The 144,179-nt window shown below is 41.9% G+C and overlaps 1 protein-coding gene across 3 annotated transcripts; it reads right to left on the minus strand.

The window, feature by feature from the left end:
- Positions 1–25,350: 25,350 nt before the first annotated feature.
- Positions 25,351–112,505, minus strand: IPCEF1 (interaction protein for cytohesin exchange factors 1). Of its 3 annotated transcripts, XR_013345661.1 has the most exons (12): positions 112,386–112,505; positions 86,297–86,348; positions 81,358–81,394; positions 80,567–80,736; positions 69,280–69,353; positions 65,404–65,475; positions 62,997–63,058; positions 58,820–58,911; positions 49,206–49,578; positions 35,647–35,837; positions 31,215–31,898; positions 25,351–25,436 (listed from the first exon to the last, which is right to left on the minus strand). XR_013345661.1 is itself a non-coding variant. In XM_077813225.1 (11 exons), exons 2-11 carry the CDS (start codon positions 86,318–86,320, stop codon positions 31,734–31,736), a joined length of 1,065 nt encoding a protein of 354 aa, XP_077669351.1. In that variant the 5' UTR covers positions 86,321–86,348; positions 112,386–112,505; the 3' UTR covers positions 29,439–31,733. The 3 variants fall into 3 exon arrangements, 2 of the variants coding, with proteins under 2 accessions (XP_077669351.1, XP_077669350.1); XM_077813225.1 differs by lacking the exon at positions 25,351–25,436 and having other exon boundaries at positions 29,439–31,898; positions 49,206–49,383; XM_077813224.1 differs by lacking the exon at positions 25,351–25,436 and having other exon boundaries at positions 29,439–31,898.
- Positions 112,506–144,179: the final 31,674 nt, after the last annotated feature.

Here is a 144,179-nt window from a genome sequence, read left to right on the forward strand (position 1 = left end):
AATCATCACTTAATCAGCTACAGTAACAAAGGAGATCAAAGCTACCTGTGTCACACAGAGAACTTTCTCAAAAAGTATGACCCTTTCAGCATTTTAATGGAAAATTACTCACTTTTTTCAATGCTCACTTCAAAAATCCAAACCTTAACCTCCTTTTCCACTTTTAACATACAAAAATATTTTACCAATAAAAAGAATGCATTGTCATTTGTTCAGGAAGAAGCAAGTGGGAATAACAGTTGGAAAGGTTTGATGTTCCTCTGAGTTGTTGTTGCTGGTAAAATGGATCAATAAAGGGACTGCAGCTTTTTCTGTAAATTCCATTGTGAATATATGTATATTGTTAATCTTTTCAGAGCTAGCACAGTGTGTTTATAAATTCTCTTTGAGCTAGTTTCTCCAGTTTCACCTGTCCAATCAGTAACATCTCAGACACATCCAAGTACTCATTTTTTGTATAGCACTCTGGGATCCTTCAGGATGAAAGGACCTATATAAAATGTAAATCACTATTGTTAAATCTGTGACGAGCTTAAGCAAATACAGAACTCACTTTAGGTCTTTTTAAAAAAGAAAAACATTTACATTACAATCTTTTTAAAAAAGAAAAACATTAAAGTTACATTTTGCAAGTAAATTAATTTTTTAAAACCAAGCCCATAACATTTATGTTTTTCTAATCAATGTAATAAAATTGTAGTCTCTATTTCCATTTTCTGTTGGCTGCTAAAGCACTTTAAAATGTACAAAAGAAACACTGTGCAGAAGCAATTGCTGTGTAACCTGCTCTCTGGTATAAAAGACAACTATCCGTGTAGATAAATTTGTGGTAATATGGTATTTTGTAGCCACTATTTGGTATTTGCTGTATATAATTAAATGGTCAAGTTATTCATGAGGCAAAACGTACTTACATGAATTTACGTGCATTGTAAAATAAAATCTACTCTCCCTCTTGTAATTAAAGTGCATATAAAATTCTAATATTATAGTGTGAACATGTTTGTTTCTGTCATGAATAGTGTAATACAGATGGAGAGCCAAACTCCAATCTGGTATAAATCAGGGTAGCACTACTGAAGTCAATGAAGCTACATCAATTCCTTCCAGCTGAGTATCTGACCGTGTGCATCAGTAGAATACATAAAATGGAACCCATTTGTTTCTTTCTGTTGAAAGCTGCCTCATGTTGCCACAGAATTTAATCCAGGGAAGCCATCTCTTGCAGTAACACAAAACTATGAACCTCTTGCATGGGTCATCTTTACAACAACAGATTTCAAGGAGTAAGTCCTTGATCTGGTTGCAATGATGGGTGAGCCTTTAGAGAGGAATGTGATGCACACTTTGCTAGTATATTTTATTATTCCTTGGCTGACAGCAAGAAGTAGAATCATCTCACACATTATCTGTACCAGGAAGGAAAACTGAATAATCCTCAGTCTGCTTGGTTGCTGACCAACACCAACAATGTCACCATTCTGCTATAGTCCATTTAATGGAGTTTAAGAAACTCTAAGTGAAATATAAAGATCACCAACTTCTTAAGCCCCTAGTGGTAAGCCAGAAGAGCAATATATTAATTAAAAACAGAAGTCATGGCTTCCTGCACTCAGTTTTCCACTCAAAGTGCTTAGTTATTTAAAACCCCAGTTTCTTTTAGACTGGGAATGGAATAATGTCCACTCTTCATGGTTAGTCAAATATTTTAAAAATGTGGCTTCCTACAGTTCAATAATTAAGTACTTTTATCATTATTCAATGTGAATACCTATTAGCAGACATTGTAGTGAAGCATGAGAAGCATTAGAAAAGTGCATTTCCTTCATTTCTGGCAATGATTTAAAATGTCACAAATTACTATGTGACTTTTTGTTGCAATGCATTAATAAAAAATAATTGTGCCTTTCATTCATGCACAATGTACTGTATTCCAAATGGCATCCATTCAACAAAAACATCTAAAGGCTTGTCTCAGTGTCCAAGCTTTTAGCTTAGTTAGAAAACAAGGTTAAGATCCAGTCTACACTACAAAAATGGAACCATTTTATTACCTCATTAGGGGACAAACACAGTGTAACCAAGTTCCTTGATATTTGTTTGTGGACAGGCCTTTTCGGATACAAATGTCACACTTCTGGCACCCTAGTATCCTGCCACATGTCCTCAACACAGTTCAGTTGAGAATAGTAAAAATGAGTGCTTAAAGTTGGCTCCAAAATAAATATTTGGGAATGTAAACAAGTGACCACATTTTCAGAAGTGCCCCAGTAGAGTCACCTTGAAGGATCATGTTCTTAACTATCCAGCTGCCTTCGAAGAAAATCAAGGTTCTTTGTGCAACAATGGAAATTTCTTATGTTTTATTATAAAAACAAAACATAGGGGATAAACTCTGCCTGGACTTGCACCGCATGAAACCATGCTGAAATTACGAGTGTTACACAGACTACTGTGTTAAAACAGAATATGATCCCTGTCAGTCAAGCAATATACAAGTTAGGAAAATTATTTTTACACATGTAAAGTATAACAAATTCCAAATAATGTAAGTAATACCCGATTATTTGCTAGTTACACAAGCTGACTCCATGCATTCTCCTCCCCCAACTTGGAAGAATTCTCAAAGACTTTTGGTCATATATAGTATCCAGCTACTATAAATTACTGCAGTACTGTACTTCTGTCCGTTCAGAGGATTCTTAATAAACAACCCACGTGGTTGGAATTGCAGATGTAAGCGTGAACTTTGCATCCAAACATGCAGGGATAACATCTGACCAGGGGTCAAATTCTGTGTTTATACTTAGAGTCAGTTTAGGGCCAGAAGGGACCACTAGATTATCTAGTCTGATCTCCTAAACGTGACAGGCCACCACCACCCACACTAAACACAACCACCAAAAATCGAATCAAAGTATTACAGCTCCCAGAAGACTAGACTATTATGTCTACCCCTGGCAGAGAACAGAAGGGCCTGAGGAGCACCATTGCCTCTGGCCCCCCAGAAAAGACAGGGAAATGATTAAGTGAGATATACGCTGACAATCCTGGCAAATGACCCTCATCTGCACATTGCAGAGGAAGCCCAAAAAACCCCAAGGTCACTGCCAATCTGACCTGGGGGAAAGTTCCTTCTTGTCCCCACATATGGTGATCAGTTAGACCCAGAGCATGTGAACAGAAAACCACTAGCCAAGCACCTGAGAGAAAGAATGGTTGGTGCTGCCGCATTTATGATAGACAGGTGTAAATTTGTTTTTACTTCATATTCCATTCATTCTGTTAACTTATTTATATAACTCTGAAAACTTGAAATCTTTGTTCATTTTCTCATAATGCTTTCTCCAACCCTTTCTTTGCCTTTTTAATAATTCTTCGTGCTGCTGCTTTACATCTTGTATAGTTCAGTAAGTCCTTGCTATTCATTGTACTCGTTGCTTGCTTGTATGCCTTATTTCTTTCTTTAATTGCTGCTTTACAATCTTCGTTCCACCAGGGAACTGGATTTTGGAATTTGTGGCAATTTGATGTCTTACCTGTGGTGAGGTTGGCTGCTGCTACAACTCCCTTTATATTATCATTGAAATTCCTCTAGATTTTTACTTATAGAATTGGTACTTAGATTCTCAGCACACTTACTCCTTAAGAGTCCCCAGTTTTCATTTCTAAGGCTCCAGGTAGGAACTCCTGCAGTGGCCTTCCCATTCCATCATCTTTACAGATTTCCCAGCTACATTTAATTATTATGTTGCTTGTTGCAATTCCCAGCTCTAAACATGAAAATGTTCCAGCCACTGAATTAAACCTAGAAGGTGCTATAAACCTAGAAGTATTGAGCTATACCAGATTGGGTATGTCAATGAACTGTTCCAGGCATTTGCCATTATAATAAGTTTTTCTGCTTCCCCATAATTCATTATGGCCATTAAGGTCTCCACAAATAATATATGGGCCTATGACACCTTTAACTATCTCTTCCAGTTCTAGATTGCCTAGTTTGTTTACATGGATTGTAAACATTCTAGATAGGTATTAAGGTACTGTTATCTGCAGAGGACCCTCAACAGTATTGAACTCAAGATTTATATTCTGTATATCCATGTGAATGTAGCTAAGACCTTCCTTTATAAATATACAGATCCCCTCCTCTTCCTGTTATTTCTGTCACATCTGAGGACATCATAGCTGCCAGTCTAAACAAATATAACTTTTCTCACCATCTAGGTTTCTTGTACTCATATCACATCAGGTTTGCTTTCCCATTTTACAAAACAGTTTTCTTTTATTCCTGTCCATGCATTATTAAACTATGTGCATTCCAGGGAAAAAAAAAAAAAAAACCACCATTAGAATCACATTGCTTAAACTACATTTTTACCTTCATTTAAATTTGCATGCATGCAGCCTATCAAGAGATTGGCTATATCCAAATACTTTCCTGTGGCTTTTGTTATAATTTTTATTCTTTCAGTCTTCTTCCCTGTCTGTAGAGTACAATTAATCACTTCTTTCATAAATGCTATAAATTTATCTTTACCTACAAGCCATATATTTTCATCTATCCCCCTTATGTTATCTTTCCTGCCCTGAACTGCATATTATTTTACCAGTAGCTCTTTTCCCTCACTGGCATTTTCCTCTTTCTCCACATTATGCTGTGAATTTTTTTTTGGTAGCTTCTGCATAGGCTGTTTTATAGATAGTTTTATTTATCTCCCTGGCTCATTCCGCTGCCACGCACACTTTGTATGATGCACTGGGCTTATCCCCACCACTGCTGCATTTTAGTTGTTCCTTCTACACAGTTCTCATACAAGTGTTCTCCTTCACACCTTACAGAGAGCCACCACATGCCTAAATCTTCGACATTTATAACATCTCAAAGGAGCCAGGCTGTGTGGCTTAACCCAGAAGAACAGATACCCTATATTAACCCTATCAGGCAGCACTGCACCTTTGAATGTTATTCAGACAGTTGTAGACATTGTGTGTTCTCCCCTCTCTTGCTAATCAGTCACTTAACAAACAGCACTTGGTCCTGACTTGTGCCCTTTTAATTTCATCCTCAATCATGCCTAGTGGATCCCTCTATGTTACCACTCTTGCTTCTGTCATAAATTTAAGTGGCTGGCTAATTACTCTTTTTTTTTCCTAAAATTGTAGTTTTAAGAATTTTCTCAGCCTATTTCTTATGTGTACATTCCACTAATAAGTCTCTATGCCGCATTCTTTTAGCGCTTAATAGATCTGCAATACTTCATGTGACCCATTCTGCTGTTTTCAAGGGATTAACATCTCCTATTCTTATATCTTCCACTAATGATTTGTTGATTAGAATGTTGATCCTATTCCTTACTCTTTTTTTTTCCCATTCCCTGCCTGCTTCCGGTTTTTCAGATACTGATATTTCTATTTCCTCCCCCACTTCTTCCTACTCTGAAGCCATTTCTCATCCCTTGCTTCTCCCTCATTTGCCAGCATAACTTTCAGCCTTTCTCTTTCAGCCTGTATTTCCAGCTCTGTTCAGCCCGTCCAAGCTCTCAGCTTACCCTAGCCAACTAGCCACAGTACCATAGCCCAACTAGGGTTGCCAGGCATCCAGTTTTCAACCGGAACACCCAGTCCAAAAAGAACCCTGGCAGCTCCGGTCGGTACTGCCGACCAGACCATTAAAAGTCCGGTCAGCGATGCAGCGGGGGCCCAGGACTAAGGCAGGCTCCCTACCTGCCCTAGATCCGTGTGGCTCCCGGAAGTGGCCGCCAGAGAGGCTCCACGCGCTACCCCGCTCCGAGTGCTGGCTCCGCAGCTCCCATTAGCTGGGAACCAGGACCAATGGGAGCTGTGGGGGGGGGGGCACCTGTGGACATGAGCCTCCCTCGCTGCCCACATGCCTACGGGCTGCAGCAACCTGGAGGCCGCTTCCTGGGAGTTGTGGTAAGTGCTGCCAGAACCCCGCATCCCAAAACCCCTCTCGCACCCCCACCCTCTAGCCCAGCCCAGAGTCCTCTCTAGGGTTGCCAGGTGTCCTGTTTTTGACTGGCACACCTGGTCATAAAGGGACCCTGGTGGCTCCGGTCAGCACTGATGACCGGCATGTTAAAAAGTCCAGTCGGCAGAGGAGTGAGGCTAAGGCAGGCTCCCTACCTGCCGTGGGTCCTGGAAGCAGTGGCATGTCCCTCCTCTGGCGCCTATGTGTTGGGGCAGCCAGGGGGCTCTGCACGCTTCCCCCAAGTGCCGGCTCTGCAGCTCCCATTGGCCAGGAATTGCAGCCAATGGGAGCTGGAGGGGGTGTGGCACACTGCAGAGCGGCCTGCCCGTGACTCTGCTTAGGAGCTGGAGCGGGGACATGCTGCTGCTTCTGGGAGCTGCTTGATGTAAGCACTGCCTGGAGCCTGCACCCCTGACCCACTCCCACACCCCAACCCCCTGTCCCAGGCCTGATCTCCCTCCCACCCTCCAAACACCTCGATCCCAGCCCAGAGCACCCTCCTGCACCCTAAACCCCTCATCCCCAGAGCCCACACCCCCAGCTGTAGCCCTCACCCCCTCATGCCCCAACCCCCTGCCCCAGCCCAGACTGCCCTCCCACACCCTGAACTCCTAATTTCTGGCCCCAACCCCCTGAGCCAGTCCAGTGAAAATAAGCGAGTGAGTAAAGTTGGGGAGTGCGAGCGACATAGGGAGGGGGGATGGAGTGAGCAGGGCCTCCGAGAAGGGGTGGGGCAGGGCCTTGGAGGAGGGGCAGGGCAGGGCAAGGGTGTTCGGCTTTGTGCAAGTAGAAAGCTGGCAACCCTAGTTCCCTCCCGCACCCAAACTCCCTCCTGGAGCCCGTACCGCTCCCCGCCACCCCCAGCCTGGAGCCTTCACTCACACCCAAAACCCTTCATCCCCAGCCCCACCCCAGAGCCTTCACCCTCATCCAGAGCCCTTACCCTCCTCAACCTCCTGCCCCAGCCAGGTGAAAGTGAGTGAGGGTGGGGGAAAGCGAGCAACAGAGGAGAGGAATGGAGTGAGTGGGGATGGGGCCTCAGAAAAGGGGTGGGTCAGAACAGGGATGTTTAGTTTTGTGCTGTTAGAAAGTTGGCAACCCTCAGGCCAGTTCAGCTGTCTCATACCTCTTTTTATAAGCTTGTCCCAGCTCCTCCCACAGCTGGGCTTTATCAGCCATTAGCCATCACATCCAAGTGTAGCCTATAACATTAATTGGCCTATTTTACCTCTTCAATCTTGTAGGAGGGAGTGTACACCCCAACATATAGAGTAAGTCCACTGTCCCAACTTCAACCCTCATATGAGTATTTTGGAAATTTTTGGCGGGAAGCAAAAGCATTTCTCTGTTTGTTTTGTTTTTGTTTTGTTTTGTTTAATGTTAGCTGTTAGAAGCAGCTCCGGGTTTTGAATAGTTAGAATAAACCCCAGGGATCTGGAGTAGTGAGCAAAGGTGAATGAACTAAATTTGTTGCAATTTACCACTTGAATTTTATCTGCCTCTTAATTCTAGCATTTCCTAACCTTTGTGTGCCTGTTTTTACAACTTTAATGTTATTTTAATGTAGTATCTTGTTTAGATATAATTCTATATTCCTCCTCTTTGCTCTTTATTTAAGAACATCTGTATGAAGATGTGTACTGAAGTGTTCATCTGCTGCTGTTTATTCCTGATCGGTTCAGAGTCCTCTCTCACATCACAATTGGTTGTCAGTCAGAATCACTGTACAACTCAGAATTATAAAGGAATTATCACAGTACTTATTAGGTTCCTATGGACATAAACATGACACCACAAACAGAAGAGTTTGACTTCAGGTAAGGGAGAAGTTTAGATGAAGATCAGCAGAGCACAAGGATTTTTTAGAAATAACCCTCCTGCTTTTGTCAGTGTCCTCGGGAAAGAAGTAAAAGAAGCATAGAAAAGTATAGACAATGTGAAATAAAATAAAAGGGAAGACTCACTTTTCCAGATGATGATTTTCAATGAAATATCAGCAACCTTTGAAGGGATCACTTCATAGTCTAAGCAAAATCCATGTGCTATCCATATGACTTGGAATATATTTTTCAGACTTCATCCATGCATTTTGCCTTTGTTGCTATGTTAATCTAGGAATACACTCAATCTGGGAAAGTAAAGGCCACATATTGTTTGGTGAAGATAAAGGAAACTCACCCATACTGCTGAAAACACAGCACCCTTTGATTGCCGTTTTGTGTTTTATAGCATACTATGAAGAGACGTCCAAGCCTAACATCCTTTTACCTTCTGTTTGGTATTTTGTCTGGATGGCAAAACTGACCACAGCTAGAATCAGTCCCATCTAATCACACATCAGGCTTTTCCTGAAGTCAGTTCAGAAATTTTTTTAAGACAGTCACAATTTGTCCCCTCTCTGCAGCAAGTATGTCGGTCTTTTTTATTTATTTATTTATTTATTTTAAGAGTATTCTGTTAAAGTCAGTCCCTCACTCAGCCACTGCTAGTGAGACAATTGACATCTTGGTTGATATCGGGAACGAATGAGGGAACCTCAAAAGCTAAAAGCATGAACTCCTACAGCTTGGGCTAGGTCTGGAGATTAGGCCCTGTATTTGGGAACTATAAGAGACATCCTCTGAGTGGATGCAGCTAACGTACTGAACAGTTGCTTACATTAACGTACTGCTGAGGGTCATTAGACAGCCTTCACAGTTTAGGATTAAATTAATTAATTTTTGTGAAATTGATCTTTTCCCCTCTTTTAAAAGAAAAACTATTGCCTATTACTATTATTATTATAAGCCTGGTTACCTAAGATTTGAGGGACTACACTTAAATAAAATGTCTCCTTCTTCTTTAATTGAAAAACTGGTGGTAAATTTTTCTCTCACACTCTCTCTGCGTTCCTTATTTTAACTTATGGTGTGACACTTTTCATCTACTTGGACTAAATATGCATTATTTTTCCCCCTTCTGGTCGAGAGATGAAAGAGTCACACTTTAGGAAAAACTGACAATGATAGTGTGTTTGATAGTTTCAGGCTTTATACTTTTTAGAATGAAAAAGAAGTCTGTGAGAGTGAAACACTTGTTGGACTCCAATATATAGGCTACTAAACACTGTTGTGACAGGTTTCCCTCAGGGTGCCACTTGGAACTGGGGTACCACTGAGCCTGCCTGACCCACCAGCCTGGGTTCCCTTTACACTGTACTGCTATGCAGCCTGTCAAGCCCTCCATCAGGCTCCCGACTGCACTTAACCAGCACACATATAGGTAAGGACACACCCAGCTGCAGCTATACGCACATGCTGAGATCAGCTCTGCATTGGAAGGCTCAGCTAAGGCACTGCCCAGTGACGAAGGCATGCACCCCCGTCTGGCGTGTAAATCCAAAATTATACCATTTTGCGCTGCACAGAGAACTGTACAGCTTTCGCTCCTGAAATTTGCACCCTCCTTCAAGGTGGAGGAAGATATGCAACAGCTTTCTGCCCCAAGTTATAATTCCCACACACATTGGTTTTAAACAAAACAAGTTTATTAACTACAAAATATAGATTTTAAGTGGTTATACGTGATAGCAAACAGATCAAAGCAGATTACCTTAGTAAATAAACAAAACCGCAAACTGAGTTTAATACACTAAATAGGTAGGATATGAATTAGCAAATTCTCACTCTGAGTGATAAACAGACTGACAGGTTCTTAAGGCACAAGCTGCCTTGGCTTTCCCAGGTTTTCATACACAGGTTAAAAAGCCCTGTAGCCTGGGACCATCACTTCCCACAGTTCAGTCCTTGCCCCTCCGGTGTTGCCAGGTGTGGTATTGTAGGGAAAGTGAGGTACCATCATTTTCCCCTTTTATATCTTCTTCCTACTTGCTGGAAAGCTCTTTCGCTGTGACCTGCGTCAAACAGTTTCCATTGTGTAGAGCTATCTCTGAGAGGTTTCTTTTGTACACAGTTCCTGTGGTAACCCTTGTGTCTGTGTGCATTTCCTCAATGAGCCATTAACATTGTTTAGCCTTTTTACTGTTGTACCTGAAAGGCTACTTGTGGGTGTTTTCAATCTCACAACATGTTTCAGTAACACATACATAGCCTAACTTCACATATGAGGATAGCACATACAACCCAATGAGATATTAATGTCTAGCAGATCAAGACTTTTAGAATGATACCTCATAAAGCATACTTTGTACAAACATATCGTAATTACACGATAGTGGTGAATATTGGGGTGCCAGGGTGTCAACTGTGATGCTGAATATGCTTATATTTATTACAATGAACATAAAAGACCTTCCATGAGGAGAGAGAATTCTGTGAAAAATGATCAAATATTCATGGTACATTCTGCTTTATTCATAAACTTTTTAAATACTAAGAACAGCAAAAAGAAAAGGCTCATCATAAAGCTGAAGAGAAATATGATACTCCATTTCACACACTCCTTGTATCTGCTACCATAAGACCTTACCCCAACCCTTTTCTAATTATTTTTATATATTATGGTACCCAGAGTGTGTATGCGTGTAGGCCTGGGACTCCCAATGAATATTGCTAACATGCTACTATCCAGTGATCTGGAAAACAACAGCACCTTGAGGCCCTAATCAGAGATCAACACCCCATTTTTCTAAGTGCTGTACAGACAAATGCAGAAGGGAACATTATGATCATCTAGTCTGACCTCCAGCTTAAAGACATGGATAATGGAGTGGAGAGTACACTTATTAAATTTACAGAAGACACCAACCTGGGAGCAGTTACTAACAGTTTGGAGGACAGGATTACAGTTGAAAACATCCTTGACATATTGGAGAATTGGTGTGAAATCAACACGATGAAATTCAATAAAGTAAGTGCAAAGTACTACACTTAGGAAGGAAAAATCAGATGCACAACTACAAAATGGGGAATAACTAGGTCGGTGATAGTACCTCCCGAAAGGATCTGGTGGAAGTAGTGGATCACAAATCGAATGAGTCAACAATAAGATGCACTTACAAAAACTTATTCTGGAGTGTCCTAACAGGAATGTCATATGTGAGACCTGAGAGGTAATTGTCCTACTCTACAGGACATTGGTGAGGCCTAAGCAGGAGTACTGTATCGAGTTCTGAATGCCAGACTTTGGAGAGTGCAGAAGAGAGCAACAAAAAAGATTAAAAGATGTAGAAAACCAGATTTATGAGGAAAGGCTACAAGAACATACTAAACATGCAAGAGAAAAGAACAGGAGGGGCACGACCTGATAACAGTCTTCCAATATGTTAAGGGCTGTTATAAAGTGTACTGTGATCAACTGATCTCTGGGTCCACTGAAGGTAGGACAAAAAGTAGTGGGCTTAATTTGCAGTAAGGGAGATTTAGGTTAGATATTAGAAGAAACATTTCAATTATAAGAGTAAATAAGCTCTGGAATAGGCTTCCAAGGGAGGTTGTGGAATCCCCATCATTGACTGTTTTTAACAATAGGTTGGACAAATACCTGTTGGGATGGTCTAGGTTTATTTGGTCTTGCCTCAACTCAGGGGGCTGGATTTGATGATATCTCAAGGTCCCTTGCAGCCCTATATTTTTATGATAATACAAGCCATAGACCCTAATAAGCCAGTATTGTCTGTTTGAGCTATATTATATCTTCTAGAAGGATATCCTTAAAGACTTCCAGTAATGGAGAATCCATCATGTCCCAAGGCAATCTGGTCCAATGATTAATTACCCTCACAGTGTAAAATCTGTGATTTATTGCTAGAATGAATTTGTCTAGCTGCCAACTATTAGATCTTGTAACAGCTTTCTTTTTTTTTTTTTTGGCTAGATCAAAGAGCTCTCTGCCATTATAGTCTCATTCTCATATAGGTGCTTGTAGACTGTGATCAAGTCACCTCTTAATCTTCTCTTGAATACGCTAAATTGATCGAGCTTCTTAAGTCTTCCACTAGGAGGTATTTTTCCAGACTTGTAATCATGCATATAGCTCTTTTCTGAACCATTCCAATTTTTCAACATCTTTTTTGAAATGTGGACACCAGATAAGAAAATGTTATTCCAGCAGGAGTCACACTAATTCTGTATAATAAGGTAATACCACATCCCTATCCTACTTGATATTCCCTTGCTTATGCATCCCAACATCGTGTTCACCCCTCTTAGCTATATCATCACACTGGAAGCTCATGTTCAGTCGACTCTCTACCTCTAAGTCCTTCCTAGTGTCACTGTACTCCATGACACAGTCCCCCATCTTGTAAGAGTGATCTACATTCATTATTCTTATATGTATGCCCATGGCCTTACCAAGCAATCCATACTGGTGTATGTGCTTGGCTGTATTCAGCACTAGGTTACTGATTCATGCTGGACTAAAAACAATAAAAGTCAATGAATCATTGACAAAAAATGGAAATATTCTTAAAATGTCATTTTTCCACCATTTTTGCATATCACTCCAGTAGTGGTAGACTCAATGATTTCTAGTCAGTTTCACTTTCTGGTTCTCTTGCACTAGAACAATGCTGCACTATGGCAAATGCCACAGGGAAATATTTAAAAAGTAATTTATGATATTTTGCTCACATTTTATTTTAAACTAAAATCTAGGTTTGGGGTCTGAACTACCTGGAGTATCTCCTTAATAATGTAAAGGCTCTCTTTCCTCTAAAAACAAGTCACGTATTGAAGTTACTGCCCACCACTTCAGCAGCCAATAAACTGTAGAATGTATTCCTACATTACTACATAAATAGCTAGTACATATTGACAATGCAAACTGTAGTAAGTTTATTGGGCCAAATTCACCACTGACATAACAAGGGACAACATAATCAAAGTCAACGGATTTAAATCACGTTCCATAAGCTGGGAATTTAACTCTTTTTTATTAGTTGAGCCAGCACAAGCCAATATAATAATTACATACATTTTGCCAAAGATTGGTTTGAATTCCTCAATTCTTAAAAAATAGCTGGAGGATATAAATGATGGAAAAACACCGGAGGAAAAAAATGTTAAAGTATTGGACCAAGGGAAACTTGGACAGTCATTTTAAATTTAAAATCTCTATTACAATAAAGCTAATAGATTGAACAGAGGTTATAGATTGCATATGTATGTTTGTTACTACTACTTTTAAGACTATTTATATACTAAAAGATTGCCTTTCCTCCAAAAAAGGATGTTTTTCTTTTTAAGATTACATGGCATCTGAATTCCAAGGACTGACACAATGATAAGAAAGAAATTTAGGTAAAGTGCTACCATTTTTTATAAGAAAAATATACATATGGTGTGATAATGAGCTGCTTGCAGACATGGAGACCCTATGTAATTATCACCACTCGGTGGCCCACCGTTCAAATTGCTCCTCCAGCAGTGACACACTAGCTTCTGCATTACCAAGAGATAATGTCATTGCACACACACTGATCCATCACAAGTTATCATTTACAGTTGGCCATCTTTTACATTTGACTGGCTTCTGGATACCGTGGCCTAAGTTGACATGGCATGCAAAAAGTAAAAAAGCCACATGCGAAGTTGCAGCACATCAGAAGTTAATGCAATTCATTCTTGTAAAGGAGGATCACCTGATCAACATCATGATGGATCAGTATATCTCTAAGGCCCTTTGTTACTATTACCTATCTAGTCATTTATAAACCTCCGGATTATTTTGTACTGGATTGCTTTTTTAATGGTGGTGCCAGAATATACAAACATGTTATTCTGTATTGTAATGTTCTTGCATATGAGATACAATTAGGTTTACAAATAAAGAAAAATAATTAAACCAGAAAATCTTGTGCATTTCTCTAGGAACACTGTCAATTAGAGTGAGTAAATGCTCAAAAGAAAGTACTCACTATTACAGAGATTGAGAAACCTGAATATTCATAGGACTTCATTAAATACTAAGAAACATTTTGGGTTACACATCATAGAATCATAGAATATCAGGGTTGGAAGGGACGTCAGGAGGTCATCTAGTCCAACCCCCAACTAAATCATCCCAGCCAGGGCTTTGTCAAGCCTGACCTTAAACTTCTAAGAAAGGAGATTCCACCACCTCCCTAGGTAATGCATTCCAGTGTTTCACCACCCTCCTAGTGAAAAAGTTTTTCCTAATATCCAACCTAAACCTCCCCCACTGCAACTTGAGACCATTACTCCTTGTTCTGCCATCTGCTACCACTGAGAACAGTCTAGATCCACCCTCTTTGGAACCCCCTTTCAGGTAGTTGAAAACACCTATCAAAGCCCCCCTCATTCTTCTCTTCTGTAGACTAAACAATCCCAGTTCCCTCAGCCTCTCCTCATAACTCATGTGTTCCAGTCCCCTAATCATTTTTGTTGCCCTCCGCTGGACTCTTTCCAATTTTTCCACATCCTTCTTGTCGTGTGGGGCCCAAAACTGGACACAGTACTCCAGATGAAGCCTCACCAATGTCGAATAGAGGGGAACGATCACGTCCCTCGATCTGCTGGCAATGCCCCTACTTATACATCCCAAAATGCCATTGACCTTGGCAACAAGGGCACACTGTTGACTCATAACCAGCTTCTCGTCCACTGTCTCCCCTAGGTCCTTTTCTGCAGAACTGCTGCCTAGCCATTCAGTCCCTAGTCTGTAGTGGTGCGTGGGATTCTTCTGTCCTAAGTGCAGGACTCTGCACTTGTTGAACCTCATCAGATTTCTTTTGACCCAATCCTCTAATTTGTCTAGGTCCCTTTGTATCCTATCCCTACCCTCCAGGGTATCTACCTCTTCTCCCAGTTTAGTGTCATCTGCAAAATTGCTGAGGGTGCAGTCCACACCATCCTCCAGATCATTAATGAAGGTATCGAACAAAACTGGCCCCAGGACCGACCCCTGGGGCACTCCACTTGATACTGGCTGCCAACTAGACATGGAGCCATTGATCACTACCCGTTAAGCCAGATAATCTAGCCAGCTTTCTATCCACCTTATAGTCCATTCATCCAGCCCACACTTCTTTAATTTACTGGCAAGAATCCTGTGGGAGACTGAGTCAAAAGCTTTTCTAAAGTCAAGGAACAACACGTCCACTGCTTTCCCCTGATCCACAGAGCCAGTTATCTCGTCATAGAAGGCAATTAGAATAGTCAGGCATGACTTGCCCTTGGTGAATCCATATTATTGGATATGATTGTCAGTATCATCTGAATTTCCTTGGAGTGCAATGCAATAGCAGAAGTACTGTGATGCCCAGAGGAATAACTTCTAACATCACTTTCTCTGCACACACCAAAATATTGAAGGTCATCATTCCATCCCCATTCTTTTTGCAAAGGTCCCATTGTTAACAATGGGAGTTCCCAGACCAGGATGAAGGCAACATATGGCTCTAAGGAAATGTGAGGTACAAGAAAGGAAAAGTGGTTTTACACCAATGTGAAGATCACGGGTGACAGTTATCCTAGTTTACACAAATGCTATCACATTTACCAAGACAACTACTATATGGGGATATTTACATCTGTGGAATATCAACAAATACATGTAATTTTAAAAGCAGTAGCACAGTTCCAATCCCTCATTGTTACTTCAGAAAGGTGAGACTATAGAAACAAAGGCACACAACAAATGATGTGAGCAAATCATTGAAAACTACGACTTGCAGGGACTAGATGGTTCCCAGATCTTCAGGGCGGCCTGTTTGGAGCTAAGTGCAGCTTGGAGTTCACGGAAGGAGAGAGCTACAAAGGTGACTGTAAGTGACCTTTATGGTTTCATGATGCTTTGGCCACTGGAAAAAATTGCAAATATATTGTTCTTGTGGAGAATTCAAAAAACTGCTCAGATTTTTAGACTGGGCAGGGGACTAGGCTAAACATATAAATACATGCTTGAATTAGCATTCAGCCAAAACAGTATAAATAGTTTCTGATTCACTCCATTCTTCAGATGAAAATGCTTGACATTTAATAACTGGAAATAGAATTGGGAAGGGGGCAGGAAAATGTTTCAGTAAAAGGGCAGAGGGGCAGGTTAGAAACTTTTGGGTAAAAACTAGGAGATCAAAGAGCTGATCTGGCTATCTGATTTAGAGGTTTCTATAGTATCTGCAATTGTAATTGCTATTTCCAATCAATTATCAGTTCCCACCATGAGGACAGTATCCAGTTCTAGAAGATGTAGATAAATATTGTTATATAAGCCAGTGGCTCAAGTCAGTCAGTAGTGCACTCTTTTATAACATCTGTTGGACCAGGGAATCTTCTGGAATACTACCAAACACTCTGAGAGAATAGTGAAAACCATTTGTCTAGGTCTGAATCACTGCTGGAGAAATGAGTCAGGTTTCTTTTGAAAGTAATTGCTCATATTTTTATATGAATTCCCCAAACAGACCGACTGAGCTTTGGACAGAGTGATATGGGGTTTAACATACTGAAATTAGTGCACCAGAAGAGCCAAAAGCTTTACAGTTATCAGAGGAAATGAGATTTGAAGACTAACTCCTGCTCTTGTCAGATTCTTTTCAGAGAGAGACACCAGGGGCCAGATTCTGATCTCACATGTGTCAACAACAAGTCATTCAGTTGAACTCAGTGGAGTGAAAGTGATAAAGTCAGCATCAGGCTCAAGAGCCTCACATTTTGCAGCTGTGGAGTGGGTATAAATATAAAGAAAGTGGGAAAAGTTACACCCAGAAAGCCCCAGGATTTGGGCTAGGCTGGCTCCTCAGCAAATCCTCCTTGTCCCATACAACAATGCACAAGTGGGAGTCTAAACAGGAAATCTTCTTGACATGTTCTCTCACTCTGTTCCACCACAACATGCTCTCTGGGAAGCGCAGTGTGTGGTAGACTAATCAGGCAGACCACAAAAGAAGCTGCTTAAAAGCCCATCCCCAAGATCCGAGAAACTTATATTGCCACCCCTTTCTGCCCCCGTCTGTCTGGGTGCTTATATAATCCTCATCACTGTATCATTTGAATGCCCCACAATTACGAATGGATTTTTATCTTCACTGCAACCCTATGGGATGGGCAAGTATTATCTCCTTTTTACAGTTGGAGAATTGAGACACTGGATAGATGGCATGACTTGACCAAGGTCACACAAGTAGTCTGTGGCTGAGCTGGAAATTTAATCCAGGTCTCCTGAATCCCAGTTCGGTATCCTATCCATTAAGCCATCCTTCCCATCACATGCAGATCTCTTACACTGTGTGTATGTGGGGGCGGGGGGGGGAGTTAGTTACAGTACTTTGTACCATAAGCTTGATTGCTCTGGGATGAGATCAATATACTTTGCAGCTGCTCCAAACTCTTCCCCCAACCAGCTGCCATGCAGTGGCTCCTTAGCTGTTACCAAATTTCTGCCTTGGTCTACACTACAGAATTACTTCGGTATAACTACATGGTGCAGGGGTGTGAGTGACGTAGTTATACAAAACTAAATGCTGGTGTAGAGAATACTCTGTCGGCAGGAGAGCGTCTCCTGCTGACTTAGCTACTGCCTCTCTGAGGTGGATCAACTAATCCAACAGGAGCTCTCTCCATCGGCTTAGAGCATCTTCATTAAAGTGTTACAGCAGCACAGCTGCATTGGGGCAGCTGCACCAATGCTGCATTTTAAATGTAGACAAGCCCTTTGCAACAGTTAGATTATAAGGCAGCAGGATGCTGATGTAGATAAAGCCCCAGGTTCCTACTCAGGTAGGTTTTCTGTGATTTTCCTCTGATCAGCATCATGCTGCAGAAAGGAGCATGCGCCCCCTAGTTGGAGAGTTCAGCCAAACACTCAAGCAGCCATGGATATAGAAAGTGACTGAATTGATCCTATCCTTAGCTCCAAATCACAAAAACATTCCCATCTGGAAAATCTACCAGCCTCAAACTATATTCCTGCCTGATAAACTTTACCTAGAATAAATATCATTGATTAGAGACAGGACTCACAAAAACCAATTTGCAATATAAACACACAAAGATAGCAAAAGCCGCAGATTATCTACAGATGCAATCTGCCCCTCACCCTGCACTCAGAAAGCTTTCAAGCTCCCAGTATTGGACAAGAGTCAGGTGGGAGAGCCTTAAAACCTCCAAACAATGAAGCAAGTCCAAGTCATCCTTCTTCAAGGCCATTTGGGCTGCTAGAGTTAAAAATAACATTTTAAAGCTAGTTCTATCATCTGTACAACTTCTATCCAACAAAGATGCATGTTACTGTCCTGCCTCTCTTGTGTTAGTAGGGTGAGAGGGGATAGAACTGTCTGTACACTCCACAGAGCCACAGGGAGGGCACAGACAGGTCAGGCTCCATAAGAGAGCGCCACACCTGAGACACTGGGAAACCAGGTGCCAGCCCTTGCCAGGGCTTTAGGCTCAGCCGAGCACTGACAAATTCATTGCTGGAAACCAGTCTGTTTCACCTGCATGTTAGTATGGTTAAGATGGATATTGCACTTGTAACAATGGGTTTAGTGTTTAGACTTTATGAAATGCTTGGACGTTGTTGCATGCATTAATCTCACTTAAAATATTTTTATCACATGCTATTAGGTAATATTTACATTTTTGCTTTATAACTGTAAAAAAATGTTTGCTCTAGAATCAGACGAACACACACACACACACACTAACAGAGCGCGTCTGAAAAGGACCGGGTTAATCAGCACTCTGACCCCTTATATGTCCCTGGACTCAGGAGGCTGTGTTGAGCAGCACTTCCAAGCTGCCACCCTCATATGCCCCAAGTTCAGCACATCCCTAAACCCACTTTCACGTTACAATTGCACTGGTAGTAACCCACCTGATGAGCAAACCCCACAGGATTTTTGGGTGCTGCAGGGATTTTTAGCTTAGGTACGAGAAGTGTTGCTGCAGAGTGAATGGGGAAGCCAAAAAACATCCACGAGAGAGAGAGAAGCAACCAGCTTAATCATGAAAGTTATTTATTGCCAGGTAATAACCATACAAGGGGAGCCAAACAAACAAAACAGTTATAATATTAAATCTAACTTAAATTTGATTATAAAAGTCAGGTTTAGAAAACTATAACTGATCACACAACTCAGGGTCAGAAGGTCATACCTACAGAGAGAGAGTGAGAGCTGGGTTCTCACCACGCCGTGAAACTTGAATCGATCGGGGGTCCCAGGTGGAGGTGGTAGCTGAGGGTCTGGAGTGCTGGAGACAGGCAAAGCTCCCAGCACAATCAGTCAGGAGAAGATGAAGTCCCAATGGAACTGATGCAGATTTTGGATCCAGGCATCAGAGCACTTACTTGAGCATTGGTAGGGGTTTTTGTAGGCAAAGAACAGTGGTTCAAGGGAGAACCCTAGATTCATTTATGGGTAAACTGATGGCTCAAGGAAATATACTAAAGTTGTTTTGTTCAGGCTAGATAAGGGGGTGGAAAAATTTTTTGGCTCAAGGGCCACATTGGGGTTGCGAAACGGTATGGAGGGCCAGGTAGGGAAGGCTGTGCCTCCCCAAACAGCCTGGCACCCACCCCCATCTACCCCCTCCCACTTCCTGCCCCCTGACTGCCCCCCTCAGAACCCCCGACCCATCCACCCCCCCTTGCTCCTTGTCCCCTGACTGCCCCCTCCCGGGACCCCCCGCCCCTAACCGCACCCCTGGGACCCCACCCCCTATCCAACCTCCCCCGCTCCCTGTCTCCTGACCACCACCCCCCAAACTTCCACCCCATCCAACTGCCCCTGTCCCCTGAGTGCCCCCCGGGGCCTCCTGCCCCTTATCCAACCTCCCCCCTTACCCTTACCATGCCGCTCAGTGCGGCAGGATAGGCTTATTTGAAAGCCTGGGAGGTGGGTGGGCACAAGCTGTTCTGCCCGCAAGGCGGCATTGCTGAGGGGGAGGGGCTGGGGGTGAGCCTCCCCAACCGGGAGCTCAGGGGCTGGGTAGGACGGTCCTGCGGGCTGGATGTGGCTCGTGGGCCATAGTTTGCCCACCCTTGGGCTAGACAATAGGAACTGCTCATTCCTGACTATGGGTGATGTTCCTTCGAGGGAGCTAACAATACAATTAGGCAGCTTCAGTATTTTGGATTCCAATAAAGGATTTATTATTAGAATTGGTCTGATAACTACTGAGCTGGATGTGTGCAGGCATGGGTTCGTTAACATCTGGAGCAGAAATCCCCCATCATGCAGTGCTTCCCTGCTTTTCTGGTCCCAGAGTTCAGTGAGGTTCCTGCCTTGGAATCTCTGTTCTCCATTCTCTATGCTAATGGGATGCCTCCCTGTCCCATCCTTGATGCAAATGAGGCACAGGGAGTTTCCTTAATCCTGTCACCCTTGTTCAGAGAGGTTTAGGTGTGTCTCCCACTGCCTTTTCATTGTTTTTTGTAAGTCTTTCTTCTGCTCAGCTTTGGTTCAAGTAGGGGAGGGGGGGAGAGATCTTTCATGAGTCAGACAGTCTGGGTACTGTGCCCTGGTTCCCCAACAACATAGAGCTGATAGGTAACAAGCTCACAAGAAAGGAAGCATTAAGGTGACGTAACGTGAAGCTCAGCTTGATCCTTCATGCTGACTGCTGGAGTTTCAAATAACATACTCAGAGCCAAATGTTTGTGATCAACCCACCCAGCAGCACAGAAAATAAATACATGTCTTTGGTAAAACTGCAATAACAAATTCAAGGAAATCACACTCTGCTCACTGATGTTTCTTGAGCAAGGAGAGAGGCTAAATTAACTGTGTGTGTCAGTCAGTTCTACTTCGTACCCTTGTTCTTACATGGACAGAGTTGTTTTACAAGCCATTCCTTCCTATATCCTCAAAGCCCATCTAATTTCCTGAAGACTGCGGAAACCATGTTTCCTTGGTAAGCAAGCTATGTGGGTCTCTCAGTCACAGCAAGCTATCATTTGTGTCACTCTCAGAGGCTCTGAGTTGTGTCTGCATAGACGGGATGTGAGCATTCTAGAACTGCCCAAGCCAAAAGTATTAGCAACATAATTCAGCATTTTACAGTATAAGAAAATGGGGTTCAAATCACAGGCTGATTGAATTTGAATTCCCTTTGCTTGTCATCATGCAAGCAGGAGAATTTCCAGACTGAATAATAATACAGAGTCAATAGCAACTGACAAGCTGCCTCAACGTGAAATAGAAAACAAAGGCCACACACGCAGACAATGAAAGTAATGCACATTTTTTCTAGTTATGTGCAACATTGTGTATGGTTTCTGTTGGCACAATCCCCCCATTGCAGGGTTGAATGCTGCTCTCCTTCAGCAGAACTCTGCTGGGTGGACAGCAGTGGCAACATTGCCTTCACCACTCATGCAGTTTCTGTCACCACGTACTAGCAGGAGCGAATATAATTCACTGTCTTTAAGAAGACTGAGAATAAAAAAATGCAGCTTGATCTACAAAGAGAGCAGTACTTGAAGTGCCATAAGGAAAGATGGTTTTGTGGTAACAACAGGGGATTATGATTCAGGACTGCTGAATTCTATTCCTAACTCTGCCATAGACGTCCTGTGTGACCTTGGGAAAGTCACTTCTATTCTTTAAGCATAAGTTTCCCAATTTGTAAAAGGGGAAATTTCCCTACCTCAAGGAGAGATTTGCAAGGATAGGTTCATTAATGTTTGTGAGGTGCTCCGCTACTGCCTTGAATAATGCCATAGAAAAGTCTATAAACACAATATTTGAAGGGCACATTGCTTGCTCAGACCAACTTCCTCACAAGTTCATAACTTTGATAATTTCTAACCAATTTTGCTAAGTGCAGTAAGGGGGATACCGCATATGTGCTAAATTTCATATTTCAAATCACAGCTGGGTTTTAAGCTATTTGTAGGAAGAAAAAATGTAGCATATTTTTAGAATGGGAAGAGTGTATTTTTATCCATGCTCTCAGTAACTTAAAAGCAGTTGGATTCAGCTTGCTTAAACTTTCACCAAAAAAAAAAATCGTTTTTGGGACTGAGACAAAGCATGGAGTATCTCAGAATAAAAAGGCAAATGTTTTGGGAAGTTCTGACGTGTTGTGAGAAAACTGTGTATTATAACAGAAACAACACAGCTACTCTCACAATAGCATTTGCTACCTATGAGCAAAATAGGTAAGGGAGAGAAAATAATTATGTATAAGAATGTAAGTGAGGGACCATATATTTCCGTACCAGTTAATACCTTAACTAGACTTGAAGTCTGTTAGATAATACAATGGTGTGTTTTGTGGAGCTTCTGATGTCATTTCTACAGTTAGCTAGGATTGACTAATATTTCAAAATCATTTTTCTAGCCCTTTAAAAATTATTAGTAGATTCTAAAATACAGAATTGCTTAGATATGTATTAGTGCCCTTGCATTGATATTTGCTTGTACCAACTTAATATATGGAAGCAACAACAACAAAAAACCAAGGAGAGCCAAACAACCTTCATAAGGCGTCTAACAAAATCAAGCTTCTGTCATGAAGATAGATAATGTTATACCATTTAATTATTAGGCACCAACTTCTTGTTTAAGCCACTGCACATAATGGATGTGCCTGAATCAAGTTTGTTGAATGACAAGGGCCTCATCCCGAAAAAAGCTCCACCTCGAGTGCTCCAATACAGAGGTCTACTGGGATTCCATGTGGCAAAGAGTCTGCCTGCCTGGACTTCTTGCAGGATCAGGGCCTAACTTAGCCGTTTACGTGGCACATAGCAGAAGCATAACTGACATACAGCTTGCATAACATGTTTTTGTGCCGGGGAAAGTGAGTTGGCCAACTGACGTACACGGTTACTATAATTAGGTTTCAGTGCTCAAGTTCAAGTACCTATAGATGTGACAATGGTTTTTGTGCATAATGCCAAGACTTTCAGTGATGCAATAAAAATACAGATGGGAAAATATAAAGATATAAAAAGGAAAAAAAAATCATTAAGTCCTATGAATGAGCTCATTGCATTATTACTTCACTTGCAATATCACTAAAAGCCAGCAGGCTGTGCATGTGCACTAGTTTTCTTAATTAAAAAACCCTACTATTTGATAAAGCTATCATAAAGCTGCCTTTTCCCAAAGGCAATCAAAAGGTAGTTTTAGCCCAAAACATTGTCACCTGCTTTCCTTTGTTTTATTCAAATGTAATAAGGGAACATAGGCTGAGGATCTTGCCCAATAACCATAGATTACTGTGATATATACAGAATGATACACACATACACACATTTTATGTATATATAACACAGTCTCCCACATATTTAAACCTTTTAGTTACAGATAAGATACATGCCCAGATCAAAGAGTTCCCTTCATTTACATTCTTACAAAAATAAGTTGATGAGCAGTTACACTTTATGCCACCAAAGGACAGTGTAACCTAAAAAACTGACTCGAAAGGAGGAAATGGAGAAGACTTAAGTTTGCTTCATAACAGTGTATGACGAGGATCTGGAGGAAGGATATTTCCCATGCTGCTGCATGTGTTGCCTTTTTAAAGTGAAGTGAAATTTCCCTTATGCAGCTCCCATCACCTTTATTATTTTATTTGGGTAAAAAGAGCTGCCTGGCCGTGCTACATATATGAAAATGTAAACACATCACATGTCTTTCAAGGACGTTCATTTGGCATGAGGTGTCTTTCTTTAGGAACAGATACAGCAGCCAGTTCAGGGGACTGTTTCAGCCAGGCTGTTCCAAAAAGTACATTCTCTCCCAGAGTGCAAGGCATTTTTCAAAATAGCCATTCACAGAAACTTCCTGATTCTAAAAAAACAGGCTTTGAAATAATAATCCCCAAGTAAATGTGCCTGTCTTAAGAATGTGCCTGTTTTTTATGTTACTGTTAGGTTTGTTTTGGGGTTTTTTTTCAAAACCAATTTGGAAAAAAAACAAAAGTCTGAGTTAAGAATTCTGTCTTGCATGTTTAACACAGAAGTGTCAATGTAAGAGGCTAGTTCCCCTTGGCTACATGCATGTCATGTCCCCTAAACTTAGGAGTTACATGCATGCATGCACTAAGAGGCAAAAAAATTAGTACTGAGCACACTTATAGCACTTTAAATTTTAAAATACTGAACAAATATTAACTTAGCTAGCTAGTAAGCACCAGACTGGGGCTCAGAAGATCTTAGTTCTGTTCCTAACTCTGCCACTGGTCTATTGGGTGACCTTGGGCAATTCACTTCATTGCTCTGTGCCTTAGTTTCCCTAACTGTAAAAAGAGGATAATGATACTGCCCTTCTTGGTAAAGTGCTTTCAGATCTATTATTATTATGCATGTGTGTAACTTTATTCATGTGAGTCATTCCATTGACTTCTCATGGGTGAAGTTACTCACCTGTGTAAGTGTCCACAAGACTGGGAATTAATCAATCTTCACATCACCATATGAGGTAGATAAGTGTTTATGTATCTTCATTTTACAGCCGGAGAAAAGTGAGACAGGAAGGATAACTTGTGAGTGCAGCTACAGTAACCTGTTCAAGGCCACACAATATCTGGGACAGAGTGAGCATTAGCACTCAGATGATTCCTAAGTTCTTGACCAATCTACTAATGCAAAACAAATTTTCTTGGAGAAAATTTACCCCTGTGCAGATGGCCCACAAAAAAGCTCATGTTCACGTAACTCCTCAAAATAGGGTTTAAGTGGAATATTAGTGGCACGTCAACTTGGTAGTGCCCCCATGCAGAGGGGGAATTTCACTTTAATAGTAAGCCCTTCTGTTTAAAGGGCCCATGTAAAAAAGAAAGCAAGATTTCTAATTTCAGTGGATGGGAACAGAGTAAACTGCAGAACTTGCTGAGAGTTCAAGGAAATCATGACTGACATTTCAAAGTTTATCTTCTTTCTACATGTCCCACATAAAACAGGAAATACCACTTTGGCCCTACCACTAGAAGAAAACCGCTCCATTTCCCGTTATTAGAGTTTAGCTTTTCTCATAAATGACACATACTGCCATTGCAATTGGTCACTCTTGAGCCACACAAAAAATCTTCCCATACAGTACAGGGAAACTCCTCCTGCGGAAATGCCTTACAGTTAGAGATGGATTTTATCAAAAAATAAATTGGTATACCAAATATACAGTATTATATTCACACCCATGCCCATATATATAGACCTGATACCCATGCGATAAATTGCATTTATCTTCCACATTGATTTACCTGAACTCTGCCCATTAACTTCTCCAATCAGCATTAATTCCAAAACTCTGAGTAGATTTAAATTAGCTCCATTATCACACATACACATACTTCAACATACTGCCACAAAAACATTTCCTTTCCCCCTAAATGGTAGGATTTTCTCCCCCCCAAAATGACGTTTGTCTGCGGCACAAGGCTGTCGCCATTCAGTCCTGGACCAATGACAACTTTTCCGTCCACTCTCTGATGAAATCATTACAGCTAGAAATGACGCTCTGGGATTCTCTCCCATCTCAGTGGATGACAGCATTCACGTCTAGTCCTTGTAGCTTCTGAGCTCTGGAACACTGAAATAGAGAGACATCCTTGATTTACAGAAAAGCCATTAAAAATGGATTTTAGAAATGACTAAAATGGTTAAGTTCTACTTTTCCAATCACTCCAAGATCTGTACAGCCGGACTCCCTGTACTAATGTAGAGATGGGCCTTACAGACAAAGAAATAACAACAAAGCTTTTTATTTTCTCTCTCTCTCTCTCGCGCGCACACACTTAATTCTAAAACATTTCTAACTAAGTTCTCCTGAATAATATATGAAACAACACACATGTATGCGGTAATATAATGGCACCCATTTAGCACCATGTGTATTTCACATTTTAGAGTAATGCTGCCATTTGGAATTCATGCCCAAAACCTTTTATACAAACACAATTGATGGCAAACACCACTGAGCAGAGAACATGGTGCTCAGTGCTCTCTTGTATTGATGTGATTAACAGTTACATATACCTCTTGTGTACATCTATTTACATAGAATTCATCCCCTCCTGTATCTCCTCTCACTCTGACTTAGAAATCTGAGATTTTTGAGCTGTTTTTGCTGCAATTATTTCAGCATCTGACAGTAGAGTTATTTATCAGCTAAGAAGATTGGAATGTTTTCCCTTAATGAAAAATATGTTCTTTTATTCTGATGCTATCTTCACTTCACATGCTCCATGCTTTCTATTCCCTTCATGTCTGGGAGGCCTCAAAACTATCTGAAGAGGCAGGAGATGAGTTCTGATTGCTGCACTTATAGGTACAGTAAATTTACTTTTTCAGACAGGAGTTTTTTGCCTGAGATATTAGCTACTTTAAAGTTACCCCATGCTGAGAATTCTCTGTTCTATTTTAAGTAAAAGTGATGTGACCCACTCTCTGCTAGTTGCGGAAACGTCAATAGTTCAAAAATTTATTGGCCAGCTAACAGGGCAGTATTCCAAAACTATTTCAGGCTACATGACCCTGTTACAACCAATTGTACTGCGTTTGTCAATCCAAGGACATTGTTGCATCGCTATATATTATACAAGACATACACACATCTACAAATACACACGTGCATATGCATGCATTCACACTGAGAGTAAGAGAATATGAATCACTGGGCCAAACTCTGCTCTCATTTGCACAGTGTAAATCTATTTCAACCAGTGGAGTTACTCCAGGTTTGCAAGGGTCTGAGGGCTCATCACTGCTGCTGCTGATCACTCTGGCCCTGGTTCAGAAAAGCTCTGGAGCATGTGGGCAGTGGAGGTGTTTAAAGTTAAGCACATGGGAAAGCAAACAGCAGCTTGCAAGACCAACCCCCAAATGACTGAAATTTGGCCTTCATTTATTTATTGATTGTTTAGCACTAACAACAGGTTTAAATTGACCCCAGAGATTAATCCCCAAGTTGGTATCTCATGAGGATACCACAAATGGGTTAAGTAATTATTTGATCTAATGCCAAATACATGGGCAGAGATCCCTCTTCATTTCCACATCTCTTCATTTTCACATTTAATCATGTAGTTCTCATTTCGGGAGGCATCTCATCCAGGCATCAGACAATTGGATTTTCCCACCTTCTAGAGGTTTTGCTGGAAATGATGCAAGATAACAAAAAAACACTCCATTTGCTGTTATTAGAGTTTAGTTTTTCTCATAAATGACACATACTGCCATTGCAATTGATCACTCTTGAGCCACACAAAAAATCTTCCCATACAGTGCAGGGAGACTCCTCCTGTGGAAATGCCTTACATTTCAAGAGATGGATTTTATCAAAAAATAAGTTGGTATACCAAATATACAGTATTATATTCACACCCATGCCCATATATGTAGACATGATACCCAGGCAACAAACTGCATTTATCTTCCACATTTGACTGATTTACCTGCACTCTGCCCATTAACTTCTCCAGTCAGCATTAATTCCAAAACTCTGAGTAGATTTAAATCAGCTCCATTACCACACATATACGCACTTCAACAATCTGCCACAAAAATGTTTCCTTTCCCCCCAAATGGTAGGATTCCCCCCTCCCCCCCAACCATGACATCTGTCTGCGGCACAAGGCTGTCATCATTCAGTCCTGGACCAATGACAACTTTTCAGTCCACTCTCTGGTGGAATCATTACAGCTAGTAAAATAAAAAAAGAAAAAAAAATGTTACAGGTGAAAAAATATATACACAGATAAGTCAGCCATGAGACGCTAATTAGTAGATAAATGTCTTTCTTCACTAGAGTCTGTACTGCTATAAAGCCAACAATTTAATTCTCACTCTCAGTTGTATGCTAATCATTTACATTATTTGTTTTACTTCCGAATACACATACACATGGGTTCTCCATAGGTAAAATCCACTCCTATGCAGAGGGCCCATACAAGGCCTAGCCACGACTTATATCCCACTTAACATTATTTCAAGGGCTTGCATGGGACTGATGTGGTGGATGGGCCTTGCAGCTCACCCTATGTTGGTATTATCCAGCTGATTTAATTTCAAGTTCATCACATGCACTTTGGGAGGTAATTTTGTCTGTCAAGCCAAAAACGTACTGACAATAAAATCTTACATCATCGGTAGACTTTAAGGCTAGAAGGGCTCAGTTCGAATAACTAATTATATGACCAAAGCATGTATCAGAGGGTTGGGGTGGAATGAATTTATTCCATACTGAGTGAACACTGTAACAAAACAGAATTGAAAAAGTTAGGCAAATACAAATACACACACACACACATATATATATATATATAAAATGTGCAACAAATTTCTGCATTGTCTTTATATTTTTCCAAGGCTTTGGCCAAGTTACTAGACTGAGGTCCAGCTGTTTGGTGTCACTTTCCCAGTGGAAAGCGGCCCTAAACTCAGCAGATCAAGCCCCTAAAGTGACTCTCCTGGATAGATATATCCTTGAGTGGTGCAGAGCTCCTGTATGACTCCCACACCAACTATTCTGGCTGTCAGTGTAGAGGGTGTGGCTAGGGACAAGGTCTACTATTTTGAGCTTCCATAAACCTGGCTGCCATATGGGGCCATTGGCAGCTGATGAAGGTGAAAGGATCTTGGGACTGTGGCCTGGTACAGAGCAGCCCCAGAATCAGGAAGTCCAAAGGGCACTGCACCAGGCACTCTATGCCTACAGGTGAAGATCTGTCCCTTCCAAGTTTAGTTTATTTTAAGGCTTTTTTTAAAATGTACTTATTGTCTAAAATCTTGACAATTGACTTTTTTTTCAGAAACGAGGAAATATTCTAAGTGTGAGTGAAAATATTGGTTTAGCATAGTTTGTTTGTTGGGTAGTGGGTGCACACTTTACAAAATGACAGATGATTAGCTTTAAGGAAAGATTTTTCACCAGAATAATAAATGTCGCTAAAAAAAAATCTGAATTTTGTTGTTCACTAGGAACAACTGAAAAAAAATACGCACAAAGTCTAAAAACATAATGAGGAATTCCTTAATTTCATAAGTCAATATTTTCTTGATTTCTCTTAAACAGAATTTTCTTTAAGTTCCTGAAGTATTTTACAGCTTTGGCTACATAATGTCAGTGTGCAACTGTCAAAAAAAGAACAAAAAACCTTCAGTATTGTTGCTTAACACAAGAGAATCTATATATCTATATACACACACACACACTTAGACATAAAACAAACAAACCTTCATCATGTTACAGTTAAGGTTGCTAAGTGCAATTCAAGAGAATGGTCTGGATGGGAAAGGCTGATGTCAGATCTATTTACATCACTTAGCTTGTGGTTTCCATAGTTTAGAAGGTTTAGTTAAAAGATTTTGTGGTTTTATTTTTAACAGATGTGCCCAGTGATTGTTTCAGTTTCCTTCTCTGATTCCTATACTAGTTCTTACCACCCAGTTCCAGTCCCCAGCTAGTCCTTGTTCTCTAGCTACAGCTCTCCATAGTCCAGCACTAACACGGACTCAACAACCAGTCCCACTCCCTAGTTCCAGTCCTGAGGCAGTGCTGGTATCTCAAATACAACCCTACTTCCGAGCCACAGCATCCAACCACCTCCTGTTTTTGCCTCCTGTGTCTCTCCATCCCTCAGTCCACTCTTCTCCTCCCGCTAATATCTGCAGAAGGGAAAACCTGCTTCACGGGAACTTATACAGTCCACCTAGGCATGGCTCCCTTCAATCAAATTTTAGTAGATTTACCAGCTGCCAAAAGTGCCCAAACCTCAGAGCCTTCCTGCTGCATTCACTTCCCAAGTCCAACCCATCTCTAATGATCCAACATTTCCTGGATGTTCTGGGATACAGCTAAGGGTTTAGATCTTAAAACATTAATTGCTTAGTAATGAAACATTTCCAAGCAATTAAAACTAATTGCTAAGCAAGTGGAGGAAATCCAATCTGTTCCAGTGAAGATGGTTAATTTTTTTTCATAATCAAAATTCTAATAATCTACACTATGCATACACATGGGTCAATATCTGAACATGTATGATTTTTTGATATTTATAGCGTATTCTGCTTTAAAGCTAGATGAGTCCAAAAACTCTTGAGAACATCTTTACACACTGGCTAACTGGAGTGCATCTCCTTCACACCAGAGTATTTGGGTGTATATCTTTAAATGCTAGTTCCTGTGCTGGGGATCCATTTAATAAGGAGGAATATTTCTCAAAACTCAGTGACTTTACAAAGTCACATATGCTGAAATGTGCAAATCAAACTATACTGCACATGTATAGACAATTCAACACCCAATTGGGAGTTCAAATGTGTATCCTGTGCTGAGAAACCCAAGGCTGAAAATTATGACCCATTGCAGCAAAACAATGTGTTAATTTTTTATTTGATTAACATACTAGTTAAACTATGCCACCTGGGGTTATGAAACCATGCCACCTGGGGTTATGAAATTTTATAGAAAAATATTTTCCTACCCTAGAATATACAGTGAAATTTTCAACCAAATCTCACACTGAGGTCAAAAAGTAGAAGCAAGGTACTCAAAAATAAAGCTTACAATGCAACTCCCAATGTGTCCGTAACTTTGGAATGGTATGAATAATATAAATGTATATTAATTATATTTGGGTATGAAGACTGTGCAGGCATTTCTCTTGAAATCAACAGATAAACAATCTCATCTATAACATGTGGTCCTTTTTACAGTAGAAAATGTACAGTACATAAATACATAAATAAAAATATATACAGTACATGGTCACACATTCACATAAGCCATAAAGTGACACATATTAAAAAAAATATATAATCAACTATGTTTTATATGTTTGGATCTGCCCAGCTCCACCACTGCGTGCTGAGTGTCATCAGCCAAATCACTGCCGTTCTGTGCCTCAGTTTCCCCTGTAAAACAGGGATAATAAACTGACTTCCTTTGTAAAGCATTTTGTGTTCTACTGATTAAAAGCGCTGTAAAAGGTCTATTATTATGACTATGAATTCAAGATGAACTTGTACTTTACGTATTCACTACTATCAAAAATATGTAAGCAGAAAATTGTCCTTTACTGAGTCCTATATTCCATAAGAAAAGTTGAAACTTGATGAGACAGAGTTTCCGCATTGCAGAACAAATTTATTTGTCACCAACACACATTAAGGGACCCTCTCCAGATGACGTGGGAAAACAGCATCTTGATCTTGTCCGTACACAATTAGGAAATGTTTATGGTGTCCATTGACTGGGTGCCTTGAAAATTATTTAAAATTCAGATTTATGCATAATCATTATCCTTGTTGCCACCGTTTACATAGTAATGCAGTCAAAACAAATGTAAGTAGAGATAAAAGTTCTTACTTGTAGTTGTCTTGAAGAGACAAGTGGTAGGAGAGAAGATTGTATCCTGTTAGCATTATCATAGCTTTAAAAAAGTTCCTTCCATCAATAGGTTACATGAATAAAATGACCCCGAAGGTCTAGTATCTACAATATGTACATTCCTCTGAGACTTTCAGGTCTGTGTGTGCTCAGTTTACCTCTGATGAAAGATCAGCCATTCCTGAATGTCAATCCATTTCCTCTCTGCTTCAGACAATGTTTGCCTCAGACATGTACCCAGAGGGGGCATCTTTTTTTAATTTTGGGGTTCCATTTTATTGGCATGAAATGAGTTTGGAGAGAGGAAATAATGCTTTGGAGAATGGGTTGTTTTTCTTTTAAAGGGGAAGAGATAAGCACTTGGAAAAAACAAAACCTGAAACTGTAGTAGCTTAAAGCATCAGGAGGTAAAGAGGGACAGGGAGGAATCCTGTTATGTACTGCAGGTTCCACTGTCCTCAGATAGCATTTTCAATTAAAGAAAGGTGGTGGATTCATCTATGGTTCCTTGCTATTCCCTTCCACAACAGCTAGGGAATCGTGCTGCTGATAGATCTCTTGGACCAACATGGTGTTTGTATTCTTCCATTCTCTATACTTCTTTGCCGTCAGCTCAGGATCTTCCAGCAATTGGTTAATCATGGCCAGGTCATGCTCTTTACACTAGTAGGAAATCAAGAGGGTTAATAAATATATATTTTCCCATACGAACTGTACACCGTATTTTCCTTAATAAAAATAGTATGAACCTAAATTGCCCATCTTGGCAATGTGATTCCCTTTTTGAGTATGGGAATTTTAAAACAAGCCCATGGCAAAAGTTTCTTCCAATTGAAGTTACAGTTCTGTTTATACCTGAGTCTTTAAAATATCCCATATTTTTCACAGGATCTTTGCACAAAAGCCCAAGAGAAGAATTACATGAAGAACTGATCACTTTTCATAAAATGCTAAATTTTAAAAAAACTGGTAACAGCAGCAGCAATTACTGCAATTTGGACACAGCTTTTGACCTTCAAGAAAAACACTCCCTTCCCACATTGTAAATGCCCCTACTTTCAGTCCTAGACATATTAAATTTAGATGTAATCCACACTCACATAGGGTGGCTATCTGTCCCACTCTAGTGGCTAGACCATATAGGGAGGTTTACAAGGCTGCTGCTACTTGTAAGTTAATGAACCCTGTTCCTTTAGCTCAGTATGTAGGGCTCACATTTTTAGGCCCACAGATCTCAGCTAGAGTCCTCACAGAGGATGTGAGCAGAGACATCAGTACATGGAGAATAAACACCTTAAGGTGGACAAGGATGGTGTCCCTCGCCTCTGTTTGCCAGAAGCTGGGAATGGGCAATAGGGGATGGATCACTTGATGATTATCTGTTCTGTTCATTCCCTCTGGGGCACCTGGCATTGGCCACTGTCAGAAGACAGAATACTGGGCGAGATGGACTTTTGGTCTGACCCAATATGGCCATTCTTATGTTCTCTATTGCAGAGCTCCATTTTCCTTTTCCAGGTCTACAGTATCTTACTATTCTTTTAGTGTGTCCCAGGCATACAGGGCTTCTCCAAGCAGTGATACTGGATTTCAACTATGGAGACATAGACTTCAACAAAATGTTCTTAGTAATTCTAGGATGAGGACAAATGGATCTGAACTGAAATGGTTCTCCACCATCATTTAGCTATGCCAGCTCCAGACAGAAGCCTCTGTTGAGACAAATTAACTGCAAAAGTGCCAATTCTCTCTGGCGTATGCTCGGAGTAGGCCTCTGCTGTTAAACAGCCCCATGAGATGGAATTCTAGTGTTATAATAAGAAGGGATAAGCAAACACCCATTCTGGATAGAAAAAAATAATAAAAACAATGTATGTAGTTTGTCCGTTGCTCGTCTCCCTCCAGTGGATGTGAGGCAGCGGACCCCTCCACTGGCCTATGTCAAGCACCTCTAGTCAGCCTCAGGTAAGGGTCATTACAGAAGAGAGGCAAAAGTAAGACAGAGAAGGTTTCAAGGTCAGAGCTAGGAGGATGAGACAGAGAGTAAGTGGGGAAATAAAGGCAGGTAAGAGGGCCTAGAGCTTTCTTGACCCCAAGAATTATGCACAAAAGTGATCCTGACCCATAGCCTCAACAACTTTCCCAGAAGGCCTAATCTCTGTGATCTGTGATTCTTGAACCAACTGGAATTGGACAGCTTGTTAGAAAGGCAGATTACTCAGCTTCAGCCCTATATCTAGCTGGCAACTTTTGTAAGAGGACAGCAAAAGGCACAGGACAGAGAAACAGACAGGTGCTGCTAACATAGAAGCGGGGATTTTTTTTCCCGATGGAGAAATTTTCTGACAGGGTGGATCTATCTTCCATATCTCTGGAAAAAAGACTAATTTCCTCCAATCATTTAGCATATGAAACACTCTGCAAACAGCTTCCCTCTCTTCCTAGCCATCCGAAATATGTTTTGCTATTGATATATTGTGGCAACAGCAATGATTCATTGCTAGAGATGTGGAGTAGCAAGTCCAAACTAATAATCCCAGTCAGCCTCGGTATGTTCATAAATCACTCTGCTTTAAGCTGATAAAGGTTTAGTCAAAGCACAGCAAATATGGATCAGATGTAAGACTTCCCGGAATTCTGTATTTCCAATAGATCATGCAGGGTTAATTATGTCCTGCTTCATATAATATTAAGAAGAAATTACTTTAAAAGCATACTTTTTTACTGATTCACAGTTTGGCATTTTCCTTACTATGAGAATGTACCTTTCACACTAACTAATGTAAACACCATTGCTTAAAGAATTCTATTTGTCTCTGTATGAAATTCTCTAATGCCATATTTATCTTGTCGACACTCCAACTTCTCGGTTTGAATAAAGCAAAACCCATATTTTCTGCATTAAGAAAAGCATCCAAGAAAATGATCTTTCCATACTCAATTAGTGTTAGACCAAAAAAAAAAAAAAAAAAAAAGTCTGGTTATAAAAGAGTGCTAACCACAGTCAGATCCATAATTTACTCATTTGTTTACCCAGAGGAATGTGATGTGAATCCCCTTAGGAAATAAACAAAACCTCTAATAGCACTAAAGTTTTTATCCCCAACTCACCATCATTCTAATCTGAAGATTTAACACTAAAATGTGAGCCACCAATTCACTTGGCACTAAGCAGTTCTGTTCTTTCCTTTATTGGTGACACACATTACACTGGAAAAGCCATGTAACGTTTTTCTGTCTCTCAGTTTCCTCACCTGTAAAACGTGGATACTATTTATCTATCTTACAAGTATGTGGTGGGGCTTACTTCATTAATGATGAGATCCTCAGACAGCAGATGCTACAGAAGAATGTATTATTATGAGTCTCAGAACAGCTGATTTGGCATTAGTACCAGTGAGAAATTTCTTTATAAATTTCTCCAAAGTAGACATGACTTAAAGCTAAGTAAAAACAATTGAGGTAACATACTCATTTCTTACTTCTGATAAAAAAAGCAAGAGGATGGGGAAGGCAATTGTTTTAATGTTCATTCATAGAATATCAGGTTTGGAAGGGACCTCAGGAGGTCATCTAGTCCAACTCCCTGCTCAAAGCAGGAACAATCCCCAATTTTTGCCCAGGATCCCTAAATGGCCCCCTAAAGGACTGAACTCACAACCCTGGATTTAGCAGGCCAATGCTCAAATGACTGAGCTATCCCTCCATCTCTCTATTTACAATTTAATTTTATATTAATAAGTTTTCTCTCTCTCTCCTCTAGTAGCACCCAGAAACAGGACTAGAAATTCCATGAGACACAAATGAGGCTCCAAGTGATTCCTATCCATCAGAGTATTGCAGAGTCTATCTATCTCTCAGACCCTCCAGGGAATGTGCTGAGAAACCCTCTCATCCTCTACCCATGGTAAAATTCCAACATGAAAGCAGGATGCTTGTGTTATTGAAACTATTTTAGTTCCAGGAGGCCCTTAAAATAGCTTTAGCACATCCTGTGCATTCTGCAGTAATCCCTTAAGGAAAACTTTCTTGGCTAAGGGTCATTTGGTTGTCCACTACCATCCGTGTACTTTTTCTGCTCTCCCTCCTTTGACACTGTCCCATTCAGTGAACTCACCAAACACCCACTGAGTGTGTGAATTTGACAACTGACTACCATGTGATCTCTTATAAATTCCTGACACCTTCTCCAGTCAGGCTGGAACTACAGCAAGAACTGAACTATTGCTTCTGATTCCACTTTCAAATATAGCCACAAAACACAGAGGCAGGAGAAAGTGAAACATTATTTGAAAGACTTAACTGAACAACATTCACTTTGAGATTGGGTGAAGCTTCAGATTGTTTCTTTTTCAATACAAACTGTTTTTCCTCTTTTCAGGCTGGAACTTTACCCCTTGTGACACCTCACCTTTAATGTGCTATTCAGCATTCGGATTTGGTGGAGTTTCTCATTCATGGAGGGGTTTTTGCTCCGTTTGGCGAAGGACTTTCTGAGCTCTTTTTTGGTTGAAGGTCGACGGTCCCCGATGGGAGACAAACTTGCTTGTTCTAATGACTTGTAAAGTCGTTCCATTTCGTCTTCGGTGCATTTTGCCTGTTCTATAAAGAAAAGAATAATAATAAATAAGATAAGAATGTGACTACGACAGCAAGTTGCAGTGATGCTGGATTCAGTTAATAGGATTTTTACAAAGTTAAAGGGACTATATTTTCAAAATAAAAACAGATGGCAGTAACATACATATGACCAAAAAAAAAAAAAAGTAAATGCTGGTATTGATACTTCCAGCTGCTGTCTCAACAGTGATATGTCTATTTCTTGAAGTGAAGGGTTATTTTGTGTTCTGAGTGTCTTTATTATTTAACTCTGAACAACTGTTAACAACATGCACTTTGAGCAAAAAGAAGCTTTGATAGAATCTACTCTCATTCAGCTTTTCCCTTCACTCCAAACACCGTTCATCACCTTGAACACTTGTTCCACTGATCTCTCTCTGTTCCTAGAAAACACAGAGCAAATTCTGCTTGGTACAGCAGCATATCTTAAACTAATATTTTGTAGTTTTTAAACACACAACCAAAAATATTTTGATTGAGGGAATAAAAAAAAGGGACATTTCAGGAGTCACGTAAGAAGTTTCCAAGACACTGGGACAAAGTATGAACAAGTAAGACATATGGTCACGTTACATATAGTTGTCAAATTTCATACACTGTGGCACACAATTCCGCATGGAACTTTCACAATGAATCCTTGTTTAAGACTGTTTCAGTTATTCCTTTCAGTCTGACAGCTTTCTAGTTGCAGCACCATCTCCTCTAGATGGGGACACTTGGGAAAAGGAGAGAACAGCTGGGAATTTAGCAGAAAGATAAGACAAAAGCAGGCTGGGATAAAAGGTAAATTTTTAAAGACACTATTTAATATGAAGGTGCAACAATTAATATGTGCCAGGTTTAGATGAGTGACGATTAGAAAAAAAGTAGGACTGTCACTTAATCACAGTTAACTCATGCGATTAACTCAAAAAAATTAATCGCTATTAATCACAGTTTTAATCGTACTGTTAAACAATAGAATACCAATTGAAATTTATTAAATATTTTGGATGTTTTTCTACATTTTCAAATGTATTCATTTCAATTACAACACAGAATACAAAGTGTACAGTGCTCACTTCATATTTTTATTACAAATATTTGCACTGTAAAAATGATAAAAGAAAAAGTATTTTTCAGTTCACCTCATACAAGTATTGTAGTGCAATCTTTTTATCATGAAAGCACAATTTACAAATTTTGTTACATAACTGAACTCAAAACCAAAGCAATGTAAAACTTTAATGCCTACAAGTCCACTCAGTCCTACTTCTTGTGCAGCCAATCGCTAAGAGAAACAAGTTTGTTTACATTTATGGGAGATAATGCTGCCTCATTCTTATTTACAATGTCACTTGAAAGTGAGAACATAGCTGGCATTCCAAGGTATTTACTTGCCAGATATGCTAAACATTCATATGCACCTTCATGCTTTGGCCACCATTCCAGAGGACATGCTTCCATTCTGATGATGCTTGTTAAAAAAATAAAGTGTTAATAAAATTTGTGACTGAACTCCTTGGGGGAGAATTGTATGTTTCCTGCTCTGTGTTTTACCCACATTCTGAAATATATTTCATGTTATAGCAGTCTCGGATGATGACCCAGCACATTGTTCGTTTTAAGAACACTTTCACTACAGATTTGACAAAATGCAAAGAAGGTACCAATGTGAGATTTCTAAAGATAGCTAAAGCACTTGACCCAAGATTTAAGAATCTGAAGTGCCTTCCAACATCTGAGAGGGATGGGCTGTGCAGCATGCTTTCAGAAGTCTTAAAAGAGCAATGCTCCAAAGCAGCAGCTACAGAACCCAAACCACCAAAAAAGAAAATCAACCTTCTGTTGGTGTCATCTGACTCAGATGATGAAAATGAACATGCGTTGGTCTGCACTGCTTTGGATCGTTGCAGAGAAGAACCCATCATCAGCATGAATACATGTCCTCTGGAATGCTGGTTCAAGCATGAAGGAACATATGAATCTTTAGCACATTTGGCACATAAATATCTTGCTGGCTACAACAGTACCATGCGAATACCTGTTCTCACTTTCAGGTGACATTGTAAACAAGAAGTGGGCAACATTATTTCCTTCAAATGTAAACAAATCTGTTTGTCTGAGTGATTGGCTGAACAAGAAGTAGGACTGAGTGGACTTGTAGGCTCTAAAATGTTACATTGTTTTATTTTTGAATGCAGTTTTTTTTGTATATAACTACATTTGTAAGTTCAATTTTCATTATAAAGAGATTGCACTACAGTACTTGTATTAAGTGAATTAAAAAAAATTTCTTTTATTTTTACAGTGCAAATATTTATAATAAAAAGTAAATATAAAGTGAGCACTGTATATTTTGTATTCTGTGTTGTAATTGAAATCAATATATTTGAAATGTGGAAAACATCCAAAAATATTTATATAAATGGTATGCTATTATTGTTTAAGAGCACGATTAATCACCATTAATTTTTAAAGCACTTGACAGCCCTAGTAAAAAGGCATTTTCAATATGGGAATTTTGACTGTAGGACTCATTTTTCTGCTCGTCTGACAAGGGCAGAGATTTTTGGTCATCAGAGATTTTAGCTCATACTACAAGCTACACATTTTAGGCTCATATAGTCCACATAATCTCTCAGGAAAATGGCCTGAGTTTATTGTTTCTTTCTGTGATTTTGGGTCCTTTAGCTGGCAGGGGTATAACATTCAACTTTATTTCACTGATTTTTTTTTTAAATGGGCACCAACTGACTTTTGTTGATCAGAATATTTTATAAACTGAAGTAAATTAAAAAGTGAAATTAATCCTTTCCTTTCACCCTACCAAACTGTCTTTTCTTGTCTGAAGTAACAGGTGCCACCCACCTTCCCCCCCCCCCCACCCCACACACACACTCTGTCTGTCTGTCTGTCTCTCTCTTCTATACAAAAGAGCCTTCACATTATGACTCCCCTAACCTCTCCAAGGAAAGGATTAATTAATACTGCCTATAGTGAGCCCTCTTCTTGGATCTCCACAGTAAATGTCTTAAGGAAAAGGCAAATGGAAGCCACCACTGTGTCACAAGCTACTTTTATAAGCCTATGTCGTACAGGTTCTTGAGTGACTCTTGCAATTAGAGAGCAGTACTAGGGGAGATCAAAGAGTAGGCTAAGAGCCAAGATCCCAAGAATATCTCTGTAAGGTTTTCTTATAGCACCCATGACCATAATGTCTAAAGGCCTCATCCTGTATCCACTGAAGTGAATGGGAATCTTTCCATTGACTTCAGTGGGCAGTGGCTCAGGCACAAAATGCTGAAGTAGTAGAAAAGATCTTTCCCATGTTCTAAAAAATGTTGCTCTCTTTCCCCCTCCCCACAATGCTTTTTAAAACCCTTTGGCTATAGTGAGAAAACTTTAGTTTTATGGTACATTACGCATATTTGTGTTTCCAGTGCTCAAGGCGTATGTGGGTTATCTGGCATTTTTACATTACTCTGCAAATATAAACAGACTGACTGTACCTTGACTGGAACTAAATATAGCTTATGGCTTTGATACAATATTTGAGGGAGGGGGGATATTTAACAAGCTACAGGAAACCGAAAAAAAATTGCACGTGCTAGGCATAATACACGGCAGTAATATTTCCTGAAAATTGCTGGCTCACACTGTTTACTTTGGAAGAAGCAGCTGCGTTTGGTTCAAAAGTGGATTTCTGCTCATGGCACGGTTGGTTTTGCTGTTAACATCACACACTGGGATCGTAAATTTGACACTCAATTTCAGAGTGAAGGTAACAATTACCAGGTGTATAAGCAGGCTATTAGCCAGGATGGGTTGGGATGCAACACCATGCTCTGAGTGTCCCTAAACCTCTGACTGCTAGAAGCTGGGAATGGGCGACAGGGAATGGATCACTTGATGATTGTCTGTTCTGCTCATTCCCTCTGAAGCACCTGGCACTGGCCACTGTCAGAAGACAGGATATTGGGCTAGATGGATCATTGGTCTGACCCAGTATGGCCGTTCTTATGTTCTTACACAAGACTTTCTTTTAGAGCTACTCAATGATGATCACTGATGCACTACAGGGGCCACTGAAGAGCATGAGACATGCCACCCATGAACACACCTCTTCTGATTTCTGCATATTGACATCTCATAGAGCAAAATTAATATTCTTAATAATAAATAATAATAATAATCAGGGTATTTTATGTGGCAACACAGAGCAGTAATTCCTAGGCCAACCAGCCAATTTTCAAACTCTTTTTGATCAATTCCCCTTTCCATCGCCTCCACAAAACAATCCAATTGGAAAGATTCTCAACTTGCTACTAAAACACTCACATAGTCAAAGCCGAAAACCAGCTATCTATCTCAAAGCCTATATGACAATGAGCTGATGTAAATTCACATTTAATTAAATCACTTCATCAATTTGGAGAGGTTAAGGCCAGAAAGGACCATTATATCATCTAGTCTAACCTCCTAAATCTCACAGGCCATTAAATGTCACTCATTTACCACTCCACTGAGCCCAGTAACTTGTATTCTCATCCTACCTGCCTATTTTCTCAATGTACATCTTATGATACAAGAAGGGAGGATTTCCTTATGGCCAAAAAATCCACACAGCAGCTCCCAAGAAACTCCATATGGTAGCTCCCAAGTGACTAGCACTTCAAAGGACAGACAGATGTCCCAATTTTATAGGGACAGTCCCAATATTCAGGGCTTTGTCTTACATACGTGCCTATTACCATCCCCCATCCCAATTCTTCACACTTGCTATCTGGTCGCCCTAGACCAGAATTTTGAATTCCACTTGCAAAGCCTTTCAAAACTGCAGAATTAAAGATTTTTGCCAAAAAAGGTGGGTCAGAGTCAGTAGATTTTACATGGAATGTTAAAATACAAAGCTGTTTTGCTCAGGTGAATAAAAGTAGCAACAGTGTAGAATCTAAATGGAATTTTAGGAAATGGTTTAAAACAGGGTTCTGTTGACCATGGTATGTGGAGCACTGATGGAGTGGTCACATGATGTTCCCTGTTTCCAGTTGCTCATCAACCAGGAGCTGTAACCAAGGAGAAGAGTTGCCACCAGAAAAGTTAAAAATAACTAAATAAATATTTTCCTAATATTTCTCTTTTGTAAACAAATCCTGTAGTTATCAATAGATAACATGTCTGTCTATAGATCAGAAGATTTCAGATTTGACTCCTGCCTGGCTTGTAGCTCTGACCTCAGCAGCCTGGCTTTTGAGCTCCCCTTCCCCAGAAGCAAAGCCCAATGCTTTGTGGCATTGAAGGTTTTGCTCAATATTTCATATTCAATGCTATGTGGTTGCAAATGTGAGAGGTGATCCAGATGACTATAAATGGCAAAGGAGTTGTCCACAAGACACTCATTTTTCAGATGTGGTCCATGCCTTTGAAATGCCTCATTTTAATATGTCAATTAGGTGTTTTAACAAGTCCAATAAACAATTTGTGATAATAAAAAATACTTAGCACTTGGACAGTGCTTATCAACTTTGAAGTGTTTCACAAGCCTTTTGTCATGTCAGAAAACAAGACACTAATTGTAGTTTTGTTCCCATAAAAATATTAGGGAAAAAATTAAGGTTGGATGGTTGTGATAAAGTAAACACTGACCCAACCCTTGACCTGGAACTGAACTTTTTCTGAGGTTCAAATCATAGGCGCTGATCAGCTGTTCAGTAGCGGGCAGGAGGTGCTGGGGGGAGTGGAGTGAGGGTGGGACATTGGGGGAAAGGGTGGAGTGAGAGTCGAGCACCCCCAGGGAAATCTGAAAGTTGGTGACTCTGGTTCAAATAATGTGATGTACTCACAAGTACTCAGCTTAGTGCTTCTGGTTCCATCCATGACTGGAAACAGAGTACTGATACAGTATATCACAAGAGTGACTCAGTATTTCTATTCCAAACAGAATCAGGAAGCATAAGAAATCTCACAAGGAAGCAAATTCTCATTAGCTTTGCAAACAGATGTTTTGGGGTCCAGTGAATTCAATAGTTCATATAAAACTTGAGCAACCTTAGGGTGTATTATTGTATCATTGCAATATGTTTACTTTGTGTCAGATCGTGAAAGGATATGCAGAGAGTACACATCACTCAGTCTCACATGTCTGCGTGAAAAAACAATAGGTCGTCTATATTGTGACACCCATGTAAAAGTTTATCCTTTCAGGGCCTTCCCCCAGGGTTGGTTGATCAGCCAAATGGGGTTTGTTCTGATGATGTACAATAGAACCTCAGAATTATGAACACCTTGGGAATGGAGGGGGGGGTAAAGGAGACAATTGCCCATAAGCCCGCAGCAGGGCTAAGGCAGGCTTCCTGCCCTCCCTCGCTCCACACCGCTCCCGGAAGCGGCCGGCATGCTCCTGAGGCCCCTGGGGGCGGGTCTCTACCCACTGCCTCTGCCACAAGCACTGATTCCACAGCTCCCATTGCCTGGGAACTGCAGCCAATGGGAGCTATGGGGGCAGTGCCTGAGGGCAGCGGCACTCTGCGGAGACCTCCTGAGCCCCCTTCCTAGGAGCTGCTGCCAGAAGGGTGTGCCGATCACTTTCGGGAGCCTCCTAAGGTAAGGGGCGACCCTCTGGCCCCCTCCTGAACCCCCACCCTCTGCCCCAGCCTAGAGCCCACACCCCCTCCTGCACCCAAACTCCCTCCTAGAGCCCACATCCCCTCGGACAGGGGCCCCACAAAATCTAATAGCCTCAGGCCCATAAAAGAGTTAATCTGGCCCTGTTTGTGGCTATCACAATGCCCTGACTTCTGACTGTACCAAATATGTTGGTGTCAAGGTTCACAGAAGAGAAAAGAGATCAGAGGGAAAAATTTAAAAACAAAAACAAAAAAAAGAGAGTGAACTCTGCACTTCCATCTTATGGCTCCCTTTCTCTCTCTCTCATCTCGTCTCCTTTCCCAGTTATGACTGTGGGATTCCACTGTCTGTTTTCTATGGCAATGGAAGAACATAGAACCTGTGGTTAAGAGGAAACCAGGGAGACTTAAAATCTTATTGTTCATTTTTTTTTAAAAAAGTTCTGTTTCAAGATTTTGATGATGTCCCTGGGAAGTTAATTACAGCTCCCTCAAAGCCTCAGACAAAAGAAACTGGGAAATAATTGACTTAAGAGAGCATAGGTTAAACATACTAGTCCCAGTGAATGCAGAGCTGCAAAACTCAATTCTGTAAAAGGGAGAGACAGAAGAATCAGGAAGGACATGTCATTACAAACATTAAATACCAGGCCATTTACCCAGCTTGTACTTTGGGTTCAGAACTGAATCAATTTTTAAAGAACTGAGACCTGACTAGGAGCTGCACCGTTGAAAGCTCATTTGCAAGGTTCTGAAAAATGTATAGGTAAATTTTCACTTTAAAACTTTGATCCTTTTCTACATCAATCAGAATTATCATCAAAATAAAGCTCAGGTTAGCCACATCCACTTACAGGGCTACCTTCCACATGCAGCGCCAGATTCTCTCCTGAAGCAGAACTGCACCAAGAGAACTCTGTTACTCAGCTACAGCCAGAATCTGACCCCTTTATACTATCAGAGCAGGAAATGGGGGTCAAGGCATACTATTGAATCTGGTCCATGGCATTATTAGCAGAGCTGGGTTAAACCAAGGGAAGAGAATGTCAACTCTGAAAACCAGGAATTGTTCAGATCCAGATCTCATTAACAAATTCCTTCCCACAGAGCCACCCCTGCCAAAGTTCAAGGAGATTGGAGAACAGGCTCCAGTTTTGCACCATCTCTAAGTATAAGCATGTGACAGATCATCAAATGTTACTGTTTAAAATGAAACAACAGAAGAACCATCATGAGAATCATTCGCTGGAAGAATTTCTTGCCCTAAGCTTTAGGCCATTGACCTCAGCTGGTCGTAAATCCTCAGGAAGAAGGATGTTATTGCTGTTGTAGAAGAAACCTATATAAATATAAATAAATGTTCCCATTCTCTTGTAGTAATATTTCAATATCTTCTGCTTCCTTTCTTTCTTTGTTGTTATTATTTGTGGTGGTGGTCATAATCAGGCAATTTGTTCCAACAGTTGCCAAAATAAATAAAAATTATAGGGATTGGCTATTGAGTGTAGCTTGCTGCCAGGGAGGAGGTAAGAGAAATTCCTGGATACAGAGCACGTAGTCAGATACTTGTTTATATTCTTAACTGACTGGTGTTTACTTCTCTGTTTCTTTATGCCAGATGGAGTTTTGATTCCTTTGTCTTATGTGCAGCAGGCAACAATCCTGCAATATTAATTTCTATAAAAAGCAGATAATGGAATCAACTTCCTATTTCAGGGTGAGAAACCTGTTACTTCTCTCTACAGAAAATAGTCCCCTCTGTCTTCTCTCTTATCTAGGGTTTTGTATCACACGCATTTCTACAATATCTGAACCTTCCTCAAAATACAGCGCAGTGGATTTAATACTACTACTGCTATTTAAAAGCGCTGTGCAAGTCTCAGAGCGTTCAGCATTTCAGTCTGAATAATAACTCGAGTCTGAACATTTAACGGAATCCTTTGCTTCTCGTAAGGACATAGCCATTTTAAAAAGTGAGAATGGGTTTGTTTCATTTCCGTCTTCCTGTGTCCATACAACGTTACTTCTTAAACATGATATTTCCCTATGACCCACTGCATGGTTTTGGGTCTACTGAATTCTGTCTCCGAAGGTGCATCACATAGTAGGGACTCTGCTGGTGTAGCTGGGATTGTATTTCATAAATTTACTGTTGCTTGTTCCTACTCTTATCAGCTCATTATTATACAGTTGCTTTTCTTTGCAGCAGAACATTTTTGTTTAAAACTGGGGTTGCTGCGTTTCATTTGGTCTTACCAGTATATCAGTAAAACAAAATTCCTTGTTTAGTGTTGAACATTCTCCGAGGTTTAAAATAACTGTTTAAATCTATTTTTGTCCCAGTTTTTTTTTCTTCACATATATAGTCATCAATGGTGCACATAATCCTCATAGCAAATGGCAAAACATCAGGCTAAACTCAGCTGAAGACAAACAAGCTGTGTATATACAACTAACCTGATGTTGGGCTTGGAAAGTCTCATTTTGGGTTATGGAACCCTTTTCCCACCAGGCCCCCTTCTTTCCTGCACAGCCCCTTCCTACAAAGTCAGAGATACTCCTCCCTCCCCGTAGGTCAGGATTTTCCCTATGTAGATCCTTTTTCCCCAGTTGTTGATAACCAAAGAATTCATCAGTTCTGGCAACCTTTCACCTAGGTCCTACATGCCACCATGTTAGAAATTCCATTCTGGTACTTCCCTTTGCCAAAGGGCCTCAAAGCAGATTGTGTGATAGGTTATTTCTCTCCCCTCAAGAGTGAAGAGGGAGGCATGTGCATGGAGCTGAATGTGTCAAAGCCAGAGTATTAATCAACTGTATAATTGTTCTGGTTACAATGGTTCAGGCCATTAGGCAATAGAAGTATTGGGCCTTCAAGGAGCTGCAATATAAGCTGGGACCTTGCCCCTTACATCCTATCTCAGAGGCAGAGCGGTATGTAGGGGCACGTCTACACTTACCTCCGGAGCGACTGATCCAGCAGAGGTCGATTTATCACATCTAGTGAAGATGCGATAAATCGACCGGCGAGCGCTCTCCCTTCCACTGGAGCAAGAGGCACAGGCGGAATCGACGGGGGAGCATCAGCAGTCGACTTACCACAGTGAAGACACCGTGTTAAGTAGATCTAAGTACGTTGACTTCAGCTACATTATTCACGCAGCTGAAGTTGAGTAACTTAGCTAGATCCCGCCCCCCCGACTGTAGACCAGGCCTAAGAGAGTGCAGTACAAGTACAGGGAAGAACCAATACTGGTTGCATTAACAAATCTTCAAGCCATGGTATATTTGTTTCACTGATTAAAACAGTCCTTTTGTTCTGTTGTTGCTTGCTCTGAATAGAGTATTTTTACATCTGGCTTGCCTGGGCTTTGCTAATGTACTTCACAGGGTTCAGACACATCACTATTAGCTAACTGGAGTGGGAATGTCCTGCTTGATGAGCCTCAGAACCAGCATTATATTCTTTCCAATATGCTCATCTCAAGCTGAATCCCTGATATTCTCAAATCTCACAGCTGAAACACCATGAAATTTATCTGCCACTGAGACTTCACCCCCCCCCATCTGCTACAATAAAAAGCTTTCACTCTCCACCCTCACCCTCCCCTCCACCCCCACTCCCAACCAAATAAAGGAGAGAAAGACGTGTACAGTATGTAATTGGATTACTCGGTAGTGGGTTATGATGCACACAAGCAAACATGGTTATTCAGTTTCCATAGTGACTATGCTGTTGAAGTTATCTATTTCTGGAGTTCCATCACAGACCTTCAATAGCCAGGGATCAGTTTGCAAGCACTCTGCCTTTTTGACAGCTGCCAGCTAGACAATGGGGGAGGAGGAAACATTACTTTTCTCCAAAATATGTTCAGCCGTTTTAAACCAGTGTACCAATGGGACCTTTATAACTTCACAAGACAATTATACCAAAACGTTCACAGATTTTCTTCATCGTTTTTAGTGGTTGGTATTGTGTTATCTTAGTAAGATTTGATTCTGAAAAATTGTATTCCTAGTTTTTTATATATTCTTGTGCCTATTCATTATCATGCTAAATCTTAGAGACAAGGTGGGTGAGGTAATTTCTTTTATTGGACCAACTTCTGTTGGTGAAAGGGACAAGCTGGTCCAATAAAAGATATTATCCCACCCACTTTGTCTCTCTAATACCTTGGAACCGACATGGCTACAATTATACTGTATATGCTAAATCTTAGTAATACAAGTAATTGTCAAAACAACTTATTATATCACAGTAGTATATACTAAGCAAAAAAGGTACAGCTACAAAGATTTGAATAGCAACCTCTGAGCGATTGGGGCAGTCCTCTCTCAGAGGCATGGAACCAAGCAAATATTGCACCCCATCACCTACTATTTAAGGAAGTTTACCCCACCTGAGTGAAACTATGGGATCTTGAACATAGAGTTCTTGGCATTAACACTGCCTTTAAACAGTGGTGTCACTACTTGGAAGGGATCCATCATCCAGTCCATGTATTTACTGAGCTCAAGAACCTCGAATACAGCGCAGGGCCAAGGCCATAAATCAACGACAACTCCAGTGGGCCCTATTCTTTTCCCAATTCAACTTTACCTTGACCTACCTCCCTGGAACTAGAAACAGCAAGGCCGACACCTTGTCCCAAAAGATATAGCTCTAACCCACAAGGCCCTAGTCCAGAACCAGCTCACATTCATGTGACCCACTGCCAGGACCTGCTGATGCTCATCCGCTCCTCCTCTGTCTCTGGAGTTCCACCAGACGAGATGGCCATTACTGACCGAGAAACACATGACACCCAAGAGGGGATCACGTTTCTCAGGGACCACATTTATGATCCCCCTGGACTTTCAAGCGTGGCTGTTCTTCAACTGTGCCAAGACTCCACCCAGAAAGGACACTTGGGGTGACATAAAACAATTAACATCCGGTACTTCTGGTGGCCCTGTATGCACCCCACAATAGGGACCTTTATTGCTTACTGCCAGACATGTGCCTGCACCATGATCCCATGCCAGAAAGCCTATGGTCTCCTCCGACCTCTGGACACCCCATCTCAGCCCTGGAAGGCCATTTCCTTGGACTTTGTGGTAGAACTATCAGAATCCAGTGGTTTCATGACCATTCTGACAATGGTGGATTGCTTTTCCAAAATGTCCCACTTCAATTCCTGCTTTGATTTACCCTTTGCAGGGTTAAACCACCCAGCTCTGGCTAAACAATGCAGTCTATCTTCATGGCCTCCCAGATCATGTCACCTCTGACCAGGGGCCCCAGTTCACTGCCTGCTTCTGGCACTAGGCCCTACATCTATTAGGGGTCAATGTGCACCTATCCTCTGTCTACCATCCTCAGTCAAATGGCCAAATGGAAAGAATCAACCAGATCCTAGAACAATACCTATGATGCTACACCAACCATCACCCGGATGACTGGTCTACACGATCACCATATGCTGAGTTCTTGTATAATAATGCAGACCATGCAACCAGAGGCCACAGCCCCTTCTTTGTCAACTATGGGTCCCACCCCTGATTTCACCCACAACTATCAACATCCTCATTCCCTTTCATTGGCCTCGGACCTAGTATAACACATCCATCACACCCAAGAAGAGGAGAAGTAGGACTACAAAAGGCATATAGACCAGCATAAGCAATAAGGCTCTACCTACTCTGTAGGACAGAAGATATGAATTTCTATAGAGAGAGAAACAGACCCTCTCAGAAACTAGACCACAGGTTCCTTGGCCCATACCAGATTTGGTGGCAAATCAAACAGGTCATCTTTGAGCTCCAACTCCCCCAGTCCCTTGAGTCCACCTTGTATTCCATGTCTCACTCATAAAACCCTACACTGAGAACGCATTTCCCCATAGACTCCCGTCACCACTCCTACCAGTACAAGTACAAGATCAGGAGGAATACATTGTTCACAAAGTCCTTGATTCCAAAGTCAAGCAGTGTAAATTGTGGTACCTGATTGACTGGAAAGGTTACGGCCCAGAGGAGTGCACTTGAGAGCCAGCTGAGAACATTCACATTCCTGCCCTGGTTCAGGTCTTTCATAGGAGCCACTCTGAGAAACTTGGACTCTGAGAAACATGTCACCCAGAGGGCACCCCTAGGAGAGGGGATGATGTCATAACCCACAGGCCTTGAACGTTGGCCCACAGGGTTCACAGGAGCAACCACGCTCCAACCCACCCCTTGGCAGCCTGCTGACAACTGTTTACCCAGGACTCATGAAGCCCAGCCCCTGTTTGAGGTTCCACCCTTGAGGTCCTATTGGTGGAGTCCCACTGGCCTAACCTAAGCCAGCAGCAGGAACAGAAAGCTGTCTGAACAACTGAGATCCACCCTGCTCTGGGCTGTGTGCTTCCCACTCCCACTCCTCCAGCTTGACTTTCTGGCATCCCAACTCAGCTTGACTCCTGGCATCTGACTTGTGGTTCTGATCTCAGGTTTGTCTCCTTCTTCTGATCTCCCAGTATCCTGACCTGGCCTGACTCTTGACTCCTGTCTCGTGATGGTGGACTCTAGCTCTGACCACTAGATCTGGCTGCTCACTACCCAGCCGTGACAGCACTTTATATACTCAATGCACTGTACAGACATTCTCTCATCAATCACACTCCACTGGCAAGTTATTCAGAGAAAAATTAAAAAGAAGAGAGGAAAATGCAGAATTCATGTTGTATAGTCCTGCAGAGAGATGCCTCTCCGACATGCTCACCTTTGGATAGTGTCCTTGCTCCTATCAAATCTTCTGGCACAGTTAGGCGATCCCTGCTGCTGTCTGATGAAGTTGTGTCTTCACTTAATAAAGAGTTCTGAGATCCATTATTAGATCTGAGAAGCTGGCTTTCTGCCATTTCACTACAGTCTGCCGTTGGATGATCATCATCATGAATCTGGACACAGAAGGATAAAGGCTGATCAACCTCTTCCGTGTTAACTATGTCAAGCCAAGACTGTCTCTCTGGATGAGCCATTTTGGCTAGCAAGGAAGATGAGGAACCTTGTGACTTCATGGTACTTTCCAGGGAGGAGAGAGAACAGGATGCTTCACTTGATAGAGGCGAGATCAACAAGGGCTGCTGCTGAGCCTGTTTTCCGGAACAAATTGCGGGGTGGGGGAGGGGTGGGGGGAGGGGGAAATAGTTATCTTATTATAATGGCCCATGAAATAGGAGATAGCTATATATATAGTTTTGCTGAAAGTTTCCCACATTTTCAAAGTATGAAAAGAAGTGCCTGGTCACAAATCAACAACTTCTCCCCATACACACTTTCACACACCATCGAGTGCACATTCTCTTTTGAAAATGTGAGCATATGGCTTTCAAATATCCGCTAAGGCCTTGTCTATACCAGGGACCAGCTCTGCTTAAAGCCATTGGTTGCCAGTCATTAGGAGTGCAGCAATGGTGCAAACTCCAGTGTAGACATGCACATCCACTATTTGCACTAGTGAGACTTACCCCAGTTTCAAACAGGGGAAAACTCTATCAGTGGAATGCTTATATTTTGGATTTGGTCTTCTTGGTACCTCAAACTTCAATAGATTTTAGTTGTCCCAGCTTTAATGATCTGTGTTCTGGTGACTACAGATGTCTGTCCTACACGTGTCTCAGACCTTGTCTACACTAGGCAGTTGCACTAGTGCAACTACACTCATAGCTGGCCACCAATGGCTAAAATCAGATCAAAACCCCATTGTATACTAGGCCTGAGGTACAACAGGCAAGGTCCTTCCCAAGATGCTATTTAAGAAAGTAAGAAGTCATGGGTGAAATGCAAAATATTGTTATGACAAAAACTGCCGAAGACAGAAAACAAGGAGCAAGAATAAATGGTCAATTTCCGTCATGAGAAAAGGACAACAGCAGGGTGCCTTCAGATTCTGTATTAGGTATGGTGGTGTTTAATATATTTATTAATGAACTAAAAAAGGCAAGGGCAGAAAAGGCAGTGAGGTAGCAAAATTTGCAGAGGACAAAGTTATTTAGGTTAGCCACACCCAGAGAAGACAGAGGAATTTCAAAGGCACTTCACTATGATAGGTGAATGGGCAACATGACAGAGGATGAAAGTGAATGTTGATAAATGCAAAGTAATGTACATTGGAAGGAAAAACTTGTACTACTCATACACCTAACAGGGCTTTAATTTTACTTAATCAACTCAGGAAAGGAACGTGAGCATCACCATGGACAGATCAATGAAAACATCTTTCATCAACATGAAGCTACAGTCATCAAATCAAACAGTGTTAGAATGTACGGAAAATGGGATGGAGAAAGCTTACAGAAAATATTATGTAAGTCAGTAGTGAGGTCTCATCTAGGACACTGTATGCCGTACTGGTCACCCCATCTAAAAAAGGATATTGCAGAACTAGCTGGGGTTCAGAGAAGAGCAACCAGAATAATTAGGAGCATGGAAAAAGTCTAATATGAAGTGAGATTGTAAAGACTGTGAATAAGGAGGGAGTAATGAATATAATAGATGGAGTAATGAAAGGTATAGAGAAGGTAAATTGGAAGCTTTTTGTTCTCCCTCTCTCTTGACACATGAGCAAAGGGGCAGTTAATGAAAGTAAAAAGATGGCAAATTCAAAACTGATAAAAGGAAATATTTTTCTACAGACAACACAGTTAGACTGTGGCACTAAGAGATTAGCAAGACTCAAAGAGGGACTGAACATTTATATAGATAACAACAGCATCTTGCATTCAAACAGTTGATGTGAAAAATAAAAAGAGTATGGGAAGGGAGGCAAAACCACGTTTCAGGGTTTAAATCAATCTCAAACTATTCAGGATTAGGATGAGACCTTTACGGAAGCATATTATCCCACATCTTCCAACTGTGGAGTTCTTTCACCTTTCTCTGAAGCATTTGGTACTGACCACTGTCAGAGACGCCATGGGTCACAGCACTGAGCCAGTATGGCAATTCTTATGTGGGAAGGGGGTGTTCACCCCACACTAGAAAGGATAGGGTTAAAAGCAGCCTAGGGAGGCTGCACAGGGAGCAGCCAATCAGGGCCCAGCGGGCTTACATAAAGGGAGATGCAGGGCCTGAGACATGCAGTTGCCACAGGGAGCCTAAGGAGAGAGGACTGTGTTCTTAGTGGACTGCAGGAAGGTAGCACTTTGAGCAGAAAAACTGCTGTCAGGGACCGGGGGAGCCAGAGGGAGCTCCTGGCTGGCTGTCGGGTCATGCTAGCTGTAGGTCCTGAGAAGAGGTGAAGAAGTTGCTGGGACTGTGGGCAAGTGGCTCAGGGAATTGAAGCAATATTGCCGGAGCAGTTAAGGTGAGGCAGCAGGAATAGGGTCCCTGTCTATAGGGTCCCTGGGCCAGGACCCAGAATAGTGGGTGGGCCTAGATCCTCCCCACTCATCACTGGGGAAGTGGCTGGACTATAGAACTGGGAGATACTTCCCCTCCCAGAAGGGGAAAAACACGGATAGTGATGCAGCCAGAGGGCTAGGTCATACAAAGGATGCTGCAGTTCCTGGACTAGGGTGGGTCTACAAGTGGAGACAAGGCCAGGAGAGGCACTACCAGGAGAGGGTGCGCCTGATGAGGGAGCTAATCTATGTGATGGCAAGCAGGGGGCGCTCCTCTGGGGAGCAAACTATGTCCCACTGTGTTCCTAAAATAGGCGAGATATCTGTAATGATCAGAAGAGAGAACATCAAAACTGGGAGCACGGGAAAATGTTGAAGGTGGGTTGCTAGGGAAACCTGCTGGCTAGGCATGACAAACATAATACATACTCCTATCCTTAGATAAAGGGCCAGTCTATTATACCTATTAACAGTACACTAATGATCCATAGATTAACAGCGTATCTAAAAACCAAATACAACATTTTATATTATGCTGTACCAGCTTTTGCGATTCACAATTTCCTTTTAAAGTTGGTGGGAGGGAAATGAACCATAGTTTCTTCCTGGGGTGTAATCACTAATCTTTTGCAGCAGACAAGGAGAGTTGATTAAAAAAAAAAAATCCTGTCTAGAGCTATGTGAGTAATTGATTTTTCAGTCACTGGCTGGTCTGAAAAAATGAAAAAAAAATCTCAGTTTGGGTGGAATAGAAACTGAAATTTTTCAGAATTCTCAGTGAATCAAAAAAGGTGAAAAAAAATTATTTCATGTCAAACAAAATGTTTTGTTTGGGTATTTTCAATAGAAGAAAATGAAGGACTAGATTCACAAAACTGGAGGTGGGGGGGGCAGAGGTGATGCATGGGGGGCTACGTGCCCCCTCATTTACACCTTGGGTTGTACTGAGCATGCTCAATAACTCTGCTGACACTGGCTGCCCTTCCTCTGTCCCCCCACTATTGGCAGGCACAGGTCGTCCCTGGCAGTGCCCTTATATCCAATAGCCTGGTAGCTAGGGCACTTCCCAGGGATGGGGGATCCAGGTTGAAATCCCCTCTCTGGAGCAGATATTTGAAACTCAGACCTTCCCTCTCCCAGGTGAGCGACTTAACCACTAGGCTATTCTGGAGTGGGTCTCTCTCCATCTCTACTGTTCCACTTTGTATAAAATATTCATTGGGCCAGAGAAAGAGAACAGGAATGACACTAGTGGTTCAGGTACTCATCTGGGAAGATTGATGCCCAGGGTCCAGTGCCAGCTGCAGAGTAGGGGTTTGAACCTGGTTCTCCCATTTCTCACATGAGGGCATAACTATAGGGCATGATGAGGGCACTGACAACTCCACTAGCTCCAATTTTGTGAATGGTGAGTAAATCCCTTTCTGAATCTAGCCCCAACACTGAAATGCTCCGTTCTGATAATGACAAAAGGATTTATTTTGACATTTCCAAAATATTTTCTTTTTTTGTTTTAACAGAAACAATTCATCCAAAAAATTTCATCCAGCTCTAATCCTGGGACCCTGCTTGTAGCAGTGACTGCATTCTGGTAACTATATTAAAAACATTTTTTTCAGAGCTCTTGAGCCTAACCCAGCTGCTTACAGAATTTAAATTATTTACACGGTCATAAATTTCATCTGCTAGAATCAGAAGTTCCTCATGGTATCCCAAGAAATAAAGCTGACAATAAGCAAATCAGGACGGTTCCTCTTCCCTATAATTTAAGTCAAGGAGAGACACTGGCCAAGTATTTGTACCCCAAAGCAGTACAAGTAAAACATAAAAATGAATGCCAATGTGATGTTAATGTTCTGATTTTAAATGCTCAAAAATCAGGAAAGAAAAAATTGGAATTTACATATGTAAAAGAAAAGCCTTAATGATATGTAAACTTTGCATCTGTATGAAGGACTCTTTTTCTTTTCATTTTGTATTACAGAGAAAAAGGATGAGGGGGAGACAGACGAAAAACTCTTCCAGCTCTCTCTCTCTCTCTATTTATTTATTTTAAAGATATCCAGTATTTACCTAACTTACCATAGTGGTTGCTTTGGAGCTATTGCAATCTTCCATATACTAGTAAATCTTCATTTTAGAGACATTTTTAAAAGCAGATGTTTGACCAAGGCAATCCTAAGGATCCCACTAGAGATCAATGAGTCTTTAGGACCTCTTTTAGAGAGAAATTACTGACATGAAACCCCTTAACTGTCCTCTTGGGACCTCTGCAATCTATTATCTCAAGGTAGCTGCTGTTTGGGAGCAATAAATACACTCACATGCAGGAAAACCTAACACACATGGGCAGCAACAGTTTTTGTCCTACAAATGTCCAAAAGGACTTGTTTTTAATATTTTTTTTTCACAAATACCCAGGGACACTACTCCACATAGTAGATTTATGACCATTCATGCTTTGTTTTTAAACTATCAAACTGATTTTGGGTTAGAGGACTACAAAGAAGCAGCTGAAACTTTACATTGGGAGTACAGCTCAATCCTCACTACCCTAACAGACACCATGAACTGAACTGGCTGCCTATTAGTGTCTGGAGAGAGTTTAAGATGCTGATTTTGACCTTTAAAGTCTCAAGTGGATTGGGACCTTCCTGCCTGAGAAGCCACAGTTTTCAAGAGAGCCTAAGTGACTCGAAAGCTTGAAGTATATAGTCCGGCTTGAGAAGACATACCTGCACTAGCTCTGACCAAGAATGTACCTATGGCCTTGGATGGGCTCAGAATCAGGGTGGCTAGCTCCTCCTGCTGTTAGCACCTCCAGGGCTACGCTAATTCCTAGCGCACTGGCTCAATCGAATTTACACCTTCCAGCTCTTGAGTAGACATACCCTCAGGAGCATAAATCCCATTTTCAAAAGTGACATAGACACTTAGGGGCCTAAGTGTCATTGAAAGTCAGAAAGATTTAGGCTCCCAAGTGTATCACTTTTGACATGGGTTTGTGTTCCTACGATAAATGTTACTTCTAATAAAAATTAGAAAGTATGCAACTAGGGTATGGATTCCAACCTTGGGTGTGTCCCAAAGAGCAGATTTTTCATACAAAAGCATCCAAAGTCTGGCAAACTTCAGGGATTTATAGCACAAAAATTCTATATTGAAGGCACACGTCAAAAGCATCACTTCACATACCTTCCCAAAATCAACTGCTCCATTTCAAACATTACCCCAATATGAGACATGCTGTTCATTTGTCCAGTGGCTCTGCTGCTCCAACAGCTGCCTCTGGCGATTTATGAAATTTTGGCCAAGGAGGACTTTGGTATGACATTAAATCAGGTCTGCTGGTGTCTGAGTGCGCTCTGCTAGCTGTGACTAGCAGTTGAAGAAAGCTGTGGGTAGGACCGACCAATGCCAATCAGTGCACTGCCTACTGACCAGTTCTAAAAAAAGACTCGGTTGCTTAGTGGATAATAGGCTTGTTTCCATCAGAAAGGTGATGTGGGGGTGGGGAGATGAAAGCTAAAGGGGGAAGTGGGTGGAAGAAAGGAAAGAGGAGCTTGATGAGGGGAGAGATCAAGGAAATGTGAGTCCTCACAACATCCATCTTGCTTGCACCCCTCCCACTCCTCTGCCTTGCTGAAATCCTAAAGCCAGCCTTACTCCAGATGCAGTGGATTTTACATACAACAGAAGAATATATGGGAAGGAGACACCCAGTGATGGCCTTTGCAATAATGGAGTGGCAAGCTTCTGGCATGCCAGAAAGAGAATATTAAAAATAGTACATGATTAAACCCACTTATGGAGAAATGCAGAGATATTCAATTAAAAACTCAAGATCAACATAAGGGAAGGGCAGCTACAAAGTATTGTAACAACCCATTTGCTTTTATGCTGGCACTCTTAAGACAATCATTCACTGCAGTATAAAATTCAAGATACTTTATTCACTACTAGCCTTTGACCCAGAATAAATCTTTGAGCAGAGTCTTTAAGGTTTTCATTCTCTCTGCTATTTATAGCCTCTAGACCACATTTAACTTTCAGTTAGTGCAGGAAATAAAGAATCTTGAATTTTATATACCAGTGAACAATATATGTTCCAGGAGTGCCAGGTGGGTTGTTTTACAGTGTTTAACATTAGACAACGGTTTTAGGAGAGGAAGTGCAGATTAATTTATCTGACTGAAACAGAAGGGGAAATAAGTTAGCGTGTGACACATAATCCTAACTTTATAAACGCAAATTTAGCTCTGGTGCAGGGTGCCAGGCGGACATTCCTGCAGACAGATTCTCTTTTTATCCACAGCGCAGTACTCACAACTACAGTGCAAGCTTCACTGACTAACCCAGTGCCTCAACGTATTCAGGAAGAACCACCTCTATAGGTGAGGGGGTATTTAGTATTTTACTTTTTGCTTAGGAAAAATCAATATGGGAGCCTCTTAGTACCAACCACGCTCATGTTTATTGTGATGTGGACACCTGTTTACTAGGAACTGGAAATAAGACCAGTTTATTTCATGTCACTGCACTCCTTTTTGATGTTAACAACTTTCATTTATTCCTGGCCTGGGGTGGATTATTTAGATTGCACTAGTGCCCAGAACACGCTAGGCACTTTCCTAACACAAATTAAGACATAATGTAAGACACACACACACACACACACATTCACTTCAGCTGCAAAGGTTGTAGGTCCCTCTCCATCTGAACCCCCTCCTTACACATGAGATAAGTAGATAAAAATGTATAGCTAGACCTACTGTCTAGAATATTCCCTTCTGCCTGGCTTCTGTTATAGATTAAAGTAAATGGCTCCTGGGTGAGGGGAAGGGAACATAAAAACAAAAAATCAGACAAATCAACACCTGCCATGAGTTGCAGTGTCAACGTTTGGGCTCAGGTTGCAGTGTCAACGTTTGGGCTCAGGTTCCAGCCCGAGCCCAAACGTTGACACTGGCCATTAAACAGCCCCTGAGCCTGAGCCCTGCAAGCCCAAGTCAGCTGGCCTGGGACAGCCACAAGTTTTCCACTGCAGTGTAGAGATACCCTGAAAGAGTCGAAAGAGAAAGAGAAAGGAGGGGGTGGGGCAATGTGCTGCAACGTGCAAGGAAGATGATAAGTAACTCACGGCAGGTGTTGATTTATCTGATTTTTGTTTTTATGTTCCGTTCCCCTCACCCAGGAGCTGTTTACTTTAATCTATATCAGAATCCAGGCAGAAGGGAACTGGGGAATATTCTAGACAGAAGCTCTATGGGGAAACAGAAAGAAAGAGACAACCAGCCTACCTTTAGCAATAGCACTTTTTCCCTTTTTCTTATCATTTCCCTGTTCAATGTTAGAAGAAAGTGATTTTTTATCATTGTCACATGACATCCTCCTCCCTCCATTCACCCCTCTCTCTCTCTCTCTCTCTCTCACACACACACACACACACTGAATTAAAGTAATAATTAATACATTTATGTTATGTAAAAATGTAAAAATGAATAATTCCAGAACAGACCCCAAATTTTGCCTGACCCCATTAGAAAGAAATAGGTCTCTCAGTCTGCGGAGTTTGTGCTAATTGAAACATGCCTTTCAGTTTACAAGGTCTGTGTTAATTGTAGGAGAACATCCTGAAACAGAAATCTGTTCTAAAGTAATAAAATAACCATTAAGGACAGCTGTTGTTACAACTCTGTTTTCCGAAATTCAGAAATAAAATTTGTTAACCCCCACTCTTGCATTCTTATCTTGATTGTTCTCTTTTCATATGTAACAAGTGGTATGAATGGGCTTATTAAAGTCTGTCATGCCCAATGATTTTAAAATAGTCATGGTAAAAAATAAATAGGCAATAAAATGTAAATGTAATAAAAAATATGTTAAGTAAAATAAAATGTAATTGTGAATGCATGTTTAAATAAACAATAAAAGGTTAAGGTGCCAGCCTTAAAATAAAAAAAACAACTATCCAGGACCGTTTGGCTGAAAAATGCACTGGGTGAAATAGACTGATAACCCTGAGGGCACACCGGAATCCACCCACAACCACCCCAAGGACAGAGGGGGGCCAAAGAATTGAAAAACAAGATAACAAGTCATCATTGCTGTGCCATCTGCGTGATTGATTTTCACTTCAAATGTGAGAACAGCATGATGAAGAAAACTCCATAGACTTGTATGAGGATGAATCCCTATAAAAACAGATCCTAAAAACTGGGGTCTTTGGGTCTGGTTCTGCAACCAACTTCCAGGGGCATTGGATGCGCATCTGACAAGGCCCTGCTCCATCCTCGTGTCCAGGCTGCCTGGCCAGTGACTTGGCACGAGCAGCTTCTAGGCTGGTAACTATAACAACAACCTTGCAGAACTTGTATTCACAATAAACATGGCATATTGCCTTATTCCCTGAATAAGATCCTGCTGGTTTTTATTTTCTAAGTATAACACACACACACACACACTCACTCACAAACACACACACTCGAGTTCCAACGGTTTTAGGTCCCTCTCTCAACACCAAACCCCCTCATTTCATGCTAATGAGAAGCTTACTCATGAGATAAGTAAATAAAAATCAATATGCTGGGTGACTATGAGCTAGATTCTTTTCAGTATCACAGAAGAGACTCTTTGGGAGGGATTTAAATGAGGGCAGGGTAGTGCCCTCCAACTTTCATTCTAAAATGATAACTTTTGGTTTAGCTCTTCGCGCAGATTAATCATTTCGTCCATGTGTTCAATTCTCAGTGCACTATCATGGAGAAGGATGACATATTAGTGTGAACTGTCACCAGGAAGGAGGGAAGGAAAGGATGGAGGGGAAGGGTGCAGCAAAATAAGAGCATCCATATTTCACAGGCAGATTAAATAAATGCTTACAGCCCTTATTGTAAATTATTAGTCAGATGTGCACCTTTTGAAGAGGGTGTGATGACATTTGTGCCAGCGGTTTAACAACTGGAAACAAGCTAATTACTGTAATACATACCAAATGAGGAGGAGGTGGCTGTTCTGTGTAAGGAGGGGGTGGAGTCTCTCCTGCTATTTCTGGATCTTCATGTTCACTCTCACTATAGCATTCTAGGAAAAAAGAGTAAAATGAAACAAAAAATAAATAGACACCCATTTATTCCTTTTAGCTGCTCAGCAGCTGAAGATCATTATATGATTATATTCAAATGTATGATGGAGTTGCCTCCGATTGCAGGGAACTGCACTCAATGACCCAGGAGGTCCCTTCCAGTCCTATGTATTTTGGTCTGAAGGCCAAAACCCATGGTCTTAATGTCTCCTACAGCAGTATCTCTTCATTGGTATTTTTGGCAACTTGTTTTGAAATGTATTTTTATTCCAATGTTATTGTTATGGCAGGAGTCATCAGATGGCACTGCCATAGACAATTTTACCAGTTCCTTTTCTTGGCACGTGAGCAGTTTTCAGTCTGCAGAAATGCTGTGTTGTTGGTTTTGCAATTTTGGGGAAGCTGTGGCAAGCAGTAGGAAAGTTTGTTCCCTTCCTTAGTCTCTCTATCTCATGTCAATTCCTGGGGAAGAGTTGCTCCCGGAGAAGGAGGCATTGGTGTTTTGGCCAAGATTCCTGGAAGAGGGTGATTGCCTGCATACTGTTTGTGACCATCTTCATTCTAGGATTGATGTACATAGGGTCAAACAAACAAGTTGCACTAAGAATACACTCAGATTCCACCTCACTATTTTTAACTCCAGTGAGAAAGACCTGAAAGGCCCCAACATCTGCTACTGCTCAGCAGAGGGACAACAAAATGAATAAAAAGGAAAATAGTGGGGGAGTTAGTGGAAGTATTCACTGCTGCCACTTGGGAGGGGTTTTTTTAAAACTAGATGAAACAAACAAAGCATTCACAAACATGGTATAGGTTCTAATCCAGTTATACTCTTTTCCGGACCGAGAAATTGAGACACAGAGCTTAAAATGGCAAAGAAGGTGACAAACGAAATCAGCATGCTGTTGGTCCTAACTTCCAGGGCCCTGCTGTAGTCACTGGAAAACACTGCTTCCACTCGATTAAATCCTTCAGCAGCAGCCACCAGCACTGCAGATTCAAACTTGGAGCAAGTGTTTATCTGAGAGACTTCAGTCTGTTTAAATGCTTTCCCGTACCACATACCATGTGCGACAGAGTACACACATACCCTGTACCTGGACATCTGCTCTGAACTGAGACATTGTGTGGTCAGCAAGAATCAGTTAAGCAAAGTGTAATGACGACAACATCAGTGGGTGCTGGCAGACTGAGGTACTGACTGTCCCTGTGGTTTCAATTGGAACCAGTATTCTGCACTTCCTCTTCTAAGCTGTTGCACAATATTACTATGTGCTGCTAAACAGCAGTAGCAAGACCACCTTACTATCTTTGACATCGCTTACAGGGAGTTTGTGAGGTTTCTATTTTTATGTTCATGAAGCGTTTTGTGGTTCTTGGATTTCATGGCATCATACAAGTGTGCAGCATCACCATTTGGTAACAATCAATTATCTTTCAGATAAATTATTGGCTGTACTTTTTTTCCCCTTCTTTTATCTATGGAAAACTGTGTGGGTCACTTTTTTGGTTCTAATAATTCACCTGTCAGCAAAAAGCTCTGACGTGAAGACTTTAAGCAAAGGAAAGATGTCACAAAGATGTTGATGAAATGACATCCAGGGGATTTGCCAGGTTTTGTGTAGTTTTGCACATGTTCTCATTTTATTATTGGCAGAACTAGAGGATTATTTTATAACATAGCTACGGTTTTGTTTACTGCAAACTTTGGCCAGCTACATATTTTACAATCATATTTAGAATAACAGATTGAAATTTTATGCCAGTAGAAACATTTAAGAAATCAAAGGAACTATTGATTAATAAATAAAATATTCTTTCTGTGGTTTTTCTTTTATTCACACACATGACACAGGAAAAGTAAAATCTATATCTGGTTTCTAGTATTGGAAACTGATTGAAGGAGGGACTAAATACACAGGAACCATTCCCCTCAGTCTCTCCCCAAAAAAGCAGGAATCCAAGAGTGGGGATCTAAGAGCTCTTTGAATAGTTATGATGTGTGACACTCAGGAAAGACTTACAATACTGGAAACTGCAGCATGTCCTTAGGCTATGTCAGCATTTTCCCAAAATGTGAGGTGTGCACACCTAGCTAATGGCAAGAAGATGGATAAGCCTTTAACAACACACGCACACACACACATCAGGAGTACAGATCAGGAGATGGGGAGGGGTGCATTTTCCTGAAAACAGCGGTGCGGGGTGTCAGCTTTAAAAAGTTTGGGCAATACTTGACGATGTTAAGTTTGTTCTGATGATGAAGTGCTGGTAACTTGGTCACCTGCTGCAGAGGTTAGCTGGGTAGAGTTTCTCAGGACAGGAGCTCTCTCGTCTGCTTACATAGTTCCCATTAAGATCAGTTGACTTTCCTAATTTTAATTGCTTCTTATTTTCCTAACTCTTCTCTTGCTTCAGCTATTTCTCCAAACACAACCAGCATACTGTACTTCCTGGAACTTTCATTTTTAAGCTCCTGTTTGTTTCCATAATACTGAGAGGTTGCCAGTCAAATTATTGTCATCATCTTTCAATCAGCCATTTTGCTGCTTCTCTAAACAGCTCAAGCCAAAGCTGGACCCCTTTCCTCCTCTGGTAAAATTATCAGACTGGGTTCCCTGCTACCTAAGATTCAGTATAGCAACGTGCCCTCCACTTGCCCCAAACCACTCTGCTCTAACACCTGGGTGAGGGGATGAAGAGGCACTAGGGAACGTATCCACAAATGGCAAGTTTCTGGAGAAAGCCAGTGGACCAGTGAATAGAGGTTTCTCTTAAAGAGAAGGAAGGGGAAATGCACTGTATCCCAGTCAAAACAAAGGAGACAGTGAGGCATCCTGATTCTCCAGGCACCTCAAGTTATCATCACCAGTGATTTCTATCAGCACAAATAGCTTGTAATACCACTCCATATGGCACTGAACTAGCTCAGCAAAGTTAACACTAGCACTGTATGAATGAGTCCTATGTATGAGCTATGCCCCATTCACAAACGTGGCAGAGGGCCTAAAGCAGGGGGGGTTAACCTTTTTTCTATCATGGGCCCATAGGCACCAACTCCTGGGTGTTCCGGTGCTGGAGCACCCATGGGAAAAAAAATGGTGGGTGCGAAGCCTCCCCCTACCAGAACCTCCCCCTCCCCCCAGCACCTCTTGCCCGTTGGTGGGACCCACCGATCAACACCACCCCCTCCTTCCCAGGGCCTACCGCCTTCTGCTGATCAGCTGTTTCATGGCATCAGCAGGCTCTGGGAGGGAGGAGAGGAGCAAAGGCAGAGCGTTTGGGGGAAGGGGCGGAACTGGGCAGGGAAGGGGTGGGAAGAGGCGGAGCGGGGGTGGAAAGAAGCAGGGCAGGGGTGGAGTCTTGGGGGAAGGGGTGGAGTGGGAACAGGGCCTGGGCAGAGCCGGGGGGAGCACCCCCACAAACCAGAAACTCAGTGCCTATGCACAGTCCATTGACCCACATAAAAAAATCAATCACGGGCCACATACATCCCCACAGGGGGGCACGGAGCCTCAGGGCTTCCCACCCGCAGCAGGGAAAGCCAGTGCTCACAGCTCCAGCCCCACAGGGTGGGGCGCTGAGGCTCGGGGCTTCAGGCCCGGAGCAGCAAGACTAGCCACGAGCCAGATGAAATCAAGCAACGGCCAGATCTGGCCCGCATCCTGTAGGTTCCCCACCCCGGCCTAAAGAGAAGATTGTATCAGAATTCTTTGATGCTCATAACACAAATAGAGTGAACCATTTAGGCTGTAAACTCCTTGGGTACAGGGACCTGCTATTTTATATCTCTAAAGCGCCATCAACACATATAGTACTGTATTAATGAATAAATTAAGGGAACTTTTTTAAATCATAAATTCCACAGTTGTCAGACAGTTAATTGTTGTGCCTTGGTTGATATGGAAATCAGATATTTCAGGGCACAACTGGCTTTTTGGTGCTAGTGAAACATGCAACAGCTGATGAGCCACAAACTGAAAGTTTAAAAAGAACAGCGTTGATATGAAATTAATTGTAGCAAAAATCTCACTGTGTAAAAAAAATGAAATTGTTCCATGCAGAAATTGTGATGTGAACATACCTTCTTCATTCTTTCCATTGGATGCCTGAGGAATTACAGCTAGCCCCAGTTTATTTAGCCACCTATGTTATAAACAAAAAGCAAGCACATTTTAAGGGATATTTGTATTCTACCCTGCAACACCTCTGACAGTCTTCAGATACAGTGATCTTCCTATCTTTTATTATCACCACCAGTATTTTTTTCTTTCATCCTCAGTTTAAACTTCCTGTGGGATTCAGAGCTGGTCTACACTAAAAAGTTAGGTTGAAAAATTTCTTGCCCTCTGCAATGTAGTTAAGCTGACATAAGATCCAGTGTAAACACCACTAGGTTGATGGAAGAATCTTCTATCAACCTACCCGCTGCCTCTTGCAGAGGTGGATTTGCTACAGCAATGAAATAACCCCTTCCGCAGTGCTACAGCAGCACAGCTCAAGGTGAGCCCCCCTGTAGTGCAGACTTCCCTTAAAGGGTGCTGAATACCTGCTACTCCCTTTGATTTCAAAGGAAGTTGAGGAGTATTCAAGCACCTCCCCAGGAGATATGTACTCCTCACCTCACAGGTTAAGGAACAGTTTATAAGGCTATTTAGAAATCCCTCTGTTTTTAAACTGCTTCCATACATGGGTATCTGAACCAGTGACTTAATTATTTAAGATACTGTAACAAATTATTTATTCCTCACAGTTACGCAATCTTATGCTCTTATCAGACCATGGCATACTTTGTAAGAGTAGGTCCTTTAACTCAGGCTTCCTGACCAAATTTAAAATTATGTAAGTTATGCTCTACGTCCCCTTACACCCCCAGTTTTATATAGCATTCTTCACTTCCTGTTCTAAACAGTTAGGTAGCATTGCTGCATGCTATTAACAGCTGCTGCGTTTCCCACCTTCCCTAGAGGGCTGTGTTTTCTTAGTGCATGAAGTGACACCTGGTTATAGTTTGTGTATCTTTTCAATTTATAAACCTGTTGGATCCTTTGAACTGTAAGGTGCTATTGTATGTAAGACATTACCTGCTCAAAAATTCATTCACCCTCCTCGTCAGACCAATCTCTAGGTTTAGTTGGCCTCTGGGAACTAGTTATACAATAATTAGATGACAGTGTCTGATCTTGCTCCCATTGAGGTCACTGGGAAATTTGCCAATAACTTCAGTAGGAGTAGGATTGGGTCCACCTCCTCCTGATCACTGTATGAAGCATCAATGTGCATAACAACTAAAGATTACGGATTGTCATTCCTGTAAAAATGGAGAATGAATTTTGGCTCCAGTTTATTAAGGACCTTGACCTTACTCAATGAAGATTAATAGAAATGAAAGTAAAAAAGAATTCTTAGTATTTCAAACAGAATGGATAGGTCAAAAAAAAAGTCCAGATTTAAAAGGTTACCATCATAGGAGTGTAAAGTGCACCGTGGTAAATGCATGCGGCTATCTGCTATCTTCTAGCACATGTACTAAATAAATGAAGCAAACTACTTCCTGAATAAACCCATTAGTGGTTTAATGGATGGATGCCTGTAAGAGTTACAAACAAATGTCCTGCTCCTATTAACATTTATGTACATGAGTAACTTTACACGCATGATTAGTCCCAACGAGTTCAGTGGACTACTCACAAGTGTAAACAGTTTCAGGATTGGGACCAAAAAGGCAGATACCACTCACTCTAGTTTTATGCATGTGTGATTTTTATATATAATACATTTCCATGGAAAACATCAGTACTAATACCACACTCAGCAATTAAGTTCTCATAAATCAGCAAATCCACAAAGATGAACTCTGACCCTCTGTAGGGGTGTCTCACTCCATCCTCAAGAAAGATTTTCTGCAAACTGCAGTTGTTAAGTAAATTTCATTATGGCTTTAAAAATCAAGGCCAATATTAAATTAGTGTATGCCTTGTTGTACCGTAACTTAGTCTGTAAGGTTGTATAAGAAATTTCAGTTTGTATTATATAATATATATTAAAATTTGTCAGACAATTCATAATTCACAATACACATCATATTTTAAAGGCCTAAATTCAAGGGTCAGAGTTAATCTTTGTGGATTTGCTGATTTATGAGAACTTCAGGAACATTGATTTATTTTTATGAAACATTGGTAGGCTTATTGAAAATTGGCCTTATAATGGGATCCTAACTTAACCTTAACTATGGAGCAAATATTGCCACTCCATAATATCTTAATTAAATTGACATGTTTTTAAATAGCCACCACTAGAGCAGGGTGTTTTATCTTACATTTACCTGGAAGATAACCACTCCATCAGCATGAAAAAACAAAAACAGCAGTCCAAGAATACTCTTGAATCACAAACTACTACTTGACAACTAAAGAACCAACATGCAAACAAAGCAACGGTTCTAAGATGGTGGGCAAGGATAGAGATGTTCAGCTGCTGTTACTTACCTATTCATTTCCTCCACATTCTCTGCTGCAAAATAAAATGTCTTGATCTGTGGGTGGCTGACCTTAATAGCACTTCAAGAAAAAACAACAACAACAATGCACGCACACACACACAGAGAGAGAGAGAGAGAGAGAGGAAGGAAAAGTTAATGTACATAGGAAAAAACAATGAAATTGTGAGAGCAAATTATCCAAAGCATAACACCTTTGTACATCCCATTCTATTAATGCAGACCAAGTTATCCATTAAGAAATGTATTTCTTTCCTCAAAATTCTGTGCCATTTTTAGTGGAATTTTATAGGTTTGTCATTTTAGCAAAGATACAAAGAACTTTGGGTCAAGATAGATAAGAGGTGTTCTAGTACTGAAAGGACATTTTCAGAAGAAAAAAAAATAGACGTATTTCTAGCCTATTAGCATCATTTTATGTCCTCCTGATTTGTACACCTTTTTGGTGAAGAGAAGGGAGTAAAAAAGATTCTTGTGAAAATAAACGTTATAATGATATTAGCTGCCCTCTAACAAACCAACAATGGTACACGCTTGGGAATCAGCGCTAAAGTATCACAAGAAAGATGTGCCAGCTAAAGAAAAAAGTTTCTAATTCTGGAGGTTCACATGCCAAGAATCCATCTCAATTCACCTCTGTTCAGTTGCCCCCCCAAAAACAAAAGCAATACAGTTGCCTTCTAGTGAAGGACTGGAGGGCCAATGGGACTGGAATCTGCCTACGGGACTGAATTGAAAGTTGATTCCATTTGATGGTTGTCTGGTGGCTTATATAAAATGAATTGAACTCAGTCCAAATACTGCAGGCAAGTAGCTACATAAAGACCATCATCAACTCTGTCAATAAGTGGCAGCTACAATGAAGAACTGCAGAGCAACGGAGACTGAACTAGCTAGTTGAAACACACTGGTAAGTTAAAACAGAAGAAATTTACACTTCTACAGCCAATTTTATCTCCGTTCTGTGGATAACTAGAGGATTTCAGGCAGCCTAAGCAGATCATGGGGCACCTTTTCTCAAAATACCTATGATTTTTTCATTTAAGACATCTCACCATTTTTGAAAGGGCACAACTTTATATTCCCTTCTTCCTACATGTTATTAGGTAGCTTTCTAATTATATGCACCAAACTCTAGAAAGGAGATTATTGTTATCACATAATTTAAATAATAAAGCAAATTATGCTAATTTCTGCATTTTGAAAATAAGATCATAGCAGGTCCCCCATATGTGATCATTAGTACTGGGAGAAAACTTCAAGTTTCTGGTAACATTCATTCCAATTTTTAGATGAATTCATTGACTGTTTGCAGCCTTTTTGTGTTGTTTTATTGCAAATATTCTACCAAACCAGTTTCTGTCAGAAATTATCACTGAAACAACCAGTTGGAAATTAATTGGAGAATATCCACAGAAAGCAAACACTGAATTTGCAAATAAGAGTATTTGCAGAGGAATCCTCATTCTAAGAGTTTCACTCATCCAGTCAGGAAATGTAAACACACCCTGTGACTTATAATTGAACACTTCATACTTGAGCCCCTAACTTTAGGCACCTGCGCCCCTCATTTGCAAACACCATCTATCAGGCTTAGCACTGCAAACGGTCCATTGAAGCCAAAGGCAACAGTCACCACTTGCTGTGTGTTATGTGGATCAGCAAACAAGGGCTCTGAGAAACCAACAGGGAGCTCTGGAGCCACAGACTTTCATACTCAGAACATTTTGCCTCTGTTCCTCAAGAATTCAAGTAACAGGCCTGCCAGCAAGCATGCCTTAAGAAAAATGTGGGGATAGAGCACCGGGAGGAAGGCTTTCTCTTAAAAGCCAGGATAAAACCATGTAGTGTTTTGTAGATGAAAAACCAAATCCTTGAACTGCATTTAGAAGCATCTGGAAGACAGTGCAGTGTATGGAGCATGATGGTTGGGGCCAGCCCTAGATAAAATGGTGCCCCAGGCAAGGAGCATCTCCAGCACCCCCATCCCCTTCCATTTGTTAAAATTTTGAATACCTTATTTTTTATTGCATTTGTAGCCCTTATCATGACTTTGATGCATGACTTGCATACATGACTTATCCCTGTCATATAAGATGATAAATTTTCACGCCAGGATCTGTAAATCTGTATTTATTCATGCCATATGTAAGCAAATAAGAAAAAAATTGTTTCCTCAAATCTTATAGAAATATTTTAATTTTTAAGAATAACTGAAATATACTAATATCAAGAAATTGAACTGTGCACCAACAGGGTGGACCAGTATTAAATACAGGTTTCAGAGTAACAGCCGTGTTAGTCTGTCTTCGCAAAAAGAAAAGGAGTACTTGTGGCACCTTAGAGACTAACCAATTTATTTGAGCATGAGCTTTCGTGAGCTACAGCTCACTTCATCGGATGCATACCGTGGGGTATGCATCCGATGAAGTGAGCTGTAGCTTACGAAAGCTCATGCTCAAATAAATTGGTTAGTCTCTAAGGTGCCACAAGTACTCCTTTTCAGTATTAAATAGTGTTACAGTAGGTGACAGTCTTAGAAGGTTACCCTAGTGCTGGGCTCTCATTTCACTTCACTTTATTCTTATATCTCACTGACTGACTGCTGATGCCCCTCCCCTTATATAGCACGGCTGACAACATTCTAGGAGGTTCAAGGAAAATGTAGTTCTCGGAAAGTCTGGAAGATCCCACAAGATTCTGCAAAGAACATTCCAGCAAGTTAGTGAAAAGTGATTTCACATACGGAATACCTGAAACATTTTACTTCAGACATTCTATTTTCCCTTTTGTTGCTAACAACAAAAACAGCATCTTGAGCCTGGTGCCCCCCAAGCCTGGCACTCTAGGCAGTCACCTAGGTCACATGCCCCAACTGTAGTAATATATTAAACAGTTTATGCTGCTAAGTAAGTAAGCTGTCATGTCCTGAACAAGCAGAGATTCTGTGTGATCCTCAAGCATATCCCAAAGAATTCACTGCAGTAATCTAATCTAAGGAATAATCCCTGTTAATACACAGCAGTATTATTTATATCATTATTAACCCTCCCAGTTAAGAAAAGGTAGCTAATCAAGAGTATTCTCATTTGGACACCAGTTGGAAGAAAGCCTTTGGCATAAAGTCATATTTGTTGTTTAATAGAGTATTATGACTCTGCATACCAGAGATTTTATCTTTACACGGGTGCACCAAATTCACTTTCCACAACTCCTAAAACTGCATAAATCCCATGCCAGGTTCTCCGTGGAAGGCTAGCTGCTCAGTCCAGATAGGGCGGCAATACACAGGAGGCGTAGTGAGCAAAAGGCATAGCAGGAAAATAAAACAAAACAAAATAAAATAATAATAATAATTTTCCAGGCAATGTCAAACACACAAAACTAGCTATTCTTTGCACAAAAGTTAAGCCCAGTCATGGTGAAAGTAAGAAACTCAAAAAGAAAAGGAGTACTAGTGGCACCTTAGAGACTAACCAATTTATTTGAGCATAAGCTTTCGTGAGCTACAGCTCACTTCATCGGATGCATTCAGTGGAAAATACGAGGTATTTTCCATTGAATGCATCCGACTGGTATTTTCCATTGAATGCATCCAATGAAGTGAGCTGTAGCTCACGAAAGCTTATGCTCAAATAAATTGGTTAGTCTCTAAGGTGCCACTAGTACTCCTTTTCTTTTTGCGAATAAAGACTAACACAGCTGCTACTCTGAAACCTGTAAGAAACTCAGAAGTTCTTGAGATAGTCTATTCATGCCATTTCTGACCTCCATCCCTTTTCATTGACCTGCACCAAATTCAAATGTAGCTTTTGGCATGTAAAATCTTTATTCAGCCAAGCATGGGGCTGAGTGACAAACTTACTACTTTTTCTTGCATTCACTCGCTCGGTCCACAGTGAAGTCTGGCAGGTTGATGAATCCTTCAGCTTTCTCTGCCTGCAACAAAATACGTCACCAGAATTAACCCAGGCTGCAGTGGTGGACACTGCTGACCAAGATTAGATTAATTCCCGACAACCTTTTATTCCATGCATATACGTTCCTAGTGCAAAGAGCAAGATAGGACCCACTTTTATGTGACTGTGTGTAGGGGAATCAGAAACCCTGCATGGGTTGCCCATCTCATTGTGATGGCGGTGCCACTCCACCTCCTGTGCAAGTGGGCAGGGTGTGGGCATAGCTTTTGCTCCACACCCCCAAGAATCAAGCCGCACAGGTGAACTGGCACAGCAGGGGATGGAATCTGCACCTTGTATAGGGTTAGGAAAGATTACTCCCCCTTCTGCAGCAACCATGCACTGACTCATATTCAGGATTTGTCACACTCTGGTTCATAGGGTCAGCTATGGATACAAGCTCCAAAAGCAAAATTTAGCCTCGGGTCTGAAGAGGACTAAAATAGAGGAGGCGCTAGGGGAAAGCAGCTCCCTTTGTAATGATCAGTGATCACATGCTGGTACTGCTGTACATGAGCAAAGTCATCAGCCAAACCTCATACATGCAGTATGGGAAACTGAACCCTTAACCTTCAGCTCCAAAAAACAGAAGTTTCTTCTCATTTGAGGTGAAGGATAATGTCAATATAGGTCAGTAGGAGTGAGAACCATATCCTCTTTTCAGGCGTGGCCATTAGAGACAGTCTCAGAGGGGTAAGCACTTGAGTTGACATTCAGTACAACAGTGCTTCATACACCTTGCTAAAATAAAGGGCCCGATTTCCCAGGCTTCCTTTATTCACCCACAACATAGCCAGTGCAATTTAGACATCTAAATCTCTGATTTGCAGGTATAATTAGTTAATTAAGCATTTGCAGGTGGGATTTTCAGAAGTGCTCATCCTGGAGCCAGTTAAATGCCTGGTAAGTGAAACACAGAGGTGCTGAGGAAGGACGGACAAAGTGCACTTCCCCAGATTTGAGTTAATAAAGTTGCAGCCTGCTGCTGAAATCCATCCCCATGTCTGTCTTCATTCACCTGTGCATCCTGCTCAATCACTGTAGACCTGAACCCTTCCCCTCCTATGAATGGCGGTGATGCAGACAAATAAGAACCTGCATCTGTATGTGTGTCGGGGAATATGGATTTGTTCTTTCAAAAAAAGATTAGAAATATTAATTCCTGAACTATGCATTTCTTGTGCCTCCCCCTCAACCCTACCGCATTATAATTCTGAAAACGTATACTGTGAAAAGCAGCTGAGCTATCTAAAGATATTTCAAAGAGCAAGGATAATTCAGATGGAGCAAAGATGCAGAAGACTGACAGCATCTCAAACTACATTGTTTGTCTGTGAATCTGAAGTGACTATAAAAAAAGGAGGATATTAGCCAAGAATAGTCTCACATTTTTATACGTCAAATATTTAAACTAGAGCAACTGAAGACATTGATTGAGAAAGTAAGTGCAAAGGAAGCAATGAGGTTAATCATAGGAGGTGAGGAAATTGCAGTTTGGTAGACTGACTTCTTCTGCAGTGAGAAATGTTATTGGTTTGCTACTGTTGTTTTTTGTCTTCTCTGGATTATAATTTTAATTATCTGTCCAGGGTGCTGAGAGAGTGGGTTAGGTTTCTTTTATGTTTCACATGTTGAAATGTAATGAAGTTAAATTAACAGCAAGCAGGAGATCAGAAGTTTGTTTTTTTTTTAAAAAAGGAAAAATAATGTGTAGGAGAGAATTTTACCAAAATCGTATCATATTTAAAATGGGATAAACAATACCCTGCACAAATGCTTTCAACCTAGCAGCCACAGTAAATGAATGGAAAAATAAATGAAAGCCAGTAAGAGAAAGAGGAATTCTGGGAAAGTGCCTTCCAAGGTTTGGCTACTGACAGTACTAAGGGAAGAGAACAAGTTATGCAGGTGTAAGCAGTGTCAGGATGAGCTCCACCCTGACATCTGGTGGTGAGGTGTGGCAAGTTGTGGAAAAGAACTTCAGGGGCTGATCTCATTTGCATAGGCACACCGACCCCGCCTAGAATGAGGCCATAGCTGCCCAAATGGTCACTTTGGCTGCTGTGGGATCCCCAGTGTCTCTGTTATTGGGGCAGGAAGAATAATTTGTTATTACCCTGATTATGGGAACTGTGCTTGGAACTGTACTTGGCCTTTTGTTATGATGGAGGGACTCACCATCAACTAAGTAGCACTCGCTAGGCAAGGGTCATGGGTTTTAAAACTCTGTGAATTGAGAGAGGCTGGGGACAAGTATTAATACTTGGTGGTATGGGCCCCTTGGTGAGGGCCTTACATGCTAATTGCACTTCCTCCTCTCTCCGCTGTAGAATATCAGAGCTACTTTTGATTCCATTAGGAGTCTAGTTACAGGCTGCTGAGTTCACTTTGGGCTAATAGTGCACCAGCACTGAGGCTCCCCTACTACAAGCTGAATTCACCAAAGAGCTGAACTGACTAAGAGCTGAAATCACTGAGCGTTGTGTTAAGTAGTGGGGGAGCCTGAAGATATATTGTGGAGCAGTTTGCGGGCTGGCTGGAGTGCCTTGTGGACAGGCTGGTGGAGCAGTCCGTAGGACGGAGGGAGCTGCTGGTGGGACGCGGAGCAGTTTGTGGACCGGCTGGTGGAGCAGTTCGTGGGACGGCGGGAGCTGCTTGTGGGCCGCGGAGCTGAGTGAAGGAGTTCATGGGGCAGCTGGCAGAGCGGAGCGAAGCGAAGGCCTATGGAGCTGTGGGGCGGTCAGCTTCAGATCATGTAAGGTGCCTCTTACCCCCGTCCCATCTCCACCCAGGTTGGGAGGTAAAGCTCCGCAGATAAACTTTTGAACTCTGGGGCTGCCCTGACCAGGGACAGAGACTTTTGGGTCATTGGACTTTTGGGACTTTGGGTGATTTGGGGTTGCTGGACTCAAGAACCAAAGGGAAAGGGGCATGCCCCAGTTTGCTTGGGGTGGGTTTTTTGCTCATGGGTTGTGTTATGAATTCTGTTGGTGGTGTTTCCCCAACGTAATGCCACATTGTTTCTCTCTGTTATTAAAAGGCTTTTTGCTTCACTCAGACTATGTGCTTGCGAGAGGGGAAGTATTGCCTCTTGGAGGCGCCCAGCAGGGATGGTATATATTTGTCCCAGGTCACTGGGTGGGGGCTCGAGCCGGTTTGCATTGTGTTATTGGAATGGATCCCCTAGATATTGAACCCGGCCCTTGTTGCTGCCAACTCTGACGGGCAGAAGGGTTACACAGGGTTAGAGTACCGAAATCTTGGTTACCTCCTGAGCTAAGTACAGTAAACAGACTACGTCTACATTTCTCTTCCCAGTATAAGCCTACAAAAACAAATGCCAACACAGTTGAGTGCTCCATGTGGTGCCTAGCATAGCATTGAAACAGAGGTTATTAAATGCACCATTGGACTGGAAAGGTACATCCACAATGCTGGGTTCTCCACTCCATCCACCGCCAATCTAGCTATACAATTTTAGAAATCGAGATTAAGATGATCTTTCTAAAAAGGAACATCCCTCACACCCTCACCCCCAGCCCTAGCCACACACCAACTAACTGAAATTTAAAGCAAGAATGAATAAACTTTGCAACACCAGGAGGCTCTTTGGCAGCACATAATATGTATCTCCATTTATAGAAGAAAGAAGAAGAAGAAGAAGAAGAATGCACACTACCATACTATATGTTTTTATATCTTCCTTGAGGGATCAACAAGATACTACTTGTTGGTAAATTTTGCCATTACTGAAAACGGATGCAAATTTAAGGCATTCAGAGTGTTCTTAATACACTTTTTACCATTTTAAAAGGTTGTTCAAAAATTGGAGCAGGTTCAGAGAATAGCTAAAAAATGGATCTAAGTTTGGACAAAATGCCTGACAGTGAGAGATTTAAAAAGCTCGATCTGTTTAGCTTATTAAAAAGAAGTTTTAGAGATGATTTGATTACAGTGTATAAGTACCTTCATGGGGATGAAATACCAGGTATTAGACTCCTTAATCTAGCAGAGAAAGGTATAACAAAAACCAGTGACTGGAAGTTGAAGCCAGCTAAATACAAATTAGAAATAAGGCACTAATTTTTTTTAACAGTAAGGGTGATAACCATTGTAACCAGCTCCCAAGGGAAGTGACACTTTTTCTATTGATATCTTCAAATCCAGATGGATAGCCAAACACTTGTTATGCTTCAGTCACACAAGTTACTGGGTTCAACATGGGGAGAACTAGGTGAAATTCTATGGCCTGTGGTATACAGGAGTTCAGACAAGATGATCTAATGGACCATCCTCACCCCCCAACCTTAAAAATCTATGAATTTATAAATCCAGGGAATCCTAGCCCTTTCCATTCATCTACAGAGAGTGTACCTTTATAAACAAGTGTAGGATATAGCTGTAAGTCTCATTTGGGGATTTTTCAGATTACAGTTGACCTTCTTGTTCCACTGTGGGCCACTCAGTTTTAAATGGGAATCTTTCCCCTCAGTCATTTAGGAAGATGGATACTTACAGCCTCAGTACAACAGTGCACTTAAAAAAAGGTGCTTCAACTAAGCATGGGATTCAGTCCAGCTGAAGCCACATGACTATTCACGTTCTTAACGTTAAGTAGGTGCTAAAATACTTTGCTGGAGCGGAACAATGGTGCTCAGCACTTTGCAGGATCAAAGTGTAAGTGCATTTTAGGGTTCCATGTTCATTGTGACTTCATAATTTCCACAACACATTTGATTCATTTGCAAGTTGGACATGCCTTTGTTGTTTTGGGTTGTGTGTTTTTTTATTAATTATTATTCTTATTGCTTTGTTTTGTTTCTGTTTTAAACTGACAGCTCTATAAACTAGACCTGGTATCTTCCCTGAAATCCCAAGACATGCAGCAGGTATAACTGGGAACAAAGTTGTGATAGCTGTGTTTGCTCCCCAATATTAGCATGTGTAAAAACCAGTCAAATTTTATTGTCACAGAAATCAGCAAATGGGATGGATTCTAAATAAGCACAGGGAGCAGAATAATGTGCCATTTTGACAGTCACTTTTTGGAGTGGAATGGCATTTTAAAAGCTGAAAATTCTGTGAAAGTCATAAGCCATTATCTTTTGTCTCAAGAATTATTTTCTAACATTATTTTAAATGTACCATTATTAATTTCATAAGGATATGGTCAAGCTTCTCTATGATCTTGTTGTAATATCTCAAGATGGCCATGAAGGATTCAAATTAAAAGAACCCTGATCTACCTTTACAGCAGGATGTTCAAAAAGAAAGAACAAACTGATACATTGTGATTTTGAGATGGGTTACCCTACATAGAAAGGGAAACTGCCCAATCCTTTGAAAGTTCACAAATCAAGATACAGTATATCATCATGCATAAACTGGGATGTGCATTTAAAATATATATATATATATATCATTGGTATGTTAGAGCCTAGTATTAGAAGCAGCTCTCTTGCTGAAAAGTCAGTGACTATAGCTGGTTTGTGAAAAATTTCAAAAATTTTAAGCTGTCAAATGATTTTAAAAATCATAATTAATTGCGAGATTACAAAAATTGTTGCAATTAATCGCACTGTTAAACAGTAATAGAATACCAATTTAAATGTATAATATCCATTTGTTTTTTAGTTTTAATGTTTTGCGATATTAAAGCAATTTATAAAATATAAATCATTTCCATTTTAGGCAAACAAAAAATATCTATAAAAATCTTGAGAAGTATTTTGATTAAAAATGTCACCAGATTTGTTGCAAAACACAAACTGGTTCATTAATGCCAACTTTTTTGAAAACTTTTTTAAAAAACGGATCAATTTTTGACCAAAAAAACCCTTTTCATTCAAAAGATTTCAACCAACTATATTTGTGATAGACACAAAACACAGGATCCCAGTGAAAGATACTAAGCCACTTTACCATTTACTTTAATAGGTTGAATACCCTTGGCTATGGTTTTGGATTCTTATCTTTACTTTTTACGTGTTATTTATGTGATGCTGTATGGAATCTGGGGGACACTTGAGGATATTATGAATATCAATATTGTCAAATTGCAATGAGTTGTGCCAGATATGCCCTGTAAGGTATCTGAAAAAAATGTTATAATTTGCCAGATATGATGATCTTGTTTATATGTTTGTACCACCTTCGTATTATGGGTTATAGATACGTATGTATGTCTGTATTTCAAAACTTGTGCTATGTTTCTGGGTGACACCCCCAGAGAGTTTCAGCAGTGCCTAGCCTGCTTGATGGCTCATTAAGGATCATCAGCTATACAACTGACTCATTGAGAGAAGGCAGATACACCTTGTGACTCAGCAAGGCATGCAGGGACATGCCTATGGACAGAACTCTAAGGTTTCCAAGCCATGTGCTGGGCAGCTTGCGTTTGGGACAAAGGAAGCACAGGCCACATGGCAAAAGACTATAAGAGGCAGCTGCATCTTCTCCATTTTGTCTTCAGTCCTGCTTCTTGTCTTCAATCCTGCTTCTTACCTCTGGAAGGACTTTGCTACAAACTGACGCTCTGAACAAAGTACTGAATGATCTATCCAAGCTGTGGATGTGTTCCAGAGGGACTTTCAAGCCAGCAAACACACCAATTACTGCTAAGAACTTGATATATTGACTTTGAAGTCTTTGTACGTATGTGATTGTTTTACCATGTAACATCTCTCTTCTTGTTTTTTCTTTATAATAAACCTTTAGTTTTAGACACTAAGGGATTGGCTGGCAGCATGGTATTTTGGGTAAGATCCAAACCTATATTGACCTGGTAATGTGGCTGACCCTTTGGGGTCAGAAGAACATTTTGTATATGTGAGCAGAGTTTTTTTAAAATAACTTCTCACTGTACTGGACTTAGGGTGCTGGCTGGGAGCCAGAGAACTGGAATGCAATAAAGAGGGCTGTGTGATTTTTTTTCTTCTTCTTCTTGATAATTGGTGTGGGGAATCAGAAGCACAGTTTGTCACTGGTTGGGGAGTTTAACTTCAGTGTTATCCACCAGTCTTGGGAGTATCTGCTCTCCCTTTTGCAATATGCCCTGACCTTGTCATTTCCAGTGAGGGCTATCCCAGGCACCATGCTTCTGTTCTCTTAAAAGTTAAGAGAACATAAGCAATAGGGGGAAAGGTGAGAAATTGATAGCGCTGGAGATTGAAGTTGTCACTTCATCCACAGAACAGCAGAGCACTGACAGCACAAACTGGTTTCTGTGGCCTCACCACCATGCTTCAGTTGTGGCTGGGGGGACCATTTGTAGGCATGAGTGAGAAGTTCAACCTCCATGTCTACTCAATGCTCTGCTTCTCCGATAAATCCTAAGATTGCCAGTTGTGGATAATTTTTGTAATGTTTATCCAGGCCTGTGAGGAACCAGAATGAAAATGAACTGACCTCATAGTCCAACGAACAGTCAGCAGAAGGCAATGACTTTTTGTCAGTGCCAAAGGGTCTGATGAGCACAGTTTAAACACAATTAGTTAGAGCAAAACTTAAGGATAAATGTTGAGTCTATCATCACCTGAACCCCCTTTTATTGTATTCATCAGATGATTTTTCTAAGCTGATTCCTCATGAAATGGTGTTAGAGATCAAGACTTTGAACAATGTGTATAGCTATAGAAGGAAACTTGGAATTTTTGTCCATCCACTGAAAGTCACACAAGTAATCCTACAGATACACAACAAACAGTTGATTAGTCTCCCACTTTCCAATGAATCACAGGTGCACATGTGAGACAGATGTGAGATGAAACAGGAGTCTAGCACCAGAATTATTTGTGTTCATTTTTTCCCTTCCATGCAGAAGTAATGCCCCACTCACAAGGTTTCAGTATGAATGCTCCAGACTAGAACTAAAACTGCTTGGGGGAGGCAGAACCTGATGATGTCCTTTCTAAATGTTCCGTTTAGAAGCATCCATCCATACAGAACAGCAACAAAAAGAGGGAACTAGAGACTAGCAGACAGTGACTCTCAAAGATGTCTGGAGTTCAGTATGGATACGCATTCAGACATTTTGGAGCTTATCAGACTAACTTATTAAGATTGCCCCACTTACTCCCAAATCAGTTCTCATTCACACCTTTCAACCCAATCAGATCCTTCTCCGTTTCCTTCTCCCAAGGTACTTCCTGACTACCTTAACTGTCTCTCCTCATCCTTTTTTATTAAGGTCACAAATCTGCCACTGTTCCTGTTGAGATTTCCCAGCTGCTGTCTTCTGATACACTGCTGGTGAGACGTGAATGCATTCGTTCCCCATTCCCTCTTCCGTGGAAGACCCAATATTTGAGCACAATAGCCAGATCAACAAAGTTCCAGAGCTTCTGAGGCCTTAGGACAGATTTAATCAAGAGCATGCAATGCACTGGGGACTGTGGAGAATACCTCACCCTAACCTGAGAAAACAGAAATGTGGATTCAGTTAGAGATTCCACACAAATTCTGATATTTCTCCAGCCTTACTAGAAAAAGGCCATCAACAGCACACTGCTGTTGCTATGCTACCGTTGTCAGTATCTGGTTGACTGTAGCATCTACAGAAAGTGAAAAAACCTCTTGCTTCTTAAAATAAAGAAAGGGGTCATAGAGAACCACAGACAGCCTAGGTCACTCACTTCATTCATTCATTTGACCTCAGCTTGATTCCGCCCTCACCACTCTTCACCAGTGTGTCAGTGTCGAAGGATCTATGTTTAAAGGCCCTTTTCTACAGTAATCTGTAGAGTTGAGTGTTTAGATGCTAAAGTGGAAAGTTACTCTGCTGCCTCCTCCCAGCCTGACATACAGCAGCTGATCCCCACATTGTTGAAACTACAGAATATTCTAATGTTCTTTAAAACATATAGGGCCCAATTCTTAGGTCAGTTGTGCTGGTGTAAGTCAGGATTAACTCTACTAATGGTAATATAATTGCACCAGTATAAAAATTGGTGTCATGCAGGTGAATTGGGTCCATAATATCTTTCAGCAAGTCAATAAGAAACCAGCAGAATCTTATTATATGCTGGTCCACAAACACTGCATCTTTATTCTGCTTCAGGCACTTGCATTTAGGAGCAGGAGTGATTAAGTGGCCAAGGCATTAACGAGCATTTCTAAACATCAGTGAAGAGGTGAAAATATTCGCTAAGCTATAAAATATAATGGGCAAAATACAGCCCCAGGAGAATTCCCCTGAAATTAATCAAACTGCACCTGGGATGGCTTCGATCTAATAAAGGGTAAGCGAGAAAGGTTTCCTCTTCCTTTGACACCTTTTCGTTGGTGTGATGCTGCTGAGCACTGTCTAGAGCTACGCTGGGAGGAGGCCTGTTCTTTAAGTTGTCCAAGGTAACAATAGACCAGCTCAGCCTGTTACATAAAATTGTTTATAAAATCAAGAAAAGGTGGAGACAAATGAGCCAGTACAAACTGGACTGCTTACATTAAAACAACGGTGATGAGGGGTCTTCCAGGCATAAAGTTGCAGATTGATAGGACATTGAACTGAAAGAGTCTCAAAATGGGAGGAAATGTTTAGGGTTGAAATCACTGAAATGTTTTTTGAATGGTTAACTAAATAAAGTAGCCACCCCTTTTTGGACATGGTCCATCTGGGGGTCACTCAGTGACAGTCAGGGGTGTGGGACATGGACTGTAAGGAGACAACTTTATCACCATGGCTTCCATCTCCATCATCTCCTCGGACCCCAGAATCTACCATTGGGCCTTCATCATCCTGATCCTAAGAGAGAGACCTGAACAGAGCAAGCCAGGGAGAGGAAACGGATGATAGCGCCACCTCCACCTGGGATGTAAGATTTGCATTTCACTCCCTCATGTCAATTTCCTTCCCACTCTTAGTTTTCCTCTTTCCGATCTCTCTCTTTCCTTTTACTTTTGGTCCAAAAAAATTCTGTTTAGCAGGCCAAGTCTGACATGTCTCAGAGTGGCTGATAAACCTGTGCTATGCCCGTGCCTCTCCAGTATCAAGTCTGAAAGTCAGATTCAACAGCAGAGTCAGGAGCTGCATTTTCTAGCCTTGTTATTCTTCTCTCCTCGTGTGTCTGTCTTCTTTTTATCTTAAAGAAGGAAGGATTGGACTCAACAACAACGGCGGCAACAAGAACTGCTGCAAACCACCTCAATGGTCTTCTCTTTTCCTCTAAAAGAACAGTTAATAGCATTTAAAAAGAGCCCCGGAAAGGGGTTTCTCTCTATAAAAGAACTCTCTCCAGCTAAAGGGATGTTAAAATGAAAACCTTTCTTCATATTTTACGTTTAAATGTTTTAGCAGCTTTCTTTGACAACAGGTTTTTAAAAATTTTAGCGGTAATTGCTACAATGTAACTAAGCCAGTGAAGATGTGACAAGAAATCCCAGACCACACTTAACTGTTCACTGTTGTAATTGTAAACAAAGCTTTCAGTGACATCTTACCCCTTGTTGGGCCCAAGACATCCCTTTTTCAGCAGGACAGCTATTTGCATTTTTAAAAGTTAATCATTCACTATTCAGCAATTTAAACTCCACTGTGCTGTCCTAGTCGCCTAATCCCCTGACCCCTCCCAATTCAGTGCAGGTGTCCACAGAAAAAACACAGTAGGAGCTTTTGTGCCAGATCCATGGGACACATGAGTGAAACAGAGCAGTGAATGTGACGACAACAAGACAAGAGATAACACCACAATGAGCTGGCCAAGCTGTAATTCTGACACCAGCTTTACTATCAGGCAACAAAAATATCAAAAGGAGAGTAAAAGACAGGTCAAGCAAGGTTCAAACTGGAGGTGGGAGAAATAAGCAAGTCCCCTTATTAAAATTATGCAATTAGTTCCGTTGAGAACATGAGGAGAGTGTTGCCCCTTCCTTGACGGTAAGTGCCTGTAAGCTTCTTCAATTTGCAAGTTCCTTCCAGCATTTAAATGACAGTGGAGCCTGTGAAGAACACGCAGGCTTAAAGGAACAGACTGTCTGACAAATCCATTTCACAAGTGCTTGCAGAAGCAAAAAATGTGGAAAGTTTCTAGTATTTGCTCATTTTGCAAGAAATCTCAGGGCTGAGCAAAAACTAAATAAGCCCGATCATTTATATATCTCCAGATTATACTTCAGATCTTCCCCAACTCTTTCCTTCCCAGTGCCAGTAATCCCTGCTTAGTCACTCACACACAGTTAGGAGTCTATTGTACTCACCAGTTGGCTGCTGTACCAGTATAATGATGACCCCTTCAGCACAAACCAGAACTTTTTCCATTTGTTACCAATGAAAGGTCCTTTTTCCTTTTTCTTGTAGAGCCACCCCTGGTAATCAGCTCGTCCCAGGTCCTTACACGATATCCTCCGTCGACTCATAACAACAATCTCTGTGCCATTAAAATAAATGGTTCTGCTTGTTTAAATCTACAAAGCTAAATAAATTAAATATATCAGACCATCTACATTTGCTATATTAACAGTCATCCAAGTGTCTCTTAAAATGCACATCAAAGTCAGATGGTCAGTCAGTTTTATGATGTCTGTTAGACACATTCATTTAAAAGGCATTCTAAATGTACAAAGATAAAATGAGAAGATGTTCTCAGAAAATAAATTACATGTACTGATTACTCTAAAGATAATTGCACACAAATAAGACATGAATTATTGTAAAATAAAACAAACGAGATAAAAATGTGTTTCGTCCTTCTTACAGCTGCATTAGAAAACAATAGATCTATTTAAGTCACAGCTAGAGAGGACTAGCTTTCAACTAAATGAAAAGCTGCATGTCTCTCTCTAGAATCTCCAGCTCTGTGTCTATTGACATACCACAAAGGCTTAGTCCAAAAGAACAGCATGCTGTCATTTTTTCAGAATTGATGCAAAAATAAGCAGAGTTTAACCAACAGTCCTTCACCAGCTAACCAGCGGTACGAAAACCTCGACCTCCCCCCAACAAGACACACTTTTAAAAAAAAGAAAAGAAGAGGGGAAAGATCCGTTACCTTGACTTTTCTGTTTGGTCTTCTGACGCAAGGGAACCTGCAAGAAATGCAGGAAGGAAAGAAAGGAAATTTCAGATTGTGTTACAACATTTGTAAAGAAAGACTGGGGCAACTGGAGAGGGGGGTGTTTATCTAAAAACCCACTTGCAGCTAAAGGGAAGCTACTAGCTGAAGCATAAAATGTGTTAATTAAAACTGATGTATGTGCAGTTGAACAAGAACAAATGTAGCACTATTATACATATGAATCAATCCACTAGTGCTTCCTGTTTCACACCCACAGGAGCCTCTCTCGGATTGCTTTTTAGCTGAATCGTATAATGTTCTCTGAAGCAAAAAAAAGAAAAGTTAAGCCTGCAACATTTTAAGCCTCATTGCCTTTATTAGGGATAATTACTAATATGTAAGGGTGAAAAAAACATGGCAGGTATTTTATCATCACTGATATAGCACATTGTGGGCATTACTGTAAACAAATAATAAAAACAAAAATATCACTGCTTTTCCCCCCTCTTTGCCTTTCTAGTACACATTGCCCCCTACATGAGTAAGATGTTGACAGAATACGTTACAGATAGGAGGATAGTGTCTCAATATTAAAAAAATATGGTCCACATTTGGTGGATTTTCCTCATTATAATGTATAATATATATGCTTAGTTGATTATGTTATCCCATATATATTTATGTATTTTAATTATAGGCACTCATTTTCATATTTTACATGTAGTATATTTTATCCAACATTATTATATGGAAAATACATTTGCCTTACTGAAAAATAAAGACATGAAACTAAGGGTTATCAGCTTGAGTTAAAACCTATAGGGGAGCCTGACGTTGAATTTGAGCTGCCAACTCAAATTAAAAGCTGAGTTGCTGTGTTTTCACTGCTATTTTAACCTGAGTTAGTTCATGTGGGTTAGCTAACCCAAGTTAAGAACACACCATTTTGTGCAGTGTACACATAACCTAAACTGAATGAAGTGGAGTCCAGAGAATAGGGAATTAAGAATCAAAAGTCCTGGGTTCTACTCTTAGCTCTCCCCTGACCTGTTGTGTTACCTCAGACAAGGCAACTCACTGCTCTTTGCCTCAGTTTTCCCATCTATAAAATGGGGAAAATAATAGATACTCTTTTTAAAACATTCAGACCTCTCACTGAAAAATGATGCATACAAGCTTAGTATTTTGATATTTGTTTACACACACAATCCAGCTATGCAGAGGTGATATTCATCTGATGAATTGCAGAACTGTGTAACAAAGGACTATAATGTATCTTTGAACACTTAACTTGCCAAGATATTCGTCCTTTAAGTTATATTATCTTTAGGGAGAGAAAAGCTATTTTATGCTCTTTGGGGAGGTTTTCATGGCTCCACGTACCGGTGAACTCATGGTAACTAAGACGCTTAGCTTTAGAGTGGCCAGGGACACGCACACACAAATATCAAAATCATGTTTTTCTAAACCTCAAACATTTTCTCAATATTTTTCTCTGTAACATAGGTAACACATACATAACTGTGCACCAGAAAGTTTTTATTGGTGCTTATTTGGGATGACCTACCTAACTCACTTGTGGATGGCTTTGCCAAGAGTGAACGATCCCAGACTCATCATTTTTTATTTATGCTGTAGTCCATTGGATGTTTCTCTCAGGACAATGTTTTCCTTGATCTATTCCCATGGAGCAATGAGCAAATAGACCAGTTACATGGGAGCCACTAATGTTCCCCCACTCCCATATGGGATGACCCTGAAGTCGTCTTTCCAAAGGAAGTTGTCCCTGACTCAGGCCTGAGCCCATAGGAAAATAGTAAGAGCTGCCAGGACTACTTCCTTGGACCCAGTACCTCCTACCTAGCAATTAGGCTGAGATGACGAAAGAGGGAGACGAAATAACACCTCTTATGCAGAAACCAGGTAGTGGGAATGATTCCATGATGCTGTAAATCGCATCGTGTAAATCCAGATTAACGAAATGTCATGATGGTAAAATTGCAACACAGTGACAGGATGTGGCTCTCTGTAACTATTTGATGAAGAAGTAGCTCTCCTGCTAATGCACGACCTTTATCACTGAGCTAAAGCAAAATAGCTTAGACCATAGACTGGTTTGAACGGAAGAGACAGAATCCTCATTGCATGAATCATTTATAACTGAACGGGATGAATCACTGGTAAATACATTGGAGGCAGCAATCCCAGGATCTGGGCATGGATTGCAGTCACCATGAATTAATATACACTTCTGGTACCAGTTTCTATGGTTCTAGTAGCAGAAAGCCATGAACTTTTCTGTTAGATGACAAACATGAAACCTATGACTAGTGTGCTCTGTTTTCACAAGCCCAACAGCCTTTATTATGTGTTAATAAAATCATATAAAAATAAGAACAGGAGCACTTTTTCTTCTTTAAAAAAAAATTCCATTTATTCCTAACAGGTCATGGGCACAGTCAAGGGTCCCTGTAGTCCAGGACTCTGCAGCAGTGGAATCTGTCATGGAATCTCCCCACTCTCACAGAATTGTGCTCCAGAATTTCAGCTCTGATATCCCTCCTGGTCCCAAAGCTAATAAATTTAATATGGGGAAAAAACAGCTGTACTCACTGAACTCGTGTTCATATTTAATATTGTTGAAACCTCCATTTTTTTAAATTTAATCTACCACTACACTTGCAGTCTGCAGTTTGACAAAAAATCCAGAGACTTGCAAAATTTAGGTCCAGCTTGTCACAAAACACACAGGATGTTGGGTTGTACTAGCAAATGGTTCTCCAAAAATCAGATTGAAGTTTCCCATCTGCAAGATATCCAGATATGGCCACCATGTATAGGGAATCTTTCAATTCAGGATACTCAGGTGGGTAGCACAAGGAATCAATAGAGAGCCACTTGAGATTTTCCGGTTTGCAAGTTTAATTTCAGATCAAGAGACAAATCCTTTTAACAAGGAAGAGTTTTTCAAGACAATGAGAAGCAGCTGAAAATCACTATAAAAACACACCCAACCATAACCAATAGAACCGATGGTCCAAACCAGTGGTATAGCAGCCATGTCAGAAGAGACTATATGGATTACATAAGGTGCACTCACTGGAACAATATATGACTATTTGGTATGCTTCTTAAAACCCCAGCTCCTGGAGTCATCCAATTTATGTGAGAATCTCAGCTTTCATTATCCTTCAAAGAGGAAAGATGAAAACATGAATCCCCTAATGGTCCCAAAACAGAAAGGCAAATAAACTGAATTCAATTTTTAAAAATTTAATTATTTTTAAGCCACTCCTGATTTTGTGCAGCCTGACTCCTGATTTTTGCTTGCAGTTGACAATACTGCAATTTTTTTCATTGTAGTTTTACACATCAGGAATGTGGTGGACAGTGATGGGACTGTGGCCTACTGGAACCTCTGTACCTAAATGTAGACCGCAAATCTATGGCTTACTATCCAGAGCTCCTCCTGCAGAGTGCAAATACATACATGCCCTAGCTGTAGCTTGATGAAACTGCAGAGCTCAAACTAGGGCACATTCACTTACCTCACTGGCTGACCCAATCAATAGGCAGGAATTATAGAGGTGTGACAGTTTGGGGGATATGTCTGTGGCAGCTGATGAATTCCATTTTGGTTTTGTGAACATCACGTTGTATTTTCAACCTCCCTCTAGAAGGTAGCCTTTGGTGTGGCTTTGAACATTCATTTGGTAGCAGGAACTGACATCTGGAGGACAGATTAGGAGTATGCTCCATAGTGTAGCATAGCTCCATAGTGTAGACTCAGCCTATGCCAATGGAAGGGGTTTTTCTGTTGCTGTAGGAACACCACTTCCCTGAACAACGTTAGCCACATCAACAGAAGCACTCTTCCAGCAATACAGAGGAGTCTACACTGGGGGTACTCTTGGAATAGCTGCGACACTAATGGATGTGGATTTTTCACACCCCTAAGCACGAACCTAAATTTTAAATGTAGACCAGGCCTTAAGGCATCCTGTAAATCTCTTGTGTTTTAATGGTAGAGTGTTAGAGATTAAGGCCAAAAAGGACCACCAGATCATCTAGTCTGACCTCCTGTATAGCACAGGCCATCAACACCACCCAGCAACTGCACACTAACCCAACAACCGAAATGAGGCCAAAGTATTAGTCCATAGGAGACTAGACTATTGCACTGCAAGTAGAGAATAGGAGAGCCCAATGTGCACCAATGCCCGAAGGACCCATAATGGTAGGGAAATGATTAAGTGAGAAATACCCAGATCATCCTGGCAAATGACCCGCATGCAGATGCTGCGGAGGAAAGCAAATAATCCCCCCGGTCACTGCCTATCTGACCTGGGGAAAATTCCTTCCCAAGCCCACATATAGCAAAGTGAGAGTATGAGAGTGAATATAGAAGCAAATATATTTGCTAAGCCTGTGTTCCTTGCTTTACTGCCATGCTATCCCTGAAGGGTGTAAGTAGAAAACCAGAGCTCCCACACCAGGTGATCTCTGGGGAAAAATGTGTCTAAGCAACAGGAGGTTTGGGAGGGCTGACACACTGATTCTGGGGTCTAGGCTAACAGATTGTGGGATACCACTGCCCAAGAAGGGTCAGACATGGGATCTGCACCTGAGAGAGTGCCAGAGAGACCCAGAATCAGGAACAGTGATCAGAGTCACTACCAAGACCCAATGGGCTTAAAAGAACATGGGACTCAGCTGTTGGATCAAAGCAAAACAGACTGGCGCTCCTCCAGAGAGCAGGACTGGACCAGGTTGTGACAATCTCATTGGCTGTCCCAATCAATAATCAAGAACTTATTTAAAGATCGTATGTGACCTCAACCTTTTGGAGAGCAAAACTACACACACAAGTAGGGCACTTCCCTCAACCCATCCTGCAACTAATGGCTGTAGCCAAAATTGTAGATATACTTACAAGAGCATTCCCATCAGCAGCCATGTAGGATTCCAAAACCCAAGGGGAAAAGCTGCAACAAAGAAAAAATATATGTTTATTTAAGATCTAAGCCACACTTTTACAGCATAAATCTCAGTGAACCGAGAAAATAGTTTTCAAAAATGTTCTAAATTGCCTAAGTTTACAAAAGTTATGTTCTTCAAACTTAAGGGTGCTGTATATGATGTAACTTTACTGGCAGAGAAGTAAAATAATGATCTGGACCGGAGGTCTAGCTTCATCAAGTCTTTTTTCAAGATGCGCAATATAAAAGCTCAAGGATAAAATTTGTTTTAGGCAATGGGTAGAGCTGGTCTAAAAATAATTTTCCCTATAGAAATTTTTGATTAATATGAAGAACTGATTAAAAAAACCCTAAAATTTTCATCAGAAATGTAGTTTTCCGACTAAAGACTTTGGCCAAAAATGGGAGTAGTGTATCAAACGAGTTTAGTTTGTTCCTCATGTCCCCATTCTCCTCTATGGGCTAGGATCCCCAGCTGGACTACATCTCCCATAAGCCATCCTGGTGTCCACTTTTGATGGGGAGAAGCAGTGCAACATTAAGTCCTTGGCCAGGGTGTTTTATAGGAGATATAGTCCAGCAGGGGATCTCTCCCAAAGAGAGAATCTCTCTCCAGGTTTTAGGCCACCAGTCTAGATAATATCAACTGAAGACTCAGAATGATTTTGGAGAGCAATATTCTTTTGGACCCTGAAATATTTGTGTCAGGGAAAAAATCAAAGCAACTTACCAGTCAGAAGAAAGCCACAATAACTTTACTAGGACCAGATAACTAACTAGAAAACCAATCCCTCAAAAATAATGGACATCAAAGAGTCTTTCAATAAACCGGAGAGTTTAGAGAATATAGTATTTTGTTTAAATGAGCAGCAGCAGGAATGTAAGGAAATATAGTCACTCTTTAGTGAACTATAATTAGTACTTTTTTTCTGTGCTGTCTAAAACTGTGAATTTAAGAGATATGCTATTCTTAACATGTAATATTTGTTTTATTTTGAAAATAAAAACAGTAAACAGAAAAATACATATATACAGAATCTGGCCTCCAACAGTTTCAAACCAAAAATAAAAAGATGAAAGTACCTAAATCTGAAAAAAATAGATTAATAAGGAGAGATGCTATAGAAAAGAATGTCAAGGTTTAGAAGTCATATCCAAGTAAAAACAGTAAGAGAGGAAACATCTTAGTTATACAAGCAAATTAAAGCAGAAGCATCAAATGCTGAACCAGAAAACAAGGGAGTAACTGAATGAACAATTGACAATGGTGATTACTGTGATGTGACAGGTCTTTCCATAATTTTTCATTAATTTTTTTGTAATTATGAGAATTTACAGATTCAGATCACTCTGAGCCTGTGAGCGAAAGATAAGAGATTTAGGTAACTATCAAGGAAAAAGCTTCTGTATGGCTAATAGGAATCATAGAATATCAGGGTTGGAAGGGACCTCAGGAGGTCACCTAGTCCAACCCCCTGCTCAAAGCAGGACCAATCCCCAACTAAATCGTCCCAGCCAGGGCTTTGTCAGCTGACCTTAAAAACCTCAAAGGAAGGAGATTCCACCACCTCCCTAAGTAACACATTCCAGTGCTTCACCACCCTCCTTGTGAAAAAGTTTTTCCTAATATCCAACTGTCACAGGATCCCCGCAGGCTCTCTCCCTCTTGAGCCTGTGCCCTGTGTTTAAGCTGGTATAATAAAGAATCCTCCATGCCTTCTTTTGCTGGATCACCCAAGTGTCTTTATTTACAGTTTCAGAGGGGTAGCCGTGTTAGTCTGGATCTGTAAAAGCGGTAAAGAGTCCTGTGGCACCTTATAGACTAACAGACATATTGGAGTATGAGTTTTCGTGGGTGAATACCCACTTCATCGGATGCATGCAGTGGAAATTTCCAGAGGCAGGTATAAATATGCAAGCAAGAATCAGGCTAGGGATAACGAGGTTAGTTCAATCAGGGAGGGTGAGGCCCTCTTTTAGCAGTTGAGGTGTGAACACCAAGGGAGGAGAAACTGCTACACACAGATGGAATACAAGCTGTCAGGAATAGTATCCCTGATGATGCCACCGCACAACTGGTTGCTGAGCTCTGTAACTTTATCCTCACACACAATTATTTCAAATTTGGTGACAATATATACCTCCAGACCAGTGGTGCTGCTATGGGCACCCACATGGCCCCACAATATGCCAACATTTTTATGGCTGACTGGGAACAACGCTTCCTCAGCTCTCGTCCACTCACACCCCTTCTCTACCTACATTACACTGATGACATCTTCATCATCTAGACCCATGGGAAGGAAACCCTGGAAGAATTCCACCACAAATTCAACAGCTTCCACCCCACCATCAACCTCAGCCTGGACCAATCTACACGGGAGGTCAACTTCCTAGACTCCAAGGTGCAAATAAGTGATGGTTTTCGGTATAGGGTGGTGTTAACGTGACCTACTGACCGCTATGCCTACCTTCATGCCTCCAGCTTCCACCCTGGACACACCACACGATCCATTGTCCACAGCCAAGCGCTGAGGTACAACCACATTTGCTCCAACTCCTCAGACAGAGACCAACACCTACAAGATCTGCACCAAGCATTCTCAAAACTACGATACCCACATAAGGAAATAGATCAACAGAGCCAAATGTGTACCCAGAAGCCTCCTGCTGCAAGACAAGCCCAAGAAAGAAACCAACAGAACTCCGCTGGCCATCACATACAGTCCTCAGCTAAAACCTCTCCAGTGCATCATCAGTGATCTACAACCCATCCTGGACAACAATCCCTCACTTTCACAGGCCTTGGGAGGCAGGCTAGTCCTCGCCCACAGACAGCCTGCCAACCTGAAGCATATTCTCACCAGCAACTACACACCGCACCATAGTAACTCTAACTCAGGAACCAACCCATGCAACAAACCTCGATGCCAGCTCTGCCCACATATCTACACCAGCGACACCATCACAGGACCTAACCAGATCAGCCACACCATCACTGGTTCATTCACCTGCATGTCCACCAACGTAATATATGCCATCATGTGCCAGCAATGCTCCTCTACTATGTCCATCGGCCAACCTGGACAGTCCCTATGTAAAAGGATAAATGGACACAAATCAGATATTAGGAATGGCAATATACAAAAACCTGTAGGAGAACACTTCAATCTCCCTGGACACACAATAGCAGATTTAAAGGTAGCCATCCTGCAGCAAAAAACTTCAGGACCAGACTTCAAAGACAAACTGTTGAGCTTCAGTTCATTTGCAAATTTGACACCATAAGCTCAGGATTAAACAAAGACTGTGACTGGCTAGCCAACTCCAAAAGCAGTTTCTCCTCCCTTGGTGTTCACAGCTCAACTGCTAGAAGAGGGCCTCATCCTCCCTGATTGAACTAACCTCGTTATCCCTAGCCTGATTCTTGCTTGCATATTTATACCTGCCTCTGGAAATTTCCACTACGTGCATCCGACGAAGTGGGTATTCACCCACGAAAGCTTATGCTCCAATACGTCTGTTAGTCTATAAAGTGCCACAGGACTCTTTGCCCCTTTATTTACAGCGTTAGTGCAGTTCCCAGATCCCCCCAAAGCTAGTGCCCCACAGATACTCCCAGGGTCTCCTGGCTTTTGAGGCTTCCTTCTTTGGTAAGGAGACAGCGATACCACCCTCCTGTCTTCTCCCAGGCTAGCCTCCCCACCAAGGTTTGCCCAGGGCTTTTATAGCTCTCTCATGCCTCGGCCCAGCTGTCAGCACTTAGCTCAGCATGTTCCTCTGAGCCAGCCCTCATTAGGGCTTGCAGCTGGGCTCCCTGCTAATACCTGTGTCTCTACCCCTGGCCTCCTGGCCGGAGTGCAGCCTGCAGCCAGCATTTTGGCATTGCCTTAAAGGGGTTTACCCCTGCCCTGCCACACAACTCCCCCCATTCAGGGAGCCACCAGGCTCACCCTGTCCCTGCCCCTCCTCGGGCAGACAAATCCGCCCGTCACTGGGAGTGCCTGCATCCCCTCCGGGGACTCCTGTGGGCCCTCTCCGGGACTTCCAGGCCCCCCTCCACATTTACGGGAGGGACAGGCCTCCCTGGTATGCCCATTGGTCCGGCAGAGACTGCAGACCTGGTCCAGTGGTGTCTGGTGGCCCGGGTACCCCACCTCTGGGTTCGGGTCCCCGGCCTCCTGGTCCTTGTCTCCCTCGGGCTCCCAAGAGCCACACTCTCGGCTTTCTTGCCCAGAGGGTCCTTTGTTGCCACTCCTTAAGGTGCTCGGCTTGTTGTCTAGGAGTTTTCTTTCCCGTCTCTCCCCCTTCCCCCAACACTGTGGGGTGGGGGGAAGGTTCTTTCACTAGTTGGGGTGCGACCCTCTCCTCACCCCCTTCTGCTCTCTCTATTGGGTACCCCCGGCCCCTTCCTCCAGCTCTCCATCCCAGGATTCACTTACCCGGCATGTCACCTCTTTGAAGTTTGGTCATTAAAGCTGCTCATGTTCCACATATTTATTAAGTGCTCTAAAATCTGTGCACAGTCAAATGTCAGCATTCTTCTTGTAGACAATCACTGCGGGTGAGCTCCTTTCCATATCCTGAATAATACCATTATATTTCATGCACTGCCGTTCTACTTGTATTTTGTCCACAAGTGCAGGGGATACAGAACACGCAGGCAGTGCAAAGGGCTTGGCATTCCAATCCAACTGCAGAGAATACACACATCCCATGGACAGAACACCATCACTGTTAAATAAATCATGGTGAACACTACACTGGGTATCCCTGTCTAATCTAGCCGACACAAATGCACCTGAGGTGTCCTCTGCAAGTTCATGCATAGCACAGGCCATATGGCAATAATGGGACTATATGCACAACAGGGCCTTTAACAACGTAAAACTTTGAAGTCAACGCTAGGCATTTGTGGAGCACACAGTATACAGCTTCACCCAGTGTCTGCAAAGCATACCAGTTCCAAGCTTTTATGTCCACTGTAGTCAGAGAAATATCCAGATTATGAACTAACCCAGAGGTCAGTATGTTAAATTTAAGTACCGGTATCCACCATGCACTTCATCAGTGTACCGTTAATTTCTACAATACAGGATACCAACCCCAATGCCTTGCCACATGAGAAAACCAGATTAAAAGGTGACATCAGGGTCCCTGGTAAAGGTAGTCTCATGCAGCTTCATATTCACAGTATGCACTTCAGGCCTACCCTTGTCATAGTGTACCACGGCACACTAACTTAAAGTGTACTTCCTTCCCACAAGCCCAACACTTAGCAGTTCTAGCTGAGTATGCAGGGAAATTGGCTATGTGACCGTACTGCCACAACAGTAACAGTGATGAGGTTGTGAAGCTGGTTTAGGTAGCATTAGGTAGCATGACTCCGGGCAACTGAAGTAGAAGGGGGAGCTGATGGTTTAAGAGTAGACACAAAGGTAGTAGCAGCCTGACACACAGAACCCCTTTCAGCCTAGACCATCTCAACTGCCTCATTCTTAACTACATCATCAGGGGTCAGCATTCTAGCATCTTTCACCTGTAGCCAGTCGCCCAGGCAGTCATTGGCTACACCGGTGACAAAAATGTCCCTAACTATGACTATCATAACATCCTTACATTCACAGTCCTGGGCCAAGCACTGCAAACAATATGCAAACTCATGAATGGTTTCATTGGGTTGCTGAAGAGTTTCAAAAAATGTCTTCCTCGAACAGAACAGAATCTCCAGTGCAAAAATGCTCATTGAGGCACTGTCCAGCCACACCAAAGGAGTTGGGCTCTGGAAGTCCATCCTAAATATCTAAGTTACCATGGCATAAGCAGTCCTGCAGCATGGGTAACCTAGCAGTAGCAGAGAGTTGCATGATCTGCACATATATCCTGCTGTCAACACTTTACTGTTCTTTCCCATACTAATCTCTCAGCCTCCAATCTTCAAATAAAGTAGCACCAGTCAACAGCAGAAATGATGTGCAGGCAGCATGGGTTGCACAATAGAAGCGCTTGTGTCAAGGTTCCTTCCCCAATCTGAACTCTAGGGTACAGATGTGGGGACCTGCATGAAAGACCCCCTAAGCTTATTCTTACCAGCTTAGGTTAAAAGCTGCCATCACCAAAGTGTTACACAAAGAACAGAGGATTTGCATAGGTGAACACAGACCCAAACCCTTGGATCTTAAGAACAATGAAAAAGCAATCAGGTTCTTAAAAGAAGAATTTTAATTAAAGAAAAAGTAAAAGAATCACCTCTGTAAAATCAGGATGGCAAATACCTTACAGGGTAATCAGATTCAAAACCTAGAGAATCCCTCTAGGCCAAACCTTAAATTACAAAAAGACACAAAAACAGGAATATACATTCCATTCAGCACAGCTTATTTTATCAGCCATTTAAACAAAGCAGAATCTAACGCATATCTAACTAGATTGCTTATTAACCCTTTACAGGAGTTCTGACCTGCATTCCTGCTCTGGTCCTGCAAAAAGCATCACACAGACAGACAGAACCCTTTCTCCCCCCACCCCCACCCCTCCAGCTTTGAAAGTATCTTGTCTCCTCATTGGTCATTTGGGTCGGGTGCCAGTGAGGTTGTCTTAGCTTCTTAAGCCTTTACAGGTGAAAGAGTTTTTCCTCTGGGCAGGAGGGATTTAAAGGTGTTTACCCTCCCCTTTATATTTATGACAGCTTGTTACCATAATGTCACAATCAAATGCACCCCAGAACACCCACACCAAAAAAAAATAAAAAGCAGCAGCAGCAAAACACACAGGTAAGTTGTCAATCAAAACATGTAATAACCATGAACCAGTGAAGACAGCAACAGTCTGAACAAGACATAACAGTCTAAAATAGGATTCCCAACCCTCCAGGATTGTCCTGGAGTCTCCAGGAATTAAAGATTAATCTTAATTAAAAGTAATGTCATGTGATGAAACCTCCAGGAATTCATGCAACCCTAGTCTAAAATGCTGATGGCAAAGTTGGCAACCCTAGTCTAAAACGCCGATATGCAGCAGCAGACCCTGAGTAGCTGCACACAACCAACTTGTCACAGTGGGATTTCTTCAAAGATGAATGTTTTCATTTTCAGAAATCCCTGATATTGAAAAAACATTGAAATTTCTGCACATTGGGGAGTCAGGGGGTAGCTTGCAGAGTTTAGACCAGCACAAATTATTAGTAGTCTTTACTCCTGTTCTTACAAGATCTGCATTAACCAAGTGACATGTGAGTAACAGATGATGCAATGAGCATGAGAACACAAGCAAGTGACTTATAAGAAATATCTTGCAATCATTTCCACCTGGTTACTGCCTCCATTCTGAAAAATAGAGATATCACTGTCAAAGAGCAAAAACACAGAGAGGAAATAAACAGGTACCCACAGTCCTCATGTCAAAGGGAAGCCCTAATCTGCTAATCACATTTTTCTTGCAGAATTTAAAAGCTACAGTGTCTGAGTTTGTATCTCACAGGTTGTAAAATACAGTGCATGTGCTGATTTCCAGTGCTTTTGGCACAAGTCTGGCTTTTGGCACATCCCTCAGATGACATCCAGAAAGAGGGAATATGCCTTGCAGCTTGTGAACAAACATTTTAGATATGTAACATGACCCTATTTGTATTGTGGTAGCATCCAAAATGAGCATGGCTCCATTCCTGCTCAGAAAAGTGTACAGTATAAAACAGACTGGCCGAAAGAATTCCATTTTTCACTCAAGCTAGAATCAGGGCTCTGAAACAACCTGAAAGTAGGCAAATGATTTGGGGTTCTCTCATTTTTGTTTGCTTTTCTTACGTTTCTCACTAACTTTAGCCCCACTGTTTTTTTGTTGCTGGAAAGACCGTGCTCCAGTAGATAATGAATTGACAGATGACATTAAACTAGCCACAGCTTTATTTAAAAAAAAAGACTTCACCATAGATTTCACTTAATCACCATTAACAATTTCATCACAACAAACTATAATGATGCTTGAGGCGTGTCTGCAGTTGATTTGCATCAAGGTCATAGTCTTACATAACAGTCCTTGAGTCATCTCTCATTCTCTGGGGAAGGTCCTTTCAGCCACATGGGGTAAAGCCACATGAGCTTTAACCCCACGTTGACTCATCTGGACTGAAAACAGATGACTCATCTGGACCCAGGAAGCAACACCTTTTGTGTTGTCCTTTTGGCAACTGGAGATGTTCTCAGTTAGTGTGGACTTCCCTATTCCCAAATTACTATCTCACTTGTATCTCAAGGAGATGGAGGATCATTTGTAGATTTTCTCTGACCTACCTGTATCCAGGAAGGTCAGAAACTAGACTGATCAGTTGTTTCACGAGGCCAGCTTCAGACCCAAACGGTGAACACTTTTTGAATTCCCCATGTACTGTACCCCATGTTGATGCAGCTGCAATCTGCCCTATGTTGGCTGCAATTAAATAACATTTCAAAATGTAAATGCATTAAAGCAGCTGCAAAACTACAGATTCCCCATTTGATTTTTAAAGGACAAGAACTCTACACTGAAGCATCATCAACAATTAATGTTTTTCTAAAGAGTTCCTGCACCCTGGACTAGAATTATATATTCAGGGGTTGACAGGGCCCCCTCTGGATAAATGGCCCTTTACAAGGTGATGATAGGTATAAAATCAAGGCCAGTCCTGGAAGCAAGAAATGCATTTAACATTCTACACAGCTTGGTTAGAGGATTTCATATATTTCCAAATAGGTTGAAGGGGATTCAATCCCCTCACATGGATGTCCCCCAAAAAGAAGATTTCTGACTCCTCTTGAGAGAGGCCCAAGAAAAACTGGGGCAAGGTTCACTGATCCTACCGTAAATGGAACCGTAGATATAATCCTGACTGGATCGCAGGCAGTTACTGAGCTGTCAATCCAGCAGGGAGATGTGCAGACAGACTGAATGTGCAAGCATTTCTGAGGAAGTCTGAAGGAAGCAGTTCCAAGAGTAGCTGGCTCCCAGAAGAGAAGGGGAGGACAAAAAAGTAGATTAAAGGGAATAAGGATGCTGGTGCTAAAACCACTCCTGAAGCACTCAGGACAAAACCAAATTGTTATGGTGGCTGACTGTACTGGGGGTATATTTCTACCCTTTATCTGCACTAGCCAGTGTAACCAACTGGTGAGTATGTGGTATAGGATACCTTTTGTGCTGATCTACAGAGGGTCTGAGCTGTTACAGCCCCTAACTATAGCACTTTGGCTCCAGCTCTAACAGCTCATGCTGTTAGGTCTGGAGATCCCTGGTTCAATCCCCAGCATATCAACCATGTGAGCAGTCCTCACACTTGCAGGCTTGTAACATGCGGCAAGTTCAGGTGGGTGAGCTGACTGGCAGCCTGGCTCTGAAATTTACTCCGCTACTAGCCCCAAGATAATCCCAAATGGGTTGCCAGAAAAGCAGAGACCTGCTGAGAGACAGGACTGTGATTCTGAAGGTGCTAAAGCCCTCTTACTGAACCCCTTGTAGTGTCCTCAAACAGTCATACAGCAAAGCTAAGCCAGAGGCTGATGAAATGGGTGAGAACAGCTCCTGAACGCCCATTGCTGGTGGGTGTAGGTGCTCGGGGGAAGCGTTCCCACAAGCTGCTCTCCATTCCAAAACACAAAATTCCCTTGGTAGTCCAGAAGATGAAAGAAAGGAGCAGTGAGGCAGCAAAAAGGCCTTGCCTGGAATCCTTCCTGAGATACTGAGGCCCAGGAAAGACTGACAACAAAGGCAATGCAGAGGTCCTAAGCTGTAATGTTTTTCCTTCCCTCTGTGGAAAAGTAAAAGTAAACTTTTTCCCCCCAGAAACAAATCCCCGGCAAATAACACACACATGGAACAGACAAGAAACATCTACTCCCCCCTGTGGAAGCCAACTGCAGAGAGCACTGTCCATTCAGCAAGCATGTCAGCAGGGGAGATTTCAAATATCACCTTCCAAAAAGAGAAAAAGCAAAACTCTGCCTCCATTCACCAGAAATGGACAAGCATACCCAGAGCAGTCGCTCCAACACAAGGTAAAGAAAAATCTCTCATACTCCAACTCCTGTTGCTCTCATTCATAATAACTGAGTTCTTGGTTAGCTGAGTAGAAAGAGGTCTCAGAGTGAATCTCCACAATAGAGAGCTCCAAATTTATTCTTAGAAGCCACATTCATCTGAGTCTAAATATAGCGAGTGCGTCACTGTTCCCTCTAAGCTGTGCATGTGTGCACGTGCATGCAGATCCTAAACCCCGCGCACAAGGCGAAACACCGTGTGCACAAAAATTTGCACAGAAGAAAATTTTTGCGCACACAGCCTGTCAAAAATTAGAGGGAACATTGGATTGCGCTTAAAAATTTCTCCCAGTTGTTGAAATAGAAGGTATAGGGAATATTTCTGGAACATGGGAAATAGGAGGTAGAGCTAGAACTAGTAGAATTTTTTAAGGGCACCCACTAAAATAAAATATTTGTTTCCAAAACATTCCCTGAGGTTTTAGCTGCACAACTCACATTAGTCAAGTGAAGGAATCCTGGGAATAAACCACTGACAAACATTTAGAAAATGTAGGGGGTAAGGTTCATTGTAGAGCTGGTCAGAAAAATGCTGACAAAGCATTTTTTCCAGTCAGAATTTGGTTAGAATTTGTGGATTTGTCAAAAATCAAAATCTCTTGTAAAGACAGGTTGGTTTTGATATAGTTCAAATGTAACCCCACCTGTCAGGCAGGTTTCCAGAATAAACCTACCAGATTTGTTGTCAGCTCACCTGCCCAGCTCCTCAGTAGCCCACCTGAAGAGGAGCTAAAAGCCTGGAAATCCCAGCTCCCAGGCTCACAGCCGCCTGGTGTGCTAGGGTCCCTTGCTCTGGGGCAGTGTACCTACCAGGCTGACAAGGAGCGGAGATCCTGGAGACCCTGGTTCCCACGCTCCTCGGCTCCCAGCTCCTCTTCAGCCACCAGGCAGAATTTCATTTTGAAATTATCAACATGTTATGATTTTTTTTAATGTAAACGTATTTTTAATTTCTGTTTCATGTAGAATTTCAATTGGGGGGGTTTGTTCCAAATTGGAAGGAAAATGCATTTTAAAATCCTCTGAAATGGATTTTACCGATTCTCCTCCCAGCTCTAGTTCATTGCTATGTCATCCGCATCAAGGTCTTAATAAGGAATTTACCCTATAACTGTATATATACAGTTATTGGTATTTATTGTTTAACCAATTTATTGGTTAGTCTCTAAGGTGCCACAAGTACTCCTTTTCTTTTGGCGAATACAGACTAACACGGCTGCTACTCTGAAACCTGTATATATGCACAGAGCCATCTAGTGGCCAGAAATAATTTAATTTAAGACAGTGAACTCATTAATACTTCAGAAACTAATCAACCCACCAACCCATGCCTAAAATGCCCTCTGATTTCATTAGAATACTTCATGTTCCAAACTGAACATAGAACAATCTAATACCTGAATCTAATATAACTGACTGGCAGGCAATTGAGGCAAGAGCAACCAGTCCTTTTAAGAAGTGATACTAAACATGTCACGACTGTCAGTGGAACAAGATAATAGTAGCATGTTTCAGAGTGGTAGCTGTGTTAGTCTTTATGAGCAAAAATAATTAGGAGTCTTTGTGGCTCCTTAGAGACTAACAAATTTATTTGGGCATAAGCTTTCATGGGTTAGAACCCACTTCATCAGGTGCATGGAGTGAAAATACAGGAGCAGGTATAAATACATGAAAGGATGGGGGTTGCTTTACCAAGTGTGAGGTCAGTCTAACAAGATAAATCAATTAACAGCAGGATACCAAGGGAGGAAAAAAACTTTTGAAGTGGTAACAGAGTGGCCCCTTACAGACAGTTGACAAGGTGTGAGCAACAGTAGGGAGAAATTAGTATTAGAGAAATTAAGTTTAGGTTTTGTAATGACCCAACCACTCCCAGTCTCTATTCAAGCCTAATCTGATGGTGTCCAGTTTGCAAATTAATTCCAGTTCTGCAGCTTCATGTTGGAGTCTGTTTTTGAAGGTTTTTGTTCAAGAAATTGCCACTTTTAGGTCTGTTATTGAGTGACCAGAGAGACTGAAGTTTTACTGGTTTTTGAATGTTATGATTCCTGATGTCAGATTTGTGTCCATTTATTCTTTTGCATAGAGACTGTCCGGTTTGGCCAATGCACATGGCAGAGGGGCATTGCTGGCACATGGTGGCAGATCTCACACTGGTAGATGTGCAGGTGAACGAGCCCTTGATGGTAAAGCTGTTGTAGGATTGCTCAGTCACTAATACTCAGCCTTTCCCTTTGATGCATACATTTAAGAGTAAAAGAAAACAGAATGTCTCTACAATTTTTGCTCTTTCTGGTTTGTGACTGGATATTCTCCCTGATCTGGCCACCTTTGTAAATTCATTGTATGTATAAAGATCTGGCACTGAGAATCAAAGAGAAATGTCATAGAAAGTGAACAGATATAAAACAAAGCAAAACAAAATCCATGATGCTGGTCAGAAAGGGGAAAGCTGTGGAGAAACAGCTTGGCCACAGCTGTCCTCTTCCATCATAGAATCATAGAATATCAGGGTTGGAAGGGACCTCAGGAGGTCATCTAGTCCAACCCCCTGCTCAAAGCAGGACCAATCCCCAATTGAATCATCCCAGCCAGGGCTTTGTCAAGCCTGACCTTAAAAACTTCCAAGGAAGGAGATTCTACCACCTCCCTAAGTAACATATTCCAGTGTTTCACCACCCTCCTAGTGAAAAAGTTTTTCCTACTATCCAACCTAAACCTCCCCCACTGCAACTTGAGACCATTACTCCTTGTCCTGTCCTCTTCTACCACTGAGAATAGTCTAGAACCATCTTCTCTGGAACCACCTCTCAGGTAGTTGAAAGCAGCTATCAAATCCCCCCTCATTCTTCTCTTCTGCAGACTAAACAATCCCAGTTCCCTCAGCCTCTCCTCATAAGTCATGTGTTCCAGTCCCCTAATCATTTTTGTTGCCCTTCGCTGGACTCTCTCCAATTTATCCACATCCTTCTTGTAGTGTGGGGCCCAAAACTGGACACAGTACTCCAGATGAGGCCTCACCAATGTCGAATAGAGGGGGACGATCACGTCCCTCGATCTGCTCGCTATGCCCCTACTTATACATCCCAAAATGCCATTGGCCTTCTTGGCAACAAGGGCACACTGCTGACTCATATCCAGCTTCTCATCCACTGTCACCCCTAGGTCCTTTTCTGCAGAACTGCTGCCTAGCCATTCGGTCCCTAGTCTGTAGCGGTGCATTGGGTTCTTCCGTCCCAAGTGCAGGACCCTGCCCTTATCCTTGTTGAACCTCATCAGATTTCTTTTGGCCCAATCCTCCAATTTGCCTAGGTCCCTCTGTATCCTATCCCTGCCCTCCAGCGTATCTACCACTCCTCCCAGTTTAGTATCATCCGCAAATTTGCTGAGAGTGCAATCCACACCATCCTCCAGATGATTTATGAAGATATTGAACAAAACCGGCCCCAGGACCGACCCCTGGGGCACTCCACTTGACACCGGCTGCCAACTAGACATGGAGCCATTGATCACTACCCGTTGAGCCCAACAATCTAGCCAACTTTCTACCCACCTTATAGTGCATTCATCCAGCCCATACTTTAACTTGCTGACAAGAATACTGTGGGAGACCGTGTCAAAGTCAAGAAACAATACATCCACTGCTTTCCCTTCATCCACACAACCAGTAATCTCATCATAGAAGGTGATTAGATTAGTCAGGCATGACCTTCCCTTGGTGAATCCATGCTGACTGTTCCTGATCACTTTCCTCTCATGTAAGTGCTTCAGGATTGATTCTTTGAGGACCTGCTCCATGATTTTTCCGGGGACTGAGGTGAGGCTGACTGGCCTGTAGTTCCCAGGATCCTCCTTCTTCCCTTTTTTAAAGATTGGCACTACATTAGCCTTTTTCCAGTCATCCAGGACTTCCCCCGTTTGCCACGAGTTTTCAAAGATAATGGCCAATGGCTCTGCAATCACAGCCGCCAATTCCTTTAGCACTCTCGGATGCAACTCGTCTGGCCCCATGGACTTGTGCACGTCCAGCTTTTCTAAATAGTCCCTAACCACCTCTTTCTCCACAGAGGGCTGGCCATCTATTCCCCATGTTGTGATGCCCAGCGCAGCAGTCTGGGAGCTGACCTTGTTAGTGAAGACAGAGGCAAAAAAAGCATTGAGTGCATTAGCTTTTTCCACATCCTCCGTCACTAGGTTGCCTCCCTCATTCATTAAGGGGCCCACACTTTCCTTGGCTTTCTTCTTGTTGCCAACATACCTGAAGAAACCCTTCAAAAGCCTCCATCCTATATTCATGACAGTGAATTTCTTAGAGGGCTAAAAGGATGCTAGACTGTCATGACAGGATGTAGTGGTGATGGAAAATACCACCATTCTAGAATGAAATCCATTCAGATAAGGACCATTTTGTGCATGTCCTGTGTATAGAATGGTGAAGGGCACTTCCAGAACAACAGGGTGCTAGGGGAACCAGAGTGCCAGCATCGGAGTTTTTGTTGTAACAGTTGAATTGGCAATGGCTCCAGAACTTAATATCCAAGCCTAAACATCAATACGGTGCAGAGCCAGATTCACCAAATCATGCTGTTTCAGATATTTATGAATCAGAGCAGGTATTGCTCCACTGAAGGGAAAAATTCTATTTTAAGATATTAAACTCAAAGAGCAACTGTACTGTAGACACTGTTTGCACTGAAAAATATTTTTGCTACTTACTGGACAGTCTCCCCACTAACTGTATTACTGATTTTAGCAACACGTTTCGTTTCCTTTTATTCCCCTATTTGATTGACCTTCACTTTTTTCACCATCATTTTAGAAATGAAAGTTTGACTAGAAAGGAAGAGGTTTGTAATTGTACTAAGCACTTATGAAGCACTCTTTAGCTCCAAACTGCTACATGAACATTAAGGATGCAGAATTGCACCTGTAGGAGGAGGGTTCAGAGAGAGGCGGGTAAGCAGAGGAGTATGAACATACAAGAACAATCAGTATTAATTGCATTCAGTCCCCACAGAATGGGAACCTTTCTCCTTCCTCGGTCTTTTAGGGCTTCCTTGTCTCACTGACTCCTGCCCAAGGAAAACCGGCAATATGATTAGCCTCTATCGCCATGTGATGGGCGAGGATATTAGACTGAACTGGTCTGGGTAAAAGGACTCTGGGAATGACACATGATAATTGTCAAGAAGAGAAAAGAAAAAACTGACCCTGAGCACCCTCACAGTGTCATCTAGGGAGGGGTGCACTGGAAGTTTTCCCACAAGTGTGAGTTCTGCACTTTTAGTATTTATACAGTGTTTGAAGATTCTGGCACAGATTTTCGGAAGCGACTAATGGCTGAGACATTTTCAGGAAAAGCTGAGCACTTGCCCAATGAAAATCAGGTCTTTCCAAGGTGTCTCAAATGGTGCACCCACAGCCACTAGTCGCTTTTGAAGAAAATTTGACCATAGCTTTAGTATTGCTGAAGCTAATATAATGTAGAAAAAAAGGGGATTTCTCCCCCTACATTCAGTGTTGCTAACTCACAATTTTATCACGAGTGTCGCGATGGGCATGGATTTTTTGAAAGCGTCAGCTCTTGGGGTCATATAAGTATGTAAGAATCTCAGCTTCCATTTAGAAAAGTCTTCACAGTTGGAGAGAAAAGCTTAAAAAATGTGAACTCCAAAGATTCTGGAAGCAAATAAAAAACCACACAAAGTTGATTGCTTTTTACAATCATGATTTTATTGGGGCCTGACTAATTTTAGAAGCTGGAAGTTGGCAATAGAATCCACAAATGTTGACACACAGACAGGCAAAAGATGGAAGTGGTAATAAGCTGCATGGCGTAGTTCAAGAATTTCCTCTATACATACCCAGAAAATGTAGCAATCAGTCATAGTCTGACACCGTTTGCGCAGAAGGAAAGAGAGAAAATGGTGTTCAATGAAAGGATAATTAGTACTAGTGTGTTTATATTATTAAATCGTTGGGAATTCAGACCCCCAAGTAAAGGAGGCAAGAAGGAGAGAAACATGATGTGCGAGGAGTGAAGCTCCAAGCACTAGGAGCTGCATCTAGAGAATGTTAAGTGTTTCTCCTGTAACTGAACCACAGATAGTATTCTAGTTAAGCAGCTGTTTCACAATACAAATCTTTTATCTTCACCTAGCACTCAAATGCTACACACCACAACCAGGGAGAAGTGGCAGAGGTTAACTGTCCTCTTTACCATCTTCAAAGCTTCTAGAAAAGTGTGACAATTTCAGTTTGGACGTAGGAATTGTCTGCATGGAAACTGCTTCCTTTGGATCATTAGAGAGACAAGAGGTGAGATAATATATTTTATTGGATCAACTTCTGCTGGTGAAAGAGACAAGCTTTTGAGCTACAGAGAGCTCTTCTTCAGGTTCTGGGAAAGGTACAAGGTGGGAGACATTAAGCACAAGGAGTTAACACACATGTTGCAAGAGACCATTCAAGTTGAAGTGGGTAGTTAGCACCTCTGCAGCGATAGCACAGAGAGTTAATGAGTTACGGATTGTTGTAATGAGCCATAAATTTAGTGTCTTTACCAAGTCCATGATTTTTAGTGTCTAGCAAAATTATGAATTTAAGCTCCCAAGGTCATCTTTTCAAGGTGTAGTGCAGGTTTCCATTGAGGACAAGGACTGAGAGGTCAGTTGTGGAGTGATTATTCTGTGAAAAGTATTCATCCCACAGGTGATATGGTATATTTGTCTTATTTTTCTGTGAGAGTTCATTTGGGAGCGTAGGGATTGTTTCATTTCACCTACATGGTTGTTACTGGAGCGCTTAGTGCACTGGATGAAGTATACCATACATTGTGATGGGAATGTGTAGGATCCATGGATCTTGAAAGGGATGTTGGGGGAGGGGTTATTGATCATTGTAGCAGTGAAAATGTCTGCAGGTTTTGCATCTGTTGTTCTGACAGGGCTGATGCCGCTTTGAGTTGGTGTGTCTTAATCTGTGGGAAGCTTGCCTTTGATGAGTTTGGTGAGGTTCAGGGGTTGTTTGAAGGCCAGAAGAGTGGGGTTTGGGAAAGAGTTCTTTCAGGATGTGGTCCCCATCAAGTATGGGTTGTAATTGGTTAAATGACGTTCTATAAGGAGTCCAGTGTGGGGTGGTAGGTGACAACTAGGGGTGTGCAGTCAGCGGTTTTGGTTTTTTCCCCCCCTGTACTGAAGTAGGTTCTTTTAGGATATTTGGGTGGCCCATTTCATGAGATGATCTATTTCTCTGGTGGAGTGTCCTGGTTTGGTGAAAGCAGTTTTAAGTGTGTCAAGGTGTCATGATGACCACAAAGAAACTCAGAAGCAAGACAGTCACTCGGAAGAGGCACCTCTCTGTAGGGATGAAAATATCTCCAAAGGAATCTTACTGCTGCTCTGCTAAACTTGAGCTAACCAAGCCGTTCCTCCGTCTCTGAGTTAAAGTCCAAGAATTTATGTAAGGCAGCAAGTAGCCAGATTCAGATTTTAAATATACAAGAGTAAATCCAGAATAAATTCTTTTAAATCCATGGCTTTATTTGAGTAATATCAGTGGGTATAAGGCAGCAGATTCAGGCCCAAAATTACCAGATGTTTGTGCACTTGTACCCTTCACAGATCTTAGACATGCCCCGTGCCTTTTTTGGTTAGGGTAGTGATGATGGAGAGGAGACAGAAGAGAGGAAAACCTGCTGTGTTTATAGATCACACAAAGAGCCTATGTTTGGAAAAATTCCTATACCTATGGACAGTCCGGAAAAGGGATCGCATATGTACCAGTTATTTTAAAAAAAAAAAAAACCCACCAGAGAGGCCTAGGAGCAAGAATAAAACATTAGCAAAGCTCACTGATAATGGCAAGGGTAGTTGTAGATATTTTACTGTTGTAATCGGCCAGACTGAACAGACTGGATCTATTGTAGCTATAGTTTCCTGTTTAAGCCTAAAATGCACAGAAATGGATCCCCAATGGAAGATTGTTAATTACCACTCGTAGGGGGGTAGCCCCAGCTCAGACAATTGCTTTTTGAACTTTTTACTGTTGAATAGCTGATGAACACACTCAACCCATAGATTAAGAATTGCCATCATTGCACCTCAAATTGGTATCTGATTGCAACAACTTTGGTCCAAAATAGTGACCAAAACTTGCCTCTTACAAAAAATGGCCCTTTTTCTAAATGATTTTTTTTAACAAAATTAAAATAGTGGTGGAAAAATTTTCATCATTTTTTCCCATAAAAAAAATTGAAAATTTCTGTGAAAAGCCTGGAAATTTTTCAAAAATTTTAATCAAAAATACTTACTATTTTGTGACCAGATCTGAATTACACTTTTTGCTCTCATGGGCTTTAGAGTGTGGAACTCATTGCCCTCTAAAATCTATCCTATTACATCTCTCGCCACATAAAACACAGCTTGAGGGCTCCTTTTTTAAAATGGGGAAAAATGTATTTTTGAATGACCACAGGTGACCCTCTACCACCTTCCCTCTCTCCCACACCCCCTTTTTCTCTAAATCGGACCCAATTTGTTTGTATAGGGTGTTTGTATTTTAAGAAGATATTTTATTTGAATTTACACTGTTGTACAGCACCTCAAATACTTCACCAATAATTTTGATGCAATTATTATTTTTACAGTTCTGATGGGAAAAGAAAGCATACTTTCAAAATTTTAGAGTGATAAATGCATGGACTACTCTGTTGAATACAAAAAGTACAAAATAAAAACATTGTAACAAACTGTTTAGGGTTTTTGTGTAATTTAAGTCTAACGATATAGCTTGCATATACTGTATTTCAGTGGCACATGGGGGGGGGGATATGGATCAGCGTTCACATCGCACTCCCTATCAGTACCCGAACCAAGCCGGGGAAGCTAATGATCCAAACAGCAGACCAAATTTGGTGATCAGTCCTGGTCATGTGTCACCTGAGGCATGTTGTGCATACGCTAAGAAGAATGACACATGGTAAATAGAATTAGGAACAAAGACTGAAGAGATTCATTTAGACACATCACTTCTTGAACATGGCACATATATGTTATCAAAAAGCAGTAAGTGCCTGGAAGGTAGCTAACCCACACTCAGTACATCCAGCAGTCATGTACGTTGATTTCAGCTGCAGTAATTTAAATCAGCTAGAGTATTTTTTAAAAGATTAATATCAGTAGTTTAAATACCAGTGATTTAAGTTGCCTTGACTTAAACCAATCCACCTGGCAGGACAGTGCTTTTGGCCTGAACTCTTGCCTAACATATGGAATGGCACTTTTGTCCCTCCCACCTAGTATTAATGGCCTGTCCAAGTACATGCTGCTATGCATCCTGTTTTTGTTGGCTGCTACATGACTCTTCTCACCTTCTGACCAGATATTCTAATCTAGCGCATACGTTTCAAAAGTGCTATCATGCATAAGATAATAAACAAATAGTAATGTCTTACAGAAGTACTGTAATGGCAAGTTACCTGGGCAAGTCACACAGGCTACGTCTACACTGCAATGAAAAAACCCGGGGCTGGCTCGTGCCAGCACACTTGGGCTCACGGGGTTTGGGCTGTGGGGCTGTTTCATTGCAGTGTAAATTTCCAGCTTCAGACTGGAGCCCGGGCTCTAGGACCCTGCAAGCTGGGAAGGTGCCAGCCCAAGCCAAGAAGTCTACACTGCAGTGAAACAACCCTGCAGCCCAAGCCCTGCAAGCCTGAATCAGCTGGCCCGTACCAGCCACGGGTGTCTAGTTGCTATGTAGACTTGCTATGTAGGAAACTGAGGCACAGAAAAACTATCTGCAAAATGGGGTTAACAGCTCTCACAGGGATGTTGTGAAGATAAATACATTACAAGTTGCGAAGTGCTTTGTGACCTACTTATGAAAAGCACTATATAGGAGCTAGGTATTATTATTACTATTATTTAATGTTTTGGATGTAGCTCATCTAAGACCAGTCTTTGGCTGGCACTAGTACCCTACCATAACTGAATTAGTGCCTTGTGACCAGTGATGATGCCTTTCTGACACCCGGGTCTGACTGAAGACAGTTAAAAGATCTCAGAAAGCTGTGAGTGCACTTGCAGAAAACCAGGTTCCAATTCAATAAGGGCAAAAAGCCAGTCTTCCTGAGATAGGGCTTCTATACCGCATGCTCAAACCTGCTTTTAAATAGTGAAGCAATATTTGGGAAAATTAAAAGATACATAACAAACACCACAACTGAGGGACAAATTTGCCCTTGCGTATGCAAATCTCACAAATCTAAATCATATCTGTTGAAGTAAGTGCTGGCCAAACCAAAAGAATCAATTATTCACCCAGCTCTAGTTAGAGCAGAATGTGTGTAGAGGAGTGTACTACATAAGGTCTTGTTTACACAGGGAAAAGTCCCAAAACAGCTCATGTGGAATTGCTCTTGCTGAATAGCTATTCACATTATCTCACTAGCTCCCTACGTGGATACTCTTATTCTACACTAAGGGCTTACCTACACAGGGACAGGCAGGGAAGTTAAGGTGACTCAGCTGTAGGTGTGATGTGAATGTGCGTGAGTTAAAGCATGCTACCACCAGCTCTCACTCCGGAGTAAAATGATCTTAATTTGCTGTAACTTAATCCAGCAGCAACCAGAGGCTACGCCTATACTACGGAGCCTATGCCAGCACAGCCCCCTACTGTAATCACAACCCATACCAACACAAGGAGTTTTTCTGACAGTGCAGGAACACCTCCCCAAACAACATTAGCTATGTAAACAGATGCACTCTATTGGCATAGCAGCGTCTCCGCTGGGGGAGGTTGCTGGCATAGTTACATTGGCTGGGCGGGTGAGGGGGGTGTTTTTCTTTCACAGCCCCAACTGACATAGCTATAGTGATATAACTTGTAACTGTGGACCAAGCCTAAGAGTGCCTTTGTGAGCTTTAGCTTAATCCACTTCCGAAGTGGACTAATCTAAACAGCACAAAGGCACTCTTGGGGCATGTCTATATGGTGACACTCAGAAAAAATAAAGTGAATCAAGTAAAGGCGTGAAATCACTGTGCATGAGTTAAAGCACATTTAACACCCCCTGGCTCCTCACATGACCCTGTGGATGCTCTCACTCAGGAGTAAAGTGTAGTCTTATGCTTGGACTACACTTAAAAGTTATATCAGCATAGCTATAGCAGTCAAGGGTTGAAAAAAAACCAAACAGATGCCAACCAGCATAGCTATGCTGACAAAAATCCTAGTGTAGATGCAGCTGTGTTGACAGAAAAGCGCTTCCATGGATGTAACTATTGTCATTCAGGGAGGTGGTGTTCCGACAATGACAGAGAAACCGTCAGCATAGGCGGCACCGACACAAGGGGTCTATGACGGCACACGGTCTGTAGTGTAGATGTAGCTTTAGTGCAGCATAAGAGTGCTTACATGAGGAGTTAGTGCAGAATAGCTTTGCACTTTAAATTCACATCTTAACTATTTCTCATTAACTTTCCTGCAACTTACCTGTGTAGACAAGCCCCAAACCGTAACTGATCTATTGAAACCTTATTCCGAAATAGGTGTAACAGCAACAAAGTGGGGAAGTCTGTTTATGGAACACCAACAGGTTTATTGCCTGACAGATGTTTTTAAGAAGTTATTCAAAAGTATTCCTGCAGATTTCAGAGTAGCAGCCGTGTTAAGTCTATATTCACAAAAAGAACAGGAGGACTTGTGGCACCTTAGAGACTAACAAATTTATTTGAGCATAAGCTTTCGTGAGCTACAGCTCACTTCAAAAGTATTCCTGATACTGTTTGCAAATGTTTGTGTTTGTATTACTTGTTTGTCAGTAAGAACTCGCATGGTATTCTCTCTTTGAGGCTGTGAGACAGCTATTATTAACACCTACATTTAGAGTTTTACATTTCATAGCTCTGAGGTTTAACTCTGTTTAACACTCCTCTGAAAAAATTGTGAAAAGACAGAACTCTGACCTGTGCTCCCTCGAAGAGGTAAGCTGCAGTGCAGAAAATGTGGACAGTAAAAAAAGTGAGTGGATTTCCTGCTAGCAAGTCAAACACTGGCAGGTACCTTACATGGAAACTGGATCTGACCAGGCCACAAATCCAAAGTGCAACTCCAACCTCCTCATGGTGCAACCCAGGTACTTAGTTACATAAACCAAAAAACCAACAAAATGAGTAAGATGGAATCTGCTCATAACCTCGATCCTACCTCAACCTTGGCATTGGAAAAAAAGAGATGATAATGATGAGAGTTATACGTAATATTATCTCATCACCCATTGCACATGCAAGCAGCATTGCTAAGTCATCATGGAACCACATTCAGCCTGGTTTCACTAGCAATAAGTGGTGCAGCAGCCAGGCCTCTTTCTCCAGTTCCACTAATCATATTACATGCACTATCAGAAGTCTGAGTGGCCTTCAAGCCCAGTCCTGTGCACAGCATAATAAAATAATTAAACCTGACAGTGACAAAGGCCTGGACAACTGCAGCAATTCGCATGTCAGAAAAAAAGGGGTGCACCCACCCAGCCAAATCTCAAAGGTACAGTGTTCATGGCTTCTCCTGTATGCTGGAATCCAGTAGCAGTTGAAGATCCAACAGGATCTCCATTCTGCAAACCTGCTCACAAAAGTCTGCATATTCCCCATCCTTTAATCAAGGGAGCAAACCATATCTCCCTCCCTGGATAGTTCCCTCCAGCATATTCCCCATCCTTTAATCAAGGGAGCAAACCATATCTCCCTCCCTGGATAGTTCCCTCCAGTCACTGTTACTACCTCTTTCATCCTGATTGAAGCCCAGCCAATTCATTCCCATCCATGGCCCTATTATTTTAGCTGGGCACTGAAACCATAAAAACAGAGACTTTACCAGAAGCCTGTATTGTCTCACTGTCTCCCCTAGCTGCCTCAGAGTACCTTGAACAGGATGGGGAACAGTATAAAACTCAGCAGTGTAACACACAAGCAAGCACACCATGCTGAACTGTAACATCAAAACACTGCGCCCATCCTGAAAGACATTTAACACCACCTTAAAGTCCTTTGCAGTGTAGTTGTAGCCATGTTGGTCTCAGAATATTAGAGAAACCAGGTGAGTAAGGTAAACTCCTGTTGGTGAAAGAAACTACCTTCATGCCCTGTAGGCCCTGCTTGCTGGATGCAAGAGAGCTCCATAAAAATCAGAAGTGTGCCACAATTATCAGGGCAATTGGTGAGCAGCTTGTGCATGAAGAACTAACAGTTACTCCACTAACATGTGCAATTTCACCGCTCTCTCTCTCTCCAATGAAAAAGTCAGTGCCATATTCATAAAGACCACAGAAGCTGCAAACAGAATGTGCACACCCCACTCCTTCTATTAGGAGTAAGAGATTTCCCATTTCCAAAAGGAAAAGAGAGAGAGCGAACAAAGTCACAATGAAAACACAGTTAAAAGAGGAATGTCCACACATCACTGAATTCAGAAATATGGAAATAGATTTTCTTGAACTGTAGGACTTCTACCTGATCAAGGTACATGCAGGAATGTGGCTAGAACGCCTATGTAATAATGGCATAGCAGGAATATTTACTACTCCCAGAGTGCACTAAATATCTCTAGGAAGCTACAGAACTTGAAAGACTAGGAAAAGAACAGAAGTGATAGCACCCAATGGAAGTTACCAAAACATTTCTCACTATAGTAAGAGATACCTAAAAGAAGCTTGCTCTAAATGCTGAATTGTAAAACACTGGCAGAACTGAAAGACTACCAAATCCTGAGAGAGACAAGGTGGGTGAGATCATATCTTTCATTGAATCAGCTTCATAAACAAACTAGGGAAATACAACATAGATGGAGCTGCTATAAGGTGGATGCATAACTGGTTGGAAAATCATTCCTAGAGAGCAGTTATCAGTGGTTCACAGCCATGTTGGAAAGGCATAACGAGTGGGGTCCCGCAGGGATAGGTTCTGAGTCTGAATATCTTCATCAATGATTTAGATAATTACATAGAGAATACACTTATAAAGTTTGTTGACGATATCAAGCTGGAAGGGGTTGCAAGTGCTTTGGAGGATAGGATTAAAATTCAAAATCATCTGGACAAACTGGAGAAATGGTCTGAAGTAAGTAAGATGAAATTCAATAAGGACAAATGCAAAGTACTCCACTTAGGAAGAAACAATCAGTTGCACAAATACAAAATGGGAACCGACTTCCTAGGAAGGAGTACTGCGGAAAGGGATCTGGGGGTCATACTCGATCACAAGCTAAATATGAGTCAACAGTGTAATGCTGTTGCAAAAAAAGCAAACATCATTCTCATCAGTATTAGCAGGAGTGTTGTAAGCAAGACACGAGAAGTAATTCTTCCACTCTACTCCATGCTGATTAGGCCTCAGCTGGAGTATTGTGTCCAGTTCCGGGTGCCACATTTTAGGAAAGAGGTGGACAAATTGGAGGAAGTCCAGAGAAGAGCAACAAAAATGATTAAAGGTCTAGAAACATGATCTATGAGGGAAGATTGAAAAAATGGGGTTTGTTTAGTCTGGAGAAGAGAAGACTGAGAGGGGACATGATAACAGTTTTCAAGTACAGAAAAGATTGTTACAAGGAGGAGGGAGAAAAATTGTTCTTCTTAACCTCTGAGGATAGGACAAGAATCAATGGGCTTAAATTGGAGCAAGGGCGGTTTAGGTTGAACATTAGGAAAAACTTCCTAACTGTCAGGGTGGTTAAACACTGGAATAAATTGCCTAGGGAGGTTGTGGAAACTCCATCATTGGAATTTTTAAGAGCAGGTTGGACAAACACCTGTCAGGGTTGGTCTAGATAATACTTAGTCCTGCCTTGAGTGCAGGGGACTGGACTAGATGACCTCTCAAGGTCCCTTTCAGTTCTATGATTCTATCAAAGAGACAAGTTTTCAAGCTACACAGAGCTGTTCTTCAGGTCTGGGAAAGGTCAACAACAGATATTACCTCACTCACCTCATCTCACTAATATCCTGGGACCAACACAGATGCAACACTGAAAATAACAAATACTCAATAACTGAAGACACTGTATTCAGATTTCTTAGCTGAAATAAAATAATATATTAGCAAGGGGTATATTAGGATTTAAATTCAACCAAGCAAAGAGAGACTATCATACTTCCCAAAGGGCACCTCTTGGGAGTCAGAGATGCTTGGAGCGGTTACTTATCTGAACCTTAAATAGGTCTGAGTTCAGTTTAGGGGAATTGGTATTATGTTTGGATCCAGTGTTTTGTAATCTGGAATAACCTATTCACAGAGAAGCCCAGGATTTGAACAATACGAGAGTGACAGTTAAAGCCTTAGCTGAGTGAGAAAGCTGACATAATACATGCCTGTCAATTTGGATACCACCACCGCCCCCCTTTCCCACCGCCACACACATTTTTATGAGCAAAAAAGATGAAAGATTCACATATTCATTCCTTCTTTTAAAAAAAAAATTACTTAGGGCTATTGCTACAGCAGATTAAATCCCATTGTTTATATAGCACCATAAATCCATATACCGTTATGAGACTGGCACATTTTTCTCTGAGAAACTGAAATTGGTTTAGCAGTTTCTGTTTACTTCACTATCAAATACTCATCTTCACATACATCAGTCATATTTCAGTGAAGTAACCAAAACGAGGCTCTCACACTCACTTCTGATGCAGCTGAGAGATAATCAGTGGGATCTTTTACAAAGTAGAAATACATTCATTTAAAAAAAATATTTCAGAATAATCCATTTCCTTTGTTTAACCAAAGGAAAAAAGGAAGTAGCACATCTCTTTTAAGCAGACCTTTATAGAACAGAGCAGTTACATGCCAATGTGAACAGTTTCTTTTATAAGTATAATTACTGATCATTTGAAAGGAAGTGAAAATTCAATACCATAATAGCCATTCAGCAAAGACAAGAAAGCATCCAATTTAGGAGGAAAGGATTAAAAGTTACATACCCACCAGCTAAGAATTCCTGTGACCAGCCACACACTTGCCCTGCCAACTCCTATACATCTCAAAATGGAGAGGAAATTCTTACTCAAATTAGTTGCAATGCTGAAGTTGCCCAAGAGGAAACTGGTGCGTCTCTGAAAAGTCATGACTATGCAAACTAAAGGTGGTAAATCGGTTGACATAGCAACTGCTGAACACCATGCCAACCAGGATCATGCTAGTTGGGCCTGCAAAATTGGGGTGGCTATTTCATGAACAAGTTCTCTCATGGTATTCCTGCACATCTAGTCCTGTAATCCAAAAGTGTAGAATGAAACAACGGGGCAAAAATTAAATGAAACTTTACAATCGTCTTAGTTTAGATTTGGGGCTTTCAGTGCTAGTGGTTCCATATTACTGTGGATAGCTTCTTCTTGGGTTTGTTTTACGGCACAGCACATTTATTGTTTTGACTACTGGTGTCATTGACACTATTGATGTCATTTGTAGACCATTCAAAAGACAAATTAAATCTGGGTTTGCTTTGATCTGGCCAGAAAGGCCGTATTACAGATTATTGCGCTTATTGGCAATGGAGCAGAGGCCCAGGATTTAATGACCACAGAAAATGAATGACTCATTTCACACTCTAGTGGCAGTCATTCTAAAGCCTCAACCATACTGGGGAGATTGTACCACTTTAAATATATTGGCATTGTTAAAACAGTACAGCTACTCACCTCCATGGGGACACTGTTAGATTGGCATAAAGGTGCTAGGATAATTAATCCTGTATGGGAAGGGGAATACCTACAGCAGTGTAAGGTACCTTTACACCATTACAATTCATCTGTACTAGGGTTTGTACTGGTATAACAACTTTATCGGTAGAAAGTCACACTCCTAACCAACGTGGATATATGGTATAACTTCCAAGTGCAGACTAGGCCTATGCTAGACCTATGTTAAGACTAGGCTTATGCCAAGGTTGAGACAGGTTAATAAGGCAAAAGTTTACACTGCTGCTGCCCATGTCAGATTTTCTTTAAATAGAGGACTTCTGCTCTTAGCAAATATCTCCAACAGCCAGAGTTGGGAAAGTGGACATGGAGGGCTCTGAGTTACTACAGAGAATTCTTTCCCAGGTGTCTGGCTGGTGGATCTTGCCCACATGCTCAGGGTCTAACTGATCACCACATTTGGGGTCAGGAAGGAATTTTCCCCCAGGTCAGATTAGCAGAGACATTCGGGTTTTTTCACCTTCCTCTGCAGTGTGGGCATCTTCACTTGCTGGTTTGACCTAGAGCAAACGGTATAACTTGAAGACTTTAAATTAAGATCTGTGGATGTCAATAACTCAGACAGAGATTATGGGTCTATTATAAGAGTGACTGGGGAGGTTCTGTGGCCTGCGATGCGCAGGTCAGACTAAGTGAGCATGATTGTCCATTCTGGCCTTAAAGTCTACACGCCTGTATGTAAATTCAGCACCAAGGTTACTTTTTTTAAACAGAGTAAAAATATGTTTTATTATTAAATATTTAGTTGTTCTTGTGCCACATCTCCATGATGGATGAAGTCATCTGTGTTTGGAAGTTTGTACTGTTTATAAAGCACCACTGGAATTTTCTGAATGGGAATGTGCTAGTTAAGCATTATTAGGTACTAATATTTTTTAATCAGAAGCAGTTGTACAGTACAGACCCGTTTATGTGCGAATCTGCTTACCGCGCAGTAGCGCCATGCCTCCTATTGCTACCTATTTAACACGCGAGGCTCGTTAACATGGGGTACAGGAACTTGCTATGTAGCGCTACAGATTTGCTCTCTAACTCACTGACATAGAAATCGACAGGAAGTGCGGAGCGGAAACGTGTTGTACATCTTTACCGATATTGGTAAAGACGTATCATGCACGCTTAGTCATAGTCACGCTAGAGAGAGAGGTAACATATAGTAGTTATATAGTTATGTATGTGTGTATATATAGTTATATATATACACACATACACACACACACACACTACATTAGAAAAGCTAGCTGCAATAGATCAAGTAAATAGCGGAGAAACCCAGGCCAAAGTTTCAAAAGATATAGGGACTGCCGAATCTACTCTCCGAGGCTGGCTAAAAAACAGCTCTAAACTGAACGGCTTTGTACAAAATATCGATTCTGCCATGGGGCTTAAGCGAAAACGCGTGCGCTACTCAGCAAAGCCCACACCAGACAAAACCATGCCCGCGGGGTTTGCTCAGGAAAGGCTGAAAGGAATGCTGCTAAGTGGGCAAGCCTTCAAGCCCAAGCAACAAAATTTGGAAATTTAATGGGGGGATGAATCATTCCAAGCCAGCAAGGGGTTTATAAGTCGTTTTAAAAAGCATCATGGCATAGTGCAGGTATCAATTTCTGGAGAAAGCCGATCAGCCGATGTATCAGCCGCGAACGCGTTTCATCTGCAGCGAATGACAGACTTCATAAGAAAGAAAAAAAATGCAAGCCAGAAAGAGCAGAAAATAATAGCTTTTTTTCTAAGTGAATCAGAGACACTTTTTTCAGCATGGCCCTTTTAACACGCAGTCGTGACGGGTTGACTCCCGACATCCGCACGTAAATGGGTCTGTACTGTATTTATTAGTCTATTTGCTATATTTTTATTCTATATTGACAAAGGTTCCACTCCCTCCATGACTAGTCAGTTTGAGTCCCCTACCTGACTCCAGGGAGAAATAAAACTAGAAACAGGTGGACATTAAAATCAGAAGCTTTTCAGTTTCTCCAGTCCCTAGCTATCTAAGGTACTAGTACTTGCCAGAGAGAAAAGTCTATTTATGTCTTCTTTCCACTGTATAATTTGAGGGTACATAGGAAAGACAAGGGTAAGTGTGTGCATATTTGGCTCTGCATTACCATTTTAAATATTTGAAGGGTATTCAGCAGAGTAATCTGTACCAACTGAACCACAAAAGTATCAATTCAAAAGAGGAACCTGGGTGTCATATTAGACCGCTCACTGAAGGCCTCTCTGCACAATATGCAGCTGCAATTAATAGTCTGAATAGGATGCCCAAGAAATGGCATGGGGAATAATACAAGTAATATTACAATGCCCTTACAGAAATTTAAGGTGTGACCTCCTATGGACTACTGTGAGCAGTACTGGTCACCCTGTTTCTAAAAGGATACTGCAGAACTAGAGAGAGTTCAAGAGAAGAGTCATAAGAATGATCCAGAGCCTGGAAAAAACTCTCATATGAAAAGAGATTGAAAAGATTAGGATTTTTTACCTTACAAAGGCGATGAATAAGAGGGGACATGGTAAAATAGCGACTGGTCTAGGGAAGGTAGATTAGGAAATTCTGTTTTCCCTGCCTTGTAACACAAGAACACGGGCTGTTCAATTAAATTAAAAGGTGGCAAAATCAAAATTGAAAAAAGAAATACTGTTTCACACATTGTGTAGCCTGTGGAACTCACTGCCACAGAAGTCATTGAGGCCAAACACATCACATGTTTTAAAGAGACTGGGTATCTAGAGGGATATCAAGAATATCCAGGCTTATGACAAAAAATGGAAGAAATATTAAACCTTATGCTTCAGGGTTTAAATCAAACTATCAGAGATCAGGGTGAGACCTGACCTAGCAGGCAGTTTATCCGATATTGCCCTTCTGGAAGGTTCTGACACCCTCCTCCAGAGGTGCTGGAACAATGTTTATAGTGTGGGAACTGATGATGGAAACTATGTATTTGGGCTGTTATTACTACTTCAAGCCAGGGGTGCAGAGCACTCCCAGTACCCCTAGTTCTAGCACCACTGTCTTCCTATGAAGCATCTTGTGCTGGCCATAGTCAGAGATAGCATTCTGGACTAGATGGACGTTGGGTCTGCTCCAGTCTGGCAATTCCTATGTTCCTAAAGGTATGAGGGACATAATAAAGAAAGTGGACCCCTAAGGTCTGGCAATCAGGCAGCAGACCAAGTGTTTTTATAGATAGCTCCTTAGAGATTTGCATTGCAGTTTGTGTAAGTAAAGATAACATGTGAAGGGGATTCCTTGCAAACACAGAAGCTAGAATGGAAGATTGAACCCATGGGGTTTTCCAGGTGCATGAAGGCATCAGCAACTGTATGCTACACCTAGATCTCTGGAAGCTGGCATGGAAGCAGAATTATTATACCTGTGAAGCATAACAAATGGTGGATCACTGCGTATGGGACAGCCAGGAAGAAAGTACTTCCCAGTAGAAATATTACATCCCACATGTCTAACAGGCAATAACTCAAATATAAGAAGTTAGCTATAGGCATAGTTTTCCAGACTCAAATGGTTATGCAAAATAAAAGGCCATTTCTGGGCCAGAGGATAGATTCTGTGCACTGAATATGTGTGGTTTTGATTCTGCTGAATGATGCAAACCCCCAGAAGAATCAAAACTATTTTCCCTCAGCAAAAAATAAATCCTACTAACATTACCATGTATTACACATATCTCAAGGGAAAAAAAAATTAACCCCCACATCCCCCGCACGCGTGCACACACACACTCTGTTCATTTAAATGTTTTGTCAGAAAAGCTCAATAAATACGTTTTTAGCACAAAAATCTAGTAATCTCTGTATCTCCCATCTGAAAGGAAAATCAAGCTGTCCATCTATTCTTCCCATCCACTCCTGATTGTCTATCCAATTTAATAACTGGTGGCTATGCATGAAGAAACAAAAAAGCCACTGAAGGCAAATTGCTCAGCACACTTCCCAAATTCTGCACTCCGTGTGATTTCTGCCGAATATTACATACCACAAATGAGAAGATGCAACTGTTTTCAACCAATATGATTCAGATTTGCCACCCCCACTTGCTACAGAGAAACAGTCACAGCACATATCTAAGATTTATATTTAAAAACCATACACCATCCTCACCTCACCCTTCCCTCTCCCTCCCCCCCCCCCACCCCGCCTCCCCACTCCACATACACTATGTTCAGATAACTCTAAAGGATTTTACTTTAACTCATCAAAGCCAGGAAGTTCTGAGTCATGCACAAAGTCGTTGTTTGGGTTCGTTTCTACTTGCATGCATAAGAGCGTGAAGTGGTTTCGCAGCTCATAAAAATCAACTAGTGTCTGAAAACTGTAGCAACGCTTCAATACAAAGAGGCTGGTGGGACTTAAAAACACATTTGTAGCCTGAATTTTACTTTTCCTTATGTTCTGGGTTCAAGTCAAGCCCTCAGGAGTATTATTTCAAATCAGTTGGGAGGGATTTGGCTGTGCAACTCCCATTAAGGCCAGTTCTTGTCTTTGAAAACAATTTCAATAGATTTTGAGGGATTCATTTTCTTTTGGTTAGAATAGGGAATCAGACCTCCTAGGTTCTAGTCCCAACTCTGCCACTGACTCACCATGTGATTTAGGGCAAACAACTGACCATCTCTGCACCTTAGTTTCTCCATTTGTAAAATGGGTGTAAATAGTAATTACCTACTTCAGAAGAATGTTGGATGGTTTCATTAATACATACTTGTGATGAAGTGTTGGATGCTGCTTAGATTAAATGTTTCATATGTGGGCAATATATTGCAATTGTTAAAAAGACAACAACAGAACGAGAGGAAGGAGAAAGAGAATCTCATCAGAGTGAACAGAGGGTTGATTAAATGATTTGAAAACAAAGAGCAGCCAGTGAACCTAGCGGAGAACAAAATACTGGGTCAACAGCAGCACTAGCCAGGGCAAGGTGTTGTTAACATTTTGTGAACAGAATCGTAAATCTCAATGCATCTTTTCAAATTACTCATGTAAGCAGAGTCAGGATGAGCTCCACCCTGACATCTGGTGGTGAGGTGTGGCAAGTTGTGGAAAAGAACTTCAGGGGCTGATCTCATTTGCATAGGCACACCCACCTCAACTAGAATGAGGCCAGAGCTGCCCAAATGGTCACTTTGGCTGCTGTGGGATCCCCAGTGTGTCTGTTATTGGGGCAGGAAGAATAAATTGTTATTACCTTGATTATGGGAATCAAGGACAGTGGAACTGTACTTGGCCTTTTGTTGTGATGGAGGGACTCGCCATCAACTAAGTACCACTCGTTAGGCAAGGGACATGGGTTCCAAAACTCTGTGAATTGAGAGAGGCTTGGGACAGGTATTAATACTTGGTGGCATAGGTGAAGGCCTTTCATGCTAATTGCGCTTTCTCCTCTCTCCACTGTGGAATATCAGAGCTAATTTTGATTCCATTAGGAGTCTAGTTACAGGCTGCTGAGCTGAATTCACTTTGGGCTAATGGTGCACCACTACTGAGTCTCCCCTACTACAAGCTGACATCACAAAAAAGCTAAACTTACTAAGAGCTGAAATCACTGAGTGTTGTGTTAAGTAGTGGGGGAGCCTGAAGATATATGGTGGAGCAGCTTGTTGGATGCCTAGAGCAGCTCATGGGGCAGCTGGCAGAGCAGAGCCCCATGGAGAGGTGGGGCCATCAGCTTTGGACCATGTAAGGTGCCCCTTAACCACCACCACCCCATCTTCACCCAGGTTGGGAGGTAAAACTCTGCAGATAAATTTTTGAACTCTGGGGCTGCCCTGACCAGGGACAGAGACTTTTGGGTTGTTGGACTTTTGGGACTTCGGGTGATTTGGGGTTGCTGGACTCAAGACCCAAAGGGAAAGGGCATGCCCCAATTTGCTTGGGGTGGGTTTTTGCTCATGGATTGTGTTATGAATCCTGTTGGTGGTGTTTGCCCAACATAATGCCACATTGTTTCTCTCTGTTATTAAAAGGCTTTTTGCTACACTCAGACTATGTGCTTGCGAGAGGGGAAGTATTGCCTCTTGGAGGCGCCCAGCGGGGGTGGTATACATTTGTCCCAGGTGACTGGGTGGGGGCTTGAGCCAGTTTTACATTGTGTTATTGGAATGGAACCCCTAGATACTGAACCCAGCCCTTGTAGCTGCCAACTCTGACAGGCAGAAGGGTTACACTCATTTCATAAACGTACATCGTTGCTTTTTCCCCTCCCACCACCTTTGACTGAGTAGACTCCAGCAGCTCCAGTCACAAGTTAACACAAATACTGTCTATTGTATGTACATAATTGTAATGTGCTTGTGTAATTAGTAGCATGCAGTAGTTTATCTTCATATGAGTACTCATGTAGACAGTTTTCCTTGACATCTGTCAGGAACTCATCTGGCTCCAGGTGCAGTCACCTACCAACCCAATGAGCTCAGCTGGACCCAATAAACCCCCACTAAGTGATTGTGTTCCCTGATTAGACAGAAGGGCCAATCGATCACCATTTAAGCCTTGTAGCAACAGTAGGACAGTGGCAACTCCATGCATTCCACGGCCTGCAGCGGTGCCAGACATGCTTCCTGTACTGGCCCTGGCTCCAACCCATGCCTGCTCCCACTCCAGCCCTAATCCCTATCTTCCTTAGAACTCCTGGCTCCGACTCCTGGCTTTCCCCTGACCACACCTCTGGCTCTGCACTTTGATTCTTCTCGAGCTACTCAGCCAGACTCCAGTTCTGACCACGAGGTCACAGTGCTTACATCCCAGCGTGACACCACCTTTGTATAAACCCCCATAACCTTTGATTGATACTGAATATTCCAGATACAGTAGGTACCTGCTGTGGTTGCTGGTGTTACCAATTCCATACAAATGTTCCACTAAGGCAGGGGCGGCTAACCTGAGTCTGAGAAATAGCCAGAATTTACCAATATACATTGCCAAAGAGCCACACTAATATGTCAGCAGCCCCCATCAGCTCCCCCAACTCCAACCTGCAGCGCCTCCTGCCTGGCGGCAGCTCCACCAATCAGTACCTCCCACTCCCTCCCCCCACCTCCCGTGATCAGTTGTTCAGCAGTGCGCAGGAGTCTCTGGTGGGGAGGGGGGGAAGAGTGATGGCATGGCAGAGCAGGGGGTTGAGCACTCCCCAGCACGTTGGAAAGTTGGCATCTACAGAGCTCCAGCCCCAGAGTCGGTGCCTATGCAAGGAGTCACATATTAACCTCTGAAGAGCCACATGCGGCTCCGAAGCCACAGGTTGGCCACCCCTGCACTATGGACAGGTCAATACTAGAGACTTCTGCTGATATAGTAATGTTGATTAAGGGTGAGATTATTTTTAAGGACATTTCTATACGGACAATAGCCCTAGTATAGATGAAGTTATACCATCCAAAAAAAGCATTCTTTTGCTGCTCTAAGCTGCGCCTGCACTCATGAGGATAGTTATACTGGCAAATGCTGCTTAAAGTGCTCTGAAAAAAAGGGGGAGCCTATCACAATCTGGGCGCTCAGCTTTGGGAAGGCAATGCTTAAAGTGGCCCCTTCCCTGACGTGGCTCGATTAAATATATTTGCCGGGTTGTGACCCATCCCCCCACGGCACCTCCACTTTAAGCACTGCCAGCAATGTTTTCTAGTGTACTGTAGGCCTAAAAGAATGATGGCAGCACAGCAGGTTCAGCTGAAGGCCTGCTATAAAGGAGTTCAAGAGACTTTAAAGGTAAGGAAGGCTGGGGGGGGGGGGGGGACAGGAGTGCAAACTTATAGAATCATAGGACTTGGAAGAGACCTTGAGAGGCCATCTAGTCCAGTCCCCTGCACTCATGGCAGGACTAAGCATTATCTAGACCATCCCTGACAGGTGTTTGCCCAACCTGCTCTTAAAAATCCCCAATGATGGAGATTCCACAACCTCCCGAGGCAATTTATTCTTCATACCAATAGGGCCTGATCCAGCAAGACTTTTGCACATCGAAAAACAATGAAAATCACTCTGCACACAAACTGCTTGGCCGATTAGTCCCACCGATCACAATACAATTATAGCAACTTCTTTTTGACATGACAGGTTGTAACAGTCCCTTGTAGGACCAGCCAAAGTAACACAGTATGGATGTAATGGCTAGACAGATGGCGAACTGAGATTGTTTATTATAAAAAAATGGGTGCATTGTAGCATATACCTCTCCCTCCCAAAGTACAAGAAAAAAAATGTAAGTGTTCCATTTTCAAAAACTGGAAATGGAAAAAAAATGCATTTCCTAATGAACATTTGCATTTAGAAACTTTTCTGCCAAACAAATTGAAAAAATCTTCCAACAAAAATTGTCAAATGAAAACTTTTTGGTCAGAATTTTTTAAAAAACAAATAATTACATATAATTTTTTTCAACCAGCTCTACTTGACTGTGAACTTTCTGGGGTAGGGAGCAGTTTTTATTTATTTGTAGAACACCTAGCACAATGGGATTCCAGCCCAATGGTAATACAAAGGACAAGAACCACTACATTGATATGGATATGCAATTAAACCATTAACAATTGTTACTCTATATAGGCCTGACCTGGAGTCTATTGACTACAGTAGTCTTTGGTACAGGCCCCATGTGCAGCAGTCACCTCTCAATGTTAATATGATGTGAATGTTTTAACATGCAAGACCTCATCTTCATTACAGACTATTTTAAATTTACAAAAAGGCCATTTTTATATTAGTAACAAAACAGGAAAGTAACATAAGTTAGTTTTATGTTTGCATCCCAAGTTCTAAAATAGTGGCTTTAAAATATATATAATGCAAGAAGGGGAATAAGCAGGAAGAACTTGAAATGCTAGTAAATAAACACAACTATGACATAGTTGGTATCACAGAGACTTGGTGGGATAATACACATGACTGGAACATTGGTATAGAAAGGTACAGCTTGCTCAGGAAGGACGGGCAGGGAAAAATGGAAGGAGGTGTTGCCTTTCTATTAAAAAATGTATACACTTGGACTGAGGTTGAGCTGGAAATAGCAGACAGACTTGTTTAAAGTCTCTGGGTAAGGATAAAAGGAGTAAAATACAAGGGTGATGACATGGTAGGGGGTCTACTAAAGACCATCTAACCAGGAAGAAGAGGTGGATGAGGCTTTTTTACAAACTAACAAAATCATCCAAAGCACAGGAGTGAAGTTCTGGAACAGCCTTCCAAGGGAAGCAGTGGTGGCAAAAGACATATCTGGCTTCAAGACTAAGCTTGATAAGTTTATGGAAGGGATGATATGATGGGGTAGCCTAATTTTGGCAATTAATTGATCTTCAGCTATTCACGGTAGATATGCCCAATGGCTTGTGATGGGATGTTAGATGGGGTGGGATCTGAGTTACTACAGAGAATTCGTTCCTGGGTGTCTGGCTGGTGAGTCTTGCCCACATGCTCAGGGTTTAGCTGATCACCATATTTGGGGTTGGGAAGGAATTTTCCCCCAAGGCAGATTGGCAGAGGCCCTGGGGGTTTTTCGCCTTCCTCTGCAGCATGGGATATGGGTCACTTGCTGGAGGATTCTCTGCATCTTGAAGTCTTTAAAGCATGATTTGAGGACTTCAATAGCTCAGATATAGGTGAGAGGTTTGTTACAGGATTGGGTGGGGTGAGATTCTGTGGCCTGTGTTGTGCAGGAGGTCAGACTAGACAATCATAATGGTCCCTTCTGACCTTAAAGTCTATGATTCTATGACTTGGTGGTGAAGGGGGACTTGAACTACTCAGGCATCTATTGGGAAAATAACACAGCAGGACACAAATTATTCAACAAGTACTTGGAATGTATTGGAGACAATTTTTTATTTCAGAAGGTGGAGAAAGCCAGTAGGAGAGAGGCTGTTCTAGAGTTGATTTTGACTAATAGGAAGGAACTGGTTGAGTTTCAAACTGGTTTGAAAGTGGAAGGCAGCTTGAGTGAAAGTGATCATGAAATGGTAAAGTTCATGATTCTAAGGAATGGTAGGTGGGAGAACAGCAAAATAAAGACAGTGGATTTCAAGAAAGCAGACTTTAGCAATCTCAGGGAATTGGTAGGTAAGATCCCATGGGAAGCAAGTCTAAGGGGAAAAACAATTGAATACAGTTCGCAGTTTTTCAAAGAGACGTTATTAAACGCAGAAGAGCAAAACTATCCCACTGCGCAGGAAAGATAGGAAGTATGGCTAGAGACCACCCTGGCTTAACCGGGAGATTGTCAATGATCTAAAAATCAAAAAAGAGTCCTACAAAAAGTGGAAACTAGGTCAAATTACAATGGTTGAATATAAACAAATAACACAAGTATGTAGGGACAAAATTAGAAAGGCCAAGGCACAAAACGAGCTCAAACTAGTTAGAGACATAAAGGGAAACAGGAAAATATTCTACAAATACATTAGAAGCAAGAAGAATACCAAGGACAGTGTAGGCCCATTATTCAATGTGAGGGGTGGGGAAGAGAAGAGACAATAACAGAAAATGTGGAAATGGTAGAGGTGCTTAATGACTTCTTTGTTTTCACCAAGAAGGTTGGTGGTGATTGGACGTCTAACATAGTGAATGCCAGTGAAAATGAAGTAGGAGCAGAGGCTAAAATAGGGAAAGAACAAGCTAAAAATTACTTAGACAAGTTAGATGACCTGATGAAATGCATCATAGAATATTCAAGGAGCTGACTGAGGAGATATCTGAGCCATTCACGATTATCTTTGAAAAATCATCGAAGACGGGAGAGATTTCAGAAGACTGGAAAAGGGCAAATATAGTGCCCATCTATAAAAAGGGAAATAAGGACAACCCGGGGAATTACAGACCAGTCACTTAACTTCTGTACCCAGAAAGAACAAATACTTAAGCAGTCAATTTGCAAACATCTAGAAAATAAGAAGGTGAAAAGTAATAGCATGGATTTGTCAAGAACAAATTGTATCAAACCAGCCTGATAGCTTTCTTTGACAGGGTAACAAGATTTGTGGATGGGGAGGAAGTGGTAGACATGGTATAGCTTGACTTTAGTAAAGCTTTGGTACTATCTTGAATGATCTTCTCATAACGAACTAGGGAAATGCAACCTATATTGAGCTACTATAAGGTGGGTGCAAAACTGGTTGGAAAACCATTCCTAGAGAGTAGTTATCAGTGGTTCACAGTCATGCTGGAAGGGCATAACAAGTGGGGTCCCATACGGATCAGTTCCGGGTCTGGTTCTGTTCTATATCTTCATCAATGATTTAGATCAGGGGTTCTCAAACTTCATTGCATAGAGACCCCCTTCTGACAACAAAAATTACGATATGACCCCAGGAGGGGGGACCAAGCCTGAACCCGCCCAAGCCCTGCCGCCCTAGGTCAAGGGGGCCAAAGCTCAAGGGCTTCAGCCCCTCATGGGGGGCCTGTAACCTGAGACCTTCCACCCCAGCCTGAAGCCCTTGGGCTTCAGCCCCAGGCGGGGGTTCGGGCTTCAGTTTCGCCCCTGGGTCCCAGCAAGTCTAAGCCAGCCCTAGCAACCCCATTAAAATGGGATGGTGACGCACTTTGGGGTCCCAACCCACAGTTTGAGAACCACTAATTTAGATAATGGCACAGAGACCACACTTACAAAGTGTGCAGACGATACCAAGCTAGGAGGGGTTGCAAGTGCTTTGGAGGATAGGATTAAAATTCAAAATCATCTGGATAAACTGGAGAAATGGTCTGAAGAAAATAGGATGAAATTCAATAAGGACAAATGTAAAGTAATCCACTGAGGAGGGAACAATCAGTTGCACACGTACAAAATGGGAAATGACTGCCTAGGAAGGAGTACTGCAGAAAGGGATCTGGGGGTCATAGTGGATCACAAGCTAAATATGAGTCAACAGTGTAATGCTGTTGCAAAAAAAGCAAACATCATTCTCATCAGTATTAGCAGGAGTGTTGTAAGCAAGACACGAGAAGTAATTCTTCCACTCTACTCCATGCTGATTAAGCCTCAACTGGAGTATTGCTGTGTCCAGTTCTGGGTGTCACATTTCAGGAAAGATCTGGACAAATTGGAGAAAGTCCAGAGAGCGCAACAGAAACGATTAAAGGTCTAGAAAACATGACCTTTGCAGGAAGGTTGAAAAAAATGGGTTTGTTTAGTCTGGAAAAGAAAAACTGAGAGGGGGACATGATAACAGTTTTCAAGTACATAAAAGGTTGTTAAAAGGAAGAGGAGAAGAATTGTTCTTCTTAACCTTTGAGGATAGGACAAGAAGCAATGGGCTTAAATTGCAGCAAGGGAGGTTTAGGTTGGACATTAGGAAAAACTTCCTACCTGTCAGGGTGGTTAAGCACTGGAATAAATTGCCTAAGGAGGTTGTGGAATCTCCACCATTAAAGATTTTTAAGAGCAAGTTAGACACCCGGTCTAGATAATACTTAGTCCTGCCATGAGTGCAGGGGACTGGACTAGATGACTTCTCAAGGCCCCTTCCGGTCCTATGATTCTATGATATACACCGGGGGGGGTGGGGGGGGCTGCCAAAGCCAAATTAACACCCAAGTTGCAGCCCTTTGTGAAAATGTACAGATCAAAATGAATTAATGCCCAAAATGAAAGCTTTACAATGGAAATGCTGATAAATTCTTGGTTAGAGCAGGATTAGCAGGTGCCACCCTCCAAAACTGTTCACTTGTCATTTCTCATCAGCACTTTCTGCTGAGACTGCAGACAGCAGTGTTTTTCAGTTCCTCTTTTTATACTTTGCTCCTCCACTTTATTGCTCTCTTGAGCATTGCAAATGCTGTTCTAGCATGCAAAGAATGACACAAGTTCCTTCTCTTTGGGTTATTTTTCTTTTTTTCTGTGCTTCCTCCACCCCCGGTTTATTTGCATTCTCCATTATTAAAGATCAGTTCACTAGGCCAAGGAAGGGACTAATTACTCAGACACATCAAGAAATACTCTGCTAATGTTAGACTCGTGGTCTAGTGGTTAGACTCCAGCCTTATTTATTTTTAATGTGCCCCTTACTATAGTATCTAGGCACCAAGAATCAAGACATCTGGGTTCTCTCTATTTTGCCATTGATTCACTTGTTTACAGTAGCACTTTTTTCACCATTGATTTACCACTGGTGCAAACGCCACGAGAGGTTGCAACAGCAGGAGTGACAGAGTTGAGAAGGAACAAACTTTTTCACTCGTGTGCTGCCTACCACTTGTGTGTTAAAACTGGAGACTTCAAAGCAACATTAAAGTATGGTCCAGTACTGTATTATTCCCACTTTGCATATGAGGAAATTGAAGTGCTAATGTTAGATGACATCCTGCTTAAAAATAAAAACCTCTGCCATTTCTACTCTGGCACTTTCACCATTGCTACTGGTAATGAAGATGCACTCATACTAGACTAATAGCAGAAGCACTGGAAATGCCTAGTATAGTTGTTCTCACTCCATGAACTTGGGCAGGTCACATGATATCTTGGTGCTCAGTTTCCTCATATGTAAGATGTGAATAATCCTTAACCATCTTTTATTTAAAAAAAAAAATCAGATTCCCATAACTATTATCCAGCAGTAGTGGCACGCAGAATGGACTTTTGTCTTGAATGACCCCTTGCAAGTCTTCTTCCTTTGGCAAGAGTCCATATGGAAGGGGTTAGGCTTCTTAAAGCCTTCAAAATTGCATCTTCCAAGATCATTGGCCTATGCACTACATCCTTCAACTTCAGTTCTATGAACCTTCTGTAAAAGCATACCTTCTTCTGCATGTCAGACATGACCCCACCATGGCGGTTATTTTGTTCTCAGCTGGCACAAGATTCCAACTTGCTGGGATCATCCAAATATCTTGTTTGTGACAAAAAAATATCAAACCATTGGATGTTAAGAACACACCATAACTTTTCACATTGAATATTTCTTTTAGTTTCCTCTCTGCTTTTAATGACCATGTCTCTCTGCTCCATATAAGACAGCTGTCATATCTGCTGTGTTGAACACTTGTATCTTAGCTGTCACACAGACATCCCATCACCCAAACAGATGCCTTGGAGGACACTCAAATGCCATTGGCGCAAGACCAATCCAAAGTGCAACTTCTTCGGATGTAAAACCTTCCGCTGTCAACCAAATAGCCACATGGATAAAAACTAAGGCCTATTCAATGTCACTGCCATCTATGTTCAGCATTGGCAGGCCATTCATTTCTGTTTTATAGGCGGCATGCACAGCTTTAGTTTAATCACTGTTGACCTTAAGTCCCATAGATTCTGCCGTTTTCCCACCGCTCCTCCAGCATTAGCTGTAATCTTGTCAAATAAGGCAATATCATTTGCATACTCAAGATCATCTCATCAATATGACATCAGAGCAAAAGTTAGCTATTGTGTTTTTAATTCATGAACACCTTAGATTCTAAAGGAGAAATCTGCTTTCCTTTTAGATCCTGGTTTAATTTCAAAAAACATTTTTAGTCATTTTTACTGATGAGAAGGAATATAAATTAAACCCATGAATGGCAATGTAGGAAAATTGCACTCATTTTTCTCAGTCCACAAGTCTAAAAAAAAATCCTGAAAATTGTATTATTTTTATAAAAAGGTCTTTGAAGTTGGCACTGCTGACCCAATTGGTGGAGGTGGCCATCTTGGTGAAAGTGAGCTCATTTGAGAGGCTGACAGCACATGAGGAGAACTGACAAGAAACAAATTTCCAATAATCAGAATACATTTCACAAACACACAATCTACAGTTTATAAACGGTGACCACTGCTGCTTATACTGTGCACTTTCCTACTGCTGGGCTGAGTAAAAGGGATGCACGTTTTCTTTTCACTGCTTAAGCCTTCTGCAGTGTAGGAATGATGAGAGAACCTCAAAAAGTACAAAACCCTTTAGAAACTCTGCTTTCAGTATACCTACAAAACATTGAAACTTAGTGACTAACAGAGGACTGTTTATCTTGTAAGATCCTCTTAAGAGTTGGCAATGATTCCAACTGCTCAAAGCAAGCAGATGCAAAGTCCTTCCTTACCCACTCTCCTTACAAGAACAACAAGGTGTCCGGTGGCACCTTAAAAACTAACAGATTTATCTGAGCATAAGCTTTTGTGGGTAAAAACCCCACTTCTTCAGATTCATGGAGTGAAAATTACAGACGCAGGCATAAATATACTGACACATGAAGAGAAGGGAGTTACTCCACTTGTGAGGTACCAGTGCTGACAGGGCCAATTCGATCAGGATGAATGTAGTCCACTCCCAATAATAGATGAGGAGGTGTCAATTCCAGGAGAGGCAAAGCTGCTTTTCTAATGAGCCAGCCATTCCCAATCCCTATTCAAGCCCAAATTAAAAAAGGGAAGAAGGAGGATCCTGGGAACTACAAGCCAATCATCCTCACCTCAGTCCCTGGAAAAATCATGGAGCAGGTCCTCAAGGAATCAATTCTGAAGCACTTAGAGGAGAGGAAAGTGATCAGGAACAGTCAGCATGAATTCACCAAGGGCAAGTCATGCCTGACTAATCTAATTACCTTCAATGACGAGATAACTGGCTCTGTGGATCAGGTGAAAGCAGTGGACGTGTTGTTCCTTGACTTTAGCAAAGCTTTTGACACAGTCTACCACAGGATTCTTGCCAGCAAGTTAAAGAAGTATGGGCTGGATGAATGGACTATATTGTCGGGCTCAACGGGTAGTGATCAATGGCTCCATTTCTAGTTGGCAGCTGGTATCAAGTGGAGTGCCCCAAGGGTCGGTCCTTGGGCCAGTTTTGTTCAATATCTTCATTAATGATCTGGAGGATGGCATGGACTTCACCCTCAGCAAGTTTGCAGATGACACTAAACTGGGAGGAGAGGTAGATACGCTGGAGGATCGGGATAGGATACAGAGGGACCTAGACAAATTAGAGGATTGGGCCAAAAGAAATCTGATGCGGTTCAACAAGGACAAGTGCAGAGTCCTGCACTTAGGACAGAAGAATCCCATGCACTGCTACAGACTAGGACTGAATGGCTAGGCAGCAGTTCTGCAGAGAAGGACCTAGGGGTTACAGTGGACGAGAAGCTGGATATGAGTCAGCAGTGTGCCCTTGTTGCCAAGAAGGCCAATGGCATTTTGGGATGTATAAGTAGGGGCATTGCCAGCAGATCGAGGGACGTGATCATTCCCCTCTATTCAACATTGGTGAGGCCTCATCTGGAGAACTGTGTCCAGTTTTGGGCCCCACACAACAAGAAGGATGTGGAAAAACTGGAAAGCGTCCAGCGGAGGGCAACAAAAATGATTAGGGGACTGGAACACATGACTTATGAGGAGAGGCTGAGGGAACTGGGATTGTTTTAGTCTGCGGAAGAGAAGAATGAGGGGGGATTTGATAGCTGCTTTCAACTACCTGAGAGGTGGTTCCAGAGAGGATGGTTCTAGACTATTCTCAGTGGTAGAAGAGGACAGGACAAAGAGTAATGGTCTCAAGTTGCAGTGGGGGAGGTTTAGGTTGGATAGTAGGAAAAACTTTTTCACTAGGAGGGTGGTGAAACACTGGAATGCGTTACCTAGGGAGGTGGTGGAATTTCCTTCCTTAGAAGTTTTTAAGGTCAGGCTTGACAAAGCCCTGGCTGGGATGATTTAGTTGGGGATTGGTCCTGCTTTGAGCAGAGGGTTGGACTAGATGACCTCCTGAGGTCCCTTCCAACCCTGATATTCTATATTCTATTCTAACGGTGTTAAATTTGCAAATGAATTTTAGTTCTGCTGTTTCTCTTTGAAGTCTGTTTCTGAAGTTTTTTTGTTCAAGTATAGCTACTTTCAAATCTGTTAGAGAACGTCCAGGAAGATTGAAGTCTTCTCCTACTGGCTTTTGTATGTTACCATTCCTTATGTCCGATTTGTGTCCATTTATTCTTTTACGTAGGGACTGTTCGATTTGGCCAATGTACATGGCAGAGGGGCACTGCTGGCACATGATGGCATATATAACATTAGTAGACGTGCAAGTGAATGAGCTTCTGATGATGTGGCTGATGTGGTTGGGTCCTCTGATGGTGTCGCTGGAGTAGATATGGGGACATAGTAGGCAACAAGGTTTGCTACAGGGATTGGTTCCTGGGTTAGAGTTTCTGTGGTGTGGTGTGTAGTTGCTGGTGAGTATTTGCTTCAGGTTGGGGGGCTGTCTGTAAGCGAGGACTGGCCTGCCTCCCAAGGTCTGAGAGTGAGGGATCATTTTCCAGGATAGGTTGTAGATCGCTGATGATGTGCTGGAGAGGTTTTAGCTGGGGGCTGTACGCGATGGCTAGTGGTGTTCTGTTATTTTCCCTGTTGGGCCTATCCTGTAGTAGGTGATTTCTGGGTACCCATCTCACTCTGTCAATCTGTTTCCTCACTTCTCCAGGTGGGTATTGTAGTTTTAAGCATGCTTGATAAAGAACTTGTAGGTGTTTGTCTCTATCTGAAGGATTGGAGCATATTCGGTTGTATCTTAGGGGTTGACTGTAGACAATGGATTGTGTGATGTGTCCTGGATGGAAGCTGGAGGCATGTAGGCAAGTATAGCGGTCAGTAGGTTTCCGGTATAGGGTGTTTATGTGACCATCACTTATTAGCACTGTAGTGTCCAGGAAGTGGATCTCTTGTGTGGACTGGTCCAGGCTGAGGTTGATGGTAGGATGGAAATTGTTGAAATCCAGGTGGAATTCTTCAAGGGCCTCCTTCTAGTGGGTCCATATGATGAAGATGTCATCAATGTAGCACAAGTAGAGTAGGGGCATTAGGGGATGAGAGCTGAGGAAGCGTTGTTCTAAGTCAGCCATAAAAATGTTGGCCTACTGTGGGGCCATGCAGGTACCCATAGCAGTGCTGCTGGCTTGAAGATATAAGTTGTCCCCAAATCTGAAGTGGTTGTGGGTGAGGACAAAGTCACAAAGCTTAGCCACCAGGTGTGCTGTGGCCTCATCCGGGATACTGTTCTTGACAGCTTGTAGTCCATCCTCATGTGGAATATTGGTATAAAGAGCTTCTACATGGTACTGGCTACTTTCCATGGTAGCCAGGACAGTGTTTTCAGGAAGATCACCAATGCACTGTAGTTTCCTCAGAAAGTCGGTGGTGTCTCAAAGGTAGCTAGGAGTGCTGGTAGCGTAGGGTCTGAGGAGAGAGTCCAAATAGCCAGATAATCCTGCTCTAAGAGTGCCGATGCCTGAGATGATGGGGCGTCCAGGATTTCCAGGTTTATGGATCTTGGGTAGCAGATAGAATACCCCTGGTCAGGGCTCTGGCGGTGTATCCTTACAAGATGCTCCCTCCAGGTGACTCGCCTACCCTCAAATCAAGCAGGGGTCAAACCCATTCACCCACTCAACACTCCTAAGAAATTGTTTCTTCAGTGCAATCAAGTGCTGAGCCCCCACCCACTCATGACACAGTGCTCTGGGTGTGGTACTATTTTCAGCAGCTTTCAACTCCTGTTTTCCATGATTAAAACAGTTCCTTGTTTAACTACCCAAAATGGTGAAGCAATTAAGAGAATGAAATAGAGTGTAAAAGGAAATAGATTTTGAGGGTGGTGGAGGAAAGGCAAGAGACAATTAAGGCTCTAACTGGGCTGGCATTGTATTGCTCATTCCTGCTTTACTGAATTTGCTTCCATGATGTCCTGCTTCTCTGCTACACACTGCATGTGTTCCATCCCCCGGCTCAACATTTACAGACCCTTCAGGGAGGGATGGAGATCCTGGACATTTAGCCAGAGAGGTAACAACATATTTTGGGAGTTCAGCACAGCACTGGATAGTTTCTAGCTCCAGTCACTCCCTGCTTTCCAAACCCAACCCTCTTAGGCGGGCTCAGTTTTTTTTAAATGTCACCATTTCAAGGGCACTGCCTGTCCTGAATGATGCCTGCTAAAACCTTTTCTAGCCCCAGTTCCTATCCATTGGGATTAAATAATGTAGGTTCAGCTCCAGAATTTCACAGTCAAAACTAACAAGGCGTTATGATGGAAATTCTCTCTTGCCCCAGTAGATAGCCCCCAGGAGACCCCCTCTCCAGGTGTTTCACACTAAACCATGCCCACCTCAGTCCCTAGCCTTCAGTTAGAGTTGCCTCCCAACTCAGACTGTCCCTGCAATCTTGCTCCTGAATCAGTACTCATCTGAGGCCGACATGACCCAGGGTGTGGAGGAACAGCAAAAGGCCCTTTGCACTCTTTGGCCCCACAGCAGGACCAGGCAGTGAAACCGTGAGCAGAGCAGTCATGCAGAAATGCCCTGATATCTCCTGGGTCTTTGAACCAGCCTTAAATAAACTAGAGCAAAAAGCTGACCTGAGGGTCCATAAAATCCACATTTGTGCAGATCCAGTGGCTTCCAGGTCCATGCGATTGGTATGTGGGGCCAGATTTTCAAAAGTGCTCAGCACCCAATATGTACCCAATGCACTTTTGAAAATCTGGCTGCAGCACCTATTCTTCTTATACGGGGGAAAAGCGGCTTCAAGAGGATAGCATTGCAGCTCTGTACCTTGGATTGGGAAAGTCGCTTTGACTTCTTCAGTCTCTGCACAGAACTGCACCAAGTTGTTCTAGCTTTACACAAGTGAAGTGGATTTCAACTGCTGCACTGGCCTCAATACATGGATCACACCTATAATGCTATTCTCTACATGCAGAAGGCAGTCTGGATTTGTCTGATGATGCATTTGTAAGATGATGCAGACCTAAAGCTCATACTTTTTAGAGGACAGAGTTGTGGTAGATGGTTTCCATGGGGGCGGGGGGGTGAGAAAACCTGGATTTGTGCTGGAAATGGCCCAACTTGATTATCATACACATTGTAAGGAGAGTGATCACTTTAGATAAGCTATTACCAGCAGGAGAGTGGGGTGGGAGGAGGTATTTTTTCATGCTTTGTGTGTATATAAAAAGATCTTATACACTTTCCACAGTATGCATCCGATGAAGTGAGCTGTAGCTCATGAAAGCTTATGCTCAAATAAATTGGTTAGTCTCTAAGGTGCCACAAGTTCTCCTTTTCTTTTTGCAAGTACAGACTAACACAGCTGTTACTCTGAAACATGTTTTTCTCAGTTAGTTCACACTGTCCTAATGGAAAGGAAACAAGTGTTGAATAAGTAGATCTATATCTGTTCAAGTCTAGTGAAGGTGAGATATGTGGGACTGATTGTAGCATGTAACCTTTCCCCGCACCCTCCCAAAATCTGTTTCTCAGGGCTACCTCATGACCAGAACAAAAGTTTTGCCTATAACATTTTTCCCACTCAATAAAATTCTGAGCCAAGTTCATCCTAGATATGCCTATTTATAAGGCTTCCCTAGCCTGAAGGCTTTTTCAATCCTCAGAAAGAGCATCTCAGGGTGAGTAAGAGTCCATACCACCTTGAAAAGAAATTCTATGACATTGCATGTCACTCATAAAGATCTTGAACTGCACTAAGATTCAAACCAAAAGCTGATTTTTCACTGGCAGTCCTGGCCTCTCCTTGAGAGCAGCTGGAGTTTGTCTGTCATGGTTTTGCCCAAGAACTTCCGCAAGGTGGCAGCACCTCAGACCACAACTCCCGGGTAATTTTTACATTGTGGCATTCATAGGAGTTTTAAAGGTCACTGGCAATGTTGTGCTGGGAAGCGGCTGCACACACCAAACAAACAGAGAAATGGAAACAGTTACATGCCAGCACTGATATGCAAGACTGCTTGATTAATAGACATTATACAGTCTGTATGTATTGCATGCACACTCTAAGCAGCTATTGCTTATTTTTTAAATATTAAGTATTATATTTACATCATCAGGCCTTCTACTCCAAATCTTTGGGCTGTCTGCCATAAGCACTGAAGTGGAGTAACTCCCAAGATTTTTCTAGATCCTGACCCCATATAACAAATGTAAAGCATTCTGCAACCCTATCTCCTCCAGCTGTAAATGTCTTTAACTATTAACTACTTGCTGGACTGTGAAGGATTTCTAAGAGGTACAGAATAAGTTCGGTTTTACTCAGTGTGTTAGGGCTGGAGCAAGCAGTGTTATAAAAAGAAGGTATTTTTGTGATGTGACCCACCTGAACAACCAGAAAGACTGTGGGGACCCACTCTTCTCCGTCGGGGCTCAAGCTACAGAGAATTCAAATTTCAACCATGTGCTCCTTTGTACAGATCTCAGTTCAAAATGCCAGAGAATCAGGGCAACAAGTGAGGCTATTAGTCCCTACAGGAGGCTACAAAATAATTTAACATGATGATCCCATCCACTGTAGCTGGCCAAACCGTGATGAAAGCTGGTCAAGATAGAACAGTGTTGACTTGTGTTATATTTTAGAGCTTATGATCAGCACTATGCAAGATTTTCCAGAGAGTGCAAGTTACAACCGGCTCTAAATTCCCTGAACAATACTCAGATTAAGCACTTAAGAGCCTTACACAGTCCTGCCCTACAACACATATGGGCGCACAACTTTCTGTGAACCCAGCCAAATGACCCTGGGAGAAGAAATGGGCAGCAAAGAGAGACTTTGAAAGAAAGGGCACAAGAAGGTTATTAAGATCCTTGCAAAACTATGTACAGATCTTACTTCAATGCCATTTGAACAATTATAACCCAGTACAAAGCTCCCCTCTATTCGACATTGGTGAGGCCTCATCTGGAGTACTGTGTCCAGTTTTGGGCCCCACACGACAAGAAGGATGTGGAAAAATTGGAAAACGTCCAGCAGAGTTCAACAAAAATGATTAGGGGACTGGAACACATGACTTATGAGGAGAGGCTGAGGGAACTGGGATTGTTTAGTCTGTGGAAGAGAAGAATGAGGGGGGATTTGATAGGTGCTTTCAACTACCTGAAAGGGGGTTCCAAAGAGGATGGATCTAGACTGTCCTCAGTGGTAGAAGAGGACAGGACAAGGAGTAATGGTCTCAAGTTGCAGTGGGGGAGATTTAGGTTGGATAGTAGGAAAAACTTTTTCACTAGGAGGGTGGTGAAACACTGGAATGCGTTACCTAGGGAGGTGGTGGAATCTCCTTCCTTAGAAGTTTTTAAGGTCAGGCTTGACAAAGCCCTGGCTGGGATGATTTAGTTGGGGATTGGTCCTGCTTTGAGCAGGGGGTTGGACTAGATGACCTCCTGAGGTCCCTTCCAGCCCTGATAGTCTATGATTCGATGATTCCAATTTCTGTGGACCCCTACATTCTACCACTACAAAAGGACAATCTAGGAACTTAAATAGAACTCACCCTATGTGTGTAACAGATATAGCAAACTACAAATCTCAAGCCTCTCTTACACATAACTTTCCAGTAACTTGTGAATATCATCTCTCTCTCTCTCTCACACACACACACACACACACACACGCACACACGCACACACACACGCACACACGCACACAATTTGGTGGGGTGTGTGTGCCCATTCTCAAAAATGGGGAAAAATACAGGCACTCTATATTATTAAGAAAAATAAAACTGAAAACGAGCAAAAAACAAATGACAAAAGGCTACAAGGCTGTCTGAGATGCGTCTAAAACTACGATTCGTTAAGGACAAACATCTTACACTGACTTAGCTCCAGTAGAACTTCAAACGATTTAGACATTGATCATTGTTGTCTCTGCCAAAGAAATAAAGAGGGGGTGGGGAGGGGGACTACAAACACAAGTTATGGAATTGCCCTGACAGAGCTGGAAAATCAAAATCCTTCTAGATAGAGCGAAATCCTACCCTACACCTTTCTCCGTGATATCACATAGATTCTTAGTCTCCTGTGTTCTCAATAAACTAGGCTTCTGACCATGCACTGAATGCTCTGCAGGCATAGGGGTCTGTCCAGCCAGAGGTCATTGCAGGATCACAGAATCCTAGAAGATTAGGGTTGGAAGAGTTCTCAGGAGGTCATCTAGTCAAACTCCCTACTCAAAGCAGGACCAACCTCAAATAAATCATTCCAGTCAGGGCTTTGTCAAGCCGGGCCTTAAAAACCTCTAGGGATGGAGATTCCACCACCTCCCTAGGTAACCCATTCCAGTGCTTCAGCACCCTCCGAGTGAAACAGTGTTTCCTAATGTCCAACCTAGACCTCCCGCACTCCAACTTGAGACCATTGCTTCTTGTTCTGCCATCTGCCACCACTGAGAACAGCCTAGCTCCATCCTCTTTGGAACCCCTCTTCAGGTAGTTGTACGCTGCTATCAAATCCCGCCTCGCTCTTCTTTTCTGTAGACTAAATAAGCCCAGATCCCTCAGCCTCTCCTCATAAGTCATATGCGCCAGACCCCTAACTGTTTTCGCTGCCCTCCACTGGATTCTCTCCAATTTGTTCACATCCTTTCTGTAGCAGGGAGGCCCAAAATTGGAAGCAATACTCCAGATGTGGCCTCTCCAGTGCCAAATAGAGGGGAATAATCACTTCCCTCGATCTGCTGGCAATGATCATACTAATGCAGCCCAAAATGCCGTTAGCCTTCTTGGCAACAAGGGCACACTGTTGACTCATATCCAGCTTCTCATTTACTGTAATCCCCAGGTCCTTTTCTGCAGAACTGCCCCTTAGCCAGTCGGTCACCAGCCTGTAGCAGTGCATGGATTTTTCCGTCCTAAGTACAGGACTCTGCACTTGTCCTTGTTGAACCTCATCAGATTTCTTTTGGCCCAATCCTCCAATTTGTCTAGGTCACTCTGGACCCTGTCCCTACCCTCCAGCATATTTACCTCTCCCCCAGCTTAGTGTCATCCACAAACTTGCTGAGGGTGCAATCCATCCAGATCATTAATGAAGACATTGAACAAAACCAGCTCCAGGACCGACCTCTGGCTCACTCCACTTGATACCGGCTGCCAACGAGATACTGAGCCATTGATCACTACCCTTTGAGCCCAATGATCTTGCCAGCTTTCTATCCACCTTATAGTCCATTCATCCAATCCATACTTTTTTAACTTGCTGGCAAGAATACTGTGGGAGACCATATCAAAAGCTTTGCTAAAGTCAAGGTATATCACGTCCAGTGCTTTCCCCATAACCACAGAGCCCGTTATCTCATCATAGAAGGCAATCAGGTTGGTCAGGCATGACTTGCCCTTGGTGAATCCATGCTGACTGTTCCTGATCACCTTTCTCTCCTCCAAGTGCTTCAAATTGGATTCCTTGAGGACCTGCTCCATGATTTTTCTGGAGGTGAGGCTGACTCATCTATAGTTCCCCAGATTTTCCTTCTTCCTTTTTTTAAAGATGGGCACTACATTTGCCTTTTCCCCATCGTCCGGGCCCTCCCACAATCGCCACGAGTTTTCAAAGATAATGGCCAATGGCTCTGCAATCATATCCGCCAGCTCCCTTAGCACCCTTAGATGCATTGCATCTGGCCCCATGGACTTTTGCATGTCCAGCTTTTCTAAATAGTCCTTAACCTGTTCTTTCACCACTGAGGGCTGCTCACCTCCTCCCCATACTGTGTTGCCCAGTGCAGCAGTCTGGGAGCTGACCTTGCCTGTGAAGACGTAGGCCAAAAAAAAAAAAGCATTGAGTACTTCAGCTTTTTCCACATCATCTGTCACTAGTTAGCCAGAGGTCATTGCAGGATCAGGGGCTAGGTCACTGATGGTGCCTACCATCATAGTTTAATGAATAGTCTGCCGACACTAAATTGAGGGACCTTTGAGAGGCAGGAAGGATGGCACAGTTGTTTGAGCACTAATGTAAGACTTAGGAGACCCAGGTTTAATTTCCTGATCTGCTACAGGCTTCTTGTGTGATCTTGAGCAAACACCATGAAGCCTTGTGCTATTCCCATTAAAGTCAATGGCAAAACTCCCATTGACTTCAGTGGTGTAAGAGCAGTAGTAAGAATAAATACATTAAAGACTGTGAGGTGCTCAGACACTATGGTTACAGGGACGATATAAATATCTTAAATACTAGATAGATAGTCATTCTGCATGAAGACCCAGCCATCCATAGCAGTGTCCACCTTAGAAATTAGACAAATTCAAAGAAATACAAGAGCATATTAAACTGCTCAGCCAAAGTGTGATTAATAAAGGCTAGGCCCTGTAAACAATAACTGCAGTTGTACAGAAAGACTTCCAACTAGGTCTGACTACAACAGAATGCAACAGAGCTGACCCCGCTGCTAAAGAAGTCCTTGCCCTCAGCACCACGGACGTAGACCCTGACGCTGCAGTGGGATCCATGCAGGCCAATTCTGATATCTGCACAGAGCCCTATTGAACACAGGGGCTGCAAGCGTCCACCCGTGAGGATCCAATCGCAGAAGTAGGGCCTAAATACCGAGCAAGCCTCCCTTTGTCTGAAATCAATGAAATAGAACAATTTTCCTGGACCCAGCTGAAGACACGATGTTTCCCTCTTCCCAGATACCAAAGGTAACAGGGCAGAGATGCCAACTCTTCCTATTTTCCACCATATTTAATCTAGTATTTTGTCACTTTCCCTCCACAAGCATCTCCCAGGACAGTAATCTAAGTACAGTGAAAATTATGGGGGGTTGTTTTAATTCCCTACTTAAAACATTTTCAAATGTTGCCAGATATGATATGGGTATTCACCCCTCCATACAATAGATTTCCCTCTCTATTTTTCTCTTTAAGATGGTCAGGCAGGGGCAGGGAAGGGCTTCAGGGAACGTAAGTTAGAAAAGGAGGCTTTCTTGCCACCAGCTTGTTTGTTTGAAATACAGAAGTTAGAGAGCAGAACTCCTGAGAAAGTGGGTAGCAGCCTCCTTTCTTCCATTTTTAAAATCCAGCGATATTCCCCTTTCATTTAATCTTCTCTGCTCAAAGAATCTTTTCTCCAGGGGAGGGAGAATGAAATACAAAAACCATGAATGATACCAAACCTTCTTTCAAAATGATATAGTATCTGTCTCCCGAAGCCTACCACAGAGAAAACACTTTTTCCTTCCTTCCCCTTGCCCTTTAAAGAATTTATTTCGCCTGCTGTCCTCTCTCCAGCCTGATCCAGAGTCTAGATCTCTGAAGCATCCAGATGTTCCTGGCAGTTACTATTGTTAGGGCTGCACTAATCCAGCTGAAGCTAATGTAAAGACTCAGGTGTGACAACAACAGGAATGGAGGCAATAAGAGCCCCACTGTTCAATAGGCTACAAACAGATGGGCAGACCAAGACAGCTAAGCAACAAAGCACTGTGAGAAGCCATTGGTTGGAATACTTTGAGCTATCATTGTCTGTATACGCCAGGGATCGGCAACCTTTGGCAAGCGGCATGCTAGGGTAAGCCCCCGGGCGGGGCAGGCCTGTTTGTTTACTTGCCGCATCCACATGATCAGCTGATCGCAGCTCCCACGGGCCACGGTTCACCACTCCAGGCCAATGGGAGCTGTGGAAAGCAGTGAGGGCCGAGGGATGTGCTGGCCTCTGCTTTCCGCAGCCCCCATTGGCCTGGAGCGGCGAACCGTGGCCAGTGGGAGCTGCAATCAGCCGATCCTGTGGACGCGGCAGGTAAACAAACCGGCCCGGCCCACCAGGGGGCTTACTCTGATGGGCCATGTGCCAAAGGTTGCCAATCCCTGGTATACACACTTTTGATAACCAATAGCTGTCTCAGAGACTTTCCAGGTATTGACAGTAAACCACTAGTGTTTGGCTAAACTGGTGCCAGCTAAAATAAGGAACAAGAAGTCAGGCCTCCTAACGTTGTTTCCTAATTCAGCATTAAACATTGATATTTCATTATTATCCAAAACCCACAGATAGGATCAGGGCCCTGTTGTGCTAGTTGCTGCCCAAACACATAGGAAGACGCCATCCTGCCCCAAAGATCTTACAAAGATGAGCTTGCAAGAACAAGTGAGATAGCCATCAACTGATGTCTTTGCAATGGTTAGAAGCAAAGCCTGCCCCCACCTAACTAGCCCACTTTTGGCCTCTGCCAAAATGATAATGAAATTAACAGGAATATTTAGAAATCTGAACATGTTTGCATATCTATCAGGAATCAAACTCAGAACTGGGGATGCTGTTTATGTTCTTGCATACGCCTTCTGATCAGAGCCAAGAAAACAGTTTAAAAAAACAAAGTGTCCTCGCTCTGAAATGCCACCATTTGTGAACTTTTTTCAGTTGCTCCAGTTGGTTTTATTTATGTAGACACACAAGCATGGAAAATTTCAGAGCTATAATTTGTGGCTTCCTGACTCCAGGATCATTTTGATGGAGTTCTCCTGTGGCCATTCTGCTAGCTAAATATTTACACACATATACTGTGCATAACATTTACTTATGTGTATAGGCAAGAGCTCAGCATATTTCACATAATTTTTCAGGGTCTACATGTGTTTCAGATCATGACAACATGTTGAAAATATGTGCCTACAAAACACATCTTAAACGTATTTATACAAAACATTACGTGCTTGTCCTTGAGGTGTTTTCTATATATAGAAAAACTGAAGATTAGATTTCCTGTTCTCACTCACGATCTTTTCTTATTATTAATCACTTCCTGGCCTTCATTAGGGATCAATCATGCGTTATTTTTATCAGTGTTTTATAAACTCAAAACTTAAGTGAGATAACACACACAACATCCAAAAACCACCCAACCTGGAAAAAAAAAAATCCTGACAAAACAAGTGACATTTGATAATTTTACAGCAATTATGGTGGAACAGTACAGTGACTTGCTTTATAGCCAGTAAGGTCATGTCTGTTAAGAAGCTACTTCTGACAGCTCCTGAATGTACAGCCAAAACAACTGTGATTAAGAACGGTTGCTAAGCTTGGCTGTGGCTGGACTTAAATCATATTTTTTTAAAACCTGTTTATAATATAGTTTGGCTTTGTCCACACATAGTGAAACAAATGGTGTCCAAACCTGATCCAGTCACAGTTCAGCTCCACAACGTTTTAAAATGTGATTGCTTAGGTTGTGGTTTTTACTGTATGGACAGGGCCATAAATGCGCTGAGATCGCCTCCTCACTATAAGATCAAAGGGTCTTTGTTCTCAATAATTCTTAGGCCTTACTCCTGCAATAAGTTACACACATGCTGAGTAGTCCCATTGATTTCAAATGGGAATACTCATCCAGCTAAGATCTATCTATGGCCCCATTAGCGTAGTCTCTGAGCACCTTAGAATCCTTAATGGTATTTATCCGCACAACACCCCTATGAGGGAGGGCAGTACCGAAATCCCCATTTTACTGATGGGAAACTGAGATACAGAGAGCCAGATCCACAAAAGGACTTCAGTGCACAGCAGAGCCCAGTGCTAGCCCACTGGGGGCCCTAAACAGGAATATTTTTGCTGTCCTCATCCCCCTTGCCCCCCGCCCCCACACACAAGTAAAACAGGCAAGTTCTTATAATAAAAAGCAAACAGAAGGTCCCCTTGAGCTGCTCATGGCCCGAAGCAATTGCTTAGTCTGCTTATAACTAGCTCCAGCTCTGATGAATAAACCCCAGATTTAAGCTCCTAAGTCCCAATGTTAGGCATATCTGTGATCCACATAACCCTTGCTTGGCTGCTGCCTAACCCTGTAGGTGCCTACTCTCACTGGGCACCTACATTTCTGCGATAAATGTTCCCTAGGCACTTAACTTTCTGCCTGTTTGCATGCACATGGCTGCCTCACTCGAGACATCTGGATGCCTCTCTTCTGTCTAAACCCTGTTCCAATCTCTTCACGCAGAGAGGGAGAGGGAATGGAACTGGGGTTCTCCCAGTTCCCAGGTGAGTGCTCTAACCACTGGGTTAATGGTTATTACAAACAAACATTCACCTCCTCCTCCTATGTGTGGTGTTAGACCTCTCAGAAAATGCCTACTGGATCAGGCCCTGCAGGCAAGACACGTGCTCTTCTGGATGAACCATCAGAGACACTCAAGTATTCATTTCACCCTCTAGTGCCTGATGTGTAAAGAGGATAAAAGCCTTTATACTGTGGACAGTTAGCCCAGCTGATAATATTCTATGTTACACACTTTCAGTGAGAATATAGTCATTTCTTGGCAATTTCATGAAAAACAATGTTTCAGCAAATAGCACAGAACAAAAATGACAAAACATGCTGCCCCAAATGGGTGAAAAAGTAACCCCCTTTTGCACAGCTCTGCTTAAATGATAGCATAAAGAAAGGTTTGAGAAGGCATGTTCAAACAATTATTTATTATTTGTTAACCACCATCAGTACTGCTCACATGATAGTCACCATCTTGGCCAACACTCCAGTGATAGATCTGGGGAACCACCAGAGCTAAAAGCAAAAGCTGCTGCCAATAAAGCTAAAATTCTGTAGCTGAGGCTATAACAAATTCATAGCCTCTACAGATCGGGCACAGATGAGCACTTATAACAATATTCATCAGCGGGTTACACTCTCTATTGTTAAAACATAGAGGCAGACTTGGTCCTTGCCCATAGAAGTGGACATTCTAAATGAGATAGTGAATATAGTTCAGACACCCCATGCCCGAGGGCCCCAGATGCTGGTCATCCTAAAAGCAATGCTGATGCCCTTGCTCTAGGCATTTCATTGGGCTGTTGAAGCCCCCTTTATACCTCTGAAACATGTGAAGGAACCATCGCCTGTGCCAGAATCTGGCCCACTCTGTTCCCTCCTCCTGAGGAGATGCCACACCTTCTGCTGGGGTTACTGGACAGTAGAAGTAGATTCTGAAAAGAAGAGGAGCTGCTCCTGGAGGTGAGAGGGTGGGAGGAGCAAGTAGTGGAGAGGTATTCACCTGCCAGGGCAGTGCTTGAGCACGTTTTGAAGGCATGCTCCTTTCTGCTGGGTCTCCTAGCACTAATGCCCCCACCTTTGTTCAGTCTCCTACTGTTAACCAAATGGTAGTGGCAGAGGTTGCAGCTAAAAATGCAGCACCAGGCAACATGAGCTCACCAGCCAGGAAGGACAGAAACATGGAGATTTTCTTTCCAAAATACTTATCATGCTTTTCTGACTCTCATACCAAGTTTCAGGTTTGCGGTAGAAGTTCAGGCCACTTCTTGTTTTATCCAAATAGGTTTGCCCATCCCTACCTGAGACGTGAATTCATTCAAAAATATAGGGCCAAATCTTGGTTGATAAAAATGAGCACAGCTCCACGGAACTTCAGTCATTTTCACCAGGAAAAAGTCTCTGTAACATTAGAGTAAATCCAGAATGCCTTACCTTATCCACATGCACAAAGAGGGGGGTTGAGCCAGAGGATAAATGTGTCTATACAACCAAAGGAGGCAAAATAAAGCATATTTTAAGAAGTGCAAGTGGCGCCTTGTAGTCTACAATCTGTCAAGTTAAGCCAACAAAAAGAAAAGAAAAAAAGCCACCTTGTAAATAAAGTGATTACAAATCTAGTTTCTAAATTCTGGCATGAGGCCAGCATCTAAGCGTGAAGGACTGAAAGGAAAACCTGCTGTAAATTCTTTCACGTAAAAGGCTGTGTTTAAAAGGCACAGGATACCAGTTTCAGAAAGGTCATGAAGTCACACCAGTATTTCCAAAGCAGAACTCAAAACAAAGGGTAAAGCTGCAGACTCGAGCAAGGTCAGCATTCAACCTGACTCATTTTTAAAGACAGACAGCTGCCACAGAGGAGCAAATCCTTTGCGTAGGAATGCCGAATAGTGATTGATGAGAAAATCTTGCACTGAACCTTGTATATACTATTAGGCAGCCATGACCACAAATTAAAACACTTTCAGAACCTTGCATAAGCATCAGCATCTGAACAATTATAAAGAATATGTGTTGCATATTCCAAAACAAAAGAGTCGCACCCTCCCTCACACATGTTTAAAATAGTAATTGAAGTATGTCACAAGGTGAGCTGGGGCTGGTTTAACCTGCTTCCTAGGTAATGGGATTGAGTCCAAGGGTCAGCTGACAGTCATGTGACTTAGCTACAGTATATAAGGAGAAGCAGTAGCTTGCAAGGAGGGGATGTAATAAAGATGAAAAAGTGGAAGCAGGGGATTTAGTTCTCTTCTGAAGGAAGCAAGAGAAATATCTAGGAAGTCTGGTCTATTCTCTGGTCTATTTGA

This window comes from Eretmochelys imbricata, chromosome 3, assembly GCF_965152235.1.
Source record: "Eretmochelys imbricata isolate rEreImb1 chromosome 3, rEreImb1.hap1, whole genome shotgun sequence".
Lineage (NCBI taxonomy): Eukaryota > Metazoa > Chordata > Testudines > Cheloniidae > Eretmochelys > Eretmochelys imbricata.

Excerpts from the sequence above, each read along its gene's own strand:
- IPCEF1 (XM_077813224.1), bottom strand. The coding sequence starts at position 86,320 with ATGGCTGCTGATGGGAATGCTCTT. Across the intron at positions 69,354-80,566 it reads ACTGGTACAGCAGCCAACTG|GCAGAGAAAGCTGAAGGATT; the intron begins GTGAGTACAATA and ends ATTTTGTTGCAG. Across the intron at positions 63,059-65,403 it reads AATGTGGAGGAAATGAATAG|GTGGCTAAATAAACTGGGGC; the intron begins GTAAGTAACAGC and ends TTTATAACATAG.